Here is a 144179-nt window from a genome sequence, read left to right on the forward strand (position 1 = left end):
TCCCTGAGTTTGCAAATTCAGAGGCCCCTTTCTAAAATGCTTGTGAGGGTATTTTCTGCTGAGTGCTCTTTTGGGGTAAGCAGGGACAAGTCTGAGTCTAAGGGCCCTGCAGGAAAAATGCTCAGCTACACTTCCACATGCAGAGGGGTTCTCCAGTGGCTATAGCCGTGACAGTACAGCACACAGTAAGCAAATAATCTTGTAAGCAAGACACATAATTTTGAGGTCTAAATCAAATTCAGTCTAGAAGCCTATAAGCATCAACTGTCTAGATGACAGCATTACATAAAAGAACCCTCAACATACAGTTTTAATTATTTTGCAGTTCAGTAGCAACTGGAAACCTCAGTGGAGTCATGCTCCAGCATGCCAAGCACTATATTAATAAATGTCATGGGCTGGTCCTTACCCCAGAGAACCCAGTGTACACAGACAAGGCTTATTCTAAGAAGGAAGCAGAGATGCAGAGACAGATGACATGACTACCCCAAGGCCAAACAGTAGGTGGTTGGTGGGGCAGAGATTTCCCAGCACCACACTGCTTTCAGGCCTCAAAAGTCCTGGCTTTGTGCACCATCAATTGGCAGTGGTCAACCACAAAGCCCTGCTTAGAACCTAAAAGTCAAATTATTCTTTTGCCTCACATTCCAGTACCTTTTTGGAGAAGACAGGAGATTTTTAAATTTTTTTTTCTCATAGTCTTGATTTTTTGGGTGGTTTTGGGTTTGTTTTTTTATTTGTTTGGGTTTTTTTGTTTTTGTAGGTTTTCAGGGGTTTTTTGTTGTTTTTGTTTGTTTGTTTGTTTGGTTTTGTTGTTTTTTGGGTTTTTTTTTTTGTTTGTTTGTTTGTTTTTCCTAAGGAGGGTTCTGTAATTGCTTACAGAGACAAACAAAAAAAAAAAAGACAGGTATCTAGCTCTGTCCTCTTCGCACCATTGGGTGCACATCCCCCCTGCAGTGAACATATAGGCATTCACCAAGAAGCAACATTTGTCTGTCCACTCCCAGCATGGGACACCAGGACCTCTGTCCTGTGTCTCAGTGCATAAATACACTCCAGGCTGGCTGTGTACCACTCACTGGGCAGAAGCATTTGGATTTTTTTAACTTTATCATAAGTGCATAAGACTTTCTAAGAACAGAGCAGATATGAAACAGACTTAAAGCCAGTCAAAAGAATAGCAAACAGCTCCATGCCCAGCTTCAAAAACTTGATGGAAAATATATCAGCCAGTTAGAGGTGACTTGGAGACCACCTGCCTTGTCCATCTCAGTGTGTCCTGAGCTTTCTGCATGCTGGTAACATTGCACCAGCCACAGCAGAACAGGAGGCAGAACGAAGCAGGGAGCTTCCTCAAGAAATGCAGGAGTGCAGCAGCATCCATCCTGCAACCACTTCATCCCATCAAATCATTTGTCCTCTGGTAATTCATGTTTAAGGAAGACTGTTCTTGAAAAACAGCTGTGGTCCAGAGCCCTCTAAGTATTCTCAGTCTCTGGGCTCAGGGTCATGAGACAGTGCCTCACATTACACCAGGCTCACTGCCAAGGCATCAACAGGGGATGAGTTAAGTGCAATTGCAAAGTGCTGGCCCAGCTCTTTGTAGATTTCTATGGCTTATGCCAGGGCTTGGACAGCAAGAATCACCCCTCCATGTGCAACATAAAATAGTGTTTTATAAGAGTGTGAGGATACATGTTAGTGCCACTCCACAACTCAAACACACCAAAAATTATTGGCTTTCTTTGGACATAAATACTAACCCAGTTAGCACCTCAGTAGGTGATAATGATACACTTGGCTTTCTGGCCATGTTCTGGAATAAAAAGGAGTGTTATTAATTACCTACAATCAATGTATTCATTGCATTATGTGGGACCTGGATGATCCTGTTGTTCATTTTCAATTAAATAAAAGATGTGTTTATTGCAAAATTTAGCAAGTAAAATGGATTTCTTATGTACATTAAATGCTCTTCCAAGATTCCTCTCTTCTTGCAATGTCCGTAAGGACAGCAAACATGAGGAATTGCTTACACAAGGATGTAGATGGAAGACAGGTCTTTAGCACTGTAGCTAACAGCCCACCACCTAAAATAACCTATGATCCTCATTAGACTGGACAGATTTATAGAGGTGAAGATGCCAAAGTAGCTTGAGGAGTGCCTTGCTAATACCAGGCATGACACTGGAGAAATGCCTCACGTGTTGCCTGCTGCAGCGAGCAGAAACAGCAACCTGTTTTCTGGGTTGAGGAATGATGGAGATCAATCAGAGGGTGACTTGAGTTGCAATGGTAACAACCTCAAAGGAGACAAAGGAAATAAATAAAAGTGGTGAAATTTTGTTAACTGGATGACTTGAACACAAAATTGCTGAATATGATTGCTACTAGATTAGGAACGACAGTTCTTTAGTCTGTTGGTCTAAATTCACTTCCAACACAGGCAGAAGCACTGAAAACAGCAGCAGTGGCAATTAATGAGGGAAAAAGGAGTCAAAAAAACTGCTGTATGAATATAGCTTACATATAAAAGAAAGGTGTTACAGGTTTGTTTGTTACAGACATTTGGCAACAGAATGGAACATGATGTATAAGCAACAGCTGTACTGAATGCTGGACAGCTGTTGGATAGAATTCATATTGCTTTGACTTCTGACTGCCTTAAACTGGCACACTGACTGGGAGATGGGGACTGGGATCTCAGGTTGAACATTTCCTGGAAAAATTTGGGTTCCTCTACTCTGAATTTTTCACCCCATTCACTAGACAGCCCAGGCTCAAACACTGAGGAAAACCTCTACTATCTTTTTAACCCTGAGTTTTGAATATTCCTGGTTCAAATCTGCTGTCTTGGCACAAGACTTTAAAGAGGGGGTCTGCCATCACAAAATGAGCTCTGAGGTACCCTGGTGTGGGTAACCATCAGTCTTTCCTGTTTACAGAAGCAGGAACCAGTGCCTGAAATCACTTGTTCAGGGCTAGAAGATTGGGGTTTATCCTGTGTATTAATAATTTCTTTATAAAAAGCAAAAGATCAAATGTGAGGGACAGAGTGCTTGCAACATCTTTCTCCAGCTCCCTCAGGAGTATTCTACTTCATTCCTGGTGGCTGGGGCAATGTCCTTGGGAAGATGTGCACCTTCAGATTCCCTCAGGCAGAGGAGTCAGTCGAGCCCCAGGACTCCCACATCCCAGCCCCAGCCCCTACTCATTACAGCCAGCAGCCATGTGCTGGGCTGTAATGCCTGAGCCTAATCTTGCAAAGAACCTTTAGCTCCTCAAGCAAAGCAGCTCTTTGTGGATGTCAAAGCAGCAGCTCTTCCCGAAAGGTTAAACAGGGCCTTGACTCCTTCAATTACTTGGCCTGGAGACAATGAGCTTTCTCAGGCTAAGCAAAGCCCTGCATGTGAAAAGAGCTGAGCTGACATGTATTTAGTATGTTGCTGGCTTCTCCTCCCAGAGGCTTTGATCGATGTTCAGAGAGCAGGTAAAAAGCACAGCCCATGCCCAGATGCCAGTGGCAGTTCCAACAAGACAGCCTGGCAAGAAAACCTCCTAAATGGATAGAAAATGGGAGGTCTGTGATGCAAATAATGAATGCCACACAAAGGCTCCCATTTGCTGATCTAATGAACTCTGCTGATGGATGCTCAATGAGTTTTCCTCTTTGGTTTTACACCTCGGGAGTAACCTATTTTCTCCATTTTCAATGCCAAGATACTAAAGCTTAGAGAAACTTGGTGAAAGACACAAGCAAGTTCTGCCATGCCAGAAAAAAACCTTCAAACTTTCAGCTCCTATTAGTTGTTACCCTGTGTTTTCCACCCTTGATCTTAGTACTCCTTGGTGCAGGGACTCCTGTGGGGTTACTAGGAAATTAACTGAAGACCGCATTGCTCCAGTCCCACCTGTCTAATCAAGTCCATCTCCTGTGTCCCTTGAGAGTTCTGGAATGCACAGGGTGACCTTGGGTGTGCAGAAAACCCTAAGGCATATCTCCCTGGATATCAAGTGGTCAGTCTTATTTCAGGTCATGCCTTTGTACTACAATGCCATCTTTAGGATTTAGAAAAACCAGGTGCTGGACATAGAGAGAGGCACAAAGGTGACAGTAATACTGACAAATAAAATGGGCCCAGGCCCATTCTCTGATCCTGAGGACAATGACATGCCAGAACAGATCTGTTCAGTTCAGTTCAGCTTTTTGCAGCAGGGTGGCAACATCCAAACCACTTAGTGAGACTGACTCCAAGCTAATTCCCAAGCTGTGGAATGAACATTGCCTGAAAGTCCAAGCTGACTTAGATCCAAACCTATTTAGGTCCAAACCATGCTAGGCATAGCAGCAGGACAAGACACTCCACAAACACCACACGAGCTGTGTGCAGCAAACCATCAGTGGAGAGGGTGTCCAGTCCACCTCTGAGTGCACACACAGGCTGAGAACAGGGTTTTCTCCACCAGAAAAAGGCATTTTCATTGCCAGGGTATCTCACAAAAGCACCCCCTTACTCACAGCAGCTACACCTGTGATCCCTCAGCAGAAGGAGCCCTCTACACCAGGACTCCCAGCCTGCTATTCCCAAAGTCATACAGATCATAACATAGCAGTGCTGACTCCTCAAATCCTTGTGGCTGGAGATGGTTGCAGGTTGTTTGTATGGTCTTGTCCAGCATCAGAGCTTTGGAAATGGTCAGCTGCTGAAAACCAACAGTCACCTGCACCCTGAAGAGTCAGTGACACCTTCAAATGGTGTAGCTGACAGCAAAGGGAAGGTTTGCTTGTGTCCACACTGCTGGGGCACTGATTTGTCTTTTCTGGTTAATGAAAAGCACCGAGTCACTTTTTCCGTAAAAAGAACTATTGCAGCAACAACACAGGAAACAACATTACAAGGAGAAAATCCAGGCAGGACAGATGTACCCAAAGGCTCAGAGCATCTTGGTAGAGATCAGGTTGAGAGCAGGGTAAGCCCAGTTGTGGTTGGATTGATATGAACAAATATGGTTGGATTGATATGAATAAATTGCATCAAACCTACTAGAAAGCTACTGAAGAGCAGTCTATTTCTATTTCATAGAGGCCTATGAATCCTATTCATGGCAAAATTAACAGCCTAGACAGTGAACTACCCATCCAGACCAGAAGCTATCTATAAACACAGCAGGAGCTCTGTCTTGCCTTCAGACCATCCCAGATCTCTGGGGGTGAGCGTGAGGAGGCAAGAACAGGAAGTAAGGAAATGTACCGTGAAAAATATAAAGCATGTTTAGTCTTGTGGACTGGCAGTGGAAAAGAGATCATAAAAGAGCATAATCAAAGTGCACTGACAAAAAGGAAACAGTTGACCTTGAAAAGATAAATAGATTTAATGATGTTGTGAAAGTATCTGTAATTTATTACGTCTTTCTTCTGCTTTATAGCATATGAACCAAGGTGAATAATTTTTTTGTTCTGACTTCCTGTCTTTTTTAAAACCAATCTTCCCTAGTTTTATTTAGCACATTCTTTAATAGAAATGACAAGATTTTACCAAATTCTTTCAAAGTGTCAAATAAGTAATTTACCCTCTGATATGAACCACAACTGTTGTTCAAGTAAAAATTGGTTGCACACAGTGCAAAGAAAGGCAAAAAAAACATGTCTATTCTTAAATTTCTTCACCAATGTAGTAGCATGCTTTGAAGACTGGTTTAAAAAATGACTTAAGCAAAACCATGTTCAAACTGATTTCAACAACCCAATCAATTTGACAATATCAATAAGCTTTAAACTGTGGCAGTTAAACAGCACAAAACTGCTTGTGGAAGATGCTTCAGAACTCCTATTAAAAACATCCCTTGTTTGTCAACAAACTTCTGACATATGTATGTAGAAGAGCCCTTGAAAACATGGGCTTAAGCAAGCCAAAGCAGAACTGTTACCAGCTAAGATAGAGCCACTCCCTAACTAACAACTGCCAAACGAGTTCCCTTTAGAAAGAGGAAGAGCATTTTCAGAAGAGACAGCCTTTCCCAGCTGGCCATCTCTCTCTGAGACTAACTGTGTTGGCAAATTTGTCCCATTTGTGTTCCTCAACGAGCAGCAGAGGTGGCTGCAGATGGGCTGCCTAGCTGGGACATCAAACTGCCTGCTGGAGCAGCTAAGAGGAGGAACCCATAATGCTGGGTGGAGCTGATGACTGGGCAGCCAAAGCACCCGAAAAGTCTCAGTCAAGATTCAGGGCAACACGCCCACCACTTCATTCAAACGGGCAGGCCAAACCCAACTCCTCAGTTAAAATGTTTGCATTTATGGAGCCTTCTTAGCTTATTTAATCAGTTCCAAGAAAGTTTCAGAAGAAACTTGAGTTTATAAGCGGATGGTTTACACTCTGCAGAACAGCTGTCTTGAAAAGAGCACCAACAGCTTTGACTGGCTGAGAATATGGCCTTGTAGAAGTCCAGGGCTGGTCCCAAGGATCCTGTGATCCCTCAGCCAAAGTTGCTTATGGACCTTCCCTTCTGGATCTTTGTTCTGAGGTCCAGCCATGTCTCTGCAGCAAAGCCTTTCCCACCCCAATTTGGTCAGTGCTGTTTTACTGAATGGGACAGAGGTCCCTGCTTAAAAAGACCTTCCACTGATTGAAGAACATGGATGAGAAAATCCCAATCAAAACCACAAACTGTGAAATTCCAGTGTCATCTGAGGCTACCAGGTAATTCTCAGAGGTATTTCTCACCTTCTCTCCATGTCCTCAGTGATGGAGCAAAGACAGTGGAGACAAACCAGCCAACTGGTCTCCAGGTTGATCGCTCAGCACTTCTGGACGTCTGTCCCTGAGAGCAATCTGACCCTAAATAGGTGTTTTTAAACAGATTACAAGTGCTGTGCCTGTTTCTCAGTGATGGCCATGGTGCAGGACTGTACTGTCACAGCAACCTTGCGTACACCATGAGAAAGGACTTCATGTGTAAATTCACCTACACACAGATCACTGAAAGTCATACACAGCAGGGTAAAATCTCTCCTTGTTTTTAGGTTGAATGCTTCAAAAATCACTCTAACTACAAAAAGCTGAACTGTGCATATCTGTAAGAGACACTTCAAGAAAAATAAGAACCCACATTGAACTTGGAAGGCTTCTGCAACTGTGACACCTTTCCCACCATCAAACAGGACCCCAAGTGCCACAGCCTATCAGCTTCTCACATTTGCTACTTCTTAAATTCTCACAAACATTTTCTTTACAATTAAGCCACAATACAAAACTTTTTCTCTTCCAAAACAGGGAATTGCTCCTATTCCTAAAACCAAACAAAATGAAGCAGATTTTAAGTGACTTTCAAAATCACACGGGAAAGTACAGGTAGAAGTTCTTCAGTTCTGCTAGTCCAGTGGTCTAACTGTAAGACCATCCTTCCTTCCAGACACTCTGCTTTAAGGGGAAGCTGAGATAATGAAGAGGTTTCCAGTGCTTCTGGGTCCCACCACTGTCTGCTCTGCAGAGCAGGAAGCACCACTGTTATTCTGCACTGGGCAATACCCATGCATCCATCTCTGTGTGCACAGTGAAAACACAGCTAGCATCAGCACCCACAGACAAGGACACTGCTGATGAGATGCCACATTGAAAGGGATGCCCAGGATGTTTGTGATCAGGAGGGTTGTAGATCTCTGCACCTGGAACCAGTCTAATGCAGAGTTTATAATCTTCAGCTGCCCACATCGTGGCTTACTCCCATTCCTGGATCCCAGCTGCTCTGTTGTTAAGTGTGGCAACATTTTTGCTTGTGTGAGGTAAAACAGGGACACAGAGAAATGTCCTTTGCAACACATCACATGAATGGGCACTCTCTTGCCTCCACTGCCACCTTCCTTAATTGACTTAAATGACATACATCCTACAGCAACTAAAAATACATGAAGGCCCTGTCTACTGAAACAGCCTTAGGAGGAGGAATGCTCTGGAGACTCCAGGATGAGAAGCAAAACCACGAAAACTTTCTGTGCCTGAATATACATTCAGAGCATCTTTTTCAGACCTTCACTGGGGTGCCAGGACTGCCCCTGCCTCCAGGACCATCCCAGGTGGGCTTGTGGCCCTTTGCACATTTGAGCTCACACAGGTAGAACTCTTGCTGCCTTCCAGCAGTGTCTGCGTTTTTACAGCGTGCAAAACAAGCAGATCCCCACTGGAATGAAGAGGCCTTTCTGCCAAAAGGCTCAATCACAGGAGCAGGCTCATGGGCCTTGCGGGGGCCGATACGATGAGTAAGGACTAGTCCCATGAGTAAGACCCACGGGACTGGACGCAGCTTGTCATTCATTTTTCAAGTGTGTGCAGGCCTGCTAAAGCTGACCTATAAATTGGGAAAGAACGCAAACATTAATGGGTACACTGTCCTCTCTTCTAAGGCAAATCCTGGGATGCCTGAGGCACTCTTCGTTCCCATCAAACTTCCTTGGTTTCTCCAGGGAGCTGCAAACTTGGGGTTTCTGGCCCTTGACTGAAATGAGAATATAATCTGACAGTTTAGAAGAGCTCCACCGATTTCCCAAACGCTGGTTGCTCTCCTTGCTTTACCTGGAGTCCCTCCAATGCAGTAGCCAGCATGCTAAAGCCCTAACACGTACTTAGAAACACTCTCCTTTAAAAAATGCATGGAAAAATGTTAACACCAGCATGGTGTGAAGGGCCAGAGCAGGGGCTGCAGGCAGGCAACACCACTGGCTTTCCTCTGTTGAGATACTCCTCTCCATTTTTTGTAGTGAGAGCTGACCTCTTGTCAGAGCACTTTGGATGAATCACTTTTCCTTTAGAAATGTTTTTACTGATTCTACAGCAACTGAATAAACTCAGAGAAGGAGAGTTTGCTGGAGGCAGATGTGTAATTCACCTTCCCTGCTCTTTCAATAACTTATTCCCACAGGTACATTTACAGTAACATATGAGCATTGTGTATGAGTAGAAACACAACTTAACTTCTGCAATGTCAGCAGCACCAAATGTGAATGAGAAACAAACAAAAGCATGTTGTAAATGCTGGTTGAGCAGGGAATGCCCTAAGATCAGAGCCACTGGAATTTCCCATGTACTAAACCACAGTGAATATGTGTTTGCATTCTTCTTACATAAATTTGACAGCTATTAGCTTCGTTATCACCAAATAGCATATGCATGCAACATTATGATCATACTACCAGCATGTTATCAGCTCCTGGTTGTACACACAATCATTTAATTTTCTGATCTCGCTGAAACACCTTCTGCTACATGGCTGACACAGAACTAAACTGAAGAGTGAAAAGATCAGTGAGGACCCTGACCTAAAAAGTTTGCTGAAGCCAGTCTGTTTACAAGGGATTACTACAATGTGCTGATTAAAGAGATTATGATTATCTCATTCTAAGAGATTTATCTGCTGTGATTGTGTGTACATAAATGCTTCACTGCAAGCAGCTAGAGGAAAAGCTACTATCAGATAGTACCAGATCCACAACCAAAGTACTTGGGATAAGTAATAGAAAATCTCTTAGGAAGCAAAGAATATCTAGCCAGATGACACTGAATCTTGGCTGAGTAACATTTCATCTGACAGAGCCAGTGCTCGATCTCCATCTGGCAAGAACTGGCAGAACTCCAGTGACCAGCTGAAGAGCTGGCCTATATTCAGCAGAAATCCCACCTTTGCCTTCTGCTTCTGAAATACACCAGGCAGAAAGTCAGGAAACCTAGCAAAGAGACAGAAGTGAGCTAATGGCTCATGTGGGTCGAGGTGGACTGCCATAAATCGGCTCTCAGATTAGGTTTGAGAAACCCTCTGGGGCTATAATGACACAAGATGCCACACACACAACACGCCTGTGGTAGGTCATAGCCAATCTATAATATTGCAGATGTGAAAAAGGGGGGAAATCCAGACCCACATATTTTACAAAATTATTAGTCCACGAATTATCTAAGCTTAAAAAACAAAATAAAAATTGTTTGAAGATTAAAGGTCAAACAGAGGTGATGTCAAACTCACGTCCAAGCAAAAATCTCAAGAGACCTATCTGCTCCATGTCCGACCCTGAAAGGGCAGAAGGGCCACCCCAAGTAATGTGGATGCAGGCAGCCAGGGCAGAGATTCTGGCAGTGGCTGGCTTGTTCCATGCTGCCCTGATGAAGCAGATGCAGCTCCATGACAGAAGTTCCTCCAGAAAATCTGTCCCTGTGAGCAGGATGCTTTCCCAGTTGCTCGGTACTCTTGGAGTTGCTGGGGAAAGGAACTGCTTAAATTGGGGTGTTGCAAAAACTTGGACTTCAGAGCAGACTCGTGACAGCCAGTTGTTTGTGATCATCTTTTCTGGCATTGCTACATGGAAAAGGTCTCTTTTAACTCCAGACTCTGGCAGAACAGCTATAACAAATTTTACCACAGTGGTTTAAGACATCCCCTTTATCTTGCAGCACATCCAGACAGATGGGGCTCACAAGAGCACCCCGGCTACCCAGCCCATGCACAGGGGATTAGCCTGTCACACATAGGCACTGAGACCCACACACTCTGCCACCATGTCACCTCATCCATTGCCTGACAGTCTGGGGGGATAGCAATGGGGAGAATGGTGCTGCAAAATGATTCAGTGACAAAAATCACTGCCAAGCCAAGAGCTGCAGTGCACATTGCTTGCTGCTGGAGGTATGGCAACATGGTACATAGTGCCTCTAGCTCCTGGAGGGTCATGCTGGGGAGGGGTTAACCACAACAGAGGTCACTGACAGCCCAAGAAGCAGCAGCCACATTCATTGTGAAAGAGAAGCAGCCAGACAGCCAGAGGAAATGTCAGTGATCATATTCAGGGAAGCATTCCAGTTCACACCTCAGAAGAGACGGAAAGATAGATCTTAGGTTCTCACAGTTTCTAGACCTTGCTCCTATGCCTGTGTCTTTTATCTTTAATGCCTCTCTTCCCTGGGTAGCCCTATCCAGCTGCCTTAAGGACAAGCTCCTCTTAGGCTGTGAATTTTGCTGGTAAGAGTGGTGCTACTCCAGCCTTGGTGTGAGCACTGGGACACAAGTCAGGTAAGGTGGTTTCACACATAACCCTCTCATCATCATTGATTTTCCTGTCTGCTTGCGCTAACTGGTGGCAAGGCTTAGATGAACTGCACCAGAGAGGGAACCAGTGCTCACCTTTCCCTCTCCAGACCCTTTCAACATTCCCTGCTTTGGACTTCTGGGTCCCCACAGCAGAGCATCACAGTAAATCCAGCTTCTACCTCTTTCTATGCTTGCCCAAATCTGTTCTCCAGAAGACAGAACTGTGGCACTTTCTTTTCCTCCTGCTTGCACTGGTATAGAATAAATCAACATCTGCAAGCAAGCCTTGTGATAAAGTGAGACCCTTGCAATAAGAGTTTCTATCACTGGATGCAGAATTTTATTAGAATAAGAAAAAACAAATTATTGACACTCTTCTGCTTCTCTCCATGCTCCTGCTGGGGACATAACCAAATTACTCCCATCTGCTACCCAGCTTCAAATTTAAAACCAGCAGTAATCCATAGATCTTTGCAACTATGATTAATTCTATCTGAAAAGGAATAAAACCTCAGAATTCAATGAAGAAGTTACCACATACAAAAGAGATGTTGCCTAATAGTGGCCTGCTTTTATTTTATTAGAACTATAACACTGAAATTAGTTACTAATGTTTTGAGGTTTGCCTTTGATCTTAATAACATATGTGGTGAGAATTGGACAAATTGGTAATTGTCTCCAGCTGGAGACAAAGCAGTTGGAGGAGAAGCCATTTCAGGATCCTCTGCAGTTGCTTAAGTAAATCCTAGGATTAGGAACATGCAAATTTTACCGGGGGAGGGAAGAGAGAAGGGACTTACAGCGCTGAACAGAAAAATGAACAAAAATTATTGTGGGCTAGGAACTGAAAATGCTTGATTGTAATTGATTTCAAGAAAATGGAAAATTCAGTTTTTGCTCCCTATTCTATCTGCTGTGAAAGCCCAAGGCTGGTTCACAGGTGCAGCTGACTAACCTATCTAAAGCTTTTTTAATGGCTTGGACAGAGAGAAAGTAGAGACATGACAGAGAATTGGTTCTGGAAGTCTCTGCTGTGTGTATGGGTATAAATGAGTAATGCTTCACAATGGGATGTCTGAACCCAGGCTGTAGAACCCTTGTTTCTGTCTGCAATCAAAGTTGAAATTTTGTGTAAAGGACACCTGTCCTGCTTGCTGAGCAAGGCGAGCCCTATCCCCAGAATGTCCTGTTGCTCAGGGGGGAACACACGAAGCCTTCTCTAGTCAGCTTGTGCAAGAGACAACTGTCTTCTGGCCTGTGGTGAGTGGTGCCTGAATCCCTCAAGAGTCCTGCCTAAAAAATCTGGGGAATTCAGGTCAGAGTTTAAACACATAAAAACTACACTTTTAAACAGAAAAAAAAAAAAAAATCACAAGTACTTTTGGAACAGCAGAGATTATGTCCTGTCAGGCTCTACTTTCCAGCAGGATGACAGAAATACCACCTTTGAGACTACTTAGCAGTAAGATTGGCATTCTTCCAAGCAGATTTTATTCCACAAACACATCTCCTATGGTCTAATTTTTTTTGCTCTATACCTGTGTTTCATAGAATTATAGAATAGTTTGGGTTGGAAGGAACCTCTGGATCATCTAGTTCCAAGAGACACCTTCCATCATACCAGGCTGTTTAAAGCCCCATCCATTTAATGAATGAAAAATAACAAAAAATAAACAAATGAAACATACTCTAATCAGATGTTACCAGCAACAGTTTAAAATAAGCTAGAAGTATTTTCTTTTGTTGCTCTGGTTTCAAAAGCATTAGGGAAAGATCTTGCATAGAAAAAGGAGAGGACTTGTAGAAGCAGAAGGCATTTGTGGACTGCAGGGAGATGTTCTCGATTTTTATTTGCAGAACATACCTTAATGGAACTACACTGAAGTGGTTTTACTTGTGGTTCACAGACTGGGTGTTACAAATATGTGGTAGACACTACGAGGCTGACTTGGGTGGGAGCCATCAAACACTTCAGACTGCTCAGCATCATAACAGGCATGATATGGCCATGGAAAGCATCTTCAGGTTTCTTCACAGTACCTAGTCAGAGCCTGGAAGCTGTTTTGCCTCTGAGGAGGGATTTCCAGGCTTGGGTGTTTGTGGTTAGATCAGCTCCAGTCTTCCAGACTCAAGGCTGATGACCACTATTGAAAGTAGGAGGTTCAGCAACAAGAGGTTCAGCAACTTTCCTGGCAATAGTACTTGTCTGTTAATAAGAGAAGACCTCAGAATAAGACCCTAGGACTGGAAAAAAAAAAAAAAAAAAGCTTATAATTCACATAAATCTTCAGGTATTTTTAAAGAGGACATGAGGGAATGCGCACTAATTCACTGTTTGCTTGTACCTTTCTTTGCATGATGTGATTTGCAAATGCTAGTTCTTGCTCTGCTCTTTGAATTCCTTGTGAGCTCAATTCTCTCCGTAACTGCAAACATATAATTCTTGATTTTTTTTGTATTTTGTTCCCAGATCTTCAAGTCTCTTGCTGTCCATTTTCAGTGGTATCTACAAGGATTGGTATTGTTGAGGCAGAGAGAGCAGGAAGGAGGCTCAAGTCAGTGGCAGCTTCCCCAATCCATTGTTCTTGAAGAATGTGCAATCTGAAATGCATGAACACCAGCACCTGCACCCTGCATCTCACTACAGAGCCCTGTGGGTTGGCTTACAGTCCAAAACCACAACCTTACCAAAAAGAGAAACAAAGAGCAGAGATGAGACTGGTATCCATCCTGTAAGCCTGTTCATGTTCTGCCCTTTTTCCCATGGAAAGCTCATGGGCCAGATGTGTTGTGAAACTGCTCCTCAGATGCTTCATCTGGATCGTCACCACTTCTGCTGTGATGTTCTAACAGCAGCTCATTCCTACAGGCTCAGTGGTTGCAATTTGTTTCTCCCAGAGCTTGGAAGAACCTAATTCTGCTGTGGGCAGGCTGCCAGTAACTCACCATATTGACACTGTGTTGGGTCCAGCACCCACAAACCCTGCTTCTAGCTCAGCCTGGCCCTGGACCCACATCCCAGCGTGTCTGCACCAGTGCACTTCAGAGGTGTGACTTACCCTCCACCTCCACTGTGATCCCAGTGGTGAGGGGACTGCACATCTGCTGCTGACTCTGTCCTGGTTTCAGCTTTTCTTGCCCTTTGGCACCCAGGACCCCTTTCTGCCATGTCCTGATGACAACCCAGAGGTGGGAAGTGGAGAGGTAGGCACTTTGACTGTTTCCATGAAATTGCACAAAATGGGACAAAGTGACTTTCGGAGGACCCTGAGCATAGCATTGCTTCTGGAAGAGGATAAGCTCTCCCTACCCTGCATCAGTTATGTGTTCAGCTGATCTGCTCCTAAGCTCCTGTGATGGAAATCTCACAGCTTTTGGCCCCCTCACAGACAACTACAGGCAGAGCAAAGTTCCCTGCTCCATTGCAGATAATAAGGAAAGGCATAAGGAACAGGTAAAGTACAGAGCGAGCTTCTCAACAAATTCTTCCAGCTTTAGGCAGTCATTGAAGGTTTCTTGAGCTGGAATTGGCAACCAGGTTCTGAGGTACAGTAGAGCTCAGCAGATATCTCACCTCTTCTAGGACTAATACCTATGTTTGTCCTCCATAATAGCCTAAGGTAACTGGTCTCACAATGTACATGTTCATGCAACTCTACATGCTTGTCTTAAACCTGCTACCTGGTAGTTTTATTTGATAGTATGTAGATCTTACATCATGAAGAATACTTAGCAGTTTTACAAACTTCCTTTACAGACCACTCCAACTATTTCATAGGCTTCCATGATATGACTGCTCAGTTGTCTCTATTTCCCAGCTGAAGTGTTCCCCACTATTTGACCTTATTTGCAAGGAAGCTCTTAATTTTCTTATAAAAAATGCTGTTTCTCTTCAGTGCATAGTTGTACCACAACCTTTCTCATAGTGAGCTGACCAGAACTCAACCTAACATCCACAGTACAGGAGCTCTTGAGGCTTATGTATAGGGCAGATACTAATTACTTTTTCTAATTTCTCTCCTCTCATTTCCAATAACTTTATTGCTGAATGCCAAATCAATGGTTTCAGACAACTTTGTCCAAAATCTTTCCTGAATACCAGTAACGAGCTGAGAGCTCACTGTTGTGACCCTGCAGGTGACTGGATTTTCCTGCCTCTCCCTATTACTTTGCACGGCTGATGTGCCACTGCCACGTCACATCACGTCACACTTACAGCTGTCACTTTGTTTTCTTTTCAAGTTTACTGAATTGTCCTACTGTTCTGTGCAGCCTTTTTTATTTTTGCTTTCCTGGGTGATGATTTATCTTCCTAAATCAGTTACAAATATATGGAAGTGCACAGGGTCTCTGGGAACACCCACATTCTCCTTTTCCTCTCAGAGAAACTGCCACCCTTTCTTTCCTCTGTATAACAATTTATGAACCCACAGGAGGACCTCTCCTCTTACCCTCTGAGAACTGACAGAAACCAAGCCTATTTTCGAAGCAAAAGGCAACATATAATATTAAGAGCTTTTTAGAAAGCCAAGTACATTGAATTGCTGGCATATTTATGGATATCCCAAACATGGGACACCTTCTGTACACGGAGTTACTGAATAGTTCAGGACTTAAGTCTGGAAAAGAGACAACTGAAAAGGATCATGAAAAAAGTCTGCAAAATCAACAGCACTGTCACAAAGAGGATGAGAAGCAAACAGCTGCCTCACCATTTCCAGCAGCTGGAATGGAGCTCAGGTGAAGCCACGGAGCCAGGCACAGCATTAGCAGTAGGAAGTGTCACACCATGCAGTGGCAGTAGATGATGTGGAAGCAAAAATCTACAGGCTTCAAGGGGGAGCTGGAAGAGTACACAGAAACCATTTCCAGGCTGTTCCCAAGCTAAATGGTGCTGGTAGCTTGTTGAGTAATAGGTAGAAGGTGCTGCTGTAGGAACATGTCACATGTCCGAGTCAACATGGGCTACACCAAAACTATGCATTGCTCAAAGAAAAGTCACACGAAAGAAAAAACAACTCAACTGAAGTTGCAAATATTCATAGCATTTTCACCTCTCTCCAGGTGCTCTGTCAGTTTGCAATCCCATTGCCCTCATCTAATCCTACAAACATGGAAGAAACCTGCACAGAAGAAACCTTCAGATGCTGAAGCTGTTCTCTGGGAGAAAATATAAAACCTTTGACATATAAAGCCCAACTAAAACTGGCATTTAAGACCTAACTTGTTTCTTCCTGACTGTGGGTCAAGTCATCTTTGTGAGCAAGATCCACAGAGTTTCAAGGGCACAAACCACAAAAATAGACTCTGCTGGTCTTCTTCAGACTAGCAGAGCTACCTCAGAAGTAAAATAGAAGAAAAAACCGCAGAGTATTGTTCTGATTCTTTATAAATATTTTTAATAGATTCTTTTGATTCCTCACAAATTGAATCTTCCAGAGAAAACGATGTCTTTGGTTTAAATCTTCAGCTACACCAACTGGGGCAGGGATGTTATGACAAATACAGTCTCTAATTACATCACCAATTTCAGAGCAGGGAAGGCACCTTTTTTCCCTACCTTCTGTTTAAAGCAGAATTTATTTACATTTAACCACCTCCCTGGTCTATGGTGTGCCATACTGACAGGAAATCAAAGATGTAAACAGTCTCGTCCATCAGAGCAGACCAAAATTTCAGCTTGTTCCCACAGCAGTTAAGACAGTGCTCTGACAGAAACAGTCTGTGGATTTGAAAACTTTCACTTTCTAGAATCACTGAATCATGGATAGTTTGGGTTGAAAGGGTCCTTTAAAGGTCACATAGTCCAACCACCTGCCACAAGCTCTGAACATCTTCAACTAGATCAGACTGTTCAGAGCCCCATCCAATCTGACTGTGAAGGACTGCAGAGATGGAGCATCCACCACCTCTCTGGGCAACCTGAGCCAGTGTTATATCACACTCATTGTAAAGAACTTCCTTATATATACTCTAAATCAGCCCTCTTTTGGTTTAAAACCATTACCCCTTGTCCTATTTCCACAGGCCCTGCTAAAATGTTTGTACCCATCCTTCTGCCTCTGTCCCACCTTGCTATTCTGAGACATTGTCCTCATCTCATCTATTCTGATTTTGGGACCCACCACAGCACATACATTGTGAATGTGTGTGAAGTGATGGAAGAGCAGAAATCTTACACAGCTTTCAGTGTGTTCCTGCATCCTCATTCCACTTTGGGAAGTTATTTGGTCACCAGGAAGTGGCTTTGTGAAACAAACAGCATACAGCAGATCTGATTTTCCAAGCAGAGCACCCTGCTAGACTTTGGCCTCTGAGGCAGAGCAGAAACAATGGTCTGCTACCTAACACCTACATAGCCACTTTCTTTTACTCCAGAATGACAGACTCCTTCCCCTCAACAGCACCCAAACCAATAAGCAACCAGTAAGCCAGGCAGTGCCTTGTCACTGTCACAATAAATATACAGCCAACATCATCTCAGCACAGGTAAAGTTCCTCCAGTGCCAGCGAGAGTGTCTTGCACCAAAGCAGCAGGGTCAACCCCATTGTTTTGGAAGTTGTGTAGATGGAAAAGACAAGATCTGCAGGTGGAACAAAAAGCCCAAAGAAAATGAATTGAAAAAACTATTCAGTAACAGTTCAAAGCCTGCATGTGGGATGAAAGCTGGCTTATACTTGATAATTCTAAGAAATGATTCAGTAATACTTCATCCTGTGCAATGGGTTCTCAGTAATGAATGCAAACAGCATCCATGAGAGCCAATAAAAATTATGTACTAGTCATTCAGATTAGCTTTCTCTGCCTTTGGGTAGTTATGCACCCAAGTAAATACTTTCAATTGGGAGAAAAGTCCTTCTCAATGATCACATGCTAGTTTAGCTCACCCAAGATACAGGTCTGTTGTTGAGGGATTTGGAGCATGGCACCACAGCTCGCTCACATGTAATCACTGCTTCTCCAGCTAAAACACATGGGATCCCACTGACATAACAGATTTCCCTCTTTCAATGCTTGAAATCCATATGCAAAACAGTGTTCAAAGAAAACTGAATAGCTTTCAAACTTCTTGCTTTGAGGCATTTACATCATCTGATTTAGAATCTGACTGAAATGCCCCAGAATAGTTACTGTCCCTTGTGTATTTATGTCCTTCTGCCTTAGGGCTTAATACTCCTTTCTCTGAACCCAGTGGCCAACTTTACTTTTATAGACCCTTAATATTTATGGAAGAAAGTTAAATTTCCTATGGAAAGTTTTGATTCTTTCACTTTTCAGCTTGGTGGTGAGGAACACTGCCTAGGATCCACTGGGAGCCTGAAGTACCTTGCTGAAATACTGAAGATATTTCTGGACACACCAGCTTTAAAATGCACTGATATAGAGAAGGCTTTCAAAAAATAGCAGGATGATTGCTCAGAGAATGCACAGTAGAGGGAAGGCTGGATGCATAGATGCTGCCAAAATCTTAGGACAGCCTTGTCCTGGGGATTTCTGAGCTGTGTTCAGAGATTCAAGCACACCAAACTCCAAGCAAATCCGCAGGCCAGTCCCAATTCTTGTCTTAGCCAAGAAGCAGAAAATTTGACCTGTGAGAGTAACACAAGCTTATAAAGTAGAACTTGGTTGGCTGTACAAGCACCTTACACAATAACGGCCCTTAAGCCATTACTGCCTGTTTTGTATCTTGAAGTTAGTTGTAGATGCCCTAAAATGCATTACTCAACATAGAGAGCTAGATGAAGTGATACATGAAGCATGCCAAAAGTAGGGGTGTCCCAAATCCAGAAGCTCCAAGGCTTGCTGTGATTAAGAAATCATTTCCACTTAGCTCCTATTTGTTAGCTGTCCCCAAATTCCAACTACACAAGGGGGGAAAAAAGCATTGATAATAATTTTCATTCCTACTATTTCTACATAGTGCAGAAATTGTTTTGCTGTTAAAACTTAACAGCTAAAGACGGATTGAAAAAATGAAGATGTTGTCTATCAGTGGCAGGTTGATCCCACCTGGACACCAGATGCCCCAAAGCTCCTCTATCACTGCCCTCCTCAGCTGGATAGGGAGGAGAAAATATAACAAAAGGTGTCAAAAACATGCCTACATAGGAGGAAGGGAAGATTAAAAGGGTTCAGACAGCCCAGCACTTTACCCTTTGTGATTAGATAGTTCCCAAATATCTAAGCCACAATAATTTCAAATGTTGCAGGGGAGGGGGGGCAGCAGAATGAGGAAAATGTTTTAAAGGCTTTACATTACTATTTCTACCTGACCAGCTGTACCAGCCTTGCCGTGCTGTCTGGAGGAATCCAGTTTTTAAAAGACCCTGAAGTGCAAGAAACCACACCAGGTCAGGACAGCACTACACCTTCTAAGGGAAAATGGCAATAAAATTAAACACTGGAAGTTTTCAATGAAAACCTCAAATCAGAGCAGATTAGTTTCAGCTCTTGAAAATTTGACATTTACATTGATAAGCTCTTTTTTTAATTGGAACATGTTTTGAGAGAAACATTTGGCCAAATCTCAAATGATTTGCCACTCCAGCTGCTTTACTGACTGCCTTACTAAAGAGGGACTTTTTCCAAGTTATTTCTTTCTATGAAAATTCCTTCAGTTTCATGGGAAGTGGTCTCTTTGAAGAAAGAACTGTGATTCTCCAGATCTTCAGAGGCAAGGGAAAACGGTGTGTCATAACTGACACCAGAGGTCAATCACTTTTCTGTGATAAAGAGGAAGCATGTAAACATCTCTAAAGGCCCAGGCAGACGTCCACTTTTGAACATTACTTTCTAGAAATCATTTCAGTAGACATCATGTACATATCATTTAAGAAAGGAAAGTGAGATTCTCTGGAGGGAAGGAGCCACCTGCCTTGTTTGGTCATTTCATCCTGTAGCACCCTGAGGTGCAGTGTTATCTCTACTTGAGAGTAAATCCTCCTTGCTTTGGTCACATTACATATCCAACATATCCTGGTAGCCCTGCCCTCACATCTATACCAAAAGGCATCACAGAACCCAGCTTTTGCTCCCACCACTCGAGGGATGACAAGCATTTCTTGAATACCTGACATAGGATTGTGCCTCACCTCTGCTCTGGAGAAATTTCCATCTTCTTCCTGTTTTTAACTGGAAGCTTTCATGGTTTGAGAGACAGAATTACAGGAATAAAGGATCGTCACCTTCAAATTCTCCTGGAATAACTGCCTCTAGTTACCAGTCATTCTAATGTTTTCCCTTAGTGGCTAAGTTGCATGTGGGTGACACCAGTCCCCAACTACAGGCACATGTGAGATGTTACACAATGTTCTTGGTTGTGTCTGTACTTGTAAACTGAACAGTGTCAGGCCTTGTCCTAAGAACTGGAGAATGATCATCTACATTCTTCTTCTTCTAGTGTTACTTGAATTGCAGCAATGCAGTTACCATGACATTGTGCAAAAGTGATTTGTTGAAACCTGTCTAAAATATCTCTGATAGAGGATATTTATTTGCTGTGGAGATCTGTTTAAAATATTGCCTCATTTTCAGTGCAACAGTGTCATAGTCCCATTGGGCAATCTAAAATTTACATCTGGGAAAGGAGAAAAACAAAGTACCTATGATGAAACTTCCCTTTTGATTCAGTTTACAAGAATATCAGCAGAACACCAACAGACAAGATAATTACTTTTCACAACACTGTCACTTGCATAAGATGATTAAATCCTCACAGGTAGGCATGTGGTCTTTTATGACCCATACTGTATGTACTCCACTTGTGGCATATTATAAAGGTAAAAAACCAGAAGAAAATGTGTTTACAGAAGAAATACTGGTAAATGGAAAGGACATAATATTCATGTTTGAAATCAGAAAATATATTATTTAGATGCTTTTGAATGCGAAATGTTTTGTGTAATTGTACATAATATAACTGCATGTATACAATGTACATTGCAATTATACTAATGCTGCAGGTAAAATTCTTTAAAAAAATATAAAACACACCAGTCCCAGTCAAAACACCCAGACTTTAGTGAAGGAGAGCTAGCACAGCAGTAGACATACATACAGAACAGAAGTGGATTTTGGGGGGGTTTAAAGCAACACTGTGCTGCCTATTGCCAGTAACAAGTACAGAAGAGTGCACCAGCTCTCTGACTCCCCTCTGGTGCCACAGCTCTCTGTATCTCCAAGCTCACACAAATCCTTTCTGCTCAAGATGTACCCATACACAGCCAGTTTACTATTACCATTTTAGTGCTCATTCTCAAATCTGTGCTGTATCTGTACAAATTTGTAGCAGAGATCCTGATATTAACAGAAAAAAGTAGAGTGTAGAGAGAGGCACTCCAGAAGAAAGAGCCAGATGTTCAAACGAGATAATAAGTAGGAGAGAGAGAAAGCAGCTTTGGCAGAAACTGCTGTAGGGAAGGGAAGGGTGGTTCCAGGAATTGGGAGTATAAATTCTGATTAGGGCTGGGCTGGTATTTCCCACTTCAACTGCCTAGTTTTCTCTTTAATGAGGAAATGGAATTTTTACTTTTTCTCCCACTCAATGAAGAATTAACTGGGAACAAGGATTTGCCTTCATAATTAAGCTGACCCAAATCTCTATAGGTAAGCATAACCCCACTGAATGAGAGCATTTCAACTTGTACCTGATCTTACTGCAAAATTATCATCCTTCAACTCTAATTAACTATAGTTGTCAAAGGAAGTGCAGCAATCAATCCTTTCCAAAGAGTAAGATAAAAATTTCTCCTTTCTGAACATGCTCAAGGTGGATCTCTTCTTCTATGCTCCATAGTCTAAAACACTAAGCAAAGAACAGAAGATGGAGATCTTGAAAAACAGTCAGCAACAGGCAGACATTTCTGAATTTACACTAATGTGGATGGCTTGGTTGTGGTGGTTTTCATTCACTTGTTCAAAAACCTACTTATTTTAGCTCTGCTGATGCATGAACGCAAACCAGTCTGTACCAGGGGATACTCAAAAGTACTTTGTATGGAAATTCCACTTACAAAACAAACACAAAGTAACATGTCACTTTATCAATAGAAATTTGCAACTACACCCCATGTGGATCAAGGACCCGGGTCAAATTAAAAAACAAAGGAGAGCCACTAATTTCATCACAGGGCTGGAACATCTCTTATGAAGAGAGGCTGAAAACTGGGGCTGTTGAGCCTGGAGACAGAAGGGTTGGGGTGACTTCAGATCACCTTCCAATAGCTAAAGGAGGCCTTCAAGAGAGCTGCAGAGGGACTTTGCACATGGGCATGTACTAAGTGTAGAGGCAGGACAAGGGAGAATGGCCCTAAACTGAAAGGGGATAGCTTTAGGTTAGGCATTCGGGAGAAATTCTTTACTCTGAGGGTGGTGAGGCACTGGCACAGGTTGCCCACAGCATATGTGGACTCCCCATCCCTGGCAGTGCTCAGGGCCAGGCTGGATGGGGCTCTGAGCAACCTGGTCTGGTGGAAAGTGTCCCCGACCATGGCAGGAACACTTGAAATGAGATCATCTTTAAGGTCCCATCCACCCCAAATGAATAAATGATTCTATGACCTAGAGATCCTTTAAAATTCAGGAATTCCTTTTCTTTCAGTAGCATAAACTATAAGTGGTGCTAAATCTTATTATTTTCTGCAGGTTTTACTATAAATTGTTCGTTTTGGTGACAGGACTATTTCATGTTCAACACAAAGAGTCAGTTGTTGAGTAAAATGGGCTTTGAAATACAGAGATAATGATCAAGAGGTAAAATTTATTAATAGATTTATGTGCTTTCATTCCGTTTAAAATCCCCATACTTCTCAAGATCAGACAAAATATATTAGCTACGGACACATGCCAAAAGAAGTACTTAATCTTTAAGAAAGAGATAAAAAGATAAAACTAGTGAGTGATTCAGTGGAAGGATGAGACAAAGGGGGAAAATTACTCTAGTCAATTAATGATACATGTTTCCTCCTTATGCCCTACAACATTCATAGAGTAATCAGGCTGGAGAGGTCCTCTAAAGTTCATTAAAACATTCTTCTTCCTCAGGGAAGGCTCCACTACACCTGAAGGTACACACACATCTATACCTGTAGATGTTTAATCCAACATCACAAGTCTTTTGGTGGACATTGCACAACCTCCCCAGGCAAGGAGCTGCACTGCTTCACTGTATTCCTGCATCTGCAATACGGTCCTTTCTTCCTGGAATTAAATTATATTCCCCATTTTCAAACCTGGAAGCATGAAGAATACAAATATAAAAGGCTGCTGCAAAACAAGATGGAGTAACCTAAAAACTATTTCATTCTCTCTCATAACTCCCCCTGACAATCTCAAACCTGCTCTAAACTCCATACATAAACCCCATGAGTATAAAAATGTGCATATACATTTAACACACACTTGCTATGTATACAGGGTAATATTTTAAAATCATGTTTCTTTAGTTCAGATATTAAAAACAAGCAGTGCTGGGTACAGTAAATTTTTTTCACTGTTTTGTTTAAATTGGTAGATGCTCTTAATTTCAGACAATATACCAGCCACAGGAACACAGAATGATTCTTGGCTTGGCAACGGAATTTTGGAAAGAACATTAGATAATTAGTTTTGGTTCAATGTTTGTTGAATGAGTAATAGCCTAACTGATATAAATCATATTACTTGAGGAGTAAAAAAGTACTGAAGTACAGGTGACACATCAGACCTAGGTCATTCCTTTATCTCACCAGCATTTCACTCACATTTAACCACTATATGTACATTTATTTACAGTGAGTTTTTAAAACTGATTCTCACCACTAAGTTCTCACATGTATGAAACAATCATACATGGGTTTCCATGAGGCTACAACATCTGATTACTCTTTACCTTAAGAGTATGAACCTTAAATGTCACAAAGGATCCCAGCAGCTGCTAAGCTTCCAAGAATTGCAATTATGGATAAAGACTGATTGCTGCACTATGGAAAATGAAGTAACTGCGAACTGAAAAACATGAATGAAACCCAGGCTGACACTTAAAAAATGCCTGCTTTGGTTGCATGATGAAGTTAATTCATTTGCAATGATGTTGCATTAATGCACCAGCTTCTACTGAAATTTCCAAACTTTCCCAGAGAGCTGTATACAAGAATAACTTTAACCTGCTGTTAATCTGCTTAATCAGTCTCAACAATCTAAACATGTTTCATGCCAGGTGCCTATGTGAACAGTGATGTGGATTGAGAACTGTCTGAATGGCAGATCCCAGGGGGTCACAAGCCGTGGCACAGGGTCTAGTTGGAGGCCTGTCACTAGTGGTGTCCCCCAAGGTTCAATATTGTTTAACTTCCTTATCAATGACTTGGATGAAGGGGTGGAAGCCTCCTTAGCAAGTTCCCTGATGACACAAAGCTGGGAGGAGCAGCCAATGCCCCCAGGGGGCATGCAGCCCTTCAGAAGAACCTCAATGAGTTTGAGAGTGGAGCAGAGAGGAAAAGTTTCAAATTTAACAAAGGCAAATGCAGGGCCCTGCACCTGGGCAGGAACAACCCTGGGTACCAGCACAGGCTGGGGCTGCCCTGCTGGGAAGCAGCTCTGTGGAGAAGGACCTGGGGGTCCTGGTGGACAACAAGCTGTCCATGAGCTGGCAGTGCCCTTGTGGCCAAGAAGGCCAAAGGTGTGCTGGAGTGCATTAGGAAGATCATTGCCAGCAGGTCAAAGGAGGAGTTCAAAGCATATCCCAACTTCCTTTGAGGTGAAACAAACAGCTAAGGGCAGTTTACATGTGCCTTCCATCTAACAGTACAAAGCACACTCCTTTAATCATATAGGCTACAACCTAAATACATGATCAACACTATCACAATACTTACATGATGAATGTAAGTGCATGAAAAGCAAAACACTGACTTAAACCAGTCCATCAGAAGAATCTCAAAACACCAGAAATACACTCATTTTAAGCTGAAAGTTAACCATTTCAAACTCAGTGCATTACCACCCTGCAGATCAACCACATTTACTTGTCTACTGCCCTTGACAGACCACAAAATCATTGTAAAATACAGATGTCTTCAACCATAAATGCAGCTCTAGATCAATATAATGGGATTTAGACCCACCAGGAGAAGGAGCAAACTCTGCCAAATTCCTGCTCTTAAAATGCCAGTTCTGTCCACTCAGTCCCCAATTCTCCCTGTATCAACCACAATGGAGGCCAGTTTCCACTGTTAACCTTTCCATATTCCTATAGCCCTGTGTATGATGTAAGCACAACTGAATTGCACACAGATAGTTTCTAAGAGATAACATAATGCTCCAGGGGGAAGATGCAAAAATAAAAAGCATGAGAAGCTTATGGACAAAGCAGAAATTTGACTAGCTAGAGGTAAAAAAACTAGGTATTGAGAGACTCATCACTTAGTTAAATGCAAGGGCAGAGGTGATGACTACAATGTAAGTTTTTAAAGATGAAAATATCAGGTGAAAAGTGCCTTTTTAAACTAAAGGCAGCAACATAATGAAAACCATGAATTAAAGCAGGTAAAATTAAGTCAGGGAGAAAAAAAAAATACCCAGGTGGCTAACTTTTCTATCATCTAAGACATAACAAACAAAAAAAAATTAGGCTTTGAGAAACCAAGGCTTTTTACTGATGTAATTGCAAATATTCTATAAATACTGTCCAAGAAACCTGACCAGATTAATATTTCTCTGGTTTAAAAGGCAAAACACTTAAGAACCTAAGAGTCTCTTAAAAAGATTTACAGTGGCAGGGAGATTCACTGATTCTAGCTGGATCCAAAGTTCAGGTTTCTTTATCTAGCAAAAAGGCAATTTATAAAGGCTTCTAAAAAGCAATAAAAAGGTTCCTTTAGGATCAAAGGTAAAAACTAATTCATTTGCTAAATAACAACCTACTTAGGTTCAAGGGTTTTTTAAGTTATTTAACTAAACTCTTTTTTTGAAGCATAGGAGACTACTGGCATGGCCTTAAAGTGCTTGTTATATGAACATACCCCACGTGATCTAAGTTGAACCATGGCCGGCTTTCCAAAATAAAAACATCAGGATCAGGTTTTGTATTTATAAAACCTAAGTTAATAGGACTACCCTTGTGAGCTTCCCCTTTGTACACTGGTGTGACAAGAGAGGTTTCCTTACAGAATGACTTAGAGGAACCCAAATCAGGCATTCTCAATTGTCCCGACAACCATTTGTACCATTTGCTACTAAAGGCAACCCAAGAATATAAAGCCAGGTTTTGAAAAATACAACTGTGTGTCATCCTTCAAGAACCAGAAAAATTTGTTGTGTCCTTGTAAAGATAAGCTTTTAGACAAAACAACTTACCTTTGATCTTTTATCTAAGCAGTCACAAAGATTTCAGAAACTGAAACTCACAGCTCTTAAGTTAAATAAAAGACAGGCAGCCTTGTTGTATACACAAATTCTTATATAGAAAACAGCCAGGGTTACACAATAACCAATTGCTTGTGATTTCTGAACAAATACAGTTCACAATGGACCACATTCATAGTGTCCTTTGGTCAGTACTTTAACTTTCAAAAACTTTTCAATAATTAACACAAGGTTTAGGAGGTTCTGGTTTTGTGTTCACCAATGAATCAAAATACAAATCCATCGGTACTGTGTCCCAATTTGAAAAAGTCCCTTTTTCAAATGAAAATGAGGCAAAAAGTTTCTGAAAAAAACCCAACATAAATCAATGAAATAGTCGTCCTCTTCCACGTCTGCTCTTGAGATGACTGGCAGAGCGCCGGAGGGTTTTCCTCTCCTGACGATGTCGTTTCTCAGCTTCCTGCTGTTTCCTTTGCTGCTCTGACTGGAATATTAAAACAAAAATAGACTCAGGTTCCTCTAAATTTACACATCACCTCATTGTCCCAGTATCAATATATCAAGTCAGAATTCCATTAAGCAAATCTGGAAATGTTACAGTTAGTTGCCTTGTGCTATCTTGTGTCAGATTTTAACTGTTAATTCTAGATATCCTTAGGCTTTATCATTCCAAGCTTTTCAAAGCAAATGTTTAACATAAAGATATAAAAAAACAGTGAATAATGTATTTTAGATTAAAAAAAACAATGCTTAACAATACACTCCATAAAAACAATGCTTAACAATACACTCCATGTTTAAATACCCTTAAGAACATCGATCCCAATTTGTGGTTACTTAGTATCTACTTTGGTTAACTAGTGTTTCCAAGTTTAATCACAAAATAGAATAAACTGAGTTGGAAGGGACCCACAACAATCACTGAATCCAACCCCTGGCCCTACAGGAGTCTCCCTGGCCAGAACCACACTGTGTGCCCAAGAGTATTGTCCAAATGCTTCTTGAAATCTGTCAGGCTTAATACTGCACAATTTAATTTTAAAAAGACAGAACAAGTAGTTAAATTTGCTGAAGCATACATGGTCCCTAAAACATGTTCTTTGGAGCTCTTGAAAGTGTTTGATAGACTGAATGCAATTCTAGAAGGACTTTCTACATGAAAGTAATCCTAAATCTCTGCTCCTGTGGTGCATGATCTATTAATGTTTCTTCCCTTAATCAAAAACACGCTGGAAGATGTTTTGATGTACCATGTAGATGAAATGGTTCTTAGAGACAAAAGCTATTATCTTCTTTGGAAGAGTAAAGCTTGTCTTTAAACTGTGCATAAACTGTAACTAGTAGACTTGAACTAGCCAAGCTCAGGAAACTGTCCATGTCAAAAACTACTCCAGCAATTTGAGCAATTTCAAGCAGCCCAGGATAACTGCACTGAGACTGTGACAGAATTACCACTGTGGATGCAGCTGCATCCCCACTGCACCTCATTCTGTAACCAACAGCATTCACATCAGCTCCTCTCCCCAGTCTCCCATTCACACACCATTTAAACTGACCTGGAGGTTTGCTTGCATGGAGAGCATTTTGGCTAAGGTGAGATACAAACCAGTTTACCAAATACAGCAATCAGCCTATACTGGTATCAAGGCAGAAAAAGCCACTGGTTTTTAGACTTTGATGAAATTTATGAATTCCCATTTTCACTGCAAGTAGAGCAACAAGAAACCCACTATTTGAAAATACAGCTAGTTTCTCCCTATCTCCAGACCTCTTCTGAAGAGTCTTGATGAATCTTACTTAAGTTCATGTTGACAGCTACTCATAGGGTACTGAAACTGAATGACCTTGATCAGCACCAGAAATTTTAAGGTTTGGGGTTTTTAAAGGTCTTCCATACTGTCCCAGCAGTATAAGTGCTTTGGTATTTTTGAAATCACACTATTTTATTAGATCTATTTGCTTTTATTAGATCTATGCTTTTTTATTAGATCTATGATAAAGCATTTCGAAATTGAAAGCATTTGAAATTGTGATGCCATTTGAGGAAAGGGCATCACAAAGCAGAAGTTGATGTTTCAAGTGACTTTAAAATCCCATTTTTGGCTTGCTAATTCTAGCTCTTCGTCCTCTGAAAAGGAGTGCCAAGACTGCATAGCGTGACTTCCTCCTAGCTCCTCCTGGCTCATTCCTTAGGACTTCAGAAGATATACACAAAGTCTGTTTATTTAAGAGAATACTTGTTAAGTCTTACTTTGTTATTCTCTTGATAGGAGAAAATATCTTCACTGCAGATGCATTATTTTTCTTTAAATTAGATTTTAAAAAATTGTTTTAATGCAGATGATTACTATGTATATATTTAAATAAAGCAGTATCAGTAATAAGTCAGGAAAAGAAAATACATAGATGTTAGAAGCACTACAATTGAAGAAAACCCTCAATGCTGTATCTTATCTGATGGAATCAAGTGAATTTGGCATTCCATACCACTGCTGTGTCTGACCTTTTCCTGCAAGGTCCGTCTACATTGACTGACAGAGATTTGAGAGCAAAGGTGACAGTTCAGCATGCACCAACAACTGCAAGAAACCTTGTGGCCTTGGACTTTATAAGTTCAAGCTACTGTAAAAAAGACTGTGCTTTGAAGCCCTGCAAAGCCCATTTAACAAGCTACAAGACACCAGCAGTTACAGAGCTGGTAAAATTGCCAGAAAGGCTACCCTACAGGGCCCTGCAGAGGAATTTGCAACTTATTCCACAGTCACCCCATTTTAAATTCCACCAATATAAGAATCAAAAATAAATGAAAAAGGACATCTGCAAACAGATAGTAATCAGTAAACTAAGTAAGATAGAAAAAGTCAATAATTCTGGGGTTTTTTTTCCCTTCAGGCATATCCAACATGACAAATAACTACTTAGCCATTTTTGTGACAGTGTTTTACCACTGAGAACAGTATATGACCAGTGCTAAGGAGAAATGTGCTGTAGCAAAGATGTTTACCTGAGGAAAACCAAATTTAACCAAAGTAAATTTTTTCAGGTCAAGTATCAATTCATATGGGTTTTCAGCTCTTAAATTAGATCCTCTCTTTTGTTCTTAAGCAATTTTCTAGTACAAAAATCCCTAAGTGTAATGCAGCAGTGGCAGATGCACAGAGGCATTTATTTAACTGTCCCCACACTATAAAGCAATCACCTGTATGTAATCTACAAAATTCTTTAGAATAGGAAATCAAAACTCTTGGGAAAGGTAAACAGGCAACAGTCAACTACACACTCCATATGGAATTTGACCACCAGTATAGGACCAGAGCTCATTCCTGTGACCTGTGTTACATAAGGCCAATAATGAAGGTCGTTTGGAGCTCTGCTTCCATCATGCTGAGACCTCTCAACGTGCTGAACCAAGAGAAGGCCTAAATTGCAGCACCGTAAGTTGTGTTTGGATCTGCAGACTGAGATCTGATCAGTGCTGGCACTGAAGTCAGGCAAGGTTGCAAACTTCTGGTGGTACCTCTGCAAATAAACTATTAGAAGATGCACACCATTCTTTTACACCAGAACATAAGATTTTATGAGTGTTGCCCGAGTTATGCAGGATAAACACAGTGTACTACCGGAGGCTTTCATTTTCTTGGCAAGAACCTGAAGAGTTGGCAGCTTATAAAGAAATGAAGAGGGACATTTGCTTGACGGTTTTAAGTTCCTGTTCTTTCATGCAAAAACTAAAGTTACTTGTGCATTACCTTAAAAATTACATATATATATATATATATATATATATATACACACACACACACACATATAGCTCACCTTCTTTAATTTGAATGTTGCCTGTTTGCTGCCTACTGTGGTATCAGACACATTGAGTGTGCCAAGTTTTTCTTCAAGTTTTAAACGATCTTCAAGAGTTTTCCTGCAAAGAAAAACTAACATTAGTCCCTATTTCTGCCATCTTTTTACTTATCTTTTAAATAAAAGTTGATAATGCAGTCAAAACTAATCTCAATTTCTCTGAAACCCTGAAACATCATAACTAAAAAATAAACACTCAGGAAACAGAAAGAAAGATAAATTTAAATAATACCCTCCAGACACTGCTTTCAGTAGAAACACTTTTAAAATTTATGTAAAGTTCATTCTTTTTCCTGCTAAAAATTTACACGATTCTAGTTGAGAAAGAAACCACACCCTTCTATTGCTATAGTTTTCTCTGAAGTATCCTATAAAGTTGGTGATATTAAACTGCACAAATAAAAAAAGTAATGCTAGATATATTCAGTTTTCTTGAAATCTTATAATTTCTGAATTGGAAACACTTTTGAGGGAAGGCAGTAAGCTTGACTATACACCTGAATGAATTAATCTCCAAATGAATCACTTCACTATTCAATCCAAGCACAAACGCCTGTTTGGACACTGTGCCCACAACAGTCTAAGAAGTTTACTGAATAGAAGAACAATATAAACAAGAGAATGTGATAAGGACAGACCCTGGGCAGAGACAGGAGCTCCACAGAAGCACATGCCTTCAAGTCCAGCGCTTATCACGGTAAGCAAACTGGTGTAGAGCCTCTCCCTCAGGCACCAAACTCCAGCATTTCTGCAGACAAGGGGGTAGGTGCTGTGGACAAACCTGACAATTTTCAGCTCTCTTCCACTGGAGTTAATGCTCTGCAAAAGCAAGCCACACAGGTGTGCCCCAGTTGCTCCAGGTTGAGAGCTGGTATTTAGTATCATGGTTGCCAACTTCAGTTAAGGTGGGCTGTAAACTTAAACAGCTGAGGAGCCGAAAAATGCCTTGTTCCCACACAGCCTCCAGCTCAGGGGAAGGCAGGCAGGCAGGGACAGTGCTGCCTTCAGCCAGCCTCCCTAAAGGCATCTGTGAGTCCCAACATGGCTCATCCTTCTCCTATAATGTAGGTCCTATGAGTTAAGTAGCACCTTCTGAGAATGAGACATGGCTTCTATGATCACGCTCTCTGCATGTGCTTAGAAAACATTCTCCTTACTGTAAACAAAATTAGTTTCTGCAATTTGAGATTCCATTAGTTCCTCATTAGCTCTCTCTGAAGAGGGCCAAGAGACCTTTTCTGTACAATTTTTAAAGCGGAAAATAAATCATCATAAAAATAGAGATTATATACAAAAAAAATAGCAGCCACCAAAGTCAAGGGCATTTACTGTGTATGAAGAACTCATGGTTGTGGCCTAGGCATGAAGTCTCTGAAGTCCACTGAATTTTGGTTAATGAGCCATTTTATGTAACAAAGACTTTTCAGATTAACAATGAAAAATTACTGTCAAGAACTACTTTATTTCTCATGACTAGGTACTTTGTATTTTTTCTGTAGTATATTTTTCATTGAGTACATGTAAGAACTTGTTCCATCTGTGCGAATCGGAAAGACAAGCTAAGCCTTAGAGCTAACTGTGGCAGAAGATCAGTCACCAGCATTGTGGTGGGATTTCTACATTCAAGTGAAGCCCCATTTTCTCCCCTTTGAAAGTGAACTGGAGAAATATGGCTACTACCCAGCAATTATTTAGCATGACTGCCTAGACACTGCTTCAGTCAGGAGAAAAATTAAAATGAGTAGATACTAGCAACATGCTGTGGGGTTGTAATCTTACTTAAAAACCCGTAAGTATGGCTCTATTTATAGGAAAATGTGCAGACCTCAAGTGATAGTGAATTGTACATACTGATACCCAAACAGCTGGGGTTTTTGTTTTGGTTGGGTTTTTTTACATCTTCCTCAACAAATTAATTCAAGGGATATACATTCAGAGCATTATGGGAAGTGAATTCCCCTGCCCTAATGTAAAAACCAAACAAAAAATTACCCATGCAATTTTTTTTTCCTCATTATAAGAGGACAGTTTTTCAGGACTTTTCCTGCTATAAAACAGGAATATCTCTTTAGCAATACTAAGGAATATCAACTATGCTTTTGTTGGCTTTCTTGGCCACCTCTGAACTGTCACACACATTAACTGTCATACTTTTTATAAAATATGACTACTACAGTTTTTGATTTTTACATGCTTTAACCACAGTAACATACTCTTTAAAGGGACATCAAGTATATCAAAAGAACTCTTAGCACACAGATAAAAATCCTTTCCTTTTATGGTATCCTTTCAAGTTACTAGGTAGGAAACTTATGTTGTAGGGAAAGAAAGCAAGGATTTGCAGGTTTGTTGTGCAAGCATAAGAGAACAAAAGGGGAAAATTAAACGTAGATGGATTTGAAACAAGATGTTTCATAGAACCATGAGTAAATTTTGCAGCTCTCCTGCACAGAAAAATGTGTAGACTGTCGGTCTAGCAAGAAATTTATAGTACGCATCACTGCTTTAAAAGTTGGGCTTGGAGCCGTGCTGAGTCAGGAACATGTCAAAAGAAACACCCAGTTTTATATAAGTCATAAACTGTTTCCTCAGGTAGAATATTATATGATTAGAGAGAAAAAGAACATCTAGCCATTAAATGCATAGTGAAGGTATTAAGGTACTTAATTATATTGGTCACAGACCATCATCCTGTAACTTGGATATATCAAATCAAAGACAAACATGCCAGCCTCACCAGATTGTACATGCCACTACAGTCTTTCCAGTTTTCAGTATGCTACTTCAATTAATTACTTTTATGCTGACTACTTATCACTGAATAAGGCCAGCACAAAACATATTTATTTTCTCCATAAAATCCTAATATGTAAAAATGCTTACTAACCAAGCAAGTTAGCTCAACACAGGCTAAATCATTATGACTACAAAATGGTAACAGATATGCATTATATGAAACAGATATCGGCTGTTGATTTTTAAATTTCTTCAAAGAATTTGACGAACGCCAAACTCTATACTGAGAACAATGGTTGGATGAACACAAAGAGGATCAGTGAGTATAGAGCTAATTGCTTAGACAAAGATAAAAAACCCCCATATAAATCAATTCAATGACAGCAACTCAGAAAACAAAGGAAGTGATGCTACCACATTCATTTTTTTGGTCATCCTAGTCTGTCCTCAAATTCCTCTCCCTTTTTTTGGCATTTTACATTACAGCCTATCTGTGCCTCTACCAGAGAGGGTATCTATTAGCAGCAAATCTTAAGATATTCTCCTTTCTTTACAAGCAGTCTGTTAAAAGTCTTTTGATGGTTTATGTCATCACAGATATTCCTTCATCTACAGGACAGGTCTGTAGTATATGCTATTGCTTTTCCTGGGGTGAAGAAATTATTTTTCTCCCTTAAACCCAGATGAAATGTTTCTCTTCCTTACAACTATGTTGGCTTATTTACTTGAATTTCAACACCGTTTTTCACATTTAAGCCTTCTGTATTTTGAACAAAATGAAATCTTTACGCTTCAAATTGAGTGTCCTTAGAATTTTCTTTAGAGCTCAGCAGCTGAATTTGTGCAATAGAACAGTATATAAGTAGTCTGCAGCCATACAGCCTTTTAATGAAATATTTCACTTGCACTGAGAATATAGCACCATTTGACCAGTTTCAGGCTCCTTGCAAGTTACAGCTGATATGACTATAAACCTAATCACAATGTAAAAAAATTATTTTTAACCTATAATACTTTGTCAGAGTATCCAGAGTAGATTTTCTCCTGACAAAGAAGAAAAACTGACAAAATTAAAAAGTTGATTCATCTTCTGGAACAAAGGAAAAAAGAAAAATAATCAGAAGAAAGTTAATGGAAGTATCTAAGGAAATTAAAAGTTCAGAATAAGTGGGTATATTCAATAAAAAGCACAAATAAAAATCCCTGTGTGAAATTACTTGCTGATAAAAAACAGCTAAGGAAAACATGGCAATCAGTTTTGCTGAACTGCTATAAATTTCTATTTACAAAATACCACTATTTTTACTTAGAAGACATCTTACAAGTACAACATGGAAATCATAGACCATCTGAGTACCTTAGGAATACTGTCTTGCTAATATTTAAAAATGCATTTTACATGATCATTCTAGTTAAAAGGCAGAATTTTTATCAAGTGTTTCTTTGTGTGTCTCCTAAAACTCCCATCATAAAACAACTAGATTATAGAGTAGTCATTAGTGACATAAAGAAACAGCCCCATTATATTATTCACTTTCTTTTCTTTGACTGTATAATTTCATTCTAAATAAAACCACAATGTTTATTATGAGATCCATCTAGCCCAACAACCCATTTCCAACATTAGTCAAAATTCTGCTCTGCACCAGCTGTGCTGCAAGAACTTTATAGCTACTGTCTTAAAAGATTAAATGAGTGTCTGTGCTCCAAACAACAAAATGCTATTAAATCTCATCTTCTGAAGGGCTCAACTCACCTCTGAAAAAAACTAAATCAATGAGATTTGTAGCCACTGAGCACCTCAAAGCCAAGTCCTTTAATTTAATGTGCTCTTTGTTTAGTTTGACATACTTATCCATGTACCCATTATTTCAGATGATCATCAATTTAAGGAAATGAAAGAACCAAACCAAACAAATTAGACTTAACAAACACCCTCCTAGCCTGGTATTTTGCATTGCAAAACGAAAAACCGAAATAGTAAGTCCTGACATTATAAGGGTAGTGTAGATTTTGAAAATTTCTAGATGCCATAAAAACACCCAAAGAAAACAATTTTTCTTTCACCACATTGACCCATCTTGATCCTACTCCCAAAACAGTGACCACTCATGTAGCATTCTAAACCCTTTTGGACAGTCAGATTAAAAACATCCAGTCTGTTAACCTCATACTGACACTGGTGGAGAAATATAACCAGCCTCACAAGACATCAGTGTTATCTGTGAGAACGGCACTTCACTAACACTGAGTAATGGATCCCCCAGTCTGACTCAGTAGTATCTTACTCATTTCATTTGTGTTGTGTCTCTGTCCTCCTTTAAATAGTGTATTTGTTTATCTATGAAACAAAGCATTCAATGACTATGTCACCTTAAGTTATCCCTTGGATCATCAAATGTAGCTTTACTAGCAAGTGCTTCCAAGCCAAAACACTGCGGGCCTGCACTGTAGAGAACTACTTGAGAATCATCCACCCCCACCTATTAAAATAGGAACATTAGTCTTACTTCATTAATTTTTGCTTTTTGGCAGAGTCTTTGAAGCTTCTGAATTCCTCTCCTTCTTTAATCTCAAAAAACTGAGGTTTTAGTAATGTTTGCTGATCCTCCTTGAGCCTTTCCTGCCGCTTTAGTTTTTCCTCTTGGCGTAAAAGCTTGCGCTGTTTCCTGACCTCTTCAACCCAGCCTTTTTCATCATCTGAACTCTCAGAACTTTCTGCATCACTTGCTTTTCCTTCTGGTTCTTCCTCCTCTTCCTGCAGACAAAAATAGTATAAAACAAGAAATCATCAACTAATTTTCTTTCCAAATCATTCCTGCAATTAGAGTATGTGACAGCTTTTACACAGATACAGCTGAAGATAACTACAAGTTTTGAACAAAAACAGTAACAGCAAATAAGCTGAAAATATATTACAAAGTTGTTACCACCTACATATTTTATGTTTTTCAAACCTGTATTTGTGCAAAAACAGTATTACATCTAAAAACTAGATTAAAATTATAAATGACAATTATTATAGCTGATAAGACATTCTTGCATTGCCTCCATCTTTCCGGGGTGAAAAGTCTGAAAGCTTGAAACAGAGGAAAAGAAAACTCCACAGGCTTTCTTAATGCAAATGGAAAATATTTTACCTGTCCTTGTGCTTCCAGTTCTTCTAAGATCTTTAGCTTCCTCTTTCTTTTCTCACTTATTTTAGAAACAAGTGGGTTAAGTAGCCTAAATTCTTCACTCTGCTCATCCACCTGGAAATCTGGATTCTCAAACATGACCTTAAAACGATCATCTTTGAGAAGGCTGGGCAGATTCTGGAAAAGAAGCAAAGCATGAGCAAGTTAGACAATTCTGAAACAGACATTAACAAAATACGTAACACTTTTTCTTAATTAAACAAAATTAATAACCATCATATGAAATGCCAGTTGCTTTATCCTTCCAGGTCAAACAGAAATCAAGATTTATACTTATTGTACTTTAACAAAGATTGTTTTAAGCTACCTGTAAGCAAGAGTTTTTTTAATGCACAGTACAGACACTTTAAATACACAATTACTAATATTTTCAGATAAATGTTTCTCATACATTCAGCCAGCTAGTCTAGAGACATGTTGATATCTACTGACTAATCAGCAGTACCTGCAAGGCAAATATACTGCCTGATGGGGATGAGTCTACAACATGTAAAACAAATTATACGGGTACATGTCTTTATGTAATGCTACTATTATTTTACTGTAAATACTTAAGAGGAAATGTTGTTATGCATATGGTAACACTTTTTCTTCACTACTTTCACATACAGAATGTAAAAGGCAGTTTAATTCATGTCAAAGTAAAATGAACTCAGTGTAAATTATGCTGCTGGTGAATTCAGAACAGTTCAAGCTACTAATTCATCTTATGAGAAGACCATTTACTGTCATTTTAAAATCATTGCATACATAGTTTTTTAATAGAAAATGTTTATTTTTTAACATTGCTCAACTTATACCAGCATATTAATCCCACCACTGCACTAGGTTTTCACTTATTGAAGAAAAGGAAGGTGGAACTAAGGATACAGAAAACCAGAATAAATTTCAAACACAAAGCCAGTGCAAAATGTGTAGCTTACAACCACAGCAAAAAATTAAATCCCAAAGCCTAAAGCAAATTGCTTGCCATAGGACTCTAATACTGCTTCAGAAAAATAACCTCCATGTACATTTTTATATACACTCTATTTAGCACACTTAATAACACAATCTCTATGTACTTCAAGACAAATCAGTCCCCATCTACTGAACTCTCATTTAAGTTTCACCACCACCTATCTTTTTAGTAGTTCATCCTTCCTACTAACCTTAACACATAAGATTTTATTATTTATCACATGCAGGCTTGTGTCTGCCTATCGTGAATGCTATATTCCTGTAAGAATGAGCACCCATGAAGTGCTACCTATAAAAAGCCTCTCCTCCCACTAGATACTAAACATTTACCCATTTCTTCAATTAAAACTTCTCATAGCAGAGTAATGGATTACTTTTGACATCCAGAAGAACTCCTGTTGCATAAAAGCAAACCATTTTGGCTATTCTATAAAATATCTTTAACTGTATACACAAAAAAGGCAGTTGTATCTTAAATTTTATAGATAACATCTATCCTGTCATGGTCACCACCAAAATACCAAAAACATATGCAACAGTCTTGTTTGAAAAGCTGTGGTATTGAGGCTGCATTAACCAGCTTTTGGAGTTCTGTGAAACCCATATTACCTTCACAATGAGTATTTAATCATTTCTAGCTTCAAGTTACTATATGCTGGGGGTTTTTTTTTGTGCTGCAGCTACAGTGAAATACATCTTAAAGCCGCCTACCAGAACAAATTACTTATAAGAAACAGAAACAATGGTATTTTGAATCTCTTTGGCCAAACAGCAACAACAAAAAAGAAAGAATCCTGTAAGCATTGCTAGTTCTGTGCTCCCAGCTAGAGAATTCACCAAAACAAGAGCTCACCTTTTGTTTTCTTTTTTTACTAAACTGTTGCTCTTCTCCTTCTTCTTCAATCAGTTTGAGTGCAAGTTCTTTATTAACTTTTGGGAGTTTCTAAAAAGAGGAAAGCAGTTAATAAGTTAGCCTTTTACACATGCAACCTACATGCTTTACTTTCTTACAACTGTAGCAGAAAAGCTCCTTGACTGGTTCCAAATATCTCTAGGTACTAGTAAAGCAACTGCCCTTAGAGAAGATTTAAGAACTTGTATATTACTTTTAACTTCTAATGCATCAGCTTTAGAACTTTAAAAGCAACTCTTTCTCCTTTTATGTTGAACAGATCCAATCTAGAAAGTTACTAGTTATAAACACAGTACAATTTTCATGTATCTCTTTCCAGAGTATCATGTTTCAACGGCTTAAGTAATTTAACGACAGAAGTAGAAAATGCAAAGTTTTACCAGTGGATTATTTGCTCAAGCGGCAAATGAGATGAACCTCCTCTCTCAGTTTGGTATCAGCATTTCAAAATCACACACATGGGAATTTTATGTTTCCATTCAAGAAGTCCTATAAATTACTTTGTGTGTGCAATGATAAACAGATTCAACTCCTAAGTCACTACATCTCTAAGATGCACTTAGGAATTTATTACTCTTTACGAACAGTTTTCCCCAAAGTATACTATTTATTTCCAGGATTTACCTTCAGTTGAACTCTCTGTGCACGAGTTTCTTCTATCTTCTGCCTTATTTTCTCTCTTCTATATTCTTCATAGGCAAAGGGGTTGGCCATCATTTTCGCCTTTGAACAAAGAGGAGGAAGTAAAAAGAAAGCACCATTAATACAGGACACAGTCCATTATCTGGATGGAAAAAAAAAAAACCCAAGCCAAAACAAAAAACCACAAAAAGACAAAGAAAACCCACAGCACATATATATTATTGTTAATAAAAAAAATTTACAAGATTCAGCCTTAGCTACCTTATGATAAAGTCTTATGTCCATGAAGAAGCCATGCATATACGCTCTGAGCAAGGATGATCCGATGAGATGAGCAAGGCCTGGGAAAAAAGTTCCAGAGAATTTCAAAGAGCTTTCATACATAAAGAACTTCTATTCCAAGCCAGCCACTTCACTTCCTTAAGACAAACAAACACTGCCAATGCAAAATATCAATTTAACAGTCACAATCATGACATCAAAACTAAGTAAAAGTGGGAATAAGAATCATTTTGGCCAGCAAAAAATTTTAAGCCTCTTCAGACCAACCAGATCCACTTTCATGTCATAATACATGTTACTGAGCACTTTTTAAAAATGCCCCCATGCACGATGCTCTATAGAACTTCACAAAGAATTCCAGAGGACTTTTTGGAAGTCCATAAGTGTTTGACAATCCCTTTTTTAGGGTGATAGATTTTTTTAGTGAAAGAGTTTTGCCCTGCGTCAAACCCAACACTCACAGTCAGAGGTAAATTAAGTAAACTGGAGCAAAACATTGCAATCAAACCATGTAATGGACAGAAAAAGGACTAACTGCCTCAGGACAAGGGGCTTACCTTCTTTGCTATATAATTTTCAGTATTTCAATTTCTTGAAACTATTAGCCCGAGAATTATTTGTATTTTCTGAAAATTACTACATTCAAATAGGGTAGCCTTTGGCTGCAAGTTCCAAATTCTATTTCAGCACCTCAAAAATATTTTGACAACTAAACCAACTTCACTTCCTATGCCTTCCACGTGGCATATGAAAGCACAACAGATTCCCAGATGTATTATATCAAATATCAATCACCTTCTTGAGATAAAAATCTGAGAAACACAAGTGTCTAGTGTTATACTGGTTGGGAATCAAAGAACTTAGAGCCATCAGTCTGGAATATTAATAACCAAGAAAACAAGATAAAACTACCATCAGTGAACTTCTAGCACTCCTCATACATCACACTGAAATTACAAAAATCAGATGTGCAAATGTTCAAAAACTGAACAAAGAAGTCAGCCAAAGAGTGTATACAACTGTTTTACCTAAATTTTCAAGGTCTTTTCTGGTAACAAATTTGTAATCGTCATAAACAGTGCTTTCTGGATTCTCTTCCAGTTCTTCAGTCAAGTTGTCCAAGAAGGAACACCATTTTGGGGCAGGTCCTAAAACCTGTGGATATATTGGGAAGTTATAACATTGCATTTTCTTACAGAAAAGGCCGACAGTTAAGCTCTTGGCTACTGTGCTACAAACAAATTAATCCCACAACACTTGGAGAAAACAATTAAACCTATTGCTTGCATTACCAACAAAGACTACCATAGATTACATAAGTGTTATTTTAATTTAGGTCATTTGAGACCAGCCAGTCTGGAGGTTTCAAGTTTAACTGTTTCAAGTGGTCCGAGTCTGATTAATTTTTTAAAAGCTTAGAGCCAAACATTATAGAAGAAATTACAAACTAATGGCACTAGATAGCAACTAATTTGTAAAGTGCTGCTGGATCTTGAACTCGTTAGGTTCACTATGCAATCCTGCTCTGCCCTGTTTATCTTAATTATAACACCACAGATGTATTTAATGTATTTTATTCAGGGATAAACCCAAACCGTATGAACAGATAATAGGAAATATTAAGAATACTTGTATATTTCCACGATGAGGCAAAAGATTTGTTTGCACAATATTAAGTAGCACTATAAATATATTTTTCCATATAAGTTTCCTCCAATTCCCCAAGTTAAAAATCAGCTCCCTTTACTTTTCCCTCCTGCTGTTCTGATTGAGATTCCTTTCCATCTTAACTCATGCAGCCACACTCAGCTGTTCCAGCAGTCCTATTTTAGTAGGTGAGTTAGCTGCATGGAAAAATCTAACACTGCATTTCTCTCCCTAGTGTAAATCAGCTAACATTTTAGAATGCTAAGTGTCTAGTTAAATCGCATAGTGGGAGGTTTTTAGCCTTTTAACGAGGTTTCTGATTTGCTTGCTAAAAAGTCATGTTAAAGACTCCAGTCAACCATAGGAATGCTTGAGATACAACAGCATTTTAAGATCCTATGCAATTAGGGAAACAACTAGAAATTATTTTATTTATTTAACATATAACTAGTTTGTTTTAATGTGATTGCTGATTAAGTCAATGAGGTAATGCTGTTCATTTAAAAAGTGTTTCTTCTAATTCAAAAGTCTTCTTTTGAAGACAATGACACATAAAAAACCCTGTAAAACTGAGTTCTAGACCATAACATTCTATCTAGTATATTCTTGCCTGTAACACTCCAGAGAATAATATTTTATTCTAGCTCACTACTGTCTCTGTATTAAATACAATTTATCTTCCTAAGATCTCAGCCCTAGCTGAGAACCATTACATGCCAAATGAAAAGTGCACTTTTTTTACCATGCTGCATATTTCATTCCAATTACAAAGCACTTCCAAAGAAATACCCAAGATGTCACTAACAAGAAACATTTTACCTACTTAATTAACCAAAATCCCCATGTCTGCTCCAGGAATAAATGACATATATAACATTCAAAATTGACTTCTTGCCAGCATTCCAGAAGCTTTTGTCTCTATCTTGTCTCCATCCAGATTTTAATCTTTTATTTCCCCCAACCCACTTATTTAAATAAACTTTTATATTAGGCTTATATATTAAAAAGCTTTTATATTAAAAAGAAAGCAGTCTAGATCTATTAAATGTCTTCATGCCACTTAAGAAATCAGTTATCTGTGCTTTGTTACCAGACCATCAAAGCATGACTGGTGTAGAAGAACCTTAAGTTTACCTACAATTTTGTTCTGGATGAAGCAGTTTGTCCTTCATACTAAGAAAAACTCCCAAGCTGCTTACTAACTAAACAAAACTTCGATTGTAACAGAATTTGAGGACAACATTCTCTCCTATACACAAAACCTGATACTGAAAGTAAACCCTTTCATGGGGCATCATCTGTGCCATGAAACACATGAAGCAAAAAACCTAATTATTCACAATCATCTGTAGAGTGAATTGCATGATCAGATCATAGAAAACAAAGTGGGGGAAATGAGATAACTAATGGAAAAAAGTGGTGGCAGAATACCAGGAAAAAAATAGAAAGTCCAACCATTATTAAAATTTCACATATTAACTGACAGACAGACATCTCTGTAGGGTTTTCCTTTCTATGTTTATTACCTTATTTCCCCTTCTCCCACCCTGCTGAAACCACTTGCCTACCTATTCTAGGACACCTTAGGAGCTCTGCTTCATGGATAAAAATGAAACATTATTTTTAAAGCTTAGGAAGAAATTCTAAAATAGAAACAGCAAACAGCATCAGCCCCAATGTCAAGAACATAAATAAGAAATGCCCCTCTTTTGCAATAGTAATTCTTCACACAATTTAACTGCTACTGCATTTTTAACTGCAGAATTTAGTGGTCCACTGTCAAACAACAGCTGTCCCAAGATGATGCTAAAAGCACTCCAGAATGCCAGGCTCCAGGGCTCCACCATTCCTGTGCCCAGATACAAATGCAACAATTGACAGGGTTGGTCTGCAGTGGGCCTCCAGGAACAAGGTGGGAGAAGTTAAACTGTCCTACTTTCCCCAGTTCATGACTTTCCATAAGTTAGTCACACTGCAACACAATGTGGGACCCCTTGGAGCTGCTGTCATCCAGCACTGGCACCACCTCAGCCTGGCCTGCAGTCCCTGTTAAAGCCACCAGAACCAAACAAAGCTGTGGAGTTTGTGTAGGTCAAGTAATATACTTGCCAATTTGGAGTAAAAAGGTACTTTTGTATTTTAGAAGTAAATCTACCCCACCTCACAGAGAAAAATGCACTGAAGTTCACAGCACAAATAAGAAAATGTTATAAGGTAGGTAATTACATGCAATTTAAGTCACAAATTAATTATTACAATATTCATGATGTACCAAATAGGTTTCTCTGCAAGTTTTAGAAAAGCTGCACTCAGCCAATGGGAAAATCATTATTAAATGAGCGCATATCTATGCTCAGCTTTTATCCAAATACTTTTTGGACAGGAAAACCAGACATGAGCACCAACAGTGATCAATTTAATATTTTTTGCTGTTTTCATTATTATTCTGCTTTCTGTAGGATAACCACTTTTAGAGACAATTTCTGCAAATTGCTACTGAAAGTCAGTAAGATTGCTTTGAAAATGTTTTTGCCCATCAAGAGAGGAGCCTCATCCACCAGCAGGCCCAGCTGGCAGCGAGTGAGGGGGTGCTCCATGCTCTGCCCCCCTCCCAGCACCTTCCTCCTTCACCAACTGGAAACAGCACCCAGGAGGTGACCAAAGCACAGCTGTCCCTCAGTGTCCCACCACCACACTGCAAGACAGAGTGACATATGGGTCACACCAGTGCCCTCCTCCCCACAGCAAAACTTACCACTATGATGGCAATGCAGACACCTCACCCCTGCCTTTCATCTTATTCCAAGCCATAGGAAGTAAAAATGTGGACTTGATAATTATTAGTATTGTGCCACCTAATATCAAATTTTTCTTACATACATTAGAATATCTCTCTACTTTACACATACAAAACAGAAAATATGATGAGTTGTCTAGGATGCAACTGAGCAGAGACAAGTCCAAGACCAAACTGTCCAAGAAATAGAAGAGAAAAAAGTTCACAGAAAAATAATTTTTAAATATTGTAAAATAACTTCAAAAATCAAAATTCTTTGTATTCTATTCTACAACAGATGCTCCTTATCTTCAATTTGAAACCCCTGACAGGACTTGTACACTTTTAAACACCACTCAACAGCTTGACAGCCAGCTCTGCAGAGAGCTCTTAGAGCTACAAAAACCTGCCCTAATCCTAACTAGTACCAAACATGTTCAGCAACTTAAAAGAAGCCCAGGATGCGTAGAAGGTTCCATAGTCAGATGTTAAGAGATTTAAATTAAACTACTATGAATGCACATCCAGACAAGTTTTGTTAAGTATCTGTTTGAAGGTTTCTAAGACCAATTCTACAGGAGTGACTGAACAGTTGTTCTTTTCTTCTCAGGGAGTAAACACAGGTTCCAATCTGTTTTTCTGGATGTTAAACAGTAAGTTCCTGGAAGATTTCAAACACGGCAGTGATAAACTCTTCAGCAATAAACAAGATGTGAAAATATAGTAAGACTCAACCCTCCCAATCTTCACTGGTTTACTTTAGCAATCTGAAATACACAAAATGCTCACAAGACAGCATTTATCGGATTTGAAAATTATTCAGTAGAATTTGGAAAGTTTGGACTGTTCAAATTTCCTCTAGAAGACTAACTTAATGTATGTGGACAGCATTTAACCACACAGTTCCAGAGGCTTTGGAAAGCACAGGCATTATTTACTGTGGCTGCATGAGATTCAGAAAAACTTCAGTTTCACAAAAATTAACTCTGTAAGGCCATATCAGGCCACACCATAGTGATAGAGCTAGTAACAAAAAAGCATGAAAATACATCCTATCACTGTTCTTTTGTATTTTAGAAGTAAGATCTTCTGTCAAAAATCTATGTGTTGTGGTACCTTCTACACATTTTGACTAAGACCATTACACTAAGTAGCAAAAATGTACTAACTAAATAATTCACTGCCGTATTATTTGAATAATGGTGATTACAACAAAAATAGCACATATTTAAGGTCTTCAACAGATCTCTAGGTACAGTGTATTGTGAAAAATTATTAATGAGTTGGTGGAGACATTTTGAACAAGTCCAGTACACGTGAATGCAAACTGTAGCAAGGACTGTGAAAGGCAGCAAGGAGGATTTCTGAAACAGTAATGCTTGCACAAGAATAAATACATCACAGAGCCACTATAAACTAGGGCTGAGCTAAGCATCAGAGGAGTGTGACTCTCAACAGCTTTTTAAGTGGAAATAATGGGGAACAACCAACAACTAATTTCAGATGAAGTCTGAAGTATTCAAGAAAAACATTATATAATCTGAGTGCTTGTGATAAGATGGGATTTGACTTCACAATCCAAGGTGGCTCATCCATTCCTCCATTCCCAATTAAAAACAAAACAAAATAAAACAAAAAATCTTAAAGCACTTCAACAGGGAGAGATTATTTTCTAGACTATCATTTCTTGAAACTAAATATATTTTATATATCCAACTCAAAGACTTCACATACATTTTTACCTATAGGACAAAAAAGGAATTCTTTGGAGAAGACAAATAGTAACAATAAAATCTTAAATTTTGTTTGTTTTTTCATGAAATGGCACAATATAAAGCATTTAAAACCTTTAACAGGATAGAATTGCTGGAGAAAGCAAATGCACATCTATGCATGCATATTCTCAGTTTCAATCACACTATTTAACAGGAGAAAGATTACAGAAGGTCTAATAAGGGAGGTAAAAAAAACCATTATGATCCCCAGGGTGCGAGCAGTGATAGAAATGTACAATTGCATTTTAAACATAATTAGCTCCCTAATTGCATAGCCAAGTTTAATTATTGCAATTACATGAAATATTAATTACTATTCATTTTAAGAATATTGTTTTCAATGTTTTGTTCTCTAATTTTAAGAATTAGACCAATCTCAATATGTAGTAACTTTGAAAAGTTTCCATCTAGATGCATTGAGAAGACAAGAGAAGAAAGAACACCCTGTTGCACCTTGTTAACAGTTAACATTAAATCAGTTGCAACTGGTAACTCAAAAAACCCAGATGGATCTTTACTAGCTTGTAGATGAGAAAAGCTGAAGCTCTCTGTTCTTGTTACTATGCTTTTGACCTTCAACCACAGCCAGCCCAAGAGATCAGCTTGTGTTAGGAAGGAGCCTTGGGATGACATTATCTTGTTATGTTTCTGCCTACCACATTTCCATACACATTATTTCCCATAGCAACCAATGTGCTCCAAACAATTTGTAATTTTGAATTCTACCATTCTTTTGTAATCTTCATTCTTCATATGAATGCTCTACAATCAACTCCAATTATGCTCTGTTAATCTCGTAATTCTGTTTAATGGACTGAAGAAAATGCTTTGATTCTCTAAATTAAATTGGTTTGGGGAATAAACTCCAAACAAATTTCCCATATATTCTTCATAATTTCATGCTTTCATTCACCCTGCATCACATGGTGTAAATTTGGTGCTTTTAAAGACATCAAGTAGCTCAGTGGAGTACAGACATGACCAAGAGAGACTAAACAGCACACTCTCCCCTTTTGGCATACTACTGACAACGGCACTGCAGTTGGTTTTAAGCCCACACACTCATAAATTTCACTGAACTATACAATGAATTGGCTCTTTCTCTCATCCAAACTCCAGCACATCCAGACACTTTTGGCACATTCATTAATCAGTGAGGTTGAATCGTTGGTTTTCCTACCTTTCAGTATGCTATGGAAGCTGCCAAATCAACTACTTGGAGGTTTTACTCCTTAGAGAGCATGCTAAAGGAAACATTGCTTTTAAGACCTTCCCAGTGCTAAACAAAAACTGCTGCAAGAACTTGCATGCATCTTCTAGGAATGAGATACTAAATCTTTCCATCCTGGTAGTTATCAGACAGTAAGTACTTCTTTTTCTAATTCTAAGCAGTTTGGCTTTATAGTGGTGGTTTGGGTTTGTTTTTTTTTTTTTTTTTTAATCTCATACTCTCTGGTCTGACAAGTACTACAGTCAGTTAACCAGTCACAGGTCTGCTCTCACTGTGAATGCTCTTGGTGAAGTCACTCTTTTGAAGGAGACAAGAGCCCAGTTCCTCATAATGGTGGTAAAAAACACCCTCAAGCAAACAAAGTTACTCCTTAAAACTGTAAATAAGATTATCAGAATAGCTCTTTTCCTCACAAGACAGAACTAAAAAGGGCCACTTAAGTCACCTGTGACTTACCAGCCATGGCATTAAGAGTAGAGTCTGATGCCTCCACCAATGCCCCTATCATGTTCTGACATACATAAACCAAACATTTCATCAGTATTGCCATGGATCTGTTATTTATCAGATTCCCTATAGGTTTTAAATATTGAGACAATGTGAAGTCAGAATGATACACTGAAACTTGAAGCACAAGAACACACCACTTTCACATAAAGTCGACTAATCAAATGAAGCTCAAAGGTAAGGGGAGAGTGGCTTCTCAAAGCATCTGTAACAACCATGACCTGCTTCAAGCACCTTTCCAAAAATACCAGTTGGAAATAATTCAAGAGTTATCAAAAGTCTGTCCTTATTCTACACAGCAGGTTCTATGGCATAGCAGCTGTAAAAAGAGAGGCAACTAGGAAAATTGCCTTAATACTGTGCAGTAAGGTTCAGCTGGGACTCCCTGGTTTTATTTACCTATGGACATGTGCTGATTGTCTTTCTTTATCCATGGAAAAAAAAAAAAAAAAGGCGCAGATCAGGCATGATCAGATGATCTAATGCCTTGCTGACAGTAAGTTAGGAACCACATTTTACTTTGGCCATCCACACCTCCCATTCCCTACCACATTTCACTAAGTGCTCTTACCAAATTCCATTGCATAGGTTCTGGTACTCATCAGAACCTTCATGAAGTCAATTTACTGTTCAGTGACTCTGTGTCACTGAACCAGCACAATCTCCCTCACAAACAACACCACCTTCACAGTTTACACAGTCTAAAGAAAACTCCACCCCATCATGACACATTAGAAAGAATAAATTCCTTGCAAAGTTCTTCCCTCACATCTACAACTGGGACTACAGGAGAGGCAGACAAGGTAAGTGGGAAACTTCACAGTGTCTTGGCCTTTCTTTTACCAAGGAAAGAACTTCTACACAGCTTCCAACTGTTCTAATATGTTCAGAAATCTGTTTCTCAAAACATAATGGCACACATGCCATTCTTCTTGCAATACAAAGGCCATAGGCCATCAACAGACAAAACTTCCAGTACCAACATAGATGAGAGTAACACGTGCATTGATTTTAGTAAGTATGCAACAACCCCTGATGGCAATCTAAATTAACAAGTAAGAATCACCAAAAATAAGCTAGAAATGCCAAGTCCCAGCACATCCCCTTATCAACTTCTTTTGATGGGACAGGAAAATTCCTCATCTGTCTCACTGTGTAGGATCTTGCCTCTTGTGCTTTTAAGTGACTGGGAACAGAGTTCTTGCAGTACACACCAGATGCCAAGAAATGTTACAGCCTAAGTATCTTTACAGTCAGTAAAACAACACATACTGGAGGATGATCTGTATTTTAGGGAAATTTGAGGAATGCTACAGATGTAAATGGCAAATCCAGCTCTTTAGCTACCTTACATGACTGACATACTAGAAGAAATCTAGAAATGTGTGAGTTTCTAGTAACTTCCTACCATTGCAGCTTAATTGCTTTTTGCAAAGCTGGGAGGAAGACTTCTGAGTTTAGGCAAGTACTGCCAGACAACACAAAGGGAAGGAAAAGCAACCACCTGTTGGGAATATGCAGCTCCTCCAGACAGGTAATGAAGATAAGCTCAGCATAAACCAACTTCATTGCAGAGCATAACGGTAAAGAAATTTTGCATAATTCAGGAAATAATTTTAGGTAGAAAGCTGCTTTCAAATAAATACTCAAAAGCTTTCACACATGTTTTTTCACAAAAAACCATGATATTTTTATTTACTTCTAAGGTCTTCTGTGATGGAAATCTTAGGTCTTTGTAACTTTCACTATTTCTGCATAAAATAGTCATAACTCACAAGACATTTCAATTCTGAGTGCAACACAGAAGATGACAACACAGTTACCCTGTACTTTCAAATGTAAAGAAGTAAAGACTGAGTTGAAATTATTACATGGAGAAAATTCTCACATGCTTTGTCTTTTCTGATTCAAAAGCTAAAACACTCTAGATCTCATTACATGCTGACAGACATGCAGCACAGTACAACACTTCCATTCAGCAATTACACATATTCATTATCTGTGACTGCCTCTCTCTTCACTGACTGAAGCTAGGCAACTGCATCTCTAGATTTTGAGAAACCAAGTGAAAAACAGATGGCCCAAAGGAAATAACAAGTGCAAGTTAAGAAATAAAAAATATCTTTCAGATACTCAAGGCTTAGAACAAGGGGAGCATGCTCCCCCCTCAAAACATGTTTCTTAAAATAAGAACTCAAGAACAGAAGGTGCATTACCACCAATTGCTTGAGAAACAGTCATAACACTAAAAAGCAATCACCTGGTATAATTCCACACAACTTCTGCTTTTAAGATTTTTCTCCTCTGCTCTATGAAGGGTTTGATGTAAACTATACATATGACTTTACAGTCAGCGTGCTGCTGTCTGGTCAAAAAATACTGAAGAAGTGCTGTCTAGTACACCAACAGCCACAACAGCACTAAGCAGGGTTCATACACATTTGTAATCTAGACTAGCACATCAGCACCAGAAACATCTAAAACAAGTTTTACAGGAAGATCAGAAATTGTTTCCTGATCATCACACATTGGTATTTTCCTTCTATGTATATGTGGTAAGGGGTACTGTGTCTCTCAGCCAGCACAGGGGAAATGGAGGATATCCTTTGCTGGGAATAAGCGCAGTGTGTTATTTTTCAGTTTGAAAGTGTTTAGGTTAAAAGTAGGAAGCTCACATTTCTGCTTGTAAAGATAAACAACTTTTTTCCTATGCTTGTAAATACTATGAGATAGGTAATGTATCATTCACCAGACTTTTTTTGTGTGTAAAGGATTAGACTGTTCTGGATGGAAAACACAATTTTGCAAGATTGATATATCAAAACTCAAAATTAGTTTAAAGGCCAATGATGTACTCAGGTATCTTTTTAAAAATGGAAACTTTATTCTTTTGAGACTTGGCAGCCCTAAAGCTCAACCGTAATACATTACTTCGTAACAACCCTTCTTTCCAGTCATTTCAGTTTTCAAAATGAACAAACGAAGATTAAGACCAACATTTTCCATTTTACGTCACAACTACCATTTTATTTCACTATATTTTTTTCCCAGACTATGAAATGTTTTTCTACATTACCTATTGTTTCAGGATAGAAAAAAATCTCTTAGCACAAGCCAGTTTCATGGTTGCTTTCCACTTTACCAAAAACATGTTAGGGAAGGCCTGTATTGAATAGCATGTGTCTTCTAAAAAACACAGCCTCATCACATGAACAAGACAACACTTGAGGCAGCACTTATGCAGAACGACCTAATACTGCCAATCAGAAGACATGAAAACATTCTAAAAGAAATCAAAATCTTGCATTATACTGAAAATCTGTTCTATTAGTGTCGAAATGCCAAACACAAGTATAATAAGAATTGCATCGTTTGATTCATAGCTTTTACCACACCAGCCAAAACTCTGTAAAGATCTAACTGCAGCTTTAACAACACACACAAACCATTTGAATGACAGCTGACTGCACAGAACACCAGCCCCAAAGGCATGAAGTACAAGATGTGGACAGATAGATTTGTATTCCTATAATATAAAGACCCAGAAGAGAAAAAAAGACAATCAGCAGATCCCAAAAGGATAAAATATAAGTGTCAGAGTGGTAAAATTGTTCTGAAAGGATGTGATCATAGTTAAGTGTGGAGAGTGTAACACAGGGGAAACCTCCCACACTTTTTAAAGTGAAAAAATGACAGACTGTAAAGACAGGTATCTGATGGTCATAACATCTTGTACAGAACTAGTGAGAGCACCCTGTCACAGGCTGACAGAAAATACCTACCTATTTCTGATAAATGCTTTTTTCTGTCTGTGAGTGAACTGAACACAACTTTGACCAACTCAGCCATTCAGAAGCAGCTCAACTGGGCACCTATAATCAAAGCATGTTCATCTCTAATTTACATTCTAGACCTAATCCAAACAAATATCCAGAAAGAAATAAAGGGGATGAACTAAGGTATTAAAAAACTGCTTTGACTTCTATTTCATTCAGTACAAGCTCCCTCTACAGATTTGTTTCACCAAATAACCAGAACATTAAATGAAAACATGTAAACTAATAGGATTTGTTGCCTTAATCAGTGATTATGTTATTTTATGGTTAACCACTCAGGAAAAACTAGTTTTTTCTCAGGTCTTGTAAAACTAAGTTTTTTCTAAATCCAAGGAAAAAGAAATTTTTTAGAATAAGCATTTCTGATGCATATTCAAAACAAAAAGATGCTGATAAACAGTAATTAAACTAGATACTAGAGGAGTATCAGAAAAAAAAAAAAGGGAAAACAAAATCAATGAAAGAAATTAAAGAATGTATGAAAGGCAAGAAGTACCAGCAATGGCTGGTTTAGCTGAAAAGCCACACAATTTTAAGAGGACAAAATTCATGATATTTCTAACAATAGGGACAGCCACATGTCCAAAGGAGGTATTGTATTAGAAACCAGAACCCTTGTACTCTTGGAGAATCTGAATCATTGAGTAGGCAAGAAATACTTGCTCTTGAAGCATTTCCAGTTTATAACTCCAACAGCCCTGAACTAGGGGAGTGCTAGGATATGAAATTATTTTCCAAAACCACCTGAAAAGAAGCCAGAGACGCTCCAGGATTTATTTTTCCTTTAAGAGCTTAATATCTTCACTACACCAAAAGTACATTGCTTCTAGCCTCAACAGGGAATGTTCTGCCAAGACTGCAGGAAAGTAAAAAAATCCAGAAGACAGAATATTACACTCAATTAATTACATGCTTAATTGCTCTCTTCTTTTAACAGCCTAACGAAGAGAGCAAGTTTCAGTTTCAGTATGTTCATGCAGCCCAAAGTTTCAAGTGCAATAAATGAGACAGGACTGCTTTGCAACATCTGTACTAAGATCAAACAAGTTTGTGTAACCAGAAGTAAACACTAAGAGCAACACCTATGCCCCTTGCTCTCCACCCAGAGTGCCTTCTCTACAACCGGCAAAGAGAACCTTGTATGTTATGGAACATGACAGCCTCAATTAAAGAGAATATGACTCATCTTAGATCCAAGGTCAGGGGACCACCAAGTGTCAGAGGAACTGCTCTCTTCACTTCTTTGGCCAGGACCTGATTGCACTATTGAATCAACTTATGCTTCTGAGTCAGTAGTCTAAAAGCTATCCCAAGGCACACACAACTTTCATTTCAACCTTCCCGAGGCACACATCAAAGTGATGTACCAGGAAGCCAGCTGGCAAGAAGCAGGTTCCAAATGTTTGCATAAAGTGCAAGTTAGCTATTAAACTAATGGCAAGCAGCCCAATTCCAGTCAGGAATTCAGAGGCACTTGCCCTCATTAAATCCCAGCAAAATAAAACAAAAACAAAGTCTCTAAGTCACTAATGTTACCTATGTAACACAAACATTTCATTTCAAGGGTCAGATTCAATTTGCTTCTTGGTCACACTGCACTGTGTACCTATATGAGGTGTCCTGCCATTGAAAAGCAAACCTGCCTGTCCTTTCTAGAAAACAAAAAAATCGCCTTGTACTTCCTCTACTTACAGCTTTGCACACAACAGAAAAAACTGCAGTGATTTTTTTTTCTTCTTTATAAGAAATGCAATGTTCTCAGACATTCCTAGTCTCAACTGTCATACCTACCCTGATGAAACTTCTGCAGGAAAAGCTGATGTGTGCCATTTCTTTTACAAGCAATATTAAGATACTCACTGTCAAAACTCTTATAATTCTGAAGTTCAAGAGTAATTTTTTGGGTTTGAAATGGAAATTTAGCTTTGGCATTAACAATGGAGAGAACGGGCACACGCACACAGATAATTCAGTCAGACATGAGCTCAGCCAGAGCACATTCCAAGCTGGCCGGACATGAGCCAGCCCCAGTTCACCAGTCATGAGCTGTGTTAGCACAGCACTGTGCCCACACTAATAAAACCTGCTGAGAGGCTGGGTATGCTGGGTTGGGCACAGTCCTGCACTGTCTGGCCAACTCCAATCACGGACAGCGGATGCTGGGTCTGTCTGCACCCATCTATGCACATACTGCTCTGCAAGACTCCCACTGCTGTGAATTTTTTTCTCTTTACGTAGAGCACAGCACCATACATTTAGGATTTGAAATATCCTCCTTGATCATAGCCATGGCAATTCTTATAGCTGCTCCAATGAGCATTTAAAACAAGAGAATAATTATTAGTACTACAGGCCAATGACAGGCACGGGAAATAGAATGGATTTTATTTACATAACTGTCCTTTACATTTAGCAGCATTTCTCTCAGGCATCTAATCTGTTGCAGAATTCAACAAGACTTATAAATCAGTTCCTGTCTACATCTCAAAGACAAAGGACACATTTTTAGTACTATTCAAGTCTACCTTAAAAAACAAAGAGAAAATTAAGTTACTCATTAAAAAAATTCTGAATCCTAGTTCTTAGGAAAAGATAGAAAACTACACCATGAAAATAGATCAAGTAATACAGTTCTTCAAAGTTGTGCTCCAAAGACCCACGTAACTAAATTTAACTTTGCCTGTGCAAAGAAATTAGTAAGTCTTCCAAGGATGGAAAAAACACATGTATTAATCATCTACTGACAGAGAAACCAAAGGACAGGTGTGCTACTCTGAGCTCAAATAACTAGTCTGGAAGATCAAGGAATGAAACTGTAACATGAACATGCTAATAACATTAAGTTTTCCTTAATAAAAAAAGCCCTGGAGCAGTTGAAGGCTGACACAAGTGCTCCATTTCATATTTTCTTCATTTAAAAGATAGCGTGAAAAATAAACAAAACAGCCAACAAAAACAGATTTAGTGAGCTACATACTTGATTTTTAGGAAATGTAGTAAAACACCCTTCAATTATGCAACGCTGGCTGTGCCAGCCCCTTCTGTCTTGCTTGTAAAAAGGCACAGGGTAAAAAAATCAGACCAGAGGGTAAGATTTCTGTCTCTATTTCAAAGTAACTTCTTCTCACTGCTATTTAACTTTTCTATTGTCTATAGTAAGTATTACATGTTTTGAAATGAACTACAGATTGTCAGCTAAAAAACGAACAACAGTATTTCAAGTATGTTTAACAGCCTTCAAACTCAAAGCCATTGACACAAACTGGAGAAGTTTAGCTTATTTGAAAAGGTAAATTAAACTGGGCAGTAGCCTTTACAATAAATTTAAAATTTACACAATATTTCAAAAAACAACAATAAAAAAACCAATACTTCAAATATAGAACTCATATTTGGATTTATGCTCTTTAATCATCATTTGGGTCCATCTGTATACTCATGTCACTCTGAGTGTAAAACCCACAAAAAGGTACCATCCAAACAAGTTTAGGCAGACTCAGGTAGCAAAAATCAGGGGATAGTCACACAGGAAGATGGTTTGGGGCAAGATTTATATAAATATAAATAGCCTACATGCTGTAAAAATACTAGATAGTATTTGTCCATATTAATTTTGCAATGCTGTCTCTAGGTATGATCTAAGATCTAATACAGAATGCTTATAATTCTTAACTAAAAATTACTTGTCTGACTTCAGAAACACGAATTCAGTACTCACAGAGGATTCTATGAGAGATTTTTGAGAGAGCAAAAAGTAAGTATTTTTCATTTTGATTTACAATATGTGCAAGAATACTCCATATAACGCTAGCTCAAACAAGTTCTAACAAACATTCATCACTGGTGACAATCAAGAAAACAAAATAACTTTTTGGCTAAGCTGGATGCAAACTGTTCATGTACTACAGCTGTCAGGCTCATGTATCATGCACACCTGCATAAAACATAATCTCAGTGCACAATTTCCAGAGAGAAGCTGAACCTTACCTTTAGTGACAGAAGGAATGCTTTTTGCATCTGGATTATTTTAATTGACTAACTAGTCCATTCCAGTTTTAAAAACTCATCAGATTTCAAAAATACGTGAGTTTGTGTTCCCTAAACCATTAATTAAAAAAGACGATACAGAAAAAAAAATGCTTGGAGAGCTACTCTCTCAAAGTCACAAAGGACAAGGTAAATGGAAAGAAAGTGTTCATCTTCTAAATACAGCCAATATTTTGTCAGAAATAAAAAAAAAAATTTGTTGTCTTCCTTTGTCACTCAAAGCATGGAACAGTCCAGTTAACAAAATGTGAGTTGGGTAGAGCTGAATTACAAAAACAGGCAATTCACATCCAAAGAACAACCTGACATAACTCATGTATAAAATGCCACGTCTCTTTAAATGCAAAAATCTAATAACATAAGTAAATATATCAGACTACAGAATTGTTTAGAGGGGTATACTATTGTGTTTAGACACACAAATACAACATGTATATATATTCTATTCCACAAAGAGAAATGTAAACTCATAAATCTCTATCCTGAACATAATCAAGATCATACACAGTAGATATTACAGTGGGGGATAACCAGAAATGAACTGAAAAAGATTAAATTTCAATTAATTTAAAATTGAGTAGCTAAATGCAGACTTTTTGGCTCATTTAAAAAAGAGTAAAATATATATTTCAATATTTATAAATGTTATACTTTGTCCAAAAAGTGAATAAAATTAATTAAGAAGTGTATGCATTTTTAGAATGTTCAGCTATTCTGCACGTAAAATTTACATAGGTATCCTACTACATAAGTAGTAGGTACTATATGGTATCCTACTATTTAGCTTCTATCAGAACAAGAAAACCTCTAGAGAACACACTGTAGAAACTAAACCAAGAGTGAAATTCAGGTGTAAATTTCTGTACAATTCCTTGACACCAGAAGGCTTGCTGCTAAGTCCCCTAAAACCAATCTGCAGAGATAAAACAGGTAGTTAAACCTACAGTTAAGCCTTTCAAGTGGAAAGCTTATCCTGTGAAAAGCTGCATTTGAAGGGCATTGAGCAGAAGCTACAGTCAAGAGCTGTACCTGAAGTCACACAGTATCACTTTGTCAGAACAAAGAATATTTACTGCTATGACCATGTCACTGTACACCACATATTAAAGACACTAATGAAATATTTCACAACAAAGCAAAATTATTGTCTTGAAAAACATAGTCCCTATTTTTCATCAGCTATCAAAAAAAGCTCCATCTGAATTTTCTGCAGCCACTAACCAGTTTTGAAACTGGTAGCAAAAGGCAAATTACAGGTTGTTTTTTAAGTAAATCAACACGTTACATTAATAAATTATGGTTAACCTAACTTTACTTTATTGTGACAACACAGACAATGTAGATATGAATTTCAACCGAAATACCTGAATGGCACCAAACAATTGTGTCTTTAAGAGCAATATCAGCAACAACTTGTATTACTTACTGGTATATAATAGATATTCATTTTAGGGGCTTCATTGGCAGTCATTAGCATTCCTAAAAAGAGATTTCCACATTTAAAAATATTGATCAGAAGAGGAAAATACTATTTTTTAAAAAAGTTCGTAAAGTACATATTCTTGGCTTGCAATGGACATTAATCAAGACCTGTAATAAATGTTGCATCAAATACCACAGAAAGAAAGGTGTGGTATCAGCCTAATTAACAAAGCTTAATTTTCTATATATTCATTCCCTTTTGCCCTCTATCTTAATTGTTCAGCACCACTTTAAGCAACTATAAACTCTGACAAGTGCAGGCTGCCAACTTTCATAACAAATGTGAACAGTTCATCCCTTAATACTGTTTAGAACAGTAGTAGTATTGCAGTTAGTAGAACAGTTAGTATTGCAGTTAAAAACTACATTGGACATAAAATTGCATTATTAATACATTGGTATTAGTATGTGTGGTTATTTGGGTTTTTTTTAAACACACACCTCAACAGAGCTATAAATCATAACATGGTTTAGACCTTCATTCGTATTTCATCTTGGGAAATAAATACAACAGCAGCTTCTCAATCCAAAATGAGATACATGATATTGTGGCTTCAAAAGGAGTAATACCAGTCCTGCCAAGCAGGGCAAATGTAGAATTTAAAGTATCTATGAATATACCCAAGAAACACCACGAATAAGGGGTTTACATACTCTGAATATAAAAAAAAATACACTAAGAATACTAAAATCTGTGGAAAATCTCCTACTGCCACAAGAATTCTTGTAAGTTCAAAATGAAGAACACACAATTTCCTTCTACATAAAAGAGTAATAAGAACATTTGCCATATACTTTTATGTTTATCTCAATTTAGTCTTTCCAATGTAGCCAATCAACAGGTAATACAAAAGATTGATTATGAAGAAGAAAAGTGCCATCAAATTAGATAACATTCTGATCTGAAAGAACTGTAACATATGCCACTGAGACTATGAATAATTGGGTCAATTACTATACACCCAGAGGGCAGAAATTTAATTTACACCCAAGTAGAGGAATGCAATTACCATGGGTGGAGTAATCCTTTCTACCTAATCCTTTTATTATAACTACACAATGCAGCTGGACTTATAATGTCAGAAAAAAGGGGGCTTACTTTCCCAGCAAAGCAAGATATTTGTGAAAGCTTAGTCAGCAAACAGACTAAAAAACTGTGCCTGGAAAGGTCTGCAGGCAATTTAAGGAAAAAGCAAGAATTCAGATACTTGAATCCACAGAGTACTCCAGTATAGTATACAAGTTACATGCTCCTCTAACAGCACACTCGCTACTATTTCATAAGACAAAACATCTCTCCATTGACTGAATAGGAATCATTAGAAATAAAGACAGAAATTAATTCTGCAGATGCTTCAAAGATGACAGTGAAACAAAACCTCCTCTTTGAGAGTGTTCCACCTATAATTAAAGGAGGACAAAAACAGACTTCTGAACAGTATACTGCAAGGGAAATAAAAGAATGAAAGTTAACAACTCTTAAGGAGAAGTCTATTCCATGCATTTTTATTGCTTTAGCTTGCTCGTTTCAATCAATTTTTATGGGAAGAAAGACCACACCCTAACCAACTACATAACAGCCTAGTTTGATTACTGTGGAAGGGAAATAAATAAACGAGAGCCTGTTTTCAGAAGTTTTACTAAGACCCTCTCTGGAAAATGGTCAGCAACACAGTATCATGAATGCAAAAGAATAAAAATGGGAGTATGAAGTGATAGTATGTAGGAGCAGCAGTTTTAGAAATGCAGATTTTTACCTTTTAATTTTTCTTACAGTAATTGAACACAGATTTCTATCACAGAAGATACTGTCAAGTTTCATTTATATCCTACAACTTAAATTGACTAAAGGCTAAATTGACTCATTAAGTGCTAAATCTTTTTCCCATAGTCCCATTCCACTCATTTGTGATCAGAGGAAGATATTCAGCTATTAAGAGATCCACTGAAATTTGTCATCATGTAGTCTGGTCAAAGATACACTAAGATTTGCTTCCCAGGAAAGGTACTAATACTGAAGCTGGTTGGTAAAATATTTAATTAAAAGTTCCTAACGATGACAAAATACCACCAAAAAAACCAGAAACACTATACTGATCTTGAGTTTACAGTAACTGATAGAATTATAGAACCATAGTACAATTTGGTTTGGATGAGATTCCCATGGGCTCAATTCTCAAGCTTGTCCAAGTATGCCTGGATGGCATCACATCCTTCACCTTGGTGTCATCTGCCAGTTTGCTGGGACAGCTCAATCCCACTGTCTATGTCATTGATGAAGATACTAAATAAAGCTTGTCCCAATACAGAGCCCGAAGGGACACCACCTGTCACTGATTTCCATTTGGACATTGAACTGCTGACCACTACACCTTCTGGATGAGACTATCCAACCAATTCCTCATCCCCTGAATAGTCCATCCATCAAATCCTCATCACTCCAATAAGGGTGAAAATGGGGTCTTTGCCTTTCTCAGCACCCATGAGGTGTCAAAACACAAGCTAGGCAAAGATCTCCTGGCTTTCCTGTGCCATGCATCTAGAGGGGCTCTGAGAATGCTGGGGCACCAGTAAGAGCACTCAGCCAAACCCATACTGATACTGAAATCACGTTATATTTCCACCTTTCCACAACTGCAAACCCATTTTACTGAAAGCATTTCCTTATTTTCAGATCTTCAGTCATGATTATTCCTTAAACTCTGAACAAGCATGAAGTGGTTCTAAGGCATCTTAAATGCTGGTCCAACAGTATTTATGATGACCATGTGATGCACCACCTCTTACCCTTGATCTCTCCACTGCAACATGCTCTAGTTTTTGCCCCACTGTCTCTATGCGACTATAAAATACAAGCCAGTTTTCTTCCCACAACAGTTCTCACCAAAACCATCAACCTGTCCCCCTACAGACAATAAGAAAAGCAGCACTAAAATAAGCAGGAGATGTGGGACACAGAACTGGACTGCACAATTTAGATCTCAGACACGTGAAAAGCAATGTCCAATAGCAACATCAGGGAGATGTGTGCATTCAATTCTTTGTGCTACAAGATTTGTCCTGCAGAGTCTCATGAAGATCATTTTTGCAAACGCCCATGACTCATGTCCACGTACCACAAAACCTACAGAGCATCCACAGCTGAGTAATGCCCATCCTTGACATATTCAAACTTCACTTGACCTGACCAATCTGATCAGACTTCAAAGCTGGATCTAATTTCAAGTTGGCCCTGCTTTGAGTAGGAAATATACAACTCACAGGGGTACCTACCAAACTAAATAACACTATGATTCTACACTGACAAATTTTTTCTGTTCCACTCCCTGCGGTGAGCTCTCCATTGATGCAGTGTAGATGTTAATTTGCTGCCAGGTTCTCTTTTAGATACAACCAATAAGCTCACAGGTGAAACCTGGGTGAGATGCTGAAAATAATTTACTCCAAAAATCTCTCTCTCTCAGCAGCCACCATGGATGAGGGTTTATCCATCTGCAGGGTGCACAGTCCACCCTGTCACCGTGCAGTAATTCTCAAATACACCCACATGATTCAATCAGGGCACATAGTATGTACTCTGCTAATAAGGTCAAAAATGCCCACCATCTTATCAGGGAAGAGTATTTAATTGCTCATCTTACCAAAAAAAAAAAAAAAAAAAAAAAAAAAAAAAAAAAAAAAAAAAAAAAGAGGAAAAAGGAAAAAAAAATCTCTTAACTGAAGTTGGCAGAAAAGACAGATAAGTTTTAACTTGCCAGAAATCTCACGCTCACTTATCTACAATCTTAAATTTGAGCTTTGAGCTGCTAGTATGAATTAAAGTCCAAGTTGTTCTGTCTTTACTGCTACCTCTCTAAAATTAGGATAATAGCAGTTTGCAACTCAGGCATTGTCTGTTTCCAGACTTTTGCTCTGCGCCATCCTAGAGGCCCTAACTTATTTCATCTTTTTCAGTACTGCTTTCTAAAAAGGAAGTAGGTATCACACCATACTTAAGAACTAAAGTAACTCATATTAAGCAAGAAAATTAAGTCCAGTTGCAATCTGAAGTACAACCAAAGCATATATGCACATACAACCATCACTTTAAAATATTTTTACTCATAAATTAAGTCCTGGAAACCTTGGTTAAAAGCCTCAGTTTTGATCTCTGAACATAACATTATGAGATGCAACAAATTTGAAAACAATCACAAAAACCATGCAAATTTGTGCACTTAGGAATCTACACTTAAAACCAAAGTATTAAACCTAAGGGATGGCACAATTTAAGTGCTGTATTTAAATCAAGGAAGGACCAAAGTCTTGAAACACTTGAAAAAGAAGTGTAAATTTGCTGTAAAGAGATTTTTCCTACATCTAGAAAGCAAGCTCTAACTCATCTGGGACTTAGTCAAGACAATAGGCCAAAACTTCTATTCTTATGAAATGAGTCACTTCAGATATTTGAAGGAGTAAAAGAGGCCAATCACTCAATTAACAGCACAGCAGCTTCTAACTGCAAAGAGGCTCCTATATAATACAGATGCAGAGGAAACAAGGACACTAACTGACAAATAACCCTTTATTCTAAGCTCTGCCATAAGGAGGAAAATAGACCTAAATTGTACCACCTAAACAAAGACCACACTTTGCGTTAACAAGCTTTTCCTTTTGAATTTAGCAAGACATTAATATACTTAACATACCTGAATTTGGATAAAGGCAGACATCATTTATATCATGTTCTGGCTCCATTGAAGTAAATATCTTTCCCTGAAATTGTAGGAAGAAAATAAATCATAAAGAACTCCAAACAATATAATTAAATTCAGTAAATCTAAACATTAATACCTACTATAGAAGCTATGAAACGTGATGGAATAGAGATGGAACAGATTTTGCAGAACAATAAAATGTTATTAACATCTGAACATAACACAAGGAAGACAGTATTGTCTTTTATTTCTGATTCAATCTCTTGCAAGGAAGTGCAGCCTACTGGTAACTGAAGACACAGCAATGTAAAGTGGCACCTCTAATTTCTCAGCTTACACTTCTGTATTGAAAATATATGTCAGATTTACTTTATTTTACACAAAAGTGGGGCTGAGGTCCACAAGTTCTTGGTTACACTGTCAGCGTAACCCTCACTTTATTCAACTCTGAATGTGGCAGTTTTAAATAATTTTACTTTGCTAAGTATGATTAGCTGAAAAAAGGGATTGAGTAGAATTTTAATCTGGAGCTTAGTTCTTCCACTTGTACTAACGTCTACATGAAATGAAATAAAGCTCAGTACTTTATGATTTGTAAATTCAGCATTAAAGAGGTCTTGATATAAAAGTAAGAGCATACAGTGGTATCTAGCTTAGATCAGAATTGAAGTTATAAAGGTTACTAGAAAGAGGTAAAAGAAGAGGAAAGAGGTAAAAGCAGGAAACAACTTCTCAAAATAATAATTGGAACACAGTCTGAAAAACCTAGACAAAATACAGGTGCTCTTATAAGCCAACACACAAAACAGCCAGTAAAGGAAGAGTCTCTAACAACTGGACCACATAATCTGAAGCATGAGACTACATGCCTACACAATTCTAAATGAGGGACAGGAATAAGGTAAATTTTGATCCTGTTCCTCTTTTTTTTTTTTTTCCCTGCAGCAATCCCACCTACCTTTCTGAGCCCTTCCTTTCCCTCCCAGTTACATGCTGTTACCCCACCCACCTCTGGTCTCTCCCTGATGATTAAGAGTCCTCCTCCTCCACCCTGGCCTCAGCAGACAAAAGCCTGGTGCTCCCCACCCCAAGGCACGTCTCAGCATGGGGCTATTCTGGTATCAAAGCCATATGCTCTCCACCCGCAGTCTGCCTCTGCACTTGGTTCCTGGCCAGAGATAGTCAGGAACCAGCATCTGGGACAGATGGAGCCAGCTGGAACATACTCTAGGAAAGACTCCAAAGCTATCTTTGTCTTCCAGCGGTGAGAAACCCTCCGTTTTCCCACCAGAGGCCACCTGAAAAACCTTACAGCTTCATTCTCAAGGAGGGAAATATACATACCTAGGAAAAGTGGAGAGGCCACTGCAGATGTTTTAAATAATAACCAATAATTTATTTGCTCTTTCAAACAGTAACAATTAGCTGCAGAGGAACTTACAAAAAACTACTTACGATCACAGAAAAAATAAAAGAGGCTGTTGAAAGTTCATGAGGGAGCACAACAATACTGAAGTGACTGCCTGAAATAATTAGGAAAAAAAGCCTCTACTACAACTCTCTTTATGTTTCATTATAAAGTTAGAAAAGCATAGATGTAGAATGTTTTTTAGAAGGAACACAATGACTACAGACATCCCCTCAAACCAAAACAAGTTACAATAGTGTTACTATGAATCTCTGGGGTAACAAAATATGCTGCCCCATAGAGTCATAGTAAGGTTCATAGAGAGAAAGATAAGAAAGAGGACAGCATGATATACTGAAAAGAGTGAAAGAGAGTGAAAGAGTGAAAATTAGAGATTACAATTTCACTTAGAGGTGCAAAGGGCAAGGATAAAGACATTGCCCATTGCAACATAATCCTCTAATACAGTGTTATTAAGACACACTGTTATTTGGCTCCATGCATGGTATCTGCTTCAGTATCCAAATAGGATCCTGTGAAAATAAGCAGTACCTGATTTTAATAGGTCTTTAACTAACTGATCTACCTTTGAAATTAACCCTACTTTGAGCAGGAAATTGGAATGAACATGTTTTCTCTGGCGAAAAAAACCTAACTGGATGTATTCAAGAACACTGTGAGAAATATACAAACCAAGGCAATGGCTAAGATACTACTTTTTGTAATGTTTAAATCCTTCTCCTAAAAGAAGCCTCTTGGCCAGACATGTACAAACAGCTAAAAGCCCCTAAGACTACATCTTTATACCTGACAGGCTATTGAATAATTTCCCAGATGCTGATTTATTCAGACAGGACAAAATGCTATGTAAATTAAGAGACATTAAAACTTCAACTTCTTACAATGAATTTCAGCTGAATTAATCAAACCGCACAAAAACCACTCAAAAACAACAAACCAAAATAAAACCCCCAAAAACTCCCAACCCAAATAAAGTAAAAATTTAAAAATCTGAATGCAGTAACATAAAACTACTTACAGTATCTTTGTTCCACATTTTTACAATTCGAGAATCCGCAGAGATAATTAAATCCAACTGATGCTGAAACTGAATGGATTTAATAGGCAGGCCATAGTGGTGATCTTTGACTATCAATGGATTACTAGACCGAAGATCATATAATAGGACCTTGAAGAATAAGAGACAAATTAAATTTATAACATTGAAAAACCATGAGGAAGTCATGCCAATCCAATCTTCATGAAACATTTAGCTAAACTTGAAAATCTACTTACATAGGCAGGATTTACATAAAATAAATAATTTTTAATTCTGAAAACAACTTATTAAGTGAGCCCAGTTTATTCTAACCAGGTATTTTAACATCAGCATGTTTCCATCTGGAAAATTAACGAATTTAAGACCTAATCATCCTTCTAAAGACTTTTTAATTTCTATTGAAAAAAAAACTTATTTTTTTGTTTTCAATACTCTTAGTATTTCATAATTAGTAATATTTCACTTTCAGATTCCTGTGTTGTTGTTAGATGATTTAAATTTTCAGACTGCCTCCCAGATTCAGTGAATATAACTTTCCCTCAGTGTCAAGGAATGTAATTTTTTATGTCAAGGAAAGTAGAGAGTACAGACCCTGTCTTCCAGAAACTTGCATTTTATCTCCAAAATTTCCTATGGAACTTGAGAAAGTTAAATCTTTCATATGCAAAGTGTGAACAACAATAATCTTTGGGGAAAATAATATTATCAGTTTATTTAATCAGAAACACCATGTGCAATAAAATTTGTCTGACTTGTACAGTAAAATAGCAAATACAACTCTCACACATATCTGTTCTTGAAGAAGCTACAGTTTTCTAAACCCAAGAAAATACTGATGATGGCAGGAAACAATCCCCACACTTCCCTTTACAAATATGATGCTAACAACAAATGAATTGAAATTATTCTTCATATCAAGATAAGACACTAAAAATAATAGTTGAAAGACAATAATTTCTGGTTTTCTAGCCAGCATTACGACGAGGGAGATCACATACGTTGCATTGAGGTGGTACTCACAGTCCCAAAAAGCAGCAACTTCCCCACACACTTGACTCAAGTCATATGAAAACTGTAAATGTGCAGTTGTACGGTATGTAGGTTATAATGATTTAAAGTGGTACCTACAAAATTCTGAAGAGTACAAACACTTGATAAAATTACATTGCAGTTTGACTATTACTACTCTATACCAGTAATTTATGGTCTAAGAAATACTTGCAGAAATAGATATATACTGCACTCAATGTATTGATAGACTTGGATTGGGAGTTTTAAGAGCAGGATCTCCTACAAACTGTGGTACATGAAGTCAAATCTACCTGTCCAGTAGATGTTCCAACAGCCATATTCAAAGCCCCATCAAATTTCAGTGCTGAAATGGATGGCAAACCTTCTATCCTGCAAAGCACAATGCTTATAGTTAGGCATTCTTTCAATAAAGCCTTTAAATAATTTTTTTAATGTTAAAAAATAGCTAAGCTAATTCTCAGCTAAAAGTAAAATAATTCACAGGTATCATTCAGAAATACTACTTCAAAAAGCTGCACTGTTTACATTCACAACATGTATTTGTGTACAAAAATAGCCACTACTACTTAGATCAGTGTCTAAGAGAGCTCCTTTGTGACTAAGAAAATCCTTTATTCACACTAGCAATAACAAGAAAACAGACAGGTAATTTTAAAGCAAAGTGGGATTTATTTCTAAAACAACCAAAAATTCTGAAAAATCCAGTGAAAAGGTAGCCTTTACTCACTCTGTGTCTGCTGTCACACTGCTTAATGCACAGTCCAACAGCCCAACTCGATTTCTAGTTCTAGGATCCCAGCACTCCACTTTACCCTAAACAGTTTAGAAAATATGGTTCAAGCTTATGCAGCAGATACCTGGTAGTCTGAAAACATTTAAATAAAATTATGAATTATCTAATCTAAGGAATAATTAACAAAATTTGCTAGGTTGACATGAGTTGCTCTAATATTGACATACAGGGTACACATATTGCATTTGTAGTTTTTTCAATGCAATCTAAATGAAAATCACTAACACTAATTTTCTTAAGATTAATAGAGTACACATGCCAGCTAGTTTCTACAGATGGCTACACTGCAAAATGAGAGAACATTATTTTTGCTCCCGTCTGCAAAATCTCAAGTGCTCAGCAACCAAGTAACTCCCGTATTTTATCTGCACTATGTTCTGAAAAGTCATCTTTAACATTATCTGTATCTACCTTAGCAAATGAGACCAATTAAATTAATTAGGTTCATGATTTCTTATCCTCCTGCAAATCAATATCAAAATGAAACAAACACTACTGCCCTTTTTATAAAAGGAATGCAAACATTTACCTCAGCCGTCCCCATAGCAAACAAGAAGTGCACAGGATTTATGTCACAGACATTACTCTCTCTGCAACAGAAAAAGAAGCAAGTTTAATGACCTCAGAACAATTTAACACATTAACAACTAATAGGATTTCTGCAATCATGTACACTGTTGTTCAGCCTCGAAAAGCAAACTTTGGAGGGAGGGAGGGACAGATGGCAACAGCTTCCTATACTTAAGGTGAGCTTACTAAAAATCTGGAGGCAGAAACAGTGCTGATTACTTCAAACAGGTAAGGTTCCAACTGGATGTAAGAATAATATTTTTATGCTGTAAGGATAATTAAGCACTGGAATGCGTCAATCATAGAGGCTGAGAAGTTTCCCTCTTTGGAATTTTCAAGACCCCCCTGAGAAAATTCACCTGAATTCAGGAGACTGTGCCCTGAACAGGAGCCTGGGCTCTGAGGCTCTCTGCGCTCCTCTGCCCATATCCACCACCTCCCACCAAGCCCTGCCACATCACTCTGCTCCACTGTATTCTTAAACAACTCAATAGGAGGTGAAGAAATCGCCTCAAGGGGTGCCAGGCTCAGATTGGATACTAGGAAAATTTCTTCCCTGAAGGGGTTGCCAAGCACTGGAACAGGCTGCCCAGGGAAGTGATTCAATCATCATCCTGGAGATAATTAAAAGACATGTAGATGAGGCATTTGGGGACATGGTCTAGTGGTGGACTTGGCTGTGTTGGGTTAATAGTTGGGCCTGATCATCTTAGAGGTCTTTTCCAACCTAAATGAATCTCTGATTCTAATTATGTGTAAGAGCTTTATGATTACTTATGTTCTAAAGCTTACATCTCCAACATATTCTGTCTGACCAATGGTCTCCTTTCTCTCACCCAAGTATTCTGTTTCTCAGCAGGGCACTCAAGAGTCCTGTATTTCAACAATTCTTCCAAAGTACAAATATTTCTTTCTTTCTACACTACTTATCCCAGCACTTTCCAACTTCTTCCATTCGAAGCTCTCTACCTGTAATTCTGTAACTCATCCAACTCCCTCACCTCAAAACTTTCCCACAACTTAAGTCTCATCTCTCTAATCTAGATTTTACTTTACATCCGTACCTCTCCCATTCCAGGATTTCCCCTTTTCTTTCCTCCAGTTGTTCAGTTTTTTATTGTGCATTCCCAAATACTTCTTCATCCATTAAGCTATTCTGCCCACCGAACAGCAGCTGCTGACCGCCAACAAGCCCTCCTATCTAGTGAAGTCTGTTCTTCTCATCTGCCTCTCCCCACAGGAATAAAGCTCAGTTCCTACTCTGGTAGGGTTTTGAAAAGAATCAGACAAATGCTGGAGATATAAAAATTCTCTTTGGGCTACTTCAAGAGCAGAAGGACAAAGACATGTCTGGGAAAGTACATACCCTGTGGGTAGATCTCTATATGATGGCTAAATTGAGTAATAATGGCAAAGTTTTAATGAAATGCTCTTAAGATCAAGTTATATAATACCTATTTAGTCCATATTAAGCAATTTTAAAACATCCACAAAAGAAAATTCAATTAAACATAAAAACTAGAACAAAAAAAATTACAGAACATAAAATGAAATGAGACTCAGACTCAGCATATGTTCATTTTCAACTGTGCAAAGCATTTGGGCAGCTTTCAGTACTGGTGGTGAGCATGCTAGAAGTCTGCTTCCACCTGGTGGAAAGAAGACAGAGGTCATGCATTACATAGAACTTACGAAGCTTCAGTTTGCAGGGAGTTCAGAAATCTTCCTTGTTCCAGATTTAGCCTGTACACTTCAGAACTACAAAAGAAAAACCCAAAATTACTCTTGTGTCTAACAAATACTGAAAAACGTTGCTGTAAATTTGAAGGCATTGTAAAGATTCTTATTCACAGTCTAATTTTGCCAAATATACAATTTTCAGAATTCACAATTTATAACAAGACAAATATATACTTTGGTGATCAAAACACAGAGAAAAAAGTGCATGTTCACAATTTATTTATTACACTTCAATATCCTACCAATTACTATTTTTCCAGGCAAAAGACACATGAACTCATTTCTCAAGACCTTTTAATTCCCTGTGATTTAAGTTACATCTTGAATTTCTACTTACTTTGTTTGAAACCCTAGGGATCTAATTTTATTTTTACTGTGTCTTTTCAGAAACCCAATTATGTGATTTAACTCACACTTCACAGCAATAAAACACCAACCAGGACAGGAAAAGTTATTTAATTTTCCTTACTAAACACTTTTTAAAACAATACACTGACCTGCAGTTTTTAATACAAATTTGCAAATACATGATAAACATGGTTTAAGAATCAAAAAAAGCCCAGCTTAAAAATAGCATGGGAAACTGAATTAATTTTTATCTTCCCACATTTTCCACTCTTCACCATTTCCCTCATTAATTTGGAAGGAATTGCCACTTCTTCCACTTTTTAGCTTTTCTAATATTTTAATGTTCATTTTATTATTGGAAAACACTGCTAACAAAACTGAAACAGAATATTCCACTCAATACCTTGCTCCTACAAAATACAGGTCACACGATGGGTAGTGGTAAGAGAAATCTCTACCAAATTTTGGTATTCTTGTCTTGTAGTAATGGCCATGTTGTGAATGAAACTCCACAAATCTGCCACACTGCAAGAAGACAATCTGAAAATAAGATAGAAAGCACTGAAATATACAGAAACAGACAAGTATCTCCCCAACTTGTCTAACAGCATAAAATTCAGTGATTTTTTTTTCCAAACTCATACAGGCTTATCACGACTTATTTAAAACAATTTCTACTAAAATGATAAAATCAATTAGTGCTTCATCATTCTCACTACCCACAGCAGAGCTTTGTTAATATACATTATAATAATATTCCCAAGAGTAAACGAGACACCCTGAAAGTGGCTCTGCAGTCAGAAACAGCACAGTTATCTCATGCTCTGCTGCACCAAAATTAACATTTTTACTTCCTTCAAGACACTGCAGTTAGTGATTTCTCCCAGGTACAAAGCTGTGCAGACACCAGTACGTTCACATGGACTAGGCACATGAGCTACACATCCTGATGCACAGCAGCATTCCAGTGAATGATACCAATGATCTTTCTGCATTTTTGTTCTTTGCCAACTGAATAAGAACATTGCTTCTTTCTGAAACTTAGACAAACATCTCATTCCTGGAAAAACCTACAGTGAGGCATTACTAGAGAGCTCTATCTACCCCAGTAAACAAAATAGGCCAGGTCCTGCTGTTACACTCCTTATGGCAGGTTAACATGGCACATACCCACAGGAAGGGATTCTTCCCACTCCAGCAATAGGACCACCCCCATCACCTGCTGCACCTCAAACTATGGCCAGGCACTGAGCAATGGAGGAACAGCTGGCTGGGCCCAAACTCATGCCATGCATGATAATCACAACTAATAAACCTTTGTCTCTGAGCCTCATCCCTATACAACTTGGATTAGAGAAGTGATACTTTAGTTTAGCCTGTGTAGTACATGCATCTTCTAAAATCAGTACATAGCAAATATCTAAAATTTTCTACTGCTGAATAACATTGCTAGCAATGCAAATAAGGATGAGAAACTCAGGGAAAGGTGAGGTTTGTAAGTTACCTTAAATCTGTCATCTTTATAAATCTGTATAATTGTCTTATTGCTAATACTTTTCTATTTAAACACAAATTTCTACAATATTGGACTTAAATATATTTGTGTTCTCTTTCATTAGTAGTAGATACAGCTCATTGTAAATAGTGTTTGTCTTTTCTTCTTACTAAATTAATTTTGGTCACCACTAGAAAACTACAATCTAATGGTAGCAAAATCATTGGCACTGGTGTGTGGCAAAAATATTATGTGGAAATACAGGTCCCCTGGCAAAAGGCTGTGGGGAAAAAATATACTACACTCTCTCCCAAGTCTAAAACTTAGTCCAAGTCTAAGATTTTTAAGCCTAAAACTTAGTAAAGCACAGAAATGTAAATGGCCTTATGGGTACTAATCCGAAAGAAAAAAGGTGCTATCACTGTGAAAATGCAATTAAGCCTCAAAGCAACCTCACAGGGATGGCAGAGGATCTGCTAGATCTGGAGACACTCTTTTCCCTGGCCATGAAATGATGGTGAGAGCACCAAGAGGACTACCAAGACTGACAAGGGACAGAATACAGCACACACACACAAAAAAATCCCTCTTTCAAGTAGCAACAGTTAAAACTTGAGATTTTCTTTATGACAAGGTAGAGTGGAATTGCAACAATTGATTTAAATCTGTGAAACCACCATGCGCAGATTTTGACAGAACTGTTCAAGCATTAAAATGACATTTTAAGGTCCCATTCCAATCAATACTTTTATGAATCTAAAAATTTCAAGTGTAATTTCTCGACTATCCTTCCTTCTTTTTACCATGTCCACAACATTATGACAGCCACTGGAAGTTTATTTTTCTTTATGGTGATTTCTAAAGTTCTAGTAAAATAAAATTGAAAACATAAAGATTGCATGAAGCTGAAAAAGTAGGGTTTCAGCCTGAAATATAGCACCCATTTCAGCTGAAAACACACACACCTTTCTGTTCATAACCAGTCAGAAAAATTTGGGAAGACAGCATGTTCCTCAGTTTCCCAAATGACTATTTGGTACGTAGAGCCAGAAACATTTTCCACCAGACTGACAAGTGGGAAGCTACTGTGAAGTATCAGCCATTACCTTCTGCTACTTGAATTCATGCACTTCCTTGGAAATCTCACAGGAAAATGCAAAAAAGCTACAAGGCTAGATGATCATGTCTCTGATCAGAGAGCAGTATTTATTAAAACAAACCTATACCTGAAATGGTAAGGTCTTTTCACAGGAAAAAAAAAGTGTAAAATAAACACTTGGGTGATTCCTTCAGGTACAGCACTTCATTTAAAAATAAAACTAAAGAGAAAAGATATTACTTCTCTCCACAATTTTTGCCTCATTCACATGCTCATCATCATCATGTCTACAACAACACTGACAAATCAGGCTGTTAACTTACCCATAGCTATCCCACCTTTGAAAAACAGTGTATGTGTGCATCACTTGTCACAAGGGACTGCGACTAAATGCTAGCCCAAAAAGAACAGTTAATTCCATTTTTCACATTATTTTGCTTGTGGGATAGATCACTATTTGAGGTTTTTCTCTCCAACAGACAAGACTTTAAAAGTTGTAAAATTAATTATATTCCAAAGACACAAAGAAAACAAACAAAATTTTAAAGGCGCAAAAAATGTTTTTCCTGTTTGCTGTTTTTAAAAAAACATTTTTCTTCCAAAAGCTGTGTTGATTGACTGCCTTTACTATATATGAAAATGCATTTTAATATACATACTAAACAATTTTTTTCATTTATCCACTGAAAATTATTAAACATACCTTTGAGTAATCATCTGATAAAATCTCAAACGTAACCACTAGAGGAGAGAGCAAGAGAATTTTGAGTCAACTAAGCAGGCAAACTTATTTGCAAACATTGGCATAATCCTGAAAACATTTACACTCATGCTAATCTTTAGTCACATAAGTATTCCCCACAGGTGTCAATGCATAATGCAGGCATTAATCTTTAGTAAGATCTCTAATTATGTAACTTGATTTGCAAAACAATAAGTAGTTTTCTAAAACTTTAGAAACATATGAAGCAACTGGTAATCTTTTTATTGTTCTTGTATACTTGACACGTTCCTCAACACAATGCTCAACCATGTAGTTTATGGGTGTGGAAATGTCTAATCAAATGGTTTTCAGTGAGTGTGTGGTCCATGGAGCTTTGGTAATCCATCAAAGATGATTAAAAAATTGCATGATTTTGGGCATATATGCATCAACTTGCACATGCAGTCCTTCCAAGGGGTCAGCACTTCCACAAAAGAAGTTAAGGCTCAAAAAAAAAAAAAAAAAAAAAAAAAAAAAAAAAAAAAAAAAAAAAAAGTGAAAACTACTACGCATGTTGAACACTACTATATTGAACTTTGCCTAGTTTTAATTGAGCTGAGTTGGGAACATTAGGGAGTAGCTGCTTCAGCTAAATTAGTTCTATTTAAATGAGGTAACTCATTTAAAGTTACCTGAAGTGACTCTATGCTAGACTTCAAATTAAACATACTTCTGCAGTCTACCAAGATGCCAGTTCAAAAAAAAATTACTTTAATTGGCAGCACGCATTTATAATTACAATGATTTCTACTCTTCTAAGGTATGGCAGGGTATGGCAGGGTTTCACTCCTGCCATACCTTCCTCTCCCCAGCCTCTCTGAAATCCTGCCTAACAGTGTTCCTTCACCCTACATGACTCCTTGTAGTCCTGAGGCAGAGAGCACAGAGGCACCTCCATGCTCTTATTACAATTTTTATTTCTCGCATCACTTTCACACACATCAAAGTTAGACCAGTTCAATTCTTCTGTAATGAATGTGCTCATCTTCTCATTGGTCACCCCCACATCCCAGCTTTCAGTCATCAGTCTTCAAACAAAAAAACCTGAAATAGCAACCCTCCCACCCCTCCCCCTCCCGAAGAAAACCAACCAACCAAACAAAAAAAACCTAAACAAACAAAATAACCCCATAATTCCTGAAATTTAAGCACCCTAAAAGCTCAGAGCTGTAACAGCTCCTGCCCTGCTCTAACTGCCAGCTGATTCTCCCTTTCCCATTGTCTAGATGTCTCCTTATTTTCCTCCCCACAGTTGTTCTCCCACCAAATTAGTTGCAAATAAGGTGCAATTAGGGCCTTGGCCATGCTACCATCTACCCTAAGTACCTTGTTTCCAGAAAACCAAACCAGCAAACAAACAAACCAACACACCCCCCCCAAGAAATTCTCTTTACCCTGTAACTCACCTACTGAGCTTGGGCTCCAGAGAGAAAACAGAGCAACCCACAGTGCATTCTCCTACCTTACTGCTTCACAGAATAGGTAAGAAGGGAGATCTTGCCACCAGCCAGCCATTGAACCTTTTGTCACATTCACCAAGCAGCACACAGATTTGAGCCACATTCACCCTCTGAGCCCCAGACTTTATAGCTCAAGGTAAATCTTACACCCCTCAAACCCTCTTTTCTTTTCCAGGCAAGGAAAGAACTTTGAAATCAGAATAAAGGGGAAAATTCAGACATGAAGACTAAATGGTTTTACTCTAGATTCTTGTGTTCCCCTGAAGTTCATTCTGTCTCCTTAGCACAGGGAGCAGAATTTTTGCTGGAGTCCAACCTGACTTACGTATGACAGACATGTACTAACATATACTATTATGTACTAACAGCCATGGCTTATACTAACCTTCGGAATCTAAGCATCTTTCAAATTTCTGGGATAACTGATAGGTATCAAAACAGCGGACCCTGGGCTTGTAAGTTCCTGAAAGAGTAATTTGATGTTTATTTAAATAAAAAAGTTAAACAAAAAGATAACACAAAAGCATTTTTTTAAAGTATAATATCTTACATATACAGGCTTTACTGTATTTCTGCTATAAGTCCTCTGACCTTCCCAAAGCCTCTGTGACTCGAAAAACACACCTCTTAGTAGCACAACCTTACAGCCTGGTTTCTCTAAGCACCCTACTAGTATGCAGGTTCTCCTAACTACCAGATATGTCCTACAGAATCTAGCAACCTTCCAGTATATCTGAAAGACCAAGGCTCTTTATGTTATTAACACCTACTAAAGTATTCATGTTTGGATCCCATTCTGACAGTCACAAAATTCAGATTATCCTCCTCCTATAAAACAATACTCGAATAATGATGTTCAGAAGTTATTTAACAAACATACACAGAAAGTAATTCAGAATTTAGCATTTAACTGTATTACAGATGGATTTGTTTTATTAATTTTTTATTTGTATTATAAACCCTGGCACCAGGGGGGTTGAACTAGATGATATTCAAAAGTGCCTTCCAACCAGTACCATTCTATGATTCTAAGAATGTATGTATTTTAAAGAGAAGTGTTCCACAGCACCACTCTCAAGACAGCTGTTCTATCACATGTTAAGAGTATGATTCCAGCAGAATGTTCAGTTCCAAACTTTAAAATGAACTCTTAACAATTCTACCTGAAACACTTGATCACTCTGCACCCAAGATTACCTAGGACTTTTGGTCTCTATTAGAGAGACTGTTTTTTAACTCACCAACTGCCATAATATACTGTCCATCTCTTGATACCTTAATCTTTGTGCTAACAGTGGGCATTTCAAAGTCTTGAATAAGTTCAATTCTTCTACGGATATCTGTAAAGAAAAAAAAAAATTGTAGAATTAGCACAATTCAATCAGTCAAAAAAACCTGTAACAGTTCCTAAGGAAGCATGTTGAGTTAATTGAGCATAGAGAATATGCTCCACAGATATTATAACTACCACATTATAAGCAGTTTAACACAGTCTGCTAACCCTGAGAAGCAGACTAACCCTGTGCAAAATAAATTAGTACTCCAAGGTAACTGCATAAGAAATTATTATACAACAGAGTAGCAAATACTCATTGCACGCTTTCACAATGAAGGCCTTGTATAAGGTTTTCTACACCCCATTACCTATATGCATTTTTTTCTTGGTTAAGTTTCTTGCATAACACTTCCTGTGAATCCAAATAGCCTTTTTTATTTTGTGTAAGAAGCTCAGGCTAAAATGATGTAGTCTTGCTCTCTAAGACTAGCACAGCATCGCAGAGGAGTTTATGGTCTGATTTTAACATAAGGAACAACATGGAATTCATCCATCATCTTTCTGTTACAATCCACAACCCAAACATTTAATGTCTAAAATTTAAAGCACCGCTAGTTATACAGTGTTCACGTGAAGCTATACTTGAAGTCAAAATAACTATCTTCAGTTTAATTCTGTAGTTTTTATATTATGACTTAGGGATAACTTCTGTGTATCAGTCAGTGAGGAGTCTCCTCTGGGCCTGCACAGTATGTACGTGGAGTAGCAGAGTGCGAGGGGAAACTCACCCACATCTTTCTTCTGTAAAGCTCTTTTCTTCCTGTCAGAGAGCCACTGCAAGAAAAGGGATACATCAGTCTTGAGCTCATTATTCATACAGGAACCCGAGATTCAAAGTTTACCCAACCATTTGAAACATAAGACATTTAGGCCGCTAATTCTTTTTTTTCTTGATTATCTTCCGATTTTCCTTCCACTGATAAGCTTAACCATTCCACACCAAGAAAACGTACAAGGTCGTGCTGCTTACGGGTCCGTGGACCAGCACCGCAACAGCCAGAAGTTCACTCATTTAAACTACATTTCTAATGTAAGAAACACTCAGAGCTGTATCTCGGTAACGATCCCAACACAAGCGCACATGGACCGGGGCAGCTCAGCCAGGCCGGGCCGGGGCTCGGCCCACGCGCCGGCACCGCGCGGGTCCGGCTCCCGCCGCGGGACCCGGGCCGGGCCGGGCACGTTCCCGCCGCCGCTCTCACCTCCGGGAGGCTCCTGCCGGCGCTCAGGCTGTAGATCTTCACGTCGTTGAGGCTGGAGACCTGCATGGCCGCAGCCGCGCCCGCCTCTTCCCGGGCAGAGAGGAAGCGGAAGGGAAGGCGCTTCCGCCAGGTCGGCCTCACCCGGCGGCGTGCGGGGCACGGCGTGGAGGGCGGCCCGCCACCGCGACTCTGCCCCTGCCTCCGCCTCACACCGGGGAGAGCGGGGGAAGCAGTGCAAGCCCGCGGGACAGCGAGGTCCGCCGGCTCCGCAGTTCACAGCGAAGCAGCTCCGCTGCCGTCTCGTCCCTCGGAGCTGCCCACGGTCCCGGCGCTGCCGGGAGTCGGGATGGGGGGAGAGGGCAGGAGCCCTCTCCGCAGGGCCCGGCCTGTGTCCAGACACAAAGAGCCTGGCTGTCCGTCAGCAGTGTCCATCAGGCAGGCTGTGGCGTCATTCTCGATGGTCTTCATGTGAACTCAGGAAGGCGGGAGTTCTTCCTGCAGCCTTGGTGGAGGAGGTTAATTTTCTCACCCTGTAGAAAACCGTGTCCGTTAGCAATGGAAAACAGTGCGTCCAGGATTTGCTGATCAGAACCTTGCCAGCAACCGTAGAAAGACGCATTCTTATTGCTTTGGAGCATCGCTGTTGAAGAAAAAAAAAAAAAAACAACCCAGTATCCAGAATTCCAACCATTCTTGTTCCAATTTACAGGACCAAAAATGTACATCTAGTCCATGTGCATGTTGAAGAAACAAAGAAAATCGCAACTGATTTTTTAACAATGCATACATAACTCAGGCACTGAAGGAAACTGAAGCAGTTTCAAATAAGTCTTATGCATGGTGTTCCCTAAATGGTGTATCACAACAATGATGATACCAATATCATGACTAAAAAGAGCTCTATTCGAGGTTGTATTAAAGGGTGTTAGAGCTGAGATTCCTGGGAGATGAGCACACCTAAATATAGGTACCTGTACGTTTAAGCTAGGTGTTTAAGCTCCCATTTCAGAAAGCTAAGGCTATGCTTGCTTATGTGTAGGTTGTCTAGTGACATCTGAGATGCCATATGGTATCCAGGGCACTTGGACAGGGCTGACACAAGACCAATGGAAAATCCAAACCCTTCTGCAGTGTAATCTGCAGGCAGGATGTGCAGGGACACCTCTGGTGACACTAGAAGCTCAGGCAGCTGAATCTCATCCCTGGTAAATGCAGTTAATTAAGCATGAGTGTGATGCAGCAGCCACTGGATGTCTTCTGTGAGGTGAGTTTGATCAGGTTCCACAGTCTGATTAAAGCACCATGAGCTGTTAACAGACATTTAAAGCTGAACTGCTGAATTCACTTATCCACAATTCTGGGCATTGTAAGGAATCCCAGACATCCATGGAAGGTTGGTTAATATGACTTGGAATGTGCAGAAGACCTGTGTTATCCTAGAACAGCAGCTTGAAGGCCCAAGAGGTTATTCCAGGGCACCTCAAAAGACATTCAGCAGCGTCTGATGTCTGAACCTACAAAGAATTCCTAGAGGTGTAGAATGCTGGTGATAGCTGCTTTCCTTCTAGTGTCACTGTCATAATTGCCTAGGTAATTAATTATGGTTATCTGGTGGAGAAAATTGTCTTGGGATATACTTCAAGTAGGGTATTTCAATACCCTTAATGATTGTCTGGAGGCAGAGTTTTGCTCCCTTGGTGTGGCACCTGAGGAAGTCCTCACATATACTGAGAGAGGCAAAGTCACAGAAAAGTTCACTGCTTTGGTGGATCAAAGGGAGCAGAAAGACACGTGATGATCATGAGGGAATTAGACAGCTCTGAGATCACATGGCACCACATGCAGGGCCAGCCAGGGAAATGAGCTGGCAGAGCTGTGTTACCACCAGACTGCAGCACAATCCTTGTCCCACAGCATGTGCTGCCTGCTCCTTCCCCTCCACCGCTGCCTCATCCAGCCTAAAAATATGTAATGGGGTAAAAATAAAAAAATTTGAAAAGTCACAGTAAACTGAGAAAATATGATAATGGAAAACATTCAACAGGACATTGTTTAGACAGTAACATGGTTTTTGTTTCTTTTCGTCTTAATTTTCTTTTAAAACAAGAAGTAGCACAAAATATTTCACTTTAATAATAGTAAAAAAGATGTATGAAGGGGAAAAACCATGGCATTCCTGCTATAAAAATGTTCAAGAATTAAGTAGTGAATATTGTAGAATCCAGAAATCCAACAACCCTATGGCTTGGATTTTACCTTATTTGTTATAACAAGCATGTGTACAGAAAAACATTCCCAAAATCTACAACCACTGCAGATGAGAAAAATTTCTCATGTGTTAGCTTCAGTTTCAACTTACATGATTCTAAATTTAAGGAGATTATGAGAATGTAACATGTCTAAAATTAATTATGCAAAGCATTTCTACATCTTGAGACTGCGACAAGGATCCAGTTAAAAACTTCTTGGCTTGTGATGGGAAAGAACTGCCTTATCTAGGTGATCAGGTCTACTGTACCTTTCAGACCTGTAAGCTGTGGGTAAAGATATATATTATGTAGATACTTAAATATCAGTTATGTATGTTTTCATTATTAAAATATATAGTCTAAATAAACAAAAAAGGTGGATTAAACAATAATCACTTCCTCTGTGAATGCCATCTCATAGATCAGTATGTTCATTTTTTCCCATAACTTCTGGAAAACCCTTTGTCATGCCCTAGGGGACACCATGATTGAGAGGAATTAGAATCATAGCAGTTATGAGAACTGAATGTTTAATTAGTCTAGAAAGGAAAAAAAAAACCCAAACAAACAAAAAATCCCTACGAAATGGTTGTTTCAGCTACAAATCTTCTCAGTGTCTTTTTCTGGAGTGCTTTCGGTAGAGACTCGCCTCCTCCACACATGTATTGCTTTTTTATATATCACTAAAAATGTTAAGGAAGATGAATCCTTGGCTAACCTGAAGAATCTATACATTTAGGGTCTAAGACCTTGACCTACGTGTTAGGTACCTAAAGCATTATTTACATGACATCATTCAGGATGCCTTGCATCAGCTTCTTCTTCCTAGTCCTAAAGACACTTAAATCTTTTAGGGGTCTTCATTTAAGGTTCTTGGAAGTGTCAAGAGCTCTGGTTCTGTACATGACCAGACCTGCCTGCCCCCAGCATCTCAAACCCTCTCAGTTTATGACAGGTCATGTGGAAAACCAAGAGCATCCTTCTGTTTAATTTCTTGCAGGAGCTTCATTTCCCTTTGTTACAGAGAAACATGAGTTAAAAAGACACCATTTTCAGAAGAAAATAAGCCCCTAGTAATAGTGGAGATTGCCTAAGTATGACAAGTACTCCTAAGTATTGGAGCCCATACCCCCCAGTGAGGGGGCTCGACTCCCTCTTTCAGAGATGCCTCTCAGAGGCAGGTACCGAGTGTTTAGATGTTTAGACACTTGTTACCTTCAGAGCATGCCTGGATTAGAAATGCCTGGAGAACATCATTCCACACAACCTGTGAAATACTCCCAATGTATTAACCAAGCTTAAGGCAATGTAAGACAAGCTCAAGATTTGCTAAGGACAAAAAGCCACAGCTACACATGATAGAAGAAGCATCACCAGGAACGTAAGCATTTTTGCAGACTCCTGCACCTCATATTTGTTAAATGAAGCACTTAGGAAAGTCCCGGAAACAAGAGTTTCCTAGAAGTCTTTAATTATTCCAAAAGCTTCAGACTTGCTGAAGGTAGTCAGTGTTTAATAAAAACAAATGGCTTCTGCATTATTTGCTCCAGTTTAAAAGACAGCGAGGAGATGGAAAGCTGCCCTAGTCAGAGCTTTTAGGGCACCAGGCGCAGCAGCCCCCTGTGCTCCGGGAGGGAGCCCTGGCCCCCTTGCACCCAGCCGTAGATGCGGCGGCCGCCCCGCGCCTCGCTGCGCTCCGCCCCGACCCTGCCCGGCCGCCGCTCCGGGCACGGCCGCACCGGGAGCCGCCGGGAGCGGCGCGGGCACGGGGAGCGGCGCCCGAAGGCACGGCAGGGGCAGGTAAAGCAGCGGGCAGGAGAGGCAGCGGGCAGGTAAAGCAGTGGGCAGTGCCCCACGGAGCCCCGGCAGCCCCTCACAGCCGTGCTGGCAGCGCTCGGGCACGGCGGGGCCCGGCGCGGGTGCCGAGGGGCGAGCGCCGCACCCGCCCTGTCCCGCGCACCTGGGAGCAAGGGCGTGTGGTGGGGATGCTCCGCGGGAGCTCGGGAAGGAACGGAGGATTGCGGTGTGGTGCCAGCTGCTCGCTCTCCTGCCCTCATCTCTTTGCTTCGCGCCACAGTAGCTGTCCCTCTGTTCTCGCCACTGTTCCATCTGTGTGGCTTTGCCGGTACCGTCCCTGTACGCCAGCGCTTGCCTTCCTCCAGCTGCTTCCTATCGAACCTGGAAAGAAAAAACACAGAGGAGAGCAATATTCCGTCTTGCCAGTGGCATCTTTTGCAGCCTCTATGTTCAGCAGAGGTCTTGCTTTCATTTTTCCTTGCAAATGTCCAACAATTTGAGAGAGAATATTTATCAAGCAAAAATTCTTTATTACTTTTGGGTGATTTGGTGAAACCCCCAAGCTCCCCAATAGGCACTGAACTTAAAGCGCAAGGCAAATGGAACAGGGTGGGAGGGAAAAGGGGAGGAGGAAGTTTCATTTCTTCATGCAGAAACTGGATGGAACAATCCTGAGAAGGAAGGAACAGCCACACTCTTTCCGTGACATTCTGGAGAAGGTCATGTTCCATTTCATCCTGAGACACACAACTGACTCACTCTCCTGGTGTCTCTGAAGAAATCAGTGATCTGTTCTAACTCTTTCTGTTCTTAGGGAAGGACACATTTTGTGTGGTGCTCTTTTAGCCACTTACCTGCTTTGAGTTTCTCCAGTGACCAGCAGTGAAGGGAAAATATTAGATCATGTCGGAGTTCTGGTTAATTTCTGCCCCAGGAGACAAAACAAATCTGCAGGCATGGGAGAGAATGAACACTGTGACATCTAAATCCAACCTGTCCAGCAACAGTAAATTCCATATTCCAGACTTAAAGGTAAGTGAGGAAGGGGTTTGTGTATGGGCAAAAAAGCAGCATTAGCCAGGGCTAAAGACTTTTGGAATAAATATGGAATTTATCATTTGGGATAATATGCGGAGAGTAGAAGGAGCCTGTGGTTGGGGGATGAGTTGTGTTCAGTCAACTGAAAATTGATCAGAGAGAATTACGTCATTGTTCTTGATGCTGAGCTTCACATTGGAAGGGTAGATGTATAAGGAGTAAACATGAGTGAGATGTAAAATAGCTGATCTATTGCATTCCATGTGCAATGTGCTCCTAGTCGTCAAAGTCATACAGCATGGTACATCTTGGCTTGCTAATGCAAAGGGAGCAGCTGACTCTCCGCAGCCATGGCAGCAAGACTACTGATAGAGAAAAGAGTGTTCCTTTTTTGTGTGCACACCTGAGATTGATAAGATTTTCATCATCCATGGACCTTATTTTTGTCATCTGTGGACCTTACCCCACTGGTGGTGGTGAGAGTCTGCTGATGTTGGAGGAAATAAAGCATTTGGAGTATCTGAAGATGCCCATTCGCATTCTATTTGTTCTACATAAAATTTGTTTCTTCTCTCTGTGATTGACCCTACATAATGTTGAGCTGGCAACATTACAAGAAAAGGTTTGGCAGTGTGCTGCAATACCATAAATATGGGGTTATGACTGACAGTGATTCAAAAAGCAGATGTTGGTCAGAGATGGCTTTGTGAGACTTGCTTTGGTAATTACAGAGAACACAGACAGACACCCCCTTTTGAATAAGTGCTGATTCCCTTTGTTCTCTTAGTACATCTGACTTGTTTGTATGTGTGCATTGTTTGTGTGCATTTCCAGTCACTATTTTATCTGGTTAAAGACTACTCTATGCAGCTTGATGATAGAGGACGAAGTGAAAACAGGAAGAAAGACACTGACGTGTAATCTTGAGATTACATATACTTTTTTCCTTTATTGGAAAAGGCTTTTTATGCCCTAGTTCTTGGGTAAAGGAATTGCTACTATTTTCCACCAAGTAAATAAGGTTCTGCCAAATTGTTAAATTCACGTGTACTAAGGACAAGTCAGTCTCCTTAAGGCTCTGCTAACAAAAGCCTTTGACAGAGTTGTGCATCTTTCACCTAATTCTCATCTTTTGCACAGGTGGGGACACTGGATGCTCTTGTTGGTCTGTCAGATGAGTTGGGAAAACTTGATACCTTTGCTGAAAGGTAAAATAGATCTTATTTACCACCTACAAATGAGAAACAGACATTGTTTTTATAGGATGGTATGTCCTTGTGTTCTGACCTTGGTCTGACTCAGATCAGCCTGGACTACAACTGGACTAAAGTGGATAGGCTTTGTTTAACCCTTGTGTTGATTGTCATGGAGTTATCACAAAGAAAGGATCATTCCTTAAAATATAGCTAAATTATATCCATGGTTGCTTTGTCAGCACAGCAATCCAGTCGAGTGGCAGTGGTAGGGAAGCTGTTTCTCATAAGAAAACTGCTTTAAATGGGGGGTTGTGGAGTTTTTTGTTTTGTGCTTTTGTTTTTATTTTAAAGAACATCCTCCCACCTCATCCAGAAACTTGATAAAACAACATTTAGAGAATGTGAACCCCTCCCTGATCTTGTTTTGACAGAATATTTCTATTGAACCTTCTATCCCTTTTCAACCAGATAGAGGACTTCTAATGATTATATTCTTTTGAATAAAGTCCAGACTGCTCCCTCTCAGGATTTTAAACTCCTTAAAAACTAGAATGTTGGCTCATATTGCATCAAACCTACTTAAGAAAAGACTCACATGATCTTGATGACAATTACCAAGTTTGCCTTTTGGGACAAACTGACCTGGGCATACAAAGGAATAATGTAGTACAGCAAGCTAAGAAAATGACAGGTTTTAAGATACTTCATGGCACAAGGTAGACTTTGAGGCAGTGAATGTATAGCTGCTGGGTTTTTCTGCTTTGTTCTACTTTTTCCTTTGGCAGCTTACCCAGTTTTGGTCACAGACACATACATTAGCTCTGGGTCTTTTTGCCTTTTTTCTCCCAGTCCAGACTGATAAACATTTTCTTGTCTAAATATGCTCAATCCTTTCATAGATCTTTGTGTGGCAGTTGCAAAGATATACAGAAATCTGATATAAACTGTTTGCATCTATGCTTGGCATTTTAGGTGAAAGTTGGTCTCCTAGAATACATTTCTCCATAGAAATGTATTCATAGCATTTTTGTTTCCTGATTTTTCTAGTGCTACACAAGGGTTGTATTAGAATGATTGCATATGATAATTCTGGGTTGCACACAAGATTGATCTTTTAGAATCATAGATATGATTCATATCTCGAGTTGAAATGGACCCATCACCATCGAGTCTAACACTCTGCTCCTCACAGAACTACCTAAAACTAAACCATACTGCTTTTTCAGGACTTTACGCAAGACAGAGCAGCTTAATTTATCAACAAAACCATCTCCATTGTGACCCTGCCACAAATACTGTCCCATGTTCTTTGTAACACGTTCCAGCTTCTTCATCAATTGTAGAGATCCTTGAGGAAGTGAAAAGGGGAGCAAATTTGGGGAGAGACAGTGCCCATACCTGCTACATGTTCTAATGGAAAGTGTTTGATGATCCTTGTGGATCTCTTCCAACTCAGAATATTCTGCGATTCTGTGTCTCTAGTCAGGGTAGCAGATAGGAAGCAGCTGTGTGATCTGGGTTTGTGGGCTGCCAGAAATCATTGGAACTGACATTTCAGAAAGGCATAACTAATTCCCAGCTTTGTGAAGCATTAGAAGTTCTGAAAATCTGAGTGCAGAATCCATGTAAAATCATGGAGAGCAGTTAGAAGTGAAATGTCAGTAGGAGCTCCTTAGGCTCACTGGCTCCTGTTATCTTTGTCTTTACTTGCCAGCACGATACAGCTGCTTGTTCAAGCTGAACACCACTTTACTCCATTAATTGTCCCTTTAATGCCAGTAATGACTCTTACTCTCTGATGGGCTCTAGGGACATGGAGCAAAGGAGTCAGTGGGGCCCATCCACTGTAATCTGCTGAGGCAAGGACTCTTGTTTGTCTCATTTGCCTGTCAAGATAGGTAACCAGGAAAGATCAATGAGATTTAAAAATAAGAAAGATGTTTTGAAAAATAAGAAAAATGCATTAGAGTAGTAACATTAGAGTAGTAACAGAGAATAACAATAATCAATGGTATTAGCAGACTGAGTCCCACAAGGACATACAAAAGCATTTTATATTAAATAAATGCCTCAGGTTTTATGTCTAAATTGTGATTCAAGGGTTAAAATGCCAAGCACTCGCACTTGGTTGAAGTAAATGGCATCCAGAGGGTTACAAGCCTGTTCAGATGACCTGAGCATTTATGTTCCTGGTCCTGTGAAAGAGCTGCCTGCTGAACTGTTGCTGGATAAACACAGCTGCCAGTAAAGCCAGGCAGTGCAAACCTGTCAGCGCTGCCTCCTGCCAGGACAGCAGAGTAGGGGCAAGAGTTTGCAGGAGCTATTGTTTCCACATACTTTTATTATTTATTTACACAGGGAGGAGGAGTGTTTTTCCATGTCATCCTGTGGTAGCATGTAGCTCTCTCAAAAGCTGACAGTTTCCTGGGTCACTCTTACCCAGGGGTTCTCTCTGGTCCTCGGTCAGTGGCATACCTGGGAGTGGCCTCAGATTGCAGGATTTATGCTCCCTGCAGTGTTTTGGAGGCCTGGGGAGGTAGCACCCTTTCTTTCTCAGTATCATTTAAAGTGTGTTAGACTTTTTTTTTTTTGGAAGCTAATGATATTGCAGCCGTTGCAGAAGCAAAACATCAGAGTCTCAAGACATAATAGTAGGTTAAATGGAGTTACTCCCTTTACAGATTTTTATTACTACTTCTTGAAGTAGTTCTGCTGAAACTCTCTCTTTTTATAATGCATCATTTGATCATGATATTTGCTCAAGATGGGGTTCATCTTATCTTAAGGCAGAGATCTGATACTTGGCTGAGAAAACTGTCCTTTGTTGGTTGTCAGTGTAGTCAGTGGGGCTCCTCCAGGCGTCTGATTTCTGTCATTTGCCCCAGACATCAGTGGTGTGGAGGGGATAGGTTCTGCCTTTGCGTGGGAAATATATTGGGTGAGTGAATCCCACTTGCTTTTCACAGGATGCAATGCAAGGCACAGAGGCTAAGGCAGGAGTGGAGAACATTCCCTGCCACAGTATATGACACACAGTGTGGCTGTATCCTGATGCAGGGACCACAGGATGTGTGGGTGGGAAGGGAGCCAAGCCTTGCTTGGGCAGGTAGGACTGTCAGGTGCATGAGAGCACACACCTGTCCCACCCTCTGTATCCATGGAGAGATGCCAGACCTGTATCCCACCTGTCAGTCAGCCACCAGATGCACTCAAGAGTAATGAAAGCAGCTCAGGCCCTTTGGAGAAACTCCTGGTTTATACATGTCCCCGTGAACTGCTTTCTCCATAATGTCTTTAGCCTTCTGCTATGCTGGTTTTACCAACTGCTGTCTTGTTACAAGTTCTTTTGGCTCTTTGAGCATTGTAAAGGAGACAAAAACCAGCTCTGTCTATGAGCTGAAATTTTCAGAAGTGCTTGGCAAGGTTGCAGTTGTCAGGGAACCTCTGTCTGGATCCCTCAACCCCCCCCAGCCTGAGTGTGGGCAACATGTGCTGTACTCTAACAACCCTCAGCTGCTGCTGGGCCCTATGGGGCTGCAGCCAGGTGGTGAAATACTGCAGCAGCTCTGAGAAGGGGTTGTGAACTGGAGCACAGTGGTACAGGTTCCTCCTACAGGCCCTCTGAACTGCATCTGTCCAGGGTCATGAGAAGAATTATTTGGGTTGAAAGGGTACTTTAAAGATCCTCTAGTTTCCACCCCCTGCCATGGGCAGGAAAACCTTTCATTAAGCCAGGTTGCTTGAGCCCCTGTCCAACCTGGCCTTGAATGCTTCCAGGGACTGGGCATCCACAACTTCTCTGGGCAGCCTGTGCCAGTGCCTCATCACCCTCACAGTAAAGAATTTCTTTATGTCCAGTCTAAATCTTCTCTTAGTTTAAAACTGTTGCCTCTTGTCCTGTCACTATAGGCACTGGTAAAAAGCCTCTGTCCAGCTTCTTATAGGAGCCCTTTATATATTGAAGTCACAAGATCTTCTCTTCTTCAGACTGAATTCACCTCAAACAGCACAAATTTTGAGTACTGCATTCTTGGCAGAATCAGCAATCTCAGACTTTTCCGACCTGTCATAGGACTGGAAAACCTTTCCCAAGACTCTAAGTTTCTTCATGGTAACAAAGATAGATGCAACTGCTTTGCAGCACATGAAAGAAAAATCCTCTTCTTTGACACTTTCCTGGTATATATACCTGGCCCAAAGTCCCTTTCTGCTCTTGAAAACCACAGGACTGGTCACAACACGACATTGTCCAACCACATAACACAATGTCCAAACACCGTAGAGGCCCTTTCACTCTCCAGCTCATCTGCAGCTGTAGTCTCCTCTCAGTAAGGAAAGAAAGAGAAATGAAGCAGAAATGGAGCCTGCTGTTACACTCCCTGTCACAGGGCCAAGGATTATGTCCACTTTGTTTCTCTGCCAATTTAATGGTCAGGCAGTAACCTTGTAGCTGCTGGGTTTTGTAGAAGGTGTAGTCAACCTAGGACAGTTAGGGAACTGCAGGCCAATTTTTTTTTTAATATTTATGAGTGCAGAAGGATACTTAAACAACCAGAAAGTCTTGCAGGCTGTATGAGACAGGTACTTTGACTAGAGACAGGGGGAACTACTGCTAGAGGGACTTGATTAATCCATTTTTTAAAATGAGCAAAGAATAAGTGGCACAGTGGAGACCGTGTTCTCTAGGAGGGTCTCTGTACAAATCAGACTACTCTGAACTGGGCAGAAGGATTTGAATCTAGCTCTGCTACACCTTAAAGGAATGTCTTGTCCACCATGCTTAAAAAGAAGAGAGAAAGAGTCCTGTAAAGAAAAGGAATAAGAAAGAAATTCCCCATCCAGCAAGATAACACTGCTATTTTCCCTGGAGTATTTTCTGAGAACCTTTTCTCAGTGGGCCCTAAGGATTTCTTTAGCATCCTATGGAATGGGTCTTTAGTCAGTGTCTATATGTAGCCTCCTTTGCCTTCATCCCCTTGGGGGTTTTAAACATGAGTTTCTTGCCTTTCTTGCCTTCTGCTTTCTGCTATGCATATAATGAGTGTACAGAAGACTGAATCTTGATATTCTGTAAGTCCAGAGCACAGGCAAAATGACATTACCTATGTTTTTGCAGAGATCAGTGTATTTAGAGGTAAGACATTTAGTTCTGCATTGTGTCCTCGATTTTTTATTAGCATTTGAATTGCAAATTAACCTGCCTTGCTTCAGAGGTGTTTTGTTCGGGCATTTCTGTGTTTATCACATCACTGTGAAACTGTTTTTTAATAATTTTGTTTCTTCACTAACAAAGTTTCTTTTGTTACACTTAAGCGTAATAAAGAAAATAGCCCAGTACATAGGAGAAGTTATGGAGGACTCAAAAGATAAAGTCCAGGAAAATCTTCTGGCCAATGGAGGTAGGTGCTGTGAATGTGGGGGTTTAAATGCATTGATGCTTTTGCTTGCTCCAGAATATGAATATGTGGAATTGAAGCCCTCACACTTCAGAAAGGACAACCATCAGCAACATTTTATAAGAACGTGTCTAGCCTGCTCCCATTTTTCTCAGCAGAAGCTAACTCTGGAGTTAAGATGAAAGTAAGAGACATCCTTGTTCACTCCTAATATGACTTAGCACACTCCTGTGCCCTGCCTGGGCTTGATTTCTTAAGGACACCTAAATCTCATTCTGTATGGTTGTGTGACAACTGTCAGTGATCTGTCAGTAATTTGCATTCCCCAGCTATTCTGGAAAAATACAACAAAATTGGATGTGGTGTGCATGCTGATTACAGACTTACAGCATGATGCTTTTGGATAAACTAAGAGTGTACACTCCATCTCCCTTTGTCTGCAATGTTGTACTTCAGACCTGTATTAATAAAGGATGGGGAGGAAGTTCTTTTAGAAATGTCCTTAAATGATATAAAACTGATGCTTGATGGGTGCAACTGTTTGAGAAATACAATAATCCCATTTACTGTGTTTCAGGGCTAAAGGATAAAATGAAATGTCTGCAAAGTATGTTGAGGACTGATGGTTGTGGTGTTGTTACATGCATGCATTTGTGTATATTAGCGCTAGACACAAGTCTTGGTCTGGTTGTAGAGATACAGTGATCAGGTTACGATGGATTTCTCAAGTAACAACCTCGTAGCTTGATCACGATATCCCTATGACTTGAGAAACAACAGGTTTCGTTAATTTCCTTTGTTTCCCCTTTTTACACCATTTTTTCTCTATCAGCTCTGCATGTGTTCTGTTAGAAGGATATGGAAATTACTTGCATGTGTTACTAATTTCCTCTGTCTGGGTTTGGTCATCCAAACAAATCATATTGAATTAGGACATTAACCTTTTTAAGATTACTGGCTGCATCTTAAAAAATGAAGTCAGCTCTAGTATATGAGGATTCCCCTAATATATTCCAGTGTCAGTCTTCATAAGCATCAGCAACTTTACTGGATTAATTCTTCCTTCTTCCCTTTCTGATTAGTAGAAGAGCTATAAAGTTGAAGACTTCCTTGAAGCTGTGAAATCAGAAACAAAATTATAAGACATGATTTCTTGTTGCATGGTCCTGTTTCATACTATTCAACCATCCCAAGATGGTTTTAAGTAGTGTTGACTTTAGCTCACTTGTATATTACCCCAATAGCAGTTTGGTTGTGGTTGTGTATCTAAAAGTTTTTTTGCTACATCTTTAGGAAAAAATATGCAAAATAGTAAAAAAATACAGCACTTTTAGTTACACAAACTTGCACACAAACACACACACGCACACACAGAGACACTCAACTTTCCAGTGGACAACAGTTGAAAGCAGCCACATGCAAGTTTTCCTCTTATAGAGGGAAATGTGTGCTTGTGTAATATAGAAACTTTTAATATATCATAACAGCATAAACAACCTTTCTTGACATGTAAGTAAAACTTTTCTTCAAAGATTCGTACCAAATTCTCTTCCATTTATGGAAATGTTAAACCTAAATGAATGAAAAAAATTGGTAAGTGGTGGAACCATTCTTTATAGTGAGCCCAAAACAAAGCAAAATGGGAAGCATAACAATTTTGAAGAATTGAGTGTTTTGGAGAGGAAGTATTTAACATTGTGTTTAGAGCTGGTGTGTAAGTTACATTACAAGACATGCAGGCCGTGGGTTCCCTGGGCAGCTGTGGGCTGGTAGGAATCATCTGTCCTGGGTGGGCAGCTGTGTGAAGCCTTTTAGAAGTGACTCAGCAGGTTCCATAAATGAGGGATGCCATTCCAGGAGCATCAGAGTGCTGGGGCTGCTTGGCATTTTAAACACAGCTCTGCTAGTGTGTTCACAGTAGTTTGTGCCATCCCCAAGAGCAGCCTGCTTAACTAACCTGCACCAGTGCCAGCTAGCACTGGCATGCTCACTCAGGAGTGAGCTTGAAAAACTGGGCTGAGAACTCATGCTGTGCTCAACTGCCCAACATTTGGATGCTGCTGAGATTCAAGGAGTGTGAGGATAGAAAGGACATGTGAGGCTCTTCAGGGAACTTTTATATCTCATCAGCTATAAATCTGTCAGTCTGTCTTTAAAGAGCCTGTGTCTGCAAAGCCTAAGCACATGAGCTTAGAGGAGAGGCAGCAGGGTGAAATCCTTGTGTTGTGCACCCTGTGCTGAAAATGCTGTGTGGACTTTGTTGCTGAAGTATTTTTGACCTCTCTGCCTTTCCCATAGAGATCACGAGCAAGCATCAATGGAGAACTGTGCATGCAGCAGCTGTGTCATAGCTTTCCCAGTCTTCTGCAGTTTTGCCCCTTTTCTACGTCCTCCCTGTGCAGGAGAGTTTGCTCATTCCTGATGGGATATTAGCAGAAGGGTTGGATCTTTGCCTTACGACTCTTGACCATTGAATGTGGGGGACATTGACACAGCTGTAGTTTTGCAAGAGGGGGAGAACACTGCCATGGCAAGTGCTCTCTGCCTTCCAGGCAGTTTATCTCTTGCTAAGAAGCCTCTTTCTCCTAACATAAGATTTTCCATGCTTTGGAAATCTAATAGGGTAAACTGACTCTGTTGTGGGGTGAGAGAAGCCCATGGAAAGGATAGTGCTCTCCTGCCAAGGGTATTCAGTATCACATGAGACTGCAGAGTACCCTCAGCCTGTTAGTATGGCAATTACACAGTTTTTCACATTCCTTCTTGTGCATCTTTGTTCACAAAGTTTTCCCCTAAACCTCAAAGTCCAGCCCATAGGAAACTGTGCCCGACCTTGATGTGGGACTGAATTCACCCTCTGAACAAGGCAGCAAAGAACACTGAAGGGCCCCAGCATGCCTGTCCTTTTACTTGGCACCTTGAGCTTGTTTTGCTCCCTATCACCTTAGAGCAACTTCCCAGACATTCTCCATATCTACCCTCCTGGTTAGAAAGGAAGCCCACCCTTTAGGTGACAGTGCTTCTGGCCTCCTTGTCTAGACCTTGAGACCCGGCCTGCTGCCTTCCCCTTGTCTCCCTAACTTTCTGGGGGGCAGTCTCAGCCCTTCTCATTGTGGCAGGATGCATGACTTTACCCCATCCTAGAAAGGTCTGCAAGACCTCTATGTAGTGGTGAGTTCAGCATCCGAAGACTCTCAGGACTCAGACAAAGAGCTGTTTGATTTCATGAGCTGCTGGAGGAGAATTCTTTATTTGGTACCATAATGTACTAAGCCTTAATGTTTCCTAACATTAAGAGCCCTTGAGCTTCAAACAGTGAAACGGGAAAATCTTGTTCTAGGAGCTGGGTGTTGTATGTGTTCATTTCCCCTTCATTCTGGAAAGATGCCATGGGTCCCTGTGGTCCTAGGGTGCTTTGTTTTGGGGGTTGCATGCACAGGTCCTTGCTGTGAATTTCTGTTTTTGGATGCTGTGACTGGATTTATCTATTATAAAAATGTCTTTAGCTTTGTGTGAAATGGGGACCTCTGTGTGCAAAGTCAATGAGGAATTCCTCATTGCACCTGCATTTGTTTGATTTCTAGTGAGCACTTGACTGAATCACAGAGAAGTGACATCTGCTACGGTCTTAGTACCTTTGATCAAGCTCTCAGCAACCCTGAATATTACTGCTGATCCTGGGCACAAAGTGTTTTTCTGATAGCTGTTGCTGAGATTAAATTCAGGCATATTGCAGAAATCTAGATTAAGATTACACAGAACTGTTTTTACTGTGAAGAAGAGTAGCTGTACACTGCTGTGTCCCACTGATACAGATAATTTTACGCTTCTTCTGTACTGTTAGGTGTAATGCAGAAAAGATTTTTGGTTTAACTTTTAACTTTTGGGGATGTTTAGGATCTAGATCAAATCTCTATAAGAATTGAGAAGTGAGCCTCTGGTTAATGCTCTGAAGTTAATCAAAGCTATGCCTAAGCTATAGCTGGGGACTACTCCCCAAAGCTTGACCTGCCATCTGGTACACTATGTGCTTTAATGCATCTCTTTGTACTTTCAGTTGACCTAATTAGCTACTTGACACGGTTTGAGTGGGACATGGCCAAATACCCCATAAAGCAGCCACTGAAGAATATATCAGAAGCATTAGCAAAGGTAAATTGTACTCCAGATTTTAAGATGTCAGCATGGGGAAGCATGTCTTTTGGCTGGTTGTGATCCCTCCTCTCATGGTGGGAGAAGAGCCTTTGCCTTTGGTTTGAGCAGGAACAAGCTCAAAAGCATGCACTTTGTACTGAAAAAGTTGATACTATTTTAATTTCTACTGCAATAGTAATGATACATATATTGAAACCTATCCAGTCTGTAAGTATGTGGCACTTTATCAGATTCCCTAGAGTACATTGATATGTTTGATATGTTTTTCCATATACTGCCATATTATTCTCCACTTTGGAGATGTTTTTCACTAAATTGTTAGTCTGACAATAAATCAAAAGCCTTCAGGCTGAATGAATTATTTACACTGTCAGATCATTCAGAAAGGCATGATGTGTTGTGGTTCAATGTAGGTAACAATAAAACCACGGACTTGCCCCTTAGGTACAGCTCTAGCACACCAACAGCAACTGCTGACTGAACCCTACTTTCTGCAGAGGCCTTTGTCCCAGGGGAGCTCTGACCCTGGGTCTCTCTTGGCCACAGGCCGGTGGTTTTAGGGCAGCTGGCAGCTGTGTCTCTGTGTTGAGGTGGTAGCTGTGGGACAGAGGTGAGAACAAGGCCTCAAGCACTGCATTGACTCCCTTTTATCGCTTTGTTTTAGCAAGTGACTCAAATAGAAACAGACCTGAAGACCCGATCAGCTGCGTACAACAACATTAAAGGAAATTTGCAAAGCCTGGAGAAGAAAACTATGTAAGTATTCTGCACTGGGGATGCTGCTGCTGGCTGAAATGCGGGCAGTGTGTGCTCACACCCATTTCTGTGTTCTGGTGGGAACAGCTTTTCCAGCTTTGGGACATGCTGAGCATTTAGAGACCCAGTGAGAGCAGATGGTAGCTGGTGTGGTCAGCATACCTCAAAATAAGCTCAGGGAGACTGAAGTTCCTAATAGGATTTTATTGACAGTGTGAGCAGGCAGTTTTGGAAAAAGTCAACTGTTTTGCTCTAATGGGAATTCAGGGAATCAGAAATAAGCTGAGCTGTGTCAACTGGTGGATTCCTTTGCCACATGGAGCTGTGCCCTATGTTCTGAACAGCATTTGCAAAGTCCCATAGGAAACAGCTCTGTCTTGCTTGATCCTGCACCTCACTAGCATCCCACTTATATTTTTGTTTTCTTTTTTTCCTTCTGTTGGTTCAGGCTTCCCAAATGTTCTCTATTCTGACTTCATCTGCTTATGGTCTTTGACTATGTCAGTGCTGATACCTGGGTTTTTTCTAGGATATCACTGGGGAGAATGGTAAAATCCAGTAAGGAGTAAATTTAAAACAACTTAGATGATACTGTGCATGCCCTCACCCAACACATGCTCGTATGTACCACTGTTCCTACTCAGGATTTGGCACAGGGCACAGGTGGCTGCCTGACACTGCAGGCAGCCAGGCTGGCAGCCTGCTGGCCAGGGCTCCAGCAGTGTGAGGAGGGAGAGGAATGGAGACCTCATGGCCAGGGACAATCTTCCTTGTCATCATTCCATCCATCTTTAAATGCTGTCAACTCTGGTGTCCACCAGGGCCAGATAGCTTGGGTTGAACAAACATCTAATAAGTTACCAATCAGTTAGTTGATATTTAGACTGGCCCAGTGAACCTCAAACCCAAAACTACTAGTTTAGGTCCTTCTTCACTCCTGCTCAGTGACAGGGAGGCAGATTCTCTTCACACCTAGTGCTTTCCAGCCACATACAGCCAGCCTGGCTATCTACATGTCCTAGGAATTAATGTGATCAGGTGGGCTTAGTGTGTGGAGACCTACTGGAAACCTCCTGCAGGTCCCACCTGTGCATGAGACTGCTGCTCTTGCTGCCATTCAGCAGGAGGTGTCTCAGTGTGCTGGTCCAGTCCAGGAATGCCAGGTTGCTGTGATGGTTTAGGTCTGTACATACACAGCTCACTCTGCCTGCAGCACAGTCACACAAGCAGCTCACCAGGCTTCCTGAGAGAGCAGGTTCTTCCCACAAGATGCAGTGATGACTGGGAGCAGATGTGCTCTTCCCAAGTATTTACAGCCTTACTGTAAAAACAATAGCAGCAGAATGGTGTGTTTTACATAAAGGGCATAAACTGGCCTCCTGCTAGTCACCAGTATTGTGTCCTTTAGTATTAGTTACTTTTTTATTTTTTTAGTTGCAGTAAAAATAGCAAAACAGCCATTTAAGAAGTGTAGCTGTGTCCTTTAGCCACCTCCTTCTGGGCCTTCTTCTCCCCCAGGACAGATTAGCATCTCCACCCATAGCACAATGCCTCCAATGTTCCATTGCTGAGTTCCTGCTACTGTTATTTTTACTTTGTCTTCTTCACCGTAGGGGAAATCTGCTGACCCGGACCCTGGCAGACATTGTGCACAAAGAAGACTTTGTTCTGAACTCCGAGTATCTCATCACGCTGCTCGTCGTGGTGCCAAAGTAAGGCAGCAGTGTGTGGGCACACCCCGGGTGGCACGGAGTCCCAGGCCTAAGCACCACAAGGGGACACCTGGTCAGGCTGGGGCGGCTCATGAGTGCCCTACTGGGACACAGGTGGAGCCCTTAGCAAAGAAGAAAGAACAATTTCTGCCAAGAGTGGTGCTAGCACAAAAGAGGGAGACAAAGACTGTGCCAAAGCTGGAGTAGGACAATTGGCCTGAGTTCTTCATGGTTATGAGTGGGTTCTCAGTCTCCTGGTAGGAATAGTATGAACTAAAAGAAAACCAGATTTTTACTGCAGCATAGCCAGTCTCTAAAAGGAATTAGACCTATTCAACTCACAATTTCTGCTGGCTGTGCCCTTGTAAGTGGCCATACATAGGATGACTGCTAACAATGGGGAAGTTACACCATGTTCTCCTCAGAGCCCTACACAAAACTTTTCCTCTCCATATAGCCCTGTCCCAACACACATACAGCACCATCACTCTTCTGTCTCTGAGAAACAGGTTGCAAAAAGCTATCTGAGTTTGTTGACTTCATTATGTGAGTTTATTCACACTAAAAAGAGACTTCTCTCTTTACAAACTCCTACCATACCCTTGTGTCCTTTCTCACAGGGCTGGTGTTCACCATGAGTGCAGTCTAGCACCAGATCAGCTCTGGGATTGCACATAGCAGATGTAGCACACCTGCCCATGGACCAGAGCAGCTTGTGCAGGGGTCCTGGAGCATAGGACACTGTGTGGCAGCCTGGAAGTATATGCCACCTTCTTCCCACCACCAGTTTCCTGATACTGACCCTTCCTCAAGCCAAGATCCAAAGTGAAGACTGAGGCTGTAGCATTGAGGGAAGCATCTCCTCAGCTGGTAACTAGGAGAGGAAAGGATTGGAGAGGCTTAATGTATTTTAATGACATAATCAAGCACAAAGAGTTCAACCCTTCTACCCTAAGTTATTAGCTTAATTAACTACATATATCAACATTTGCTTTCCAGTATATAGTATTTATTTACTCTGCTTTGTTTTGTGTTGCTCAAAGGTCAAGCTACGTACAGTGGCAGAAGACCTATGAATCACTCTCAGAGATGGTAGTACCTCGCTCCACCAAGTAAGTGAAATTCCAAATTAAGCTCTGTATTTGTTTCAGAGATCCCTGTCGTGTTTCAGCCCCTCAAACTGGTGGATCCTAGAGGAAATCACTAGTCTAAATGCATAGGCTCCACATTAATGTATTTGCAATTCAAATAGAAATTAGTTTGTTGAAGAAAATTACAGATTAAAGGAAAAAAGGTCAGGTTTTTTTACAATTAGCTTCCCTTTTCCAGTAATCTATTTCTTTTTACTTTCAACCAGGCTGTTGCTTGTTTTTGTGTAAAACAGGCAATTTATTACATTACTTGAGGTATAGTTCAGACATATGCAATCATATAGAGCTTTATGGAAATTACTTTATAAAAAGATGAAACACTAAATCTGCATTTTTAATTGCTTCCTGTTGTAGCATAGAATAATTCAGCTTACAGTCATTTGCACTAGCAAAAGCCATATTAACTCATCCTTTCACCTTGGGTAAAAAAATCTTTCCTAGGACTTAAATATTCCATTGCTCAGCTCATGCAGACTATGAGGTCCAGTCCAGGGCACAAGAGCTGACCATGGTATTACCTGAAACGCAGAAGGTGGAAAGCATTCAGAAAGAAACAAGCTGTCTTGTCTACTGCCTGTCACAAAAACACAAATGCATGTAAAGGTGAGGCAATGTTACCAGGAAACACAGAAAAATCAGGCAGGCAGTGTGTATTACAGTGGGCTCAGGAACTAAAGCAACTGAGTTTTACATTGAGATAGAGTAGCCAGTGTGAGTAAAGTCATTGTTCCCTGTTTCTGTCACAGCAGTTTTCAAAAAGCAGGGTGTTGTTCAGTATCATAAATGAAAATAGAATTGCAAAAGGGGAAGATGAGGTAGGTAAAAAAGGCATGAGTGATTTGCCATGTCAAATCACAGCAGTGGATTTCCCTCCCACAGAATGATTGCTGAGGATGCAGAGGGAGGACTCTTCACTGTGACCCTATTTAGAAAAGTGATGGATGACTTTAAGGCCAAAGCCAGGGAGAACAGGTAAGAAGACCTGACTGCTGGGCAGGGCAGGCTAGCAAGAGATGAGGATCAGGTGAGGTTTGTTGTGTGTGCAGCATGCTGAATCCATCACTGGTTTTAGGACTGCTTGACTGCTTGCATTTCTGTTGGTCCTAAAGCCACTGAGAAGGCAGGGTGGGAAGGAGCTGTGGTAGCAGAATCCTGTTCTTTAAGCTCCAAATTACAGATCCTGGAATTGCCCTTTCTGCTCTCATTCTGCTGGCTTTCTGGGGATGATTTCAACTCCTACCCTCCACATACTTTAACTTGTTAAATGGCTTAAATGGCTAGCAGCTTCCCATACCTGCTTCTCCTGGGGAAAAATAAATGCATGTATGTATTGCCTGGACTAAGGCTTGTGAGAGCAAATGTCATTCAATTGTAGGTTCATGGTTCGAGAATTTTATTATGATGAGAAGGAACTGAAATGCGAAAAGGAAGAGCTGATGAAATTAGCTTCTGACAAGAAACAACAATATGTAAGTAGCACCTTGTGAGTTGGTGGCCCACATAGTGGCAGCCTTTGCTACCAGGATGCCTAAGCACCTCTCTCAGAAATTACTTTATAGTTCCAACTGTCTCTGGTGAGCTCCATTTAGCCCATAAAACTGAGGCATGGGAAAAATCATAATGATTTGGCCAAGGTCACTTGAGTTTCTGATAGACTGGGAGCCACTATCAGGCTGCCTGGGACCTATCCCAGCAGCCCATGATGGCCTCAGTGGCAGGGTTGGCTATGGAGCTTCTTCACTCAGCGAGGGGATCACAGCACTGTTCTGGTCTCACAGGGCCCCTTACTGCGCTGGCTGAAGGTGAACTTCAGTGAAGCATTTGTGGCTTGGATTCATGTGAAAGCCCTAAGAGTTTTTGTAGAATCTGTCCTGAGGTGAGTAAACACAGAGTGCAGGCAGAGATTCCTGGGGAAGTCAAAATGTACAGCTCTCTTCCTGGTGCAGTTCCTTTGTGGGAGGAACCCTTACACACCTTGTTTTGTCTTGCTTGAGGTGTGTGCCTTACACACACCATTACAGAAGCTCACAGCAGACAATACAGATGTCCACAAAAAACCAGTGACAGACAAATCTGATGAAAAAGGATTTTTTGGGGGTCCTTACAGGGAAGGGGAAAACAGAAAGACACTGTTTAGTTGACTTTTGGCTTCAAAAAGAAAATGCTTTCCAAGAAGGAGGCAGAATTGTATCTGCAACACACCACCAGTGGGTATGGCTGGAGGCTGAGGAGGGAGAAGGGCACGAGCAGACATCTGTGGCCCTTCTCAGCAGATGATCAGGTATGTTGTGTTCCAAGGTACGGCCTCCCTGTGAATTTCCAAGCAATGCTGCTGCAGCCAAACAGGAAGTCTGTGAAGCGCCTGAGAGATGTCCTGAACGTGGTCTTCAAACATCTGGATGAAGTTGCAGCAGCAAGTATAATGGATGTATGTATTTGCACTGCAAGTGCACATGCTGTAGCTTCTCTCAGCTTAGCTGAATGAACACTTCCACTGTCCTGGGGTTAGAGCATGCATCTGCTCACATCTTGCAATGATAGTCCTGGATACAGCTCTAATCCCAGCTGGTTACAGACTGGATTCAGGTAGGCTCAGATTATGATGCAGATGCAGAGAGATTGCTTATATTTTCTGTTGAAGCATCTGATGTTTACAGCTACCAGAACAAAATAGGTCTGCTCAATTATGGCTGTTTGCCTATGTAAAAAGCTTAAAATCTATCATAAACATTCAGATCAACAGAAGCAAGAAAAATTAATTTGAAACTAAAACCTAGGACTGTCACACCTCTGTCCCCTGTAAAAGGCTCTCATTTATAAATAACCTAGGCCTTAAACAAGCAGCAGTACTTGCTTTCTCCTTCCCCATATCTTGAATTACAATTCAAACCAATTTAGGCTAAAGCAATAAATGAGGTAGCAGGCTTTCAAAACAGCCCAAAACCAGCAAGCATGGGTCCCACTGCATGAAGGGAGGACAGAGATGAGTTGCTGTAGAGCTGAAGCACACAAAAATGCTACAAATTCATAACAGCACAGGCATGAATTCTCAATGCTAATTACATTAGGCAACCTGAAACAAGGAGCAGATTCTCAGTGGTGAATTCCCCATCTTAAGCATGGCACAAACAAAGCTCCATTGCAGCTGTGGGAAAGGAGCACAAAAGCAATCCCCTGGAGCTTGGAACTGCACAGGTTTACTGGTACTAAAGCCGTTATTTCCTTTTGCAGCCTGGCATGGACATCCCTGGGTTACAACTGAGCAATCAAGAATATTATCCTTATGTCTATTTCAAGATTGACCTCAGTCTTCTTGACTGCAGTTAAAGAAGAATTGCTCAAGCTTCATCTATTAATTTTCAAGACTGTCATGTTACTGTAAGACAATCTTTAGCTGCTGAAAGTCAAATTAAAATGCAGATACTGTAGCAGGATGATCTTCCTACCACTTCTAGTAATTTTTTACAGTGACTACAATAAAAGTAATCTCTTATTCATAGTTTTACAAAAACATATTTCAGAGGCAGAGGTACTATGGTAGTATTTATTTTTTTTGGTAAATTACAAAGATGGAATATCTACTGGACTTGAAATAAAGCAATTTAAAAAATATGGTGGCTAATGGATCTACTAGGTGTATACAGTCCTCTTTTTCTAACAAAGCAAACTTAAAAAAATCCAAACAGAAAAAGTAGAAAGCATCAGAGCAAAGCCCAAAGTTTCTTTAATTTAACAAAAAACCCCAAAAGCCTAAGAGGAAAGATCCTCACAAGTGTTGTGGAACTTATTATGATATGACTCACAGCCCCAAGTACTCATGAGTTTAGTTTTTGCAAAGATATTTCAGTTAGATCAGTTCTATTACAGCTCATCTGCTGGGATGATTTAAGAGTTGGAGCACATCTCCTGCCCAGAATCAGCAGTTACTGCTGGGTGCCCACGGTTCTGACACTGCCTTTCACGGGGATGAGCTACGGGCAATCTCTTACTGACACCAGATGACAAATATCCATATTATTTCCTTGAAAGAAGGGGAATCTTTCAGCTCTTTCATTCCTTATTTATAAACAAGCTGATCACATCAGGGTCACTTCACTAGACACCAATATACAAGACATGGAGAGCAATAAAATAATAGTATTTTTATTAAAAAACCAGCAGCAAACATCACTATTCACAGTCCTGATTCCCCTTCCAAAGGAAATAGCAATTTCAGATCAAAACAATGTCAGATGGGAAGTGAAGAAATATTACTTTATTTGCTGGAGACAGCACCAAGGTGGTTTTCTGTTAGCACCTGGAAATCCTTACGCCCTAAAACACAGATTAGCTTCATCACTAATCCAGGGGAAAGACCGACAGCTCCGAGCATCTCTCATTGCAGCAGCAACCCCACTTCCATTGTTTTAATGATCTTATGAAGCCTGGCACAAAGAAAGAGAAAGCCCCTGAGAAGGAATAGGAAAAGGAAGACTGAAGAGCATTTAAACTAAGATTGTCCATCTTATCAAGCTTTAGCCAAACTGTCAAGATCTCACAGCAAGGAGGTGGTTTAGGACTCCCCTCTGCATAAGCCTCTCTATTCTAAAGCTCACTTTGAAGAATGATCCAAAATGGGACTGCTTGTACTACGTGCGCCTTTCTTACTCTATACAAGACTAACACTGTGTGTCAAAAATATTTTATTCTTTAATTGAAACAGAAGCTGAGCAGGTTCCACCTCCATGAAAAAAATTACAGTTAAAATTGGTTACACTAACAGCCTCCAGTAACATTCAAACAGCACATTATCAACAAAATAAAACCCAAGATGTTCCAAAGAAATATCCATGTTGTCCTCAAAATATTTGTTACACAGAATACAATCAAGTTTACTGGTTATGACAATTCATAGAATTTCTGCAATGTTTTCTTGAGATGCGTACAGTCCACTGCTGCAGTGCATCCAATAGCACAGTGTGTCATGTGCTACTTCTCCAGAAAAAGGCCACTGAAATATCTGTCTGATTGTGATCCAGGCTGCAAACTGCTGCACAGGCTCTCCCAAGAAAAGAAGTTTCCTGAAGATCTCACAGCTCATCTTTACCCAAGTCATCCAGATCCACATCACTGAGATCAATGTCATCTTCAACTGGAAGCTGTTAAAAAGGAAAGGTTTTGAGTACGTTTAGAATTGCTTAATGCCAGGAGATCCCTGAGTTGGAAAGATTCTTACTTCATCCTGAGAGTAAAGCTCTCTCCTGTTATCTCTTTCATTCACAAAACTCCAAGTGCACCAAGCACAGGACAAGTGATCAGAGTTTAGACTAGGAGGTTGTTTTTCTACTAATCAAAACACTCCAGAAGAAGGCTATACAAATAAACTATGTAACAAAACTACTACCCTATTCTGTGTTTTTATCTATCTGAAGTAGATCAAAGGACTGCAGTAACTTTGGTTTTTACAGAAATGTTGAACCTTAAGAAGGCAGACTGGGTCACCATGTTATTTACTACACAGGCTTTACCTAACAAGCTTTCTGGCATTAAGACCTTGATGGCAAGGTCAGCATAGTCAGAACTCCACAACACTGGGGGATCTTGAATGAATGCACTACCAACTCCCTTAGTCAGCACTGGTAACACATTTCTGCCTCAAGTGATCCAACTTTCAGATCACATCCTAACAGGCAGGAACATCTGGTCTGCAATGTCAGATGATCAATGTACCCTTTGGTCTGCTGGCAGGATGAAGATAATGGGAAACCATCAACACAACTTGCCACAATCTTATGAGAACAGGAACTTTCACACTGACAGGTGTCAGTTACTCTATCCTGTCACTTCTGAACACCATTGCTGAGCGCTTTCAGAAATGGAGTATCTCTTACCTCACCATCTTTGCCATCCCAAGGTTCAATTGAATGAATTTTGGGGAAAGCTCCACCACCCACTGGTGCTGTAGAACCACGACCAACGGAGAGCTCCCTGAGAAAAAACAAGTAGAAGTTAAATTTAACAAATTCCTCCAACCTCCAGGCACCTGGAACAGAGCCTGCTTCAGATAAGAGGAATACAAGTTCAAGATTTCATCTCTTTAAGTAGATCTAAACTGTATGGATGCAAAAATTTCAAAAAGCAGAAAATGACAGAGCCCTTAAAGCAGCATTGAAAATTTACAACTGGATTCAAAGACATCTGTGAAATACACTCTTTCATATTTCAGCAGTGCAAAAATCACAGATAAATGCAGCCTCTTTAACAGTTTATCACTTAAGGCAACTCCAAAGGGAGCCTGTAATGCTAGTTCTGGAAGTCACCTGCAAGTGTTAGTGGGAATCATCAGTGATCTTCTTTAGTGGAGACAGCCTCCATGGGTTCCAAAGGGTTCGAGGTAACCAGCTTTGTTTGAGACACTCCATCCTGGGCTTGCTAGTTAGGCTTGCTCAAAAAGCCTAGCATTAAAATCCTGAGGAGCTAATCCCTTTGCATCTTTCAGAGGCAAATAAGACTGAATTAGCATTCCTCCCCAAATGGAGTTCGTAATTTTTCTGCTCTTCACAGTGTCAATTTCCTTACTTGTAGTCAACATTGCTGAGACTGCTTATTAGATTGCAGAAGCTGCCTACAGCAGCTGAGTGAATGGCCAGCCACATCAGCTATGATTATACTGCTTTCTGTAGGCAGCATAGCTGAGCTGTAGTGTCAGGAAGAGATTATTCTAGCAAGCAGTGCAGCATGATAAGACAATACCAAAGCAATTACCTAATGCAATATAAGCTGTTAAATTGGCTGTTGTGTCCTTGAGGCCTCACCCAAGAGAGGCCTCACAAAGATGGACTTTATAGACTAAGAAAATTTGTCATGTCTCACAAAGGCAGACACTTTCACGTGCATTAGTACAAACCATCTGGTATTTCTCTTCTTGCATCTGTATCAGGAGATGTCAGGAGACTTTAACTTGATGCCCTAAGAATGTTCCTTTTTTTGGCATTTAGAAGAAAGTCTGATCTCTTTCACAGGTAAGAATATAGTGCTGATTCCATTAATCTAGTAAGAACTGCATTCAATTAATGTGCTTCTTATGGCAAGGTGGGGAGAGGCTGTTGCATTTGCTTTTACAATTCTTGCTGTTCTCTGCCATTCTCCAAGGACAGACATGGAAATAAAACTTCTAATATAAGTTCTCAAGGGTTCTTGCATTATTTATGGCAGCAGGTCCTTTATATGTGTCCTGAGGTAACTTTATAATGCTTCTATCCCCATCTGTCTGTTTAGGGCAGAAATAAGTTTTGCACCTTTAGAAATGGTTCCAAGAGCAAAGGAAGAGAGAGAAGAAGTGCAGAGTTTGTAATCAGAAACCCCCACATCCTTCTTCTGAACAGTGTTGTCTGTGGAACAGACAGACGGTGGGAGAGCGCTTTCCTTTGCTTTTAGTTTTTAGCTAGCTAAGGCAGAGAAGTTCCCTCGACTGTGATTTTCCTTCTCCTTGGAATGTTTAAACCTGCTCTGGACTGAAAATCCAGAAAAGCACCAACAGCTCTCATCTGTGGCCCACCAGGCTGGGCCTGGGCCGTGGCATTTCCAGTGCTGGAGGGACTGATAACACACTGAGTGAGCCTAACGGCAACCCACAAAGGGGACTTTCTGAGTTTGTCATCTCTATCTCTTCAGAGCAGCTAGAGGTTTTATTGTTAAATATTGATCTTTTTTTTCTTTTTTTGTGCTGGTAAATGCTTTGCCTGTTAAATAAACAGTTTTTTTCTACTTTTCTCCAAGGAAATCTTTTCCCAAACCAGCTGGGGGAGGGATCGCTTGAATTTACTTTCTAGAAGAACCCCTCAATAAGTTTTCTCCTAAATTTGCCCTAAACCAAGACAAATATATTATTTTGGCACTGAAAATGGGGCTTGAGAAAGTGGAAAAAACCTGTAGGAACTGCATTTTGGTTGTGCTTACTCTGTATTGGGATAAAGCTCTCAGTAGCCATGTTGCTTGAATTTATAATGTCCCTTGCAGGGGAGGCCTTCATGTGTTTCTGGTTCTTAGGCTTTTCTGAGGTTTTAATACCTTCCTGGTCCCTGGGCTTATTTTCTTACCCAGAAATAGCTCCACTATAGTCCCTAACACATAGCTTTTCAGTAGAAGGGCATGGGTTAGAAAAGCTATTGTGCTAAGCTCGGTGATAACGATTTACAGGGAGTTTACAAAGGTACTGGAGTCTGTCCAAGATATGTATGGTTCATGGTTTCTTCGTCTTACCCTGTGTCCTAGTTCCAGTAGCATGTTTTGGGGATTTATTGGTAATTGCACCCAGCTTGTTAGAGGAGGAGCAGGGGATGAGGCTCTTCAGCCTTTCCTTTCTTTCTTCTCCTTTCAATCTATTAAGTCACTTTTTGAGAATGTTATGTTTCCCCTGCATGTTAAAGATACCACCATCCTAGTATTTAATCTAGTAAGCTTCCTTTATATGGTCTGTAGCTTGTCTATACTGGGGGCTGAGATGTCCAGAGGAGCAGATGAGACCCCTGACCCAGAAGTAGACCAGGCATGGAAAATCCTGAGAGGTGTAGAGAATGGGAGGATATGGGCCAAACCCTGAAGGAATTTTCCAAGCATGTCTGGCACAGCAGTGCTTAATGGTGGAGTCACTCTATTCAAGGCACAATAGTCTACCGTCAATCTTAATTTTCTTTCAGATTTGTGTACAGGCTAAATAGGATTGTTGAAGGGTGAGTTGGTTTTGCTGACTACCCTGCCTTGGCTCTCCAGCCCATGGATTATTTTATGGATGGGAATCACAGCATCTTGAGTTGTTCTGTACTGTTGGCGATGCACTGTCAAAGTGGCAATTGGTACCCACTGCTCTTCCCCCTTCAGAATTCCTATTGCAGATGGGTTCTTTGATAGCCTAAGCAAGGTGTTTAACTGCTTAATGCCTTCTGTCTCTCTAGCTGCCATCTTAAACACCCACCTGAGTCTGGGTCTTCGAAATACCCTTTTCGCAGGAAGTCTATGCTTAAAATGTATGGAGCTTCTGGGCTAGTCACAATAGGGTATATTTCTTTCACTTAGTCAGGTTTACATCAGCCTTCATTAGAGTAAAATCTTGTGATCCCTCTGTCATGCTAGCAATAGAAATATATTCTGCCCCCACATGTCTTGATGGGATTAATGTGGACTATGCACTAGTGTTGACTAAGACTTTGTATTTCTGTGGTTCTGATGTGCCAGGCTAATGAATCTACACAGTCTAAAAAATATGGTTTTCCTTAGTCTCTACCTGGCTAGAGGCAGGCCCCTCTAAGCCTGGTAATGCTTCTTTCCCTGGGCATATGGTCTGGAGGTTCTTTTAAGGGGACTGAACATGTCATCATCATTATCATACCTGGCAGTTCAGTTATGGGCTACTGGAGCTGTTTCCCTTTTGGTGGAACTTTTTCTCAGAGTCTTGCTGTCTTTTAATTTAAGCACCAGAGTGAGAGCAGCAGTAGATTTTCTATCCTATCTCTTCAAATTTTCTCTATAATCACGCAGGAAGATCCACAGCTCAGCTTGTGGGGTGTACCTTCTCTCCCTATCTGGGGGACATCTGCTTTTGGTACCAGAACTTTTGATCTGTACTGCTGAGATTTGGAGAAATCCCTCTTTCACTTCTTCTCTAATTTCTTCAGATGTGTTTCTACAGCTGTGATTCTTGCATGTGTTGGACCATGCACAGCATCTGCATGTGCTCAGAGCTTCTTTGCTATATCAAGCAGTCTCCCCTCTGTCATCTCGCTTCATTATTGCTAAAGCAGAAGTGTTTTTTGTGGCCCAACTCATACAAGTTTTTGCCATATCATGGATGTATATAGTATTAAGTCTGGATTGATAGTGTTTGGGTCATTTGAGAAGACAATTTCTGCTACTGTTATATTTTTAAGTTGTTGAATCCCTTGTTTTATGGTCTTCCACTGGGTTTGCTGCATATAGAGATCATCTGTACACACAAAGATTTGTGTCACACTTCCTAGGACCCGTGCCCAGATACTGGGAGGGTTAGCCCCATCCCATCATTCTTTGGTCACTACCTGGATCATGTGATAGGGATCTTAAATGCCTCGTTTCAGTACTGTCTAGATTGTAGCCTCACCTGCAGCATCCCAAAGATGGACTAACTAATTATAGATTCATCAGGTGTAATATTTTCTTAGGCCATGGAAGTCCTTCAGGGAAAAGGACTTAATAATGACACCTGATGTCACTAGTTAACTAGTTAGTTAATGGGTGTTAACTAACTAGATGGACTTTGATAGATGTTGCTCTCAATTTTTGAAAAATCCCCCACCTAATGCTTTCAAGGTGGTTTTTAATAGTCTGTTAGTCTAGTCTGGCATTTCCAGCACCAGAGGGACTAATAGGAGACTGAGTGAGCTGAACTGCAACCCATGAAAGGGTCTTTATAAGTTAGTCATCTCTTCAGAGGAGCAAGAGGTTTTGTTGTTTAATATTGTTAACTTTTTGAGCTAGTAAATGCTTTGTCTGTTAAATAAACAGTTTTTTCCCCACTATTCTCCAAGGAAATATTTTCCAAAACAAGTTGGGGGAGGGGCTGTTTAAATTTACTTTCCAGAAGAACCCCTTTAGGATTCTTCTCCCAATTTTGCCCTAAACCAGGACAATGTGGAAGCAGAGTTCCCATTTCACTTTGACCACACTAAAGTAACAGTTTAAGTTTAGCTGCTCTGTTTCAGTGCTGCTGCCACCTTCTGTCATCCTCTCCATTTCCTTTCTCTATTCCATTCTTCTCAGCACTGGCTCTTGCCCAGCTACACAAGAGGCAGTTTCACAGGACTTGTGCTGAGCAGCGAGTCATTGACTTTTTGGATGGATTGTTTCAACTCTCCCAATCAATTTACTAAGTGCCAGGAGAATGGAAAGGTGGGTGGGGGAAGACAGGACCAAACTGAATCAGGAAGATGAACAGCAACACATACAACCTCAAGAACTTCAACAGCACCCATTATGATTCCCAAACTAGGGACTTTCCAATTACTAATGACTAGTCAGAATGTACCATCTGAATTAAATGGAATTCATTAGTAAGTTATTTCTTAAGTTACCAGAGAAACAATTCTTCAACATCAAAGTCTACTTCTGTTTTTAAATATTGAACTAAAACTACCTAAGTGTAAATGGCCAAATTAATTCTGCACACCACAAAAAGGTAATGACTGCTCTATTGCAATTGCCATTGAAACCATTCCCTGACTCCACAGAATTCTCATCTTAATTCTCTTAATCATGCAAGCCTTGTGTGATGCAGGAGAGTCTGCTTGTAGTCTAAAGAGACATGGCCCTAGATACAGAAAAATTCAAGTCATTTAAAGATTTCATACCTGAGAAACTCATTAATCCCTTGCTCACTGAATGATCCTTTCAGAAGGGCAAATTTCATCTTCCGAGCATTAACAGCTGCCATTGCTGGATACCCAAAGCCTCCAATCCCCAGAGAGCTCTCAAGATCTGACTGAGCACCTGCTTCTGTCCACAGCCACCTTGAGGAAAAGATGATATAGAAAATTAATAATGAAGACAGGCACCACAGTAATTTTCAAATCACGTATCCTGCAACCCTGCAGAGTTCAAGCAGAGCTCTGTATTGCCCTTGACACTTTAAAAGTCAGCAGGGAAAGCAAAGTACTGATCTTGAACCTTGCAACAGAAGAAAGCCCCCTCTCAGCAGCACCTCTAGGCCAGTCTCATCAACACAGCCACTAAAAGCTGGATAAGAACAGCCACTAACACAGTGCAGGGGAAGAACTATGTTCATGTTAGCAACATGAGCACACAGGTACACTTTAGCTGGTATTAAAGGAAAAGTTTAAAATACTCAAGTCACAGATCTAAAGATTACAGAGTCCTGCCCATATATCACTATGGAGGATTTCTACCTAAAGACACTCAGTCTCAGTTCCTCTCATCTTAGCAAGACCCCTGAGGAACCTCTGGAATGAGTTAATTTCAGCATTTCCCCCAGACTTTCATGCCTTTTTGCTCCTCTTCACAGCAGTCAGTTTGACAGAACAGCTCTCACTTTCCTGAAAAGTCCCAGAGATCCTAACCTGCACCTAAGAGAAGGAGGAGTAAAGGCATAGCCTGCTGGCCTGTTTCTTTGAGAGCATGAAACATGTTAATAAACTGCAATTTACTTGTCTCTTTGAGAATTCAATAGTCACAGTGGCACACTTGCCAACCAGCAAAAGATGGAAAAAGAAACCTCCCTAAAATACTTGAGGACTCAGGACAAGAGTAAAAGATGCTTAATCTCATTAATGCTTAGATATCACTTGTAAATGCAGAATTTGAGAGGTGGATGAAATTAAAAAAAAAAAAGGTCTATTTCAAAGTTACAGCATTCCCTTCTCCAGTAATTAGTGAAATACCAAGATATGCTACTCTGAACAAGGAACAACCCTTTCTGTAGCCTCAACAAGTATCATACAATTTTTATCCCATTTACCCCAGAAATACTCACATCTTTTCCAAGATGACCAGTGGACAGTAACACTTACCCCCACATTTTCTTTTTGTATTTTTCAGCCATTTTTAACATGACATCCAGATAAGAATTTCTCCCTGAAGCTCCTGTTTGTTAAACAGAATTGGCCAAGTTAAAAAACACAACAACACGCTTTAAGTGACAAATTAATACAGAAGTCTGCTTGCTTGTATGTGTACCTGTGTCAAGAATATGAGGCAGGACAGAAATGATGCAGAGCTGATGAGCATCACAGGTACTCTTCAGAACATCCTCACTAATTATCTAGAAGAAAGCAGCACAAAGTCAATGACAGTAAGATCTGGTTCTTCAGTTGTGACTGTACTTCCCTCCAACAGCCTAATAACTCCATCCTGCAAGGCAGTAAGCATTGAAACAACTTGACACAAAAGATTACAAGTTTCTTCTACTTCACTGGTCCCTCAGTACAAGAGTAATTTACAAAGAGTTCATAAAGTCTTCTGTTGAGACTTTCAGCAACAAGAAACTGCAGTACCAAAAAAGGCTTACAGAAGGCACAGTCAGATGTCACTTCTTGCTCAAAATCACTGTTCTTGCCCAAGGCTGGAAAGAGCACCCCCAGGCCCACGTGAATGCCTCTGACAGAGCACAAGGAGAGCCAGCAGAGGCAGCCTTTGCTGTGGATGAGGATGTTCAAGCAACAGTAACAGCAACACTGGTTTTGTGGGATCTGTCTCAAAAAGGAATTGATCCAGTGACCTACAACAGTGGTCTCCAACCTTTGTAAATAAATTTCTAAGCATGCAGCCTCTGATATATATAAATCAATTGTATGCATATACAAATACATCAACATGTACTGATGTATTAATATTAGAATGCATACAAAAGAAAAAATTAAGAAGGATAAGAAAGATGAAATAAGCACCATATAAAAATATCTTTACTAATAGTACAGATATTTTTTGTTTTTTTCCTTCCTGTATCCCAACTGACTGTCTTGCGTGCACCTCACTTTGGAGACAAGTGATCACCATTTCAAATCTACCAACAGCAAGCTGAAAGAAGAAGCCGCCTGACAGAGGGTGGAGATTTTTGGACAACAAGCAAAACTACTCATCATGCATCTCCTAATGGACAGCTTTCAAATGGCAAGGCCCTGCCCTCTTATTCCAAGAAAAGAGACAGGGAACAGCACTCAACTTTTTTACTCGTTTCTCAAGAGCAGATTCAGACACCCTGGCACCATCCTGTCAATGCCTTTGCTGTATCAACTCTGATCATCTTCCAAACAACAACAAATTGATGGCAGAAATGAACATTCAGCTTATTGTTACTCAAAGCTTGTCAACATTTACTTTCTGGGACAAAACAGTGCAGAAGCACCACACTTAGGCAGTTTTACTTGGAGCTCATATAGACCAGTAAAAAGTGCTGCCAAGAGTATGATGGAAAAGAAATTTGAGAAAATGATATATAGATACCTCCAGGAGCTCAGGTGGTGGTGCATTATCAGAAAACAGATCCAGAGCACGAGCAATGATATCAGATCTAGTTCTCCCACCATCATAATCAACAGGGTCTTCTCCTTTCTGGAAGATTTTAATGGTGGGAAATCCACGAATCTGCAAGACAAGTTTAAACCATCACCTCAAACAAACCTGAATCTTCATGGTAGAAATTATCTGCTTGTCTGATGCCCTTTAGACTAAGAGCAAGGGAGGAGATTCAACATCTTCGTGCATTGAGTCTCACATGTTCTGACTCAACTCAAATTTTGTAGCTTCCTACCTTTGCAACAATTCAAAACAAGGGGAATGTACATTAAAATGCTGTTTGGGGTTTTGGCCTGATGAACCAGCAATGGTTTTACCTCAATTTAGATGCACCAAGCACTGCAGGTTTAAGCACAGTGAGGACTATCCTTACCTTGATATTTATAAAACATTAATTTCCTGATTTGTCTGGGGGTGGACAACACTGGGCCTACATGGCAGTAAGTGGACCGTAAGCTCCTTCTGCTACACCTCCAGTAAACTTTGCTCGGTGTTCCCTCAACGTTGTCAGCCATGTGCACTTAGAGGGAAACCATGCAGCACACTGTAAGCTCCCTGGACTGTACTAAAAATTCAAGAGTATCCTTTTTTTTTGGCAAGCAACACACCTATCTGGGGAACTGATATTGACAAGAGCGATCCCTGCTAACTGGCTTCAAGGGTTCCAGAGATGCCCAACCAGTCTACAGCCTCAAGAAATAGACCTCTCATTCAAGATGATAAAGGTATACAAGATGTTATGGAAATAAATAGCCTTTCTCCTCTCTTTCTTCATTTATTTATGTTGCTACTGACATTCATTACTTATTTGTAGGAAACAAACCGAGGAATGTGTCACTTATTTTTGGTACAAAACACTTAAGTAGTATCAGACTAAGGAACAGTTCAGTAAGGATTGAAGATAAATCTGATTTGGTAGAGATGGAAATTGTAACCACTGCAGAGCATACTCACCCCATATCGGCCTGCCAGCATCTGATTGACTGTTGCATCTACTGCAGCCAGCTTTACTTTTCCTTTTGTTTGTTCCTTCACTTCAGTGGCAGCAGCTGCCCATTCTGGCTCCAGGCTGAAAAACAGAGTACAAGTGCCCTAAGCTCTCTCAGAGCTAGCAAAAGTATACCACACTTCAACACTATGTAGCATGTTTTACTCAAGAAAAAAAGTCTCTTGCTGAGAATGACAGCTAAGAGGGTTATCCAAACAAGACTGATGTCCTTCATCTGAAAGAACTAAAAGTTTAATATAACTTCCAGATCTTATTTCCCACTGATAACTGGGAATTTTACTGCTAAGGAGGAGTGCAGCCAAAGCAGCACAAAGGGGCCCTAATCAGAAGCCCACAAATTTTTGTTAGATCACCTTACAAAAAAAACTCACTTCTGGTATACCAGAGATGCAAGGTCTCTTTTAGGGGATTAAGGGTATTCACAAAACAGGCACTAACAGCAACTGAATTGTTAAAGTAAAACCTCATTTACTTTTTGCAGTGCCCACACCATGGGGCATAAAACTCCACCATCCACACATCGTCGCTATTTATGACATTCTTATCAAAGCTGTCATCAGTCAGCTCAATCACATCCTTCTTATCTCCACCTCCGCTCTCCCGGCTCTGTAAGAAACAAACAGACCCTCACATAAGAAGTAACTAAAACTGGTCTCCCACACAGGCCAACTCCTATGTGTGTCACATTGAACCAAATGATTTTTATTTGAGCAAGATACAAAACAGGCAGTGTTAGGTCATACAACTTTCTTTTTTTAGAACTGACAGCACACACAGCCTATTTCCCACAGCATTTTCAAGACACAGCAAATGAACTTTCTCTTGAAAAAAGAAAAATTTGGTCAAACTGACTACCAAGAAGATGGGGGAACACTTTTTCAGTTCTTCATGCATTGATCTGTCCATGAATAGAATGCTCTCTAACGCCCAACTCCATCTGGAACCAAGTTCTGGTTTCCAGGCAAAACAAACAAGTGTGTTACACACTACAAGCTACAGTCCACCCAGGTCTTCTATGTGGCCACCCCGAGGATGTCAGATGTATTTGCACCACAACTCAGAAATAGTAGTAGGAGCTGGAAGCTTTTCAATTTACCTTCAGGAAAAAATCCAGCAAGCCAACTTCAGAAAAACTCTACCAAGTTAAAAAAACTTAATCTGCCTAATTTAGATTAGGATTAGGCAAATGGTACCTGAACCACCTGGAGAATGGGGCTAACAGGAACCCCGAAGTTGAAACGGAGATGCACCCACAGAGTAACAGCCCCATACACCAGTATGCACTGAGAACTGACTAGCTGGAAAGAAACTTTTCAAAGAGGAACATGAATGTCCTGGTGGACAAGCTGAACATGAGCCATCACTGCAATCCTGTGGGCAAAGGTGGTCAACAGCCTCCTGAGCTGCACTAGGCAGAGAGCTGTCAAAAGGTCTGAGGAGCCAATCTTCTGCTCAGCAATGTTTCACAATGTGAAACACCTGGAGTGCTGGGTCTGGTTCTAGACTCCCCCACAGAACAGGTAAGCACACACTGGAGCAAGTCCAGACAATGGTCAGAGCTGATTAAGGGCTTTGAGCATCTGACATGTGATGAGAGGGTGCAGGAGTGTAAAGAAAACAAAGGCAGGCTCTTTGCTGCAACAAGAGACAAAACTGACGAAGCTGAAATATAAGAAATATTATTCTATGATTCTGTAACCTAAAACATAAGAGGAAAGATTTCTACTGTGAACACTGTCAAACACTGGAAGAGGTAGCCTAGAGAATGCAGTCCATTTGGAGTCTCAGTTCTTGGAGATACAACTTCAGGAGACACAGGCCTGAGCAATCTGCTCCAGCTGGCCCTGCACTGGGCAGGGCACCTGGACTAAACTCCAGACATCTCCCAATTCTGTGACTGAGCTGGAAGCTTTGATCTCCTGTACAAGACAGTTCTCCAGCTGAAAAACAAACACACATTCCCTCAAATACCTGTTTTCCAGAACTATATCCTCCACTTCTGCCACTAAGACGTTCTTTCACCAGGGACCGAAGAGCACTCAGAGCAGCATCAACAATAGCGTCGCTTGTCCTGCCACCTGCAGTGCAGCAAAATAAATGATCAAACCATCAAAAGGGCAGTTTAAGGTATGCTCCTAACTTAATTACAAACTTAATCCTCCCTCACCCTAATGATCTTTCAGGAAAAGCAGGACTGGGCTATGAGTGATAAGGTACTAGTGGTGGGACATCTGACTTAAACACAAGCAGCAAGACAGACTTCACTGCACCTTTTCATTACCTGGCTTTTCTTATGAGGACTGACTGTATGGCAAGCTCCAAATAAACAGGAAGAAAGGAATAATTCCTTGAAACTCCCTATTAAGCTCCAACAACTATGAACTGCAGGTGGGACTGTTAGACAATGCTAAGACGTACACAGTTTGGTCAAACCGCTCCCACCCGTCTGTCTCTCCATTACTACAAGCACTAGACAGGAAGGAAAAACCACTCAACAGAGCATTAACAGCTACCATGATTACTGCATTCAGGGAAGGTTTTAGGCATGCAACATCTAAAAATTCATCACGTTTACCCTGATAATCCTCTGCTTTGTTTTTGTTGGCTCCAAATATCTTGATAGTTGGAAACCCTCTGACTCCATACTGTCCACCCAAGGACTGATGTTTATCTGCATCTACTGCACCCACTTTCACTACACCCTGCAGAAACAAAACAAAAAATGACACCCATGACTTCTATAGCAATTTAACACCTTTTCCTTGCTGGGGCCACTCAGAAAGGGGGGAAGAGAGAGGGGCAGTTACTAGAACTGCAACAGAAGAGAGGTATTTTACCCCAAAAGCATTAAACTACAGAATACTATAAATGTCCATGTCTTTCTTCAGCATGACAAAATAAATTTTAAATTGTTTGAGCTATTATTTAGTTGGGTTTTTTTGTTTGGTTTTCTAAGGAGAATATATATATTTTGCATAGGCAAGAGTTCAGCTAATCACATCACGACTAATTTTTCTGTAATTAAAAAACCAGTCAACACCAATGGCTTACAAAGCTGTTTTCAGTCCTTAAGAATAGTAATGGGAATTTCACAAGGACAGAACTGACTTTCTTCCTCTAAAATTCAATGGCTTCTTTTAAAAAGGATACAACAAACCAAACCAAACAAAAATTCAGTTTTCAGGTGCCTGAATAACCTGGCTAGACAAGTATGATTAAAGTGATAATGGTTGTAAGGACGAAACCCCTCCACATTCCCAATCCAGATGTCAAACAGCCAAACTCTCTTCAATACACTTCCACAAGCACATACAAAAGGTTAAACTTACTTTTAAAGCTGTTGCTGCTTTCTTCCACTCAGGAGTTAGCCTTTGACAGTGACCACACCTTTTAGAACAAACAAACAAACAAAAACCAGTAAATGTCATTCAGATCTGACAACTATTTCACAGTCACAGCAAACTGTAGGAGACTGAGGATTTACTCATGAAGAAGAAAAGAGCCTATGCTACAAGATCATATCATCATCAGGGTTCTGAAGAAAAACCTCCACATTATTTAGACTGCAGCAACACTACAAGAGGCACTGCAAGGCTTCCCCTAAACCTCTTGGTCCAGAGTCAAGCTGTTGCAACAAAAGGCCATTTTCTCCAGAATGAGGAGCTTTGGATGGCAATATAACAGAGGATTTGTACAAAGATGCAATATATCTATCACCAGAGTTTAAATGGAATAGAGACTCCATACTCTCGACCTGAGCAGAAAGAAGACAAAGAGGGATGCTAAATTAAGATGCACAAAGCCAGTATTTTTAAATGGAAATTGGAAATTTGAAGTGTGAGTTCAGATATGTGCTTTCACATCAGAATTAGGCTCAAAAACACAGAAGTGAGGGACTTTCTCACTTACCTACTCCACTTAATCAGTCATTTTTAATACTAATTTAACCAGAATAAATCAAGTAGAAAAATGGCATAGGTTTTGCTACCAGGCTCTATTTGCAAACTTGAAATGCCAATTCCTGCCTTTTTCCTTCATGAATATAATTTAAAGCAGGATTCCCAAGTACAGCTATTTTGCTAGTCATGAGGCCATCAAACTGATAACTGTGCTGCCAACAACTGAATGAAACCTTGAGCTATCAGCAGCAGATTCCTGTGCTGCTTCTCTGTCATACGAGCAAGCAAGTACACAGCTGCAGTTCTTACCATGGGGCATAGAACTCCACGAGCCACAGGCTCTCGCTCTGAATGACCTCCTTGTTGAAGTTAGCTGGTGTGAGCTCTATCACATCATCACTGGCCGAATATAAACCGTTAACTGCCAGGAACAAAGTGCAGCTCACCGTGCCTACAACAAAAAGCAAAGACATCAGCAGTCCTGTTGAACATTTATGACTCTTCTGTTGCCATGGCTAAATCATCTCCCCACTCTTTGCAAATCAGCAGTGGTGGAAAGGGATTCCAGTTAGACCAGATAAAAAAGGAAGTTAAGGCAAGATAGATCCTCTCCCTCCTTGCTTAAAACATGATTCCATAGGATCATGTAAAATAGGGTCTGTGCCTAAAGATAGCTGGAGTAACACTACTCCTGCTATGGCTCTCCAGAGAGACTTGTGTCAAAGCTCCTACCCTAACTCCTGCTGGCACCAGACCACCAGAACTTCTGCAGGGATCCCCACCATCAGCAATGTTTTCTTTCAGTTCTTATACAGACTCCTAAGCCAATTGTTCAAACCTCTAGCACAGCAGGCACTCAAGCACGACCTTTATAGGATCACATCATGCAGGACTGTCCCAACTAGGCTTGGCACAGTTACAGTGATTTTAGAACCAGCACTTGATGCACTGGTAGTGCATCATTCTTGCTCATGAGGATCTTAGTCTACCATTGATTGTCTTTAGGAACAGACTGGAGAACAATAGCTAAATCTCTCTGGTTAACAATGCAAGCACCCTGAAAATGCTAAAAAAATAACTTGAAAAGATAGAAGGAAATTGCTTTCTCCTATGGCTTTGTACTTCTGATAATTTCTCAAATTTATATTTCTTGAGACTTGGTACACAAAACCTCAAAATCCTTCCTTCTACCTAGTCAGGGAGACTGAGAGATGACAAGCGTTTCTGTAACACCCAGCAAAAAAAACTTTTGTTAATCCACGAAAAACTGGAGAGAGTAAGAGCTCAGATACTCAAGTTAGAACCAGACATATAAAAGCTTTGCTGCAAGTGCTTAACAACTTGAATGGGAAGCTGCAGATTCTCTCTCAACACTCAACACCAGAGAAAACCAGGTCAATGATGCAGAAACTCTACAGCACATGGATACAGACTGCACAGCATCACCTACACTTTATCAGTCCCACGCAACAAAAGCCAGTTTCATACCCCTATTCTGCAGGACAGTGAAGCTGACAGAAGTAACATCTTCCAGGTTACTCAAGCAGAGATCAGGACTGAATTGCCACACTATAAACCAGTCCCCTCTCCACTGCACCACTACCCCATCCTAATGGTTTCTTCTAGCACGAGTACCCAACCCTTTTCTTCTGGGGTGATCAAAATCGGTTTCCACCACCAGATGTATGTGTTAGATTGACTCTGTCAGTACACCCAAACATAAGCAGCACTTCCTCAGCATTGAAAAACTGACTTCCAAGGGGATCTGTAGCTGTCACAGCATGTTACAGTGACCTATGGCAGCAGCTGCTGCTGGGGTAGAGTAAGAAAAAAAGGATGGAAAAAGCTTCTTGAATGTTACAGTCACTCTCAAGAAAAAAAACCTCCTCTAGACAGAATGATACCATTAAATTGAAATCAGCATTTTCTTGCTTCACCTTTTAGGTGATCTCTGCCAGAATACGTTCAGAAGACAGAATTCACTGAGCAACTTCTGTCCCTTGAAAGAGACAGAATTCACTGAGTGACTTCTGTCCCTTGAAAGAGAGAAGTTCTAACTTATGTAAATAGACCTACTAAAGAGAACTCACAAAAGAAAGTACATGGTGGAATTCAACTAGTCCCATGTCACTGGATTTTTTAAACTATGAGTCATGAACTGATGGCATAACTCCTTCCTATAGTGAAACATTCAAGGTTTAATTCTATTTCAGCAAAGAAAAAGATCATTTTCCTATAAGCATCAAGCCAGATAAATGCAAATTTGTCCTTGTTATTAAGGAAAAAAGAAATAGATAATCTGACTTCAAAAGTTGTTTTCTAACGTAAGCAAATCACAGACAAAAGCATCAATAAACCAGGTAAGGCAGCTCCATGCTGGTATTACTAGTCCTAATTGAACGGCAAAGTTGCAAGTCGGGAGATCTATTACAATAAAAAGCTTCTGTCACGGGATGATGATAAAGATTCTGCGAAGTCCCTCCTACAGTTACCCCCTCCTGCAGCAGTGCTCGCTGTGCCGGGGCCCCACATGCCCGCACACGTGCGCCCGGCGAGCCACAGCCTGGGGCAGAGCTCCCGGCACCTTCGGCGCTTCCATCGAAGGGCCCGAGTTGGGAATCGTTTACCGATTCCTCCAGCACACAAGAGGCGGCACAGGGGCAGGGGATGGGGAACACCAGCCCCCCTCGGACTCCTCCGTTTGACCTCGGTCATTGCCCTCTTGTTGCCCTCAAAGCACCAGATCGCAAGGCAGGGCAGCCAGGCACGAACAACATCGCCGCTTACTGAAATCACTCAAATCAAAGAAAGTCTTTGATTAGGGTGAGAGACAACCATCGTTTTCCTTTCTTGGTTTTTTTTTTTTTTTTTTCTGCTGAGATCTTTAGGAGCTCTCGTATGCTTCGCTAACGCATCGAGCCATCCCCCGCCCCCGCGGCACAGACCGGCCACAGCCGGACCGCGACTGCGAGCGCTGCCCCCACAGAACCAATGGGGTTGGAAAAGCACTCTGAGATCAGGTCCAGCCCATGACCGATCACCCCCATGCCAAACAGACCATGGCACTGAGTGTCGCGTGCAGTCTTCCCTTAAACATGGGGACGGTGACTCCACCACCGCCCCGGGCAGTCTGTTCTAATAGCTAATAACGCTAAGTGTGAAGAAACTCGTCCTAATGTCCAATCTAAACCTTCCCTGGCGCAGCTCAAGACTATATCCTCCAGTCCTACTGCAAGCTGCCTGGGAGAAAAGGCCGATCCCCACCTGGCTTACAACCTCCTTTCAGGAAGCTCTCCGCTCCACCCGCCGCCCCGCGGAGCGGCCGCACGGCCTCGGGCCCCGCTCCCTCCCGCCGCGAAGGGGCCCACGAAGCCGGGGAAAGGGAAGCCGCGTCCCGCTGCCCACTCAGACCGCCCCCCGGGCCCTCAGGGCTCCTACCCCACCACAGCCGGCCCGCGCCGCGCACCCCCATGGCTGCCCCGCTCCCTCGGCCACCACCGCCGCCGCCGCCACGGCCTGCGTGCCCCGCCCCGCCTGCGCTACGCGCCCCGCCGTGGCCACCGCGCATTGGCCGCACCGGCGCCCGGGCAGCGCCGCAGCCAATGGGGAACGGCCGCGCCAGCTGCCGCGGCGCGCGGGGGGGCTGGGGAGGCGCTGAGGGGCGGAGGTGGAGGAGGGCGGCGGTAGCTGGGCAGGGGCTGGAGTCTCGGAGCTGCTGGGGGTATGGTCGTGGTCAGCTCTGGTGCCCTGGGGAGGGCTCCATCCGAGTGCTTCCAGCAGTTTCCGAGGATCTTTCCTGTTCACAGCGCCCCCAGCCGCTCCCGCCTCAGCGCTGGCGGGTGCCCGGGCCTGGGCCAGAAACCGCGCAGGCCTTCAGGGAGAAGGAAGGCAGGCCCGGGATTTATCCTGTTAGGTGGCTGAGCTGCTTTGCTACGGCCTCTGTGAAAACCAAGGCAGGGATCTAGATCTGAAAAAAACCCATTTTGAAGTCGCAAGCTCGCCTGCAGAAATTAGCCCGGCTGGGTCTGCTGCAGTCTGGGGGAGGGGACTGGTGCATTCTGATAAGAGGGCTGTTAAACCCCAGGTAACCTGCCTGCGTCCGACAGACGCCTGGAGAGTTTGAGTCCACCAGCACAGCATGTAGGTGGCTCTTCAGTATGAAGTATCAGCATCAGAGTTCAAAAACCTTGGAAACAAACGATACGAAAAGCTGTTATTCCGCCCTGCTCTTCCCCCAAAGACTGCACATTGCAGGGGGGCCCTAGGGTTTGGGGCTTTATATTGGGCACAGGTCCAGACAAAGAATTTTGCAGAGCTAGAATTGCACGATTAAGTGAGTTGTGAATTTTGTAGTGAGTAATAGTAGCTGAATTTAACGTACCATTGAAATAGATTTTTTTCAGCAGTTGGGTCTGAAGTCTAAAATTTATCCCCATCCACATCCCCACTGCTTTATGCTCACAAACAGCACTTTTCAGTAGGGTTCGGTTCTGTTTTTTGAGAGAATGAAATTGTTAGCACGGTAAGAACAGACTCAAGTTTTTCCAGAAATGGGGACACAGAAATACATGGAATAAACGTTTTAATCAGAATGGCTACAAAATACTGATGTCTTCACATTTCCGTCCTTAAAAGGGGCAAGCTGCTGAGCAGGCAGGTTCAGGTTTGTTGCACCTTGTAGATCTTAAAACAAAACATGTCTGTTATTTTACTGATTCCTAAAGCAAACGAGTTGCTTTGCAGACCATCAATGAGTATTTCTCAAAAGTGTCTCCTACTTTCCACGGGTATGGTGAAAAAACTAGACATGAGGTTTTATGGCACTGTTAAGCAATTAGCATGACGTTAGCTTCAGGTAAAATTCTCAAACCCAGAAATCATAAAAGAATCGTTTCATGGAGTGTAAATTAACAGAGAAAATTGAGAATTGGGGGTGAGGGGGGAGAATGGCTAATAGAAGGATCTGCAGAAGGACAACAGTGATTTCTTTTCCACGGGTGTCTGTTACAGTAAGTTGAATGGTTGTATTTGACATTTCTATAGCACCTAGAAGCACGTGTTAAAGTACTTATTGCCGAAAAAAACCTCCTAGACAGATTTTTACTGCCTCGTCAAATTCCTGGTGAGTTTCTGCAGGAAATGGTTCTACAGGAACAGTTTGATAATTTTTAATGCATTTCTGGAAATACGCGTAAGATAGTGCCGATAAAACCTGCACCATGACAAATATTAACCGAGTGCTAAATAACAATGGAAACAGGGAAACGATAGAGGCTATGTGATAAATGAGTTGCCTTCACACAGAATGCATTAAGGGTGGTAATGAGCTCGCCTGGGCTTTACTATCTCAGTGAAGACAGTGCTTGAATGGAGTCTCGACAGATATTTGGATGCCATTTCTCCATTGCAGCATGAGCTTTGACGTGCCCAAAAGTCTCATGTGGCTCATGGTACATACAAAGGGGAATAGAGGAAAGATACTTTGTCTGCAGCGGTTAATGAGACAAGTTATTGAGTCTACATTTAAAGACACCTAGATATTTGCAGGGACAGGATTAGAAGGGGCTTGGCAGATTTCTGAGGTCAGCAGGCTGATGAAGATACATCGCTCCATGTTTGAGCCTGGGACACCTTATGGATGTGTGCAGGGGAGCTAGCTGATACGAGACCTGTGGAGAGTTTTGTGCAGGGCTGGCTTGAAGAGAAGGGCCATGGTCAGGCTGACTTGATTGTGCTAAGAGATATTTAGGCCAAGGGTAGCTCCAAGGGCAAAGTCTCCCTTGAGAACAAAGAAGCTTTATAAGAATGTGCAAAAAGAGATGCGAACGCGGAACAGAAATTGTTGCTTAACTACAGGAATGTAGAAGTTGTTAGTGATAACTCGCAATGACGAAAAATGCAGCCTAACCAATAAGGAGCTATGATTTTGCAATATGTATGAGCTGATTAACTAGTATATTTAATCATGAGAATAATGATAATAAATTGAGACTTGCTGATGGCCACCTGGTGTCCGAGTCTCCCTTCTCCGACAAATGGTTGACCCCGACGTGCCCCTGTCGCTTTTAAAAAGAAAACAGGGGAGAACGTGCCACGGTCGGTGAAGTAGCGTTGGGGCCCGACGCAACCGGGTCGGTGTCAAACGACGTAGGGAAGACACCCTCAGGAGCTACAGCGGTGGTCCTGGGCCATACGTGCTGCCGAAGCCGGAGAGTTGCAACAGCGCTGACGATACAATGGACAGGCAAGCAGCATATGATTTATTTATTCACCACTTAGATAGGAGGGGGGTAAAAGAAATAGATTTAAAAAAGGAACTCCCGGGGCTGTTAGCTTGGGGATATGCGAAAGGTTGTTTTTTAAATCCGCACACGGTGCATGAGCTTACAGAATGGCGTAAGTTAGGAGATGTATTGTGGGACGCAGTTTTGGAGGACGATAAGACGGCAAAAAAGCTAGGGAAGGTCTGGAGAGTAGTGCATAATACGCTGTTGAAGCAAGAATCAGAAAAGAGGGCGGCTAGGGAGGCAGTTGAGGCACATAAACGGAATGCTCAGTATGGGTCAGACAGTGAACCTCGAGCACCTGGCATTTCGCAAGTCGTGATACCTCTCCCTGGGGGGCCCGAGAAATGTCCGGATTTGAGCGGCTTGCAGCCCTCTGCGCCTCCCGCGAGTGAGATTCCGGATGCTTTGCTACAGCCCATAAATACCTCAGGGCGCGACATTCCAAAAGCAACCCCCTCGGAGCCGGAACCTGTCCCTGGGGCGCTTAGCGACCTGTGGGGGGAGATGGCTCGGCAGCGGAGGGAGGCATGGAATACCCTGGCTAAGCACGGGCTGGAAACGGGAGAGGAGGCGGAGGTAGATGCAGCAAGAGAGTGGGCATTTCCCGTGGTGTACACTCAGGGGGTGGACCAACAGGGACAGCCGGTGCAATTGGGAACGTATTCTCCCTTGGATTGGAAATTGTTGGCCCAGTTGCGGCAGACAGTTAGTCAGTTTGGATTTAAGAGTGAGCCCGCTAAGCAAATGCTCGACTATTTGTTTGATACACAGTTGCTGCTTCCCAATGACTTGCGAAGCATTGTGAAGTTGATATTTACACAACATCAGCAGTTGTTATTTAATGCACACTGGCACGGACGTGTTAATGAAGCCTTAGCGGTACAGAGGGGACCAGGAGACCCGTTACAGGGAGTTACGCTGGAGGAATTAATGGGGGTTGGGCACTATCGAAGGACCGAAGCCCAAATGATAATGGGTCCAGATAAGGTTAGAGAAGCGATGAGGTTGGTGCGGCTCGCTATGGAACAAGTGAAGGATAGCTCAGGAATACCTATGTATATGGGAATTAAGCAGGGACGCGAGGAATCATTTGGAAGTTTTATAGACAAAGCTGCTGCAGCTATTGAGAGAGCAGGGGTGCCAGAGTATATGCGCGGGGCATTACTTAAACAGTGTGCTTTGCAAAATAGCAATGAGTCCACTAAAAAGGTGTTAGCGACTTTGGGTGCCAACTGGACCATAGAGGAAGCTTTAGAGAGGATGGCTTTGCAACCGACGGGCTCGCAGGCTTTTTTAGTTAGTGCTATTAAGGAACTAGGACTAGGGTTGCAGAAACAGGCAGAATCCACACAGTCACAAGTGCTTGCAGCTCTTGCTCCTCTCCGTGCTTCCACCGTGGCTCCAGCAACATCCGAATGGCAGCCGCGCCCAGACACAAGTCGCTGCCGTGACATCAGCGCCACCTCCTGTCTTCAACCAGCAACAACAGGGAGCTTGGGACTCGACTTGGCAGCAGCAGTAAAAGTCACCCTGATGACGACACGGCCCACTAAAATCCCCACTGGAATATATGGCCCTATAAAAATTGAAGGACAACCTTATGGAGGACTGTTGCTGGGACGATCTTCGGTTTCTATAATGGGACTGTTTGTGTTACCCGGTGTGATTGATGCGGATTATCAAGGACAAATACAAATTATGGCTTACACTCCTTTTCCACCACTAACGATTGAGGCAGGACAACGCGTTGCACAATTTATACCACTTCCACAGCTTAATAGGGGAGTACAACCATTGCAACAGACCCCTCGCGGTAACCAAGGTTTTGGATCCTCTGGTTTAGCAATGCTCACAATGGACTTGCACAGCAGGCCCAAAAAGAAGGTGAAAATAACTTATGCAGGAAATACAATTGAACTTTGGGGTCTGTTAGATACAGGAGCGGACACCAGCATTATCTCTCCCGATAAATGGCCTAAGGATTGGCCCACTAAGGATACAACGGATACAGTTACAGGAATAGGAGGATTTACACTAGCCCGAAAAACACCTCCATTGACGGTGACGATAGAGGACCAACAATTGGTCACAGTTTTGTCAATAGTCACCTTGCCACCCACAGTACACTGTTTAATTGGGAGAGACGTGTTAGCACAACTTGGGGTTGTATTATCAAATGAGCACCCTTTGGGGTAATTGCCGTTGCTTGGACTTTCCCAATTCCACTTACATGGACTACAAATACCCCTGTAATGGTTAAGCAATGGCCTTTAAAAAGGGAAAGTTTGCTACAAGCACATAAACTAGTGGAGGAGCAATTTCAACAAGGACATTTACAACTATCCACTAGTCCATGGAACACTCCTATTTTTGTGATTAAAAAGAAGTCAGGGAAATATCGCCTACTACATGACCTTCGAGCGGTTAATGAACAGATGGAGCCCATGGGGGCGTTACAACCTGGGCTTCCCAATCCCGCCATGCTTCCGCAAGATTGGCCATTATTAATTATTGACTTAAAGGATTGCTTTTTTACCATCGAATTGCACCCCCAAGATACTAAGAGATTTGCATTTACCCTGCCAGCCATTAATAGGGGTGGCCCAGACCAGCGGTTTGAATGGCGAGTTTTGCCCCAGGGAATGCGGAACTCACCTACGCTGTGCCAATTATATGTTGATGCAGCACTCCAGCCCTTGCGGGCGAGATGGCCTGATACCATTATTTACCATTATATGGATGATATCTTGTTCGCGCAAGCAACACCCTTTACACCACAGCAGCTGCAACAAATTCAGGCCACGTTAGCAGAATCGTCTCTTGTAATTGCTCAAGAGAAGATGCAACAGTCATCCCCTTGGAAATACCTGGGCTGGTCTATTACAAATCAAGCAGTACGTCCACAAAAGCTGCAATTGGCAACAAAACTTTCAACCCTTAATGAGGCTCAACGCCTTTTAGGGGACCTTCAATGGTTAAAACCTATAGTTGGAATCCCTAATTCATTGTTGGACTCTTTGCGGCCATTACTAAAGGGTACTGATCCAGCTACCCCAGTGACTGTTACTCCGTTGCAGGGTGCCGCCTTACGGGATATCTTGCGATGTGTTGAGAGTGGTTTTGTGTCTCGTCGTGAGCCCACCTTGAACATTGATCTTACGATATGGACCACACCTGATCATTTACTTGGGGCACTTACTCAACTTCAAAAGAAAACGGGGGAGCTAAGGGTATTGGAGTGGTTGTCCCTGCCCCTACAAGCCAAAAGGACAATTAATACAAAAATTGAGCAAATAGCAACATTGCTTAAGAAGGGGCGCACTAGAATAGTGGAAGTTACTGGAGTAGAACCTGCTACCATTTATTTGCCAATAAAATAGGAGGTCCCTGTTACCTTGGCAAACTAACACTTTTTGCTCCCAGTATCACAATAGTTCAGAATAAGACACAGAGGGCCAGACGAGCTAGGCGTGCTGTACACCAACTGGGGCAGGAATGTGATGACAGGGTAGAACTGTGGGACAGACCAACAACTATCATTGCCTCATTATTGACACCAGGGGTAACTGCAGCACATGCAATCACACAATTGAAAAAATTGGCCTGTTGGACAGGAAAACAAATTAATATTACTTCTGAAATATTGGGTGAACTGGTGACTGATGTCGACAATGTGAGACATCAGCTACTACAAAATCGTGCCGCAATAGATTTTTTGCTTTTGGCCCATGGACACGGGTGCGAGGATTTTGAGGGCATGTGTTGCCTTAACTTATCCAGTCATTCAGAGTCAATTCATAAAAAGTTACAACTGTTGCACGACAACATGAAGAAACTTACTGTTAATTCAAATCCTTTTGACGCTTGGCTGAGCTCTTTGGGAATTGCTGGCTGGCTTAAGAGCTTAATTATGATGTTTGCAGGACCTTTGCTTATTATAATATGTGTTTTGCTTTTTGGGCCTTGTATATTGCAGTGCATATCAGCACGGATGAGAACACTCGCAGACAACCTTTTTGAAAAACATGCAACCCTTCTTGCCCAAAAAGAAAACGGGGGAAGTGTGGAGAGTTTTGTGCAGGGCTGGCTTGAAGAGAAGGGCCATGGTCAGGCTGACTTGATTGTGCTAAGAGATATTTAGGCCAAGGGTAGCTCCAAGGGCAAAGTCTCCCTTGAGAACAAAGAAGCTTTATAAGAATGTGCAAAAAGAGATGCGAACGCGGAACAGAAATTGTTGCTTAACTACAGGAATGTAGAAGTTGTTAGTGATAACTCGCAATGACGAAAAATGCAGCCTAACCAATAAGGAGCTATGATTTTGCAATATGTATGAGCTGATTAACTAGTATATTTAATCATGAGAATAATGATAATAAATTGAGACTTGCTGATGGCCACCTGGTGTCCGAGTCTCCCTTCTCCGACAGAGACCTGAAATTGGTTACCAGACAAAGGAAATGCTGTGTTTGAGGAACATAGGACACTGAGATAATCAATATTTGTCTTGGTTTCGAAAGACAGGTGCCTGCTAAAGAAGGCAGGAGCTTCTCCTGAAATGGAGAATGCAAACTCTCCCCACCTCTCCAAATTGCTATGAATTTTAAATTAAGGGGCTCTCAGGCAAAAAATATGGGAGCAGGAAATAACAGTTTTTTAATAGGGAAGGAAAAAAAAAATAAAAGGATAAAATAAAACAATGCAATATACTAGAACAACACTGACAGAGTCAGAACTCAGCCTGACACCCTGTTGGTCAGGGTGTTGGTAGCAGTCCAGTTGGAAAAGTGGTTGCAGTCTTCCTGAAGTGCCAGGTGTGGTTCTGTTGGAGCAAGGGGGTCTTGTAGAGAAAGGGTGGTGTATTCTTCTTCTGCAGATCAGTGGAAGTAGAAGCAGCTGCTATTCTTCTGGGGAATTTAGTGGAGAAAAGCCATGCTGGGGTGTCAGAATATCCAGACTATATCTAGGTAGCAATGCTTGGCTCCTCCCTCTGGGCGGAGCATCTCACAATGGGATGTTATAGTTCTTATCAGTCATGCAGTGACATTCAATAGCCTGTTATTAGCAGATGCCCCCTGCTGAGGGAGGGGTGATTATGATCACTCAGGGAGAGAGATAAGAGGAATTGCCTGCTTGACACCAGACAACTGCCATACAGATGGTAATAGAATACATATTGCCTTGCAATCAGGAACAATATTATAAATGTAAGAAATAATCTTGTATTCCAGGGGTCTTGCCTGGTTCCTGCCTTGGCAGATGAGTATAAGGAGTGTAACACAGAGGCATTATGACTACAGTTTCTGGTTGCTTTCTGACTTCCAAATTGAGATGGGGCGGAATATTTCTGTAGTTCAGTTCACAGTAAAACATGCTTTGCCTGAATGAACAGGCAAATTCACACAATTTTCTTTTGTGTTATTAACATACATTTAATTTTAGTCACTTAGAGTTATTAAAGGACTAGAATCGGCCATCTCTTCTGTTGCTTAAATGGAGCATTCACCTATTCAAATCCAGGCCTTTCTCTCCCAATTCTTTACTATCATTCAGGTTCCCAGGGGGACCTGTCATTCCACTTTTTAATAATCCCATAATTTATCTGGGATTAGCTCTTTTACGGCCATTCTGTCATCACTTCTGGACTCTCAAAATGGCATTGAAAACCCAGTCATTTTAGAGGCACCCAGTCTGACATGATCATGCAGCCACAGCTCAGACTGCTGTAGTATGAGGTTTATTCTTTACACATGACAACAGAAGGTACCATATTTCCCAGATGCCTCTCTCTTAGGTTTTATCCTGATAGCAAGTGAGACAGGTAAGAGTGACACACCCTGACATGGAAAGTCACCTGTCATTCGTCTGGGCCACGTGGGACAGTGAGATTGCAAGATGAATCAGAAGGATTTCTCGTGGCATTTTCTAGAATATTGTTTGATGCAGGATACCTGTCAGAGGTCCCTCCCTTGAACTGTGAAGCTTCTGTTCTCCTGGGATCTGATGCACCCACTCCTTCAAAATAGCAGCAAATACCATTTTTTACTACTTCTAACAATAATAGCTGCCAGACCAATTTTACTGTTGCACATGAAGAAGTTTGGGAGGAGTGACCATTGTTGATGAAGTTGTTACTAGTGTGACACCATTTCATTCTGGTGCTGCTGGAAGCAGTGACAGTAGGAATACGGGGAGACCCAGCTGACAGCTCATGGCTTTGTATTCAGCAGTTAAATCTATCTAAATTCCCTGAAACATCTGCACAAGGGAAGGGGCAGGTTCAGAGTCTGGCAGGACCCCAATAGTTCTGACTTCTATGCTTAAGTTAGCATAAACTGAACCCTAAGATTTCAGTGGCAAAAGGAAAAAAGTCAATAAAGATTTGGTTTATTGAGGATGCCTCTGTGCTGAGAATGCTGCTGAACTTATGAGAAGCAAGAGAATACATAATGTAGGAGGAAATGTCTCAGATACCAGAATATCAGAGAGGGTGCAAGCATGAGCATCCAGTTTAGAAGCATGAAAACCTTTCAACTTTAGTTACATGAGAGAAGACTTCCCAAAATTTGTCCCAAAGAGTACATAATGACAATTCTTCCTGTGCCTACATTTCCAAAGTGGTAATAGGAACAGAATGGAATAATAAATTCTTGTTTTGCTGAAAAAGAGAAGGAGTTGCTTCTGGGTCCATTTCCCTGCTTTCTTCAACTTGATCAAGCAACTTGCAAGCACAGCAAGTCTCAAACCTTCTAGCTTGAAGTATCTAACAAGGCTTGACATCACAGAAACAGCATTTTCAGCAGCTAAATTAAATCCTTTGCCTCTTCTGGCAAATCTACCAGAGTTTTCTGCGTTAAAAGAAAAAATGACACAAAACCATTTCAACTAAACCAATAAGATTTTCAGGAAGTAACCTGATGCTTGGTGCAGGGACTGTATTGCAGCTGAGAAGATCCTTTAGGAGCATCTCCAGTTGAGCCTCACTTCTGTGCTAAACATAGAATTACAGTCTCTTCATGAATCTCACGGCTGACTAGGTCATGTGTAGTTGTATGGCAGGCCACACTACCAACCACTTTGGAAGTCACCCTGGGATTGTCAAGAAAAGACAAGTATAGTGGATACCTAATGCTACGGAAGTCCAAAAAGTGTCTTGACATTTTTCAGAGTAATGACTGCCTTGTTTTATTTTACCGTTTGTGCCGAAGAGAAAAATCTGTAATGAAGTAAGAATAGCTGTCTTTCATTAAGAAAAATAGTTTTGACTTGAATATATGACATATAGGCTGACCTGTTGTATAGAAAAGCCTTGGAAATCACTCTGAATGCCCATGAGCACAGATTGTTCTCCTTGGAGAGGAGAGCTTCTGCAGAGGCACCTCAGCCTGAGTTCCCACTATGTCTTGAGAAAGGACCAAGAAAAATGGAATTTTCAACCAAGGAAAATTCCAACAAAGGAAATGGTTACATGATGGGAAAACAGTTTTTACATTGAGAGTGACTGAGCATTGGCACACAAAGATTTTGCAGCCTTCATCCCTAGAGATATTAAAACTCTGAATATGACCCTGAGCACCCAGACTTAACTGTGGCCCTGAGGATCATCTCCAGTGTCCCTGACTCTATGAAGGCCCATCTCTACCACCTACACAGGTGAACACAGCATAGCTAGCATAGTTAATGCTTTCTTTTGCATGACAAACTATTTCTGTGCAAGGCTGTCTGCTGAGGTAGGCTTTTGTCACACAAGCTTAATAGCTCTGTGTAGTTCTACACATCAAATCACCGTAACTCTGCTAGACAAGCACTGCATGTGTTTGCAGCATCTGTGTGGCCACTTAACATCTCTCCTCAAGAAAGTCAAAGCATCAGCCCATTGAAAATCAAAGAGCCAGCACCACAGTCCTTCCTGTCAGATTATGTTAGAGGGACTGTAAATAAGTTTAAAACCAGTCAAATGTTTTCTAATTGTTCCTGAAAGGCTGAAGCTGTATGATCTTGTTACAAATATGTGTTTCAGCAGAAATCAGTGTTTTCAGACATCTCATGTATAGCTTGTGAATCCACCTTAGCTTCCCCTCCTGATGTCTTGCTTTACTAAGTCATTGAATATAGAAACCTTCCTCATTTAGCTGCTTTGGGCTGTACTGGTTCCCTTCTACTCCTGAACAGGAGAGTTTGCCTTAAGCTCCAATAAACACAGGCCAGCCTGGCTTTGCCTGTGTTTTAGTGAAGCTTTCAGAAGTGTTGATTTTAAAGGATATTTGAGAAGTGATGGAACAAGTCTAAGAGAGCAGATATTGAGTGAGTTGAAAAGTACAGCAGTGTATGTACACCAAGGGAAACTAAAAAGGGGAAAATACCATGAGTGGCAGTGAAGGGGTATATTTTTTAGATGTTATCGATGTAGATCTCTACTAGTTTGTTTGTTTGTTTCAGGTTGGTGTAAACAAGTCTGACTGGAAGGGGGAGCCTGCACATCCAGTCAGCTCTAGTGGTACCTGCATCCCTGGGGATACTGGCTGATGGGACAGGGTTCTGCAGCCCTGTCCTGCTCCTCTCCTTTCAGCTGTGGTCAGTCTGGGACGGCAGTGCAATGCACCAGAGTATTTGTACACAATGGCGGGCAGTATTTTTCTTCCAAGGTACAGTCTGCTTTATTCTTTGGCCTGATTTCCTATTGCTGTTTTATTTTTTCAAATGCTTATCTAGCTTTCATTAAGGAATTGATTATTCTGGGGACGGGGTTGGAAAAAAAGCTTCTGTAAGGCAGTTACCACCAACCTTGTTTGCTTTTCTGGAGTTTCTTAGCCTGAGTTGCTAATGGACATAAATTACATTATGTATTACATTATATATTACATTAAACATAAATTTCCTCATTAGCTGAATAATAGATAAGCTTGTCTTTATTTGCACCATGACAAAAAAATGGAACTGCTTTGCTAAACAAAATCCCAACAATAAATTGAAATTATTTTAGAGAAGGGTATCAAGGTGACAGAAGTTTAGAAAGAACTGGACCGACCTGTTTCCTGCTAATGAGTAAACAGTGAAAATAGATGACAAATACCTGTATAGTACAAATATCCACATGATCTGCTTCCAGTATGTGGAAGCAGATGAAGGAGAGTTGAGTAGAAGTTAAGGACGAGTTCATGAAGGCTATTTGTTGGAAGAGCTATTGAGAATGACTGAGCCTGGGGTTGGCCCCTCATGGCTGGGGGCTTTTCTGCAGGGGAGAGGGAGGCAGAAAGACAGACCTCCAGATTTCCCCTGCCTTTTAGCTTTTGTATTTTATATTTCCCTGTCTGAGCACTGGCACAGGGCATGACCCTAATGAATCAAGGATTATTGCTGCTTGGTGTCAGCTAGGCAGTGATAACCACTAGGTGCCACTGTGCCATTTTTCTATGTAAGACTACGTGCCCTTTGCAGACCCGAGCACAGTATGTTCCTTTCAGCTCTGATACCTTTAGCTCATGGGGATCTCAGCAGAACACTTGGAGATGTGTGTGAGTGGCTTTGTGCGCATATAATCCAAGAGAGACTTCTGACAGCACTGACAGAGAAGACAGCAGGGAAGGTTATTTGTCACGGAGGTTATGCTAGCAGGTCTAATTCTTATACAACAGAAAGGAGCAGTGGCCATTACATTAAGAAGTTTGCAATATATTTCTATAAGCTCCTCTTGATCAGTAATGAGTCCGAGTTGCCACTTGCCTGTGGCTGTAAGCACGGGGACAGTCAGTAAAACCTGCATTCAGAGCTGCTGAATAGGAACACAAACATGCAAGAACTTTGTAATGCACCTAAACATTATTAAAACAAAAACCCTATAGATGACACCCTCTACTGTGTGGTAACCTAATCAACAGTGCTTCATGTTGCTTCCTTTTGATGTTATCTCCTACTGATGTTACCAGTGCTGTTGTATGCAACCTCTTAAGTCACTATTAAATTAAAAAGTGTTAGTGAGGTTTAGAAAATTCTGGTGAGAATAAACCACACTACTGCTAAGCTAAGAGCTTCCTCTGGACTGAATATTCCTTAGAGAAGATTTAGGGCATTAGCCCTTAGTTGGCTTTGGAATATACTTTCCTGGGTCTCTACAGCTGTAGTTTTGCACTGGCTTTTTCTCTTAACCTGACCCTAAACCTAATCCTAGAGTGTCCCTTGGACAGGGTTGCCCAAACCTTCTCCCAGTTACATCATGTCCAAAGAAGATGCTTTTTGCAGTCCTTCCTGTCATCTTCCAGCCCTGCTCCTACTGTTGTCTGTGGCTCTCAGATCTAGTCCTGTCCCAAGCAATAAGCTAAGCCATAGGTGAGCGATCTTTCCCAATCAGAATTCTTTGGATATGAGCTCTGGTAATGGCACTGCTTTACTTTTGTGTTGGGTTGAGAGAAAGCCCAGAGCTCCAGGAGCAGGGCTCATGGCACTTTTCTAAAGTGGCTTCTGGCACCAGTCTTTAGTTTACTTGGAAACACACCTTCCAGCCTTTTACAGGTGTAGCTTTGAGATTATCTTTTGACTCTGTACTGAACTGCAATCCTTGGCTGGACCTTAGACAAAGTGACAATAGTTATCTTTTAATTGCGAGAGCCAATCTTCTCATTATCCATCTATAACAGTGGTCTGTGGCTAGTAGCTCAGCCTTGTATTGGGTGCTGAGATACCAAGACATCTCAGAGATGCAGCTGGGGTGGAGTTGGAAAGGGGCTGCCAAAGAAAGCCTGGAACTGCAGAAAGTTCTATCCCATGGGGCCTGTGTAGCTGGAGGAAGGGCTCAGGCACTTTGTCTAAGGTCCAGCCAAGGATCGCAGTTTACCATTCTGTAAACCTTTGCTGCTCAATTTAAATCCAGTTGTGAGTCATAGGAACTCCACCCTGTAGGCATTACAAAAACAAAAAACCAAAAAAACAAAACAAAACAAAAAAAACCAAAACAAAGCAAAACAAAATTTCCCCCCAGAGCTCTTTTGCTTGCAAATTTGCCTTTCCCTTTTCCTAGCTCATTCTTGCACATCCTCTGAGATGAGGGAAAAAGCTCTGCAGGAAAACATGCCATCCTTTTGGCATAGCATAGATTTTTGTGAGATGATTTGTTCTGGTCTAATTGTGTGGTGGAGAAGGCTTGGGAGTGTGATTCTGCATGGCAGCCCTGTGTGCTGTAGTTAGATTTGTATCAGTGAGATACAACACTTGAGATTCTTGCCCTTGAGATTCTGCAGTGGCACGGTGCCAGCTGTTCTCTCACACCACTTAGATATGGGGATCGAATTAGCATCTCTAATTCACTTCAGTTGGTGGATCTCTGACAAGAAGAATTTGTAACAGACTTGTGTGAGTGTGCATATGTGTGTTGAATTCCAGAGAATTTGCAAAACTTGGTGAACTTGCAAAATAAATAAAACAACCCCAGAAGCAAATGGTGTGGGTTATTCATTATTAAGCTAATTAGTATCAAGAAGTTGAGAATATGTCCATATTTTAAATTGAAAAACAGAAAAAAAAATTGCTTTTCTCATGTAAATAGACTTATGACTTTCTCCTATGCACATTCCATTTTGCATTTAGCCTTATTTGCTACATGCTCATCTTTGTAAGTGTATGGATGGTGAGGGTTACAGTGCAGGCACATGTCTACATGGCAGCCCTGTGCATGTGAAAAATATGTGGAAGATACGTAACTTATTAGGAAAGATGCTAAATGTAACAACAGCCAGGTTCACTTGAGTCCATCTAAACCATTTAAATGTAGGAAATTGTGTGTTAGTAACATTGCAATTTGTGGCATTCCCATGGAAAGAGAGGTTCAGCATGAGCAAGGTTGCAAAGGAACACGGAACCACAATTGAAAGCCACAGGGGGTCCCTTTTGTCTTGCCACTGGCCAGCCTGGCCAGGCAGGTTGTGTGATGAGCCAGAAGCTGGTCATCCCAGATGCATATTTTATACTACTCTCTTATATTTAGTATTTCACAAACTTGATTTATACTCTATGAGTAGAACCAGCTACCAACTCAGTGCTGATCCTCTGCCTACACTTGTTGGTTTAGCATGTGGAATACTGTCTTTCTCTGGAGTGATGCCCTTTATTTTTCAAATATTGTCTTAGTCATCTTCTGAGTTCTGCAGTTTTTCCTTTGAGTGACAAATGAGTGACAAGCTAGAAGTCAAAACACCTTATCTCCAGACACCAGCTGGTACTCTGTCTGGACTCGACTGATGGCTTTTAGAAGTATGTAAAGTTTGTATTAAGCATCTGAAAAGGCATGTGTTTGCCTTGTGTTAGTATTTGGATCCTTTTGGATTTTAGATCTTGCTGTGCTACATGTTTTCTGTGCCAGAACTTGCAAATTTACAGACTAACTTATCTTTCTTTCCCCTCACTCTGTCTGCTATTGTCACTAATTGAAACACGTCAATCCATCAGAAAGCTAATTCCCACTACTGTAAAGAAGAGCAGTCTGAGGAAATGGTATTTCTAGGAGATCAGAGCTCTGGCATGTGTTTATTCTTTGGAAGCTAGAGGTCTGGAGAACTATCTTGGTTTTACTTTTTAAATATTTTTTTATCTTTTATCCGGGAGAATGGCATGGAGCATCTCCTCCTCAGAGGAGGAGGAGGTTGTTTTCATAATTAACCTGCTTGTATGCTATCAGAAAAAGCATTGTTTCCCAGAAGTTTCTTTAAAAAGAATATTTGGAAAGTCTCTAGCCAATTGTTCCTGTGCAGGGAGATGTATCAATTCACATACTCACACATCTGGAAAGGGGATGGAGAGCAAATGGAGTGAAAGAATATAAATGGGTAGACTAGAGACAGCCCCTGCACTCTATTTTAGAGATTCTCTGGGAGAAAACTTAGAGGATCATCTGAGACAAGAGAATATTGGTTATATGTGAATGCCTGTGGTCAGATCTCTTTTGCCAGATATCCATCTTGGACCTTAGGAAACTTTTTTCCCAAAACCTTTAAATTAAAGTAGCATATTACTTTGAATGCTTTTTAATTGCAACAAATCAAAGTGTTCAGAAAAATATGTCGTAGTTTGAGGTATTTAAAAAAATCTTGATTAGTTTGGGTCATGAACTGATTCAATGGCACATAACAGTTATCTTTACTCTAGAATTTTATAGAGAATTGGGGAGTGTGTGAGAAATATCATCTTTCCTTTTCTCACCCACTTCTTCTGCAGGATTGCCCAAGTTTGGTGCAAGCCTGCTTCTCCTTGCAGTGCTCTGAAAGAGCTGGCAGATGGTGCTGCTTGCCTTTGACATGCAGCATATCTCATCATTGTACTGTGGGTACTGTCAAAGCAGTCTGCTCATAAAAGTGTTGTGTGCTTGAGATTGGAGATCAAGGAAGGAGAAGAGTAAAAGAGTTTAACAGGAGTGAGTCTTACAGTCCTTAAGATTTTGATGGAAGCTAACAGAAGTAAGATTAGTTCGAACTACTGCATTGACATGACAATTTGCACTGTTTGCTAGCACTAAAATGGAAAATCATATGTGCAAAATTAGACATAATGTGTTGTATTTTTTAACTGAGTACTCATAAGTTAATCTGGGGGAAGAAGAACTCATTCTGATAGTGTGGGCTGACCTGGGTTAAAACAGAGGTCCTTGGGCTTCCCCTAGCTGAATTAGCCCATATCTTTTAGACAAAGAGACAGCTGCAGTTTAAAAATGGACAAAGGTCAGGAGTTGGGTCAGTATTAATTTATCCCATATGAGGAAATGTTACATTAAATTTTGTGCACTGAATTTTAGAGTGCTTCTGTGGAAGAAAAAGGTCACTCACACTGCCACATATTGCATCACATCATTGTAGGAAATAATGCTGCACCATTGTAGAAACAATATTATAAAGCTCAAAGGCAGATGTTATATGGAAGGAAAGGTTATCTCATTTTCTCCCACCCTCATACCTGAATGATTCCAAGCACTAAGGTATGAGTCTCCAAGTCACATACCCACAGTTCAGGCATCTGAGATAATCATGTTGATCAGGTAGACAAGGTAGTCTGGTCCATATGCATCGTGGAGGAAAAATGTACAAAAGACTCTAATTACTGAGTACTCATCAAATTTCCTGGGTTCTCCATAGTTTGATGACTAGTTGATAGATTTGGATAAGCATTTTTGCACCCACAGAAGCTGATGATGACCTTGATCTCATCTCACTATCCCATTGCATCTCATTTAGAGAATTTGCTCATGATTTTTTGTCTCCTTAAGAAGAGGTTTTAAGGATCCAGCCCTGTTAGAATCACAGAATGGTGGAAGTTGGAAGGGACCTCTGAAGATTATCTCCAATACACCTGCTCAAAGCAGGGTTAACCAAAGCAGTTTGCTTTAGACCATGCCAGGTGTGGTTTTGAATATTTCCAAGAGTGAAGACTCCACAACTACCATTTTTAAACACCCCTTCATGTAAAAAGGTTTTTTTATGTTTAAATGAAATTCCCTGTTCCTCATCTTCTTACCATCATCTTGTAATGTCTTGAATCTTTGTTTCAGTCTTGATGTAGGATGTTCTTTATTTTAGGCTCTCCTTTTTTAACCTAGCCTGGGTGTGAGACATGCAGAAACTGTTGGTAGATATGCTATGAACTTGATGATGAGCTAATCTAGGTGCCAACACATGCCATTCTTACACCCTGCTTCTTCCATGCATTATGGTCCATCTGCATCCAGACATTTATCTTTTTTCTCTACTGGGATGGATCCTAAAGTTTCTGTTCCAAATCTTAACATCATCAGTGTCATATAGGGACATTTGTTTTAATGAGGCAAATCCTAGTGCAGAATCACCAGGTGTAACAGAAATGGATGTAGCAGAGAAATAAACTTAATTGCAACTGAGAGAAAAAAACTTAATTGCAGGGAACAGGGCAATATTTCAAATTAAAGCCTATAAATTCTTCTGTCACCTCTGTCTATGACATAGAAATAGGATCTTGAGTGTTAATTTGGGAGGCTGACAATATGGCAATGAAGGGAAATGCAAGAACACATCCTTGCTACATTGCTAAAATTAACAAGCAGCTTCTTGCATGTTGAAGGACATTTGTTTAATGAGCAGGGTCCTGAATGGACACTAAGAGGTTCACAAGGAAACTTGACACTGAGTTGTTGAAAGTTCATGTGTGTGGAACCATCAAAATTAGTCTGTATTCCTATTGTGAAATGTGAATTTTTAGGACCACAACATTCTTTGTTGCTTATGAGAGTTACTTGGGTGAGATGTAAAGACTGCTTGCTTTTTCTGATACCGGTGGAAACACGGTCTTCAAGGAAACTTATAGACCATTTCACTACTTGAAACATGCGTGCCCCAGTTGCTCACAAAATGCTGATTTTGTGTTTATTGGCACATATTCACCTTTGGGCTTCATAGAACTTTGCTATGTTGGGCTCTCAGGTGAGCAGCCACCAATATACTGTCTTTCAGCAGGGTAGAGGAGAAAAGGCTGACTCTGATTTTAGGTGTCACAAAATCTACTGTGCTTGGATTGGGGTGGCTCAGATGTCAAGGCTCCGGTACACTGAGCAAAAGCCTGTTTTACACAGCTCTTGCATTCAGAAGCTAAAGCTTCTGAAATCACACTGAGAGGGCAGCAATACAGTAGACAGAGTGGATGGATTTAAAGGCCTGTCTTATAATATCTACATTTCAAATTCATGTCTTTAGCCTCTGGGCTGCCTCATGAGAAGTAAACAGTATGATCATCCCAGCTGGCCACACATGGCAGTGTGATTTGTGAAAGGTCAGTGTGCAAATATACATTATCAGGAAGCAAGATATCATTTGGACAAGTATTACTATTCTTAGAACCTGTCATTGAACCTCTGAGCCTGTGCAGCTCTGGTGTTACACCCCAACTCTTTGCTATCACAGTAACCTGCCCAGATTATTTCAGTTAAACCCCTCAAAACCCCCAAGGACTTTCCTTACACTGCTACATGTGAAAACAGTGACACCAACAGTGAACACAAAATCCAGAGTCTAGATTTCACCAAGGGGATTAAATTATGGTTAGTTTTATGTTATATTTTTAGCCTTAAACATATAATACCAGTTTTCCTCCTTTTACCACCAAATGGATTAAGTTCATTGCAATTTCAGAAGATTGATTAAGGGGACAATATGGATCTTTTGGTTTCATTGCTTTGGGCTATTGATATACTGTAGTTATATTGCCAGTGGTAAGTAAACTCAGCAAAACCTGGAGCCCTTTTTGGCCTTGAAGCCAGCTGGCCTTATCTGGCCATTACCACACTATGGAGCTCTTCAGCTTCTGAAAAATGTTGTGTGTTAATTGATTGATCCCTATCTTCTATTTACTCCAAAAATCCCTTATTTACATTAACTTCAAAGCTATACCTGAGGCTTGTGTAAGAAAGTGCTAGTTGGCCTGAGACAAAATTATGCCATGGATTATTCTAATGATGTAGCCACTCCAGAAAATCCAGTGGTCAGGCCTATGCCTCTAGCTTAATTTATGAATGCAAATAGAGTTCTATATGTTCAAGCATAGTTGTTTTTTCCAGGGGGTATTGTTCATCCATGACTTCTAGAGCCAGGAGACAAGATGAAAAGCTAAATTTTCATGTGACTCTTTTCCTTACACAAAACCCAGTAACTTCTTTGTAAGAACACTTAATCTGTATTTTTAAAGCCATTTGTCAGAGTGATTAGAAAAGCCCAGGGGACAAATGTGCAAAAGGAGGTGTCTAGAATGGGAGCTGTCTTCTTGACTTCTATGTCAAACAGTTATTTAAGCCATGATGGGATCTTAGGCTGCCTTTGTAGTTAAGAGAGATAACTGCTAATCTCACTTATGTTTTTTTCTATCAGAAACTGTATGAATAACCTGTTTGAATGCCATATTGAGCCTTCAGGCAGATGAAATGTGAGCAAGTGGGTTCCTGCAAGTGGGTTCCGGCCCATTATGGCTAATATCACCTCCTCCAGATGCTTTGGCACATCTGGGAGACTCACCTTTTATTTATTTATTTATTTATTTATTTAATAATACACCCTAACAGGTTGCCCAGAGTCTTTGTGGATACCCCATCCCTGGAAGTGCTCAAGGCCAGGTTGGATGGAGCTTTGAGAAACCTGGTCTAGTGAAAGGTTCCCTGCCCATGGTAGGGGCATTGAAACTAGATGAGCTTTAAGGTCCCTCCCAACCCAAATGATTTTGGTGGCTGTGAAATATACTTGTGGAAATATCTACCCCTACCTACTTCTTCAAGGGTGTTACAGACATCACCAGAGCTTTGTGTGGCTGTCACTTTTCTCTTTGTTTTACATAAGCCATGCAAAGAGACATCTCAAAGTTGCTTTAGCAATCAATGATTCATCTCCCCTAATTTGTGTCAGAAAATAATTAACTTTGGTTTGCTAATCTGCATATCTCATTAAAGCAGACTCTGAAGACAAGGAAATAAAGATTTGTCATTCAAAACCTCTTCTTGCTGTTCATGCTGTGAGAAGCCAAGGAAGAGCTCTCCAGCTGGGCCAGGTGGGCAAAGGAAGCTCATCATGGCCTCAGCTCCACGACCCTGGGGCCATGTCGGCTGGGACTAAGGTGGTGATAAATAAAGGGGTGGATGCAATGGAATTGTCCAAAAACTAAAATGCTTTAATGAAAAAACAACAAACAGGAGAAGCCCAGCAACGGTATAGGACTGTCACTATCGCACACAAAAGAACCAGACGCACTCCGCTGCTCCAAGGTGAAGAACAAAAAGGGAAGTTTATTTTCTGACTCCAACATTTATAGTTTTCCAAAAGTGACAGTGTATTGGAGGGTGACAGTGCCACCTCTCCAATGCCACTGGGCAAACCAACAGTCCATCAAGTCTCTCCTCCTTCATAAAGGAATGCAAAACAATGTGGTATCTCCAGACAGTGTGTGATAAAGTTCTCCACAAGGAGGTAAACATCAGAAGGCTTAGAAAACCCTAGAAAATCAGGGCGACATAGGACTAATTCCAAAGATCCAGAATAGGATAGGCAGGATACATATGTAGGATCAGTTGAGGGTGGGTCTGAGGTACGGGTCCAATCTGAAACAATGATTAGGAATATAAAAAACTCTAGCCCAAGTGACAACCAATCAGGGGGAAAAAACTGGGGAACCTTCTAGAAGGACAAACTTATATGAATAGAACTATTACCATATTATTTCCCAAGAGTCAAAGCTGCTCGAATCATGCTCACCCTGTGGGTGTGGTAGTCCACATGGCAGCCTGGCTGCAATCACTGTTTCCATCCCTGTGCCCTGTCTTACTTTCTGCTCCTCCTAAGACAGTCCTCTGCGAGTCTTGTAAGCTGCTATAGGCTGAGGCTGCACCTGAAATAAGCCACACAGATGGGAGAATGAGTAGTTTCTAGTGGGGCAGAGGCTAAATCCTGACTCTTCACTGCAAAATTCCCTGAGGCCAAGCAGGAGGGCAGCTCAAGAGAACTTCTTGTGGCTAGAGAGGTCTCAAAATAACAAAGGCTATGAACTTGATGCTCTGTACTGTCAGAAAGGAATGATTCCCCAATCTGAGCTTTTCCCAACAGGGAAAATTTTTTCTAGAGTTTGTGCCAGGTAAACATACAGAGGTCACATTCTTGTGGATGAATTTTAAGGTTATTTATATTTGAAGAAGTGGTATAAAAATGCATGCAGCTTGTGCTGCAGATGATGATAAGAAATCCTTAAAGTTGAGACTAAAATCCAGGATAAAGAAATTTAGGTTGTTCCCTAGCAATAGTTGGGCGAATATTTTTCTAAAAATATGATAGAGATGATATTACAATCCCCTGAAGAGTTACTGCAGGGGTTATGAAGAGAAAATTTAATCATAAAGTATAAACTAAAGGTGTTTTAGCTCTGCATTAATTACAAATTTCAACAGCAGTGAAACACCTGCTATGACGTTGCTATCAGGTTGCATCAAGATATTTGGTACGTTCAAATTGCCTTTCTTGAAAACATCAAATTATACAAATTGAAAAATCATTATAAAGACTGTTTTAGGGATTCTGTAACCAATGGCCCAAGATCACCTCCACCCTCAAAGCATAGCCAAGTGACTTGCTGGAAGACAGAGAACCCACAGTTATGACTATGTCATCAAGATTCAGGGTATCCCTTTTACACCACCATGAGGAAATGGATTTTTCTCTTTTGGGCAAATGACTGAGACCTTTGAGCATAAGCCCAAATTAATCTGTGTCTTGGGTATCAAAGACCTAAATCTTCAAAACTCCCATGGAGATGTTGCCAGAGATGCTTGAGCTTCACAGGCAGCTCAGTTTTCTGTAACAGTGCAGCAAGAGCTGGGACTCCTTCTGTGCATGCCAGAATAACCTTGTTTTTTACAGGGCTGTGCAGAGTTATTTATCTCATACATATCCTGACAAGACCCAGTAATTCTGCAGATTTAATAGATGCCCAATAGAGCTGAGTCTAACCAAAGCAATAAAACAGTATATGGGAGCTTATTTATTCTGTTATCTTCTTTGACTGAGCAGCTTCAGACTTATGTTGCATGTATGGAAACTAAGCATTGTGCTACATTGTTCTGGGTGAAAAAGAGGGGATGCTGAACCCCTCCTATTGGAGCTGTTCCTCCTTGTACAAGGGGCTGGAAGCTTCATGCATTGGTGGGCAGGATAACCAGACAGCATGTTAGTGTGGGCAGGGGAGCTCTGGCTCCCATCCTGCAGTGGATGGGGGTTCAGTAAATTTTTTGGTCTTGTGTGGAAAGAGCATCACAAAGTGATGCCTTTTGCCTGTGTGTGTGTGTGTGTCTGTGTCTTTGTGCACCTCATTCCCTCCAGGCTTAAGTAAACATTTAATAACAGATGGAGATGAGTGCAGTTGTTGAAGTTGCCAGGTGATGGCATGTGATACTAAACTGTGATTTGTCTAACAGTAAACCAGTTCAAGAAAGCAATATTGTCTGTGAGAAGGTGTTGATCCTGAAAATTCCTAGCTGTCCTGAGAAAAGAGAGAAATAATACAGCCACCAAAATTTCCTGGTCCCAAGACTGTTTTCGCACATAAAGGTGAGAGAGAAACTTCGTATCAGGATTCTGTTAAAAAGTAGCTATGACACTCTGGGAACAAAGATTAAATCAAGAGCTCCAAGCCACGGACCAAGGACTGCAAGCTTGATTGTCCATGCTGTAAACTTGCTAGAAAAGTCATTGACATACTTTTGGTCTCATTTAACTAGCACTCCCCCAAAGATCTCATGAGAAGAACTGAGGGGGGATGCAAGGCTGGGGCTTTTTCCCATGGGCAGGTCACACATCACCATCTTTTCTTGGAGGTGGAGAGGGCATTTGTCTGGCCTGCTCCTGCCACCTGGCCCTGGTACTGTTTACAACATTAGTATGGATATTACTTCTAGGTGTTTGTTTCTATATACATTTAAATCACTGTCACTCTCAGCTCTGTGGTGAGAGACAGGCAGTTTTAAGATGTGATTCATGTCATCTTAAGGCAGATATCTAAATAAATCACATGAATCAAAGCCTAAAACTTCTACATGCCATTAATGATGGTAGCAGAGCTGACTGATTCAGATGGAGGAATACCTGCATAAGTCCAGACATATTCCTCCCTCTGTGTGCACATACCCAGTGGCCATAGTGTTCAACTGCAAGCAGGGCTTCTGAGGCCAAGGAGAGAGACAGGACCATGGTGTGAGTGGAGCTGGAATCCTGTCCCTACTGCAGAGATGCACTGAGAGCCATGAAGACATTACTGCTCACTTCTGTCCTATGATTTAATAGTTCAGTTTGCTAGTATAATATTGTAGGTACTCAGTTTGTGGTAATTGGGAATGGGCTGCAGCTGAGCTTCATCCCTGATGGGCTACAGCTGTGAGAAGCAGGTGAACAGCATTGAAAGCAATGAGCCAAGGAGTGCCCAGGTGTACTGACCAATTACCAAAGGGAACAGAGGGCACACAGTGCAATGCATGAACATGAGGTATAAAAGGTTGGGCTAAAGAACAAGGGCAGACACTTGCAGCCTTCTGAAGTGTTGAGATGTTACATTGTATGGGTAGACACCTGAAGCCTTCTGATGTGGTTTGGTGTTACTCTGTATGGGTTGAAGCTTTCTGAAATTGTATGATGATACTCTGTGTATCATAGCCATCTGGACTGCAACATATGCTGTGGCCTATGCTGCGACATAATCCTACTATTCAATTTTCTTATCATTGGCGTCTTTTATTAATGCTTTTTTCCAGACCTAATACATGAACACTGCTACTCACAGATGTGGTCAGACTGGAACTGAACAGTGTTATTCCAAAGCTGAAAAATTGATAGTCTTGTGAAAAACACAGTCAGATATCCCACTCACTTGGACTTTGGAGACAATAAGTTACTTTCCAAGGCACTGGGTGGCATGGTAAAGTCAATTGCCAAGTAACATGATCAATGTGTGATGGGATCAGCAGTGATGAGAGTGGTTACAGGTTAAACCATGCCTGATGAAGGCAGGGGGCAAAAAGGGGTACAAATTTGAGTGCTTGGCAGAGGGAGATAGGGGACAAAAGCTGCAGGTAAGATTCTGGTGGTACTGGGTTGCATTGTTTTGCAATGTGTTGCAGGAAAATATTAAAATGTTGAAACAGACTGGGAGACTATAACAGCCTTTCTTGTTAGAGGAAAGGAGTAGGAATAGCTTAATTTAGGAATGCAGCATTCACAGCAAATCTTTATGTAATATGTAATTGAAGACAAATTCTTTCATTTTTTAGTTCTTTAACTGTCCTGACAAGATGAATATTGGACACACTTATACTAAATTGCTAATGCTGATTAGACAGTCACAAAATCTGACAGAAATTAAGGTGTTACAATGGTAATAAATTTTGAAATTTTCTGATAATAAAGGAGAGGGGCAATAACCAGGGAAAATGCTGACTGTTCAGAGAAGTTTTCAAAGACTTCCTTGTAGTGAAGTCTATGAGGGTGATAGAAAGCACTAAAGAACCAGCCACTTGGCCTATTTGCAAAGTCAAGAAAGAGGAAGGTTTGGTTCCTCATCTCTTAACCTGCCATTTAAGTTTGTGTCCTTGGCCTTCCAAGGGCACAAACTTAAATGGCAGGTTAAGAGATGAGAAATTAGCAAAAAGAGCAATGCAGATTTTAGCAAACATGGGAAATCAGAAGGTAAATTAATAATCTCTTTCAGAAAAGACCATCTTCAAGTGTTCTTTTAGCTATTTTGATATGTCTTAAGATGGACTTCTGGAGCAAAGAAAAATGAGAAGCCTTAGCTGTAGGGAATTGCTGTGTGGTCACAACTGCAAAACAAAGCAATGCAGGATAGGGGCTTTTTAAAGCTACCTGGTCACCCCCCCAGATATTGTGAAACCCATATTCAAATGCTCGTTGCATTTCAGTGGAGCTGAAAAGTAAAGGAAAATCACAGGGCATTTTTTCCTGTCAAAGGGCAGAAATACTGGAGGCAGCCTGGAAAATAATCAAGAAGGCAGCCTAGAAAATAGCTGTGCAGCCTGGAAACCCAGAATTCTAACATATTGAAAACTGTATCAATATGTAATATTTTTATTTTGTGAATGATAGATGTAAGGTGGCACATAAGGTGACATACATCTCTACTTAACTATTTGTCTAAAAAGTGGCCAAGTCAAAGATAATTAGCAGAGACACTCTGGTAGTCAGTGGATAAAACCAGGCTTTTCCAGAAGGCTGTTTCTCTCAGGGTGGGATTGGTCAAATGTATTGCCTTTTGATTGTGGATTGACCAGGGTAGTTGACACCTAGGCAACTAACTTTCCAACATCTATAATTACATCATTTAAATCCTACTGCTTTTATTTTCACATGGTTTTGTCACAGTTGGGCTCATCTTGATTTCCTAAATTGTAGGAGATGAGAATGGATTTGAGAGGACGGCAGTTGCCATTTTCGTGTTTTTAGAAGCAAGATCAAATTTGAATATGCTTTCCCAGGAATTCTTTGAGTTAGGCCAAGACAGCAGCAGAATCTCACATAGATCACAAAGTTTGTCTTTTCCCCAGTACCCACTTCAGATTTGCAAAGCTAGATGGAAAAAAACCGAGAAAGCCACAGAAAAGATCTTATCAATTGGATTCAGTTGATTCAAGCCTCACAGAAAAAAATAATAGGCCTTTATAATCTGCATTTTCTTGGGAAGAGTGACAACTGCAAATATTGCTGTGAGCTATTATCCCGAGTTCCACGCAGGCAGCATTTACCTTAGCAATTTCATCATTTGCAGTGAGAAACACTGGCTTCAACACAAGTGTGAATAGGTGGTTTCTAAATTACTAACTTGCTATCAGGACAGAGCAATGGGATATTGATCTGCCTTTCAAAGTTGATGAGTATGGCAGTTAAGAGTTGCACAGTTTTGCTTTGGAACCCAGCAAAGAGAGCAGTAAATTGTGTAATGTCTGCACAAAGCAACTCCTTTGACCATGAGAAGAGTCAAATCTAAGTCACATGGGGAGATTTGGTCCTGTAAAGATAATTGTCCCTTATCAAATAAAGCAGTACAAAGATAGCAATTGAAGCTACATCCTGTGGCAGTGCTTCTTGTTCAGGTGTGAAATACAGTTCTGTCCTTATTTGTGACAGTAATGAATGTGACATGGGAGTAATGCACACTATTTCCAGACAATGAGGCCCCAGTTAATTAACAATAGCAAGAGAAAGCCACTGGTTGATCTTCTGAGAAAATGACCACATGCTTGTTCAATTGGATATCATTAGGTTCCAATTTAATTATAGATTATATTTTATCCTCTTTTGTTCATACTGTATATTAGAATGATAGGCAAGTGCTTAATGAGAGACTGTGGTTAATAATTAGCAGTAGCATCTCTGCTAAATTTAACGTTTCATTTCTACTTCCTACTGGTTAATGAATTAGGCAATGAGTGATTTTTTAAATTGGAACAAGCTTGACGTATATATGCAAGTTTCCTTTCTGCAGGTCCTTTGATAGTACTTGCTTTGATTAGCAAAGTAATAACAGGCCCTGCTGCATGGAGGGGATTGTAATTTGTTTTGGGGTTCTTTTTCAAGAGACTGAGCAAGTGTGCCTGCAACTTAGGTTTGAATGTCTGCAGAAATTTGTGTGAAACCAGGAAGGTGTAACTAC

General features: G+C 40.6%; 3 protein-coding genes across 6 annotated transcripts; 1 reads left to right on the forward strand and 2 right to left on the reverse strand.

Moving 5' to 3' along the window:
• Positions 1-22812: 22812 nt before the first annotated feature.
• Positions 22813-75969, reverse strand: NOL10 (nucleolar protein 10). Of its 3 annotated transcripts, XR_009485968.1 has the most exons (22): positions 75309-75969; positions 74835-74880; positions 74012-74110; positions 73156-73233; positions 71251-71288; positions 68357-68493; positions 67558-67623; positions 65825-65885; positions 65230-65315; positions 64793-64871; positions 63450-63599; positions 60994-61060; positions 56250-56302; positions 40033-40159; positions 38984-39063; positions 38705-38803; positions 38021-38110; positions 36151-36324; positions 35521-35768; positions 30233-30335; positions 26408-26900; positions 22813-23304 (listed from the first exon to the last, which is right to left on the reverse strand). XR_009485968.1 is itself a non-coding variant. In XM_059842874.1 (21 exons), exons 1-21 carry the CDS (start codon positions 75372-75374, stop codon positions 26781-26783), a joined length of 2067 nt encoding a protein of 688 aa, XP_059698857.1. In that variant the 5' UTR covers positions 75375-75969; the 3' UTR covers positions 22813-26780. The 3 variants fall into 3 exon arrangements, 2 of the variants coding, with proteins under 2 accessions (XP_059698857.1, XP_059698858.1); XM_059842874.1 differs by having other exon boundaries at positions 22813-26900; XM_059842875.1 differs by lacking the exons at positions 71251-71288; positions 73156-73233 and having other exon boundaries at positions 22813-26900; positions 75309-75421.
• A 4101-nt stretch (positions 75970-80070) lies between these two features.
• ATP6V1C2 (ATPase H+ transporting V1 subunit C2) lies at positions 80071-98370 on the forward strand. 2 transcript variants are annotated; one of them, XM_059842877.1, is made up of 12 exons: positions 80246-80386; positions 81533-81600; positions 86902-86987; positions 91042-91136; positions 91804-91895; positions 93509-93607; positions 94651-94719; positions 95638-95730; positions 96134-96227; positions 96537-96634; positions 97057-97186; positions 97990-98370. In XM_059842877.1, exons 1-12 carry the CDS (start codon positions 80258-80260, stop codon positions 98083-98085), a joined length of 1149 nt encoding a protein of 382 aa, XP_059698860.1. In that variant the 5' UTR covers positions 80246-80257; the 3' UTR covers positions 98086-98370. The 2 variants fall into 2 exon arrangements, with proteins under 2 accessions (XP_059698861.1, XP_059698860.1); XM_059842878.1 differs by lacking the exon at positions 96537-96634 and having other exon boundaries at positions 80071-80386.
• PDIA6 (protein disulfide isomerase family A member 6) lies at positions 98289-117289 on the reverse strand. The gene is made up of 13 exons (XM_059842876.1): positions 117145-117289; positions 114016-114157; positions 113137-113194; positions 112383-112509; positions 111779-111885; positions 110280-110413; positions 109753-109867; positions 108727-108867; positions 107461-107545; positions 107295-107367; positions 106119-106277; positions 100629-100725; positions 98289-99896 (listed from the first exon to the last, which is right to left on the reverse strand). The coding sequence occupies exons 1-13, from the start codon at positions 117272-117274 to the stop codon at positions 99828-99830; spliced, it is 1437 nt and encodes a 478-aa protein (XP_059698859.1). The 5' UTR covers positions 117275-117289; the 3' UTR covers positions 98289-99827.
• Positions 117290-144179: the final 26890 nt, after the last annotated feature.

Source organism: Haemorhous mexicanus, chromosome 3, assembly GCF_027477595.1.
Source record: "Haemorhous mexicanus isolate bHaeMex1 chromosome 3, bHaeMex1.pri, whole genome shotgun sequence".
Classification (NCBI taxonomy): Eukaryota; Metazoa; Chordata; class Aves; order Passeriformes; family Fringillidae; genus Haemorhous; species Haemorhous mexicanus.

What these genes read in the sequence shown, in the direction of transcription:
- PDIA6 (XM_059842876.1), bottom strand. Translation starts at nt 117,274, where the DNA reads ATGCGCGGTGGCCACGGCGGGGCGCGTAGCGCAGGCGGGGCGGGGCAC. An exon ending in TGCTGGCAGGCCGATATGGG is followed by an intron (nt 108,868 to 109,752) that starts GTGAGTATGCTC and finishes CTTGTCTTGCAG; the next exon opens with ATTCGTGGATTTCCCACCAT. An exon ending in CACCACCTGAGCTCCTGGAG is followed by an intron (nt 107,546 to 108,726) that starts GTATCTATATAT and finishes GCTTTCTTCTAG; the next exon opens with ATAATTAGTGAGGATGTTCT.
- NOL10 (XM_059842874.1), bottom strand. Translation starts at nt 75,374, where the DNA reads ATGCAGGTCTCCAGCCTCAACGACGTGAAGATCTACAGCCTGAGCGCC. An exon ending in CCGGCAGGAGCCTCCCGGAG is followed by an intron (nt 74,881 to 75,308) that starts GTGAGAGCGGCG and finishes CTTTTCTTGCAG; the next exon opens with TGGCTCTCTGACAGGAAGAA. An exon ending in ACATAAGACTTTATCATAAG is followed by an intron (nt 38,804 to 38,983) that starts GTAGCTAAGGCT and finishes CTTTGTTCAAAG; the next exon opens with GCGAAAATGATGGCCAACCC.
- ATP6V1C2 (XM_059842877.1), top strand. Translation starts at nt 80,258, where the DNA reads ATGTCGGAGTTCTGGTTAATTTCTGCCCCAGGAGACAAAACAAATCTG. An exon ending in GTAGTACCTCGCTCCACCAA is followed by an intron (nt 94,720 to 95,637) that starts GTAAGTGAAATT and finishes TCCCTCCCACAG; the next exon opens with AATGATTGCTGAGGATGCAG. An exon ending in GCCAAAGCCAGGGAGAACAG is followed by an intron (nt 95,731 to 96,133) that starts GTAAGAAGACCT and finishes ATTCAATTGTAG; the next exon opens with GTTCATGGTTCGAGAATTTT.